The sequence below is a fragment of the Numenius arquata genome, chromosome 5 (assembly GCF_964106895.1).
Source record: "Numenius arquata chromosome 5, bNumArq3.hap1.1, whole genome shotgun sequence".
NCBI lineage: Eukaryota > Metazoa > Chordata > Aves > Charadriiformes > Scolopacidae > Numenius > Numenius arquata.
In genome coordinates this window covers 70,680,629-70,820,860 of record NC_133580.1, presented here as the reverse complement: position 1 = coordinate 70,820,860, position 140,232 = coordinate 70,680,629, and the positions used below count along the sequence as shown (strand labels likewise).

At 47.4% G+C, this 140,232-nt stretch overlaps 2 protein-coding genes across 5 annotated transcripts; one reads left to right on the top strand and one right to left on the bottom strand.

Annotated features, from left to right (window-relative positions):
- Nucleotides 1-18,614: 18,614 nt before the first annotated feature.
- G3BP2 (G3BP stress granule assembly factor 2) lies at nucleotides 18,615-45,407 on the bottom strand. 2 transcript variants are annotated; one of them, XM_074147117.1, is made up of 12 exons: nucleotides 45,245-45,355; nucleotides 38,216-38,334; nucleotides 34,273-34,354; nucleotides 33,248-33,421; nucleotides 32,285-32,375; nucleotides 31,225-31,327; nucleotides 30,260-30,440; nucleotides 29,185-29,283; nucleotides 24,615-24,717; nucleotides 22,458-22,586; nucleotides 22,147-22,265; nucleotides 18,615-21,530 (listed from the first exon to the last, which is right to left on the bottom strand). In XM_074147117.1, exons 2-12 carry the CDS (start codon nucleotides 38,308-38,310, stop codon nucleotides 21,258-21,260), a joined length of 1,449 nt encoding a protein of 482 aa, XP_074003218.1. In that variant the 5' UTR covers nucleotides 38,311-38,334; nucleotides 45,245-45,355; the 3' UTR covers nucleotides 18,615-21,257. The 2 variants fall into 2 exon arrangements, with proteins under 2 accessions (XP_074003218.1, XP_074003219.1); XM_074147118.1 differs by lacking the exon at nucleotides 29,185-29,283 and having other exon boundaries at nucleotides 45,245-45,407.
- Nucleotides 45,408-47,773: 2,366 nt separating this feature from the next.
- Nucleotides 47,774-81,089, top strand: USO1 (USO1 vesicle transport factor). Of its 3 annotated transcripts, XM_074148335.1 has the most exons (26): nucleotides 47,849-47,914; nucleotides 48,315-48,401; nucleotides 48,523-48,587; nucleotides 54,640-54,719; nucleotides 56,571-56,582; nucleotides 59,850-59,950; nucleotides 61,870-61,972; nucleotides 62,136-62,191; nucleotides 62,808-62,928; nucleotides 64,525-64,703; nucleotides 65,468-65,608; nucleotides 65,903-65,991; nucleotides 66,676-66,830; nucleotides 67,078-67,289; nucleotides 68,110-68,130; nucleotides 72,055-72,165; nucleotides 72,822-72,940; nucleotides 73,036-73,217; nucleotides 74,156-74,277; nucleotides 75,043-75,181; nucleotides 75,691-75,854; nucleotides 76,067-76,156; nucleotides 76,920-77,006; nucleotides 78,720-78,818; nucleotides 79,039-79,254; nucleotides 80,123-81,089. In XM_074148335.1, the coding sequence occupies exons 1-26, from the start codon at nucleotides 47,849-47,851 to the stop codon at nucleotides 80,198-80,200; spliced, it is 2,895 nt and encodes a 964-aa protein (XP_074004436.1). In that variant the 3' UTR covers nucleotides 80,201-81,089. The 3 variants fall into 3 exon arrangements, with proteins under 3 accessions (XP_074004438.1, XP_074004436.1, XP_074004437.1); XM_074148337.1 differs by lacking the exon at nucleotides 56,571-56,582 and having other exon boundaries at nucleotides 47,774-47,914; nucleotides 54,640-54,730; XM_074148336.1 differs by lacking the exons at nucleotides 56,571-56,582; nucleotides 68,110-68,130.
- Nucleotides 81,090-140,232: the final 59,143 nt, after the last annotated feature.

Here is a 140,232-nt window from a genome sequence, read left to right as displayed (position 1 = left end):
CTACGATGCAGAGTCTGAAGGCACTGCACAAGCTTGCATTTATATACAACAAGAAGTTACACAAATACCTTACAGGAGAAGAGAATAAAGTCACGAAGAAACGTTATCTCCCACGAGCAGACTCACCACAAAAAAGGAGCAAGAAAGCTGCTCACTTTCCTTTGCCCCTTTATATTGTTCACGGGTCAGATGCAGGGCCCTGACTGATCCTTGCTCTGGAGGCAGGCAGGCATTTAAAGAGGCACTCACACAATTATACCGGGAGTTACAGCAAGATTGACTGCATACTGGGTGAAAACGAGCAGAAACCCTTACACATCCCGTCCAGACACTGAAACCAAATAGTGCTATTTCCAAAATCTCTTCCTCACGGACTCCATCTTTGGTGAAAAGCATTTTTTTAGTAATGTAAAACAGATCTGGACTGAATCACATCACTGAGTCCCTTTAGCGCAGCACACCTGTAGGTGGTAGTCCCAGCTTCTCTTTTTCCTGAAGCTCTTGGCTCTCAGCACAAAATCACGTTCTTTTATCCCTTCATACCAGCTTGCCGGCTGTCCTGTGTGGTATTTTATACAGGTTACAAAGTCTTTGGCAGGGTTCGTGTGGTATTTTATACAGGTTACAAAGTCTATGGCAGGGTTCTTGGGCTAAAACACAGGCAGCTGTAGCCAATGTTAAGTGATTCCTCCCCAGAGTTGGGGCTCCATGCCATAGGCAGCCATAGAGTCACTCAGAGCAGCGGAGTCACTTCGTAACTATAGCATAATCTTCCCTTCTAAGCTCTTGATATGCTTTCTGGACAGGACATGGCTACACTAAATGATCTGCCCAACCTCAGATAGCGGAGCTGCTGGCAGTCTCCCGGTCACACAGGTTAGCATGTTATGTGCCACCCAGTGCTGTGCAAACATTATTATTTCTAAAGCAAAGTCACCCAATTAAGAACAATACCTTGAGCCAGGGTGAAGGGTCTTTCATGCTTTCTGAACTCAAAGTCACTCTGTACACTTGCACCCAAGAGACACAAACACCTGCTAGTCCAAGCAAGTCCTCTTTGTAACAGTACATTTCCCTTATCAAATGAAGTATCTGGAGATAAAGGCTCGGCAATGAAATTATAAAATCTGCTGGAAGCCTCGGGAAATTTTTATTTTCATCCTATGAAACCACCTTGATATTCAGCTGTGCAGAGAATTCAGTGTTTGAGAGGGTTATTTTTTGGGTGACGGAGGGAGAGTTGCAATTCTCTTCACGCACTGAGCACATTGACACCAGAGGTGCAAAAAGCAAGAGCCCTTCCAGACAGGGAAGGGGAAGGAGGGGGCAGCACAAAGCATGGAGACAGACCACGTAAGCAAAACAGGAACCTCCGGCTGAAGAGGAAATGCTTCGGTGCTGTCTGAAAAACATTTTTCTATGAAACTCCAGGCAGCTAGAGAGAGGTAGAAAAAAAACAGGTTTCTGCTGATTCAGCAATCTAAAGCTCATGTTCTGCAGCATACGGCCTTTCCCTGAAGAGAGGGCTGCAGCTTACAGCAGCTTGTGCTACCGCTGTACAAGCAGCCGGAGCAAGGAACCAGCCTCCTGGCTACAAGTTCCGAGGACACACACTTTCATTCCATGTGCGTAGTCTGCATGTGGCATTTCAGGTCATAATCCTTTGGTGGCATATGCTCTTCCATGGATTTGGAAGCAGGTTGCCCAATGATGAGATCCGCTACATCAGGCAGCATCATTTCCAGTCTCTGGCTGTCAGGACATACTGTATGGGGGGCAGCCTCAAAAGCCTCAGCTGATACCAGCAGATTGGTTTCCCCAGGACACTCTGAAAGAACCTTCTGACATAAGGGTGTTAAGATAAAATGAATTGGAATGAATCAGTGTGGACACACACAATGAATCAGTGTGGACATTCTGATGTAGAAATAAAGTACCATTCATTTGTCTTACCTTATTTTAGTGCACGTTTAAGTAGAGAGGAAGCAGACCCTTTAAGTGTTAGGAGACCAAAAATGAGCAATAAGGTTAGAAGTGACAAGTGTCTAGAGATAAGAGCAATCAGGTTGTGATGTCAGATGAGGTAAGTCACAGATATCACTAACGCCTTGGCATGGTCATAGCTCATTCCTTCTGTGAATGAAAACCTTTACAGGCATTTAGCCTTTCAGACAGAATCTTTCTCCAAGCATTCATGGGTACTTCCCGTGAATGAATGACAGGATGAGAATCAATAAGTGCTGTTCTTCCTAACTCAGACATCTCAAGAAATAATTGAAACTTCATGGACCTCACTTGCAACTGTCCATTTAGTTTGTTAAATGCCAGGAGATCTCTTGTGCAAAAGCAAGTCAGCTTTTTAAAGCCAATTTAGATAATCCCATGATCCCTGGAACAACAAGCAGGCAGAATTTCCAAGTACAAAGATGGGCCTGTAGTCAAAATCTCTGAAGTTGAAAGACCCCTTGTTTCATGCAATCGGCATCATCTCCAAGTTTTCTTAGAAGTCACTGTAAAGAGGACCTCACGCCAACCTCCTTTTTGCAGAGGGTGAACCTTTGTCGGCTAACATGCAGGGCTCGTCCAACACAGAGGGTTTGTTGTGAGACACACACACAAACCAAACGCACACACACGATCTACCCAACCTGCTTTTGTTGCACTGGGGCTTCAGTGAAGCCCGTTATCCGTTTTGCTGACTAGTCTTTTTTTTTTTTTTTGCTACTAATGGTGAAAGGCAGTTTTCAGTTCGCCGTCAATGGTGATCTCAAGCTGACACGCCAGGAAAACATTGCATAAACCACAAAAGAATTTGCTTTCCTTGGCAGCATGCCTGATTCTGTCATATTAATGCTCTGCCAACAGCTATTGTCCTTGACAAATGACTCTGCACCGGCAGAACAGGATCCTCTGCAAAAAAATTCTTCCCATGTGCTACATTGCTACCATCTTCTAAGCCTTTAGGAAGGGTAAAATACCAAACAGATCTATTTTACAAAGTCTGGGGGCAGTGATTTGGCACTGAAATAAGGAAACTGTGTCCAGGTGAAATTAGCCACAAAACATCACAAAATGCAGCCAGAAGAGACCTAGGCAGACTCTACAGAGCTGAGCAAGACACAGTAAGTTGGTGGATGAGGCTGTATTGCATTTGTGCTCTGTGCATTTTTTTGTTTGCTTGTTTCCTCGTACAAATAGGTTTTGGAGAAGAGGAAGCGATACACACACACCCAGGGACTTGTCTCCCTGTTTAGAGCAATTCAGCATGCAGCCGGGTGGCTGCCTTCTGTCACGTGGAAGAGAGCACAGAGGTAATGAGGAGAGGGTACTCACACTGTGCAAGGAGAGCAGTCAGGTGAGCAGACCAGTTCATGCACAACCGGCTTCTCTAGAGCCTGGCTTAGGGCAGGAGATGAAAAGCACTTTGGGGACCACTAAAATGTCATGTTTTGCTAACACTGAAATATCCTGTCCAGGTTCTGCTTTGCTAATACCCTCTCATTTGGGATGAAACAAAGTGCAGAAGCGGTCCCAAATATGACATTGAAATGTTTTCTTCCCTTGAAGAGCAAATTCTTCTTTATCCTGTCCCAGAAACCCTCCTGCACTTAGCTAGGATCCCATTTAGCTGCATTTTCCAATTAATAAAATGCTTTGTTGTGAAGTTTTAAGCCTGCCTGAGCAAACCAGGGCACTATCAAACTGTTTAACTACTGAGAGTAAGAATTTTCCTTTTAAAAAAAAGGAACTGAAAGGACATTATTTGAGTCACAGAAAACTTCCCCTGTGTAAAAACAGAACTGAAGGGGGATTTCTGGGAGCCAGTGAGACCAGCAAGTACAGAACTGGCATGTTGATCCATCCATCGGCACCAGTATGGGGCATTTAACCTTCAGATGGCCCTTCACTTCTGTAGGGAGAGTGCATCTCAACAGTGCCCGGGCGCCCAACGCCCCGCTCCACCTCAAGGGACGGTTTCTGGAGCTCCCTGGGCGGTTTTCTCATGCTCAAGGGGACATTCATGTTCCCTGCTAACAAGTCAGGATGTGTGAAGCTTGAGGTTGTGATGTGTGTTATGTGCAGATAAGCCTCGGAGTTAAAAGGACACCCCTCCATGCTCTGCCAGCTGCTTCAGAGGGGAGAGATCTCACAGCGTGAAAAGTCAAGGGGTTCAAATCTCCGTTCACTCGCCTTTCCGCTAGACAAACTTCCTGGCACTTTGTCTCATCTACGGAGGAATCTTGCCCCCAATCACTTTCGCTCTGCTTTTACAACAGCAGAGGGAAGGACACACGTTCCTTTCAAAGCACCTGTAAATCTTGGAACAGAACATCATGTGTCTGTTTTATTTATTTTTATCATTGATGTTATTATCCCATTCTTGCTTTTGGATACTAGGCAAACCTTCCTTTCTCTGATGAAAGAGCAAAACCACCCTCTGCATATCTAAAGCAAGAAGATAAAAGAGAAGCTCCATAAATGATTTTGCCCTGTCTTTGTGACGGAGTCCGTGTGCCAGAAGAGGAAACCGTGAATGAGATCCGAGTTTTACGGAAATGTGTTACTCTTGCGGACTTTAAGCAGCAATCCATAGTCGCTGTGCTCTGACTTTTGTGGCTTTTGCTGGTCTTTACACAGACCTTTTCTCTTTTCATGCTTACACCAGGTTGTGCTTCCTCTCCCACCCCAGGGGATTGCCTGGGAGTTTTGAATACAGTCACTTCTTTTCATAAATTGAGCAAGTGTTACCATTTTTGTAGCTGAGAGTCACCTATGCATTAATAAGGCTTTAAAGACACAATTTTCAAAGGTGGCTGGGGGTTTGACTACTCAATTAAACCAAGAGAAATTGAATGTCCCAGTCCTCTGAGGTGCTTTGAAAAAATCTCTCACTAAATGCAGCAGCTTAATGAAGATCTAAAGATACATAAAGACATTTTCATCTTTTTTTTTTTTTTTTTTCCTGAAAAATCAAGGGTTACTTCCACACAGTGGAAACTTGACAGGCATTAAAGAATATCATTAATTCCCACAGAGGCAAATCTTATTCCATTCTTCTGGACTATACTCCAGTTAGTAGCTCTGATGTTTGTTTCCTGAACTGTGGCTGAATTATATGGCAGGGGCAGTAGATCTGCTGCATTTTGGGGCTGCCTTACCACAGGCACCACAGAGAATGGTGTGGATCACAGCAACTGCAGATACAGGAGGTGTTCTTACAGGCCAGGCGGCTTGGGTCAAGCTCACAGCTCCGTATTTCCATTCCTGTACATAAGCATAAGAGTAATTTGCACTGGCGAGCTGACTTGAGAGCTGTCAGGGCCCTGCGGGCTCTGTCTTGTTGGCTTGCTGCTTTGGGTACGTTTCAGGATTGTCTTATTGCTGTGGGGTGGTCTCGTAAAGCTTAGGTTGTGGCTTGCTGCGGTTCCCTTCATCAGACCTGCTGTGTCTGCTTTATTTAAGTAGTGTGGGACTGTGCCCGTGTTGCTGAGGCTGGTAGCCAGAGATCCTGGCTTGCCTTCTTTCAAGTACCCTGCTTTTGCCGCTCCTTCGTAGAGGCATGCTAAACTTCGGGCTATCACCCATCACTGACAGTGGGTAGCAACAAAAGGGCTTCAATAAAACACCTGAGAAATGGATCCCTGCGTGCTAGGAAGTGTAAGGTACTACTGTACTTATAAACATACTTAAAACTTAAGTGGAGCTGTAAGTGAGGATTTGATTGCTCTGTAAATTGTCATCACGTTTTGTTGGCTGGTTATCCAACAGGAGTCTATAATCACTTTAGAGAGCTTTGCTATCCCATTATTGCTTATATGTTGAAAGCTTTTTAATTTATGATTTTGTTTGGTGCAATAATTTTTTTTTCTGGTAGTGCCTTGTTTTATTTCATTTTAGATCTGTGTACATGAGCTTGGTGAGTCATCTCATTGAGAAACATGGTGAGAATCAGAGGAATGAGTTATGTGCTGATGGGTTGTCCTGTTTATTGATAGGCTATATTTTCCTCAGCAGGAGGTATAAACAACAGATGACTTACTGAAAGAAAATTTGCAAGAGATCACTGATATTATCTATGTGAAGGTTTTCTATAATATTTAGAGAAAATGATTTGGACAAACTCTGAAGCTCACACAATAGTTGAGGGTTGCAAAACACATCAGTCCGGTAACTCCTTGATGTTTTCCTAGGCAGAACCTGTGAAGTGGTTTGGTTTAAGTGATAACTCAATCCAGATGTTGGCCTACAAGGAGCTAAGGTATTTACTAGGCAGAATAAATCCCTGGTTTTCTCGGTGATAAATTCACCAGATCCCCATCTTGTGAGAAAGGAACGCTCTACTCGGAACAGTAGCAGCTTTGCAGGAAGCTCTACATCTTATCAAATGGCTCACTTAAACAAGTTGCTGACACCCACCCAATAATGACATCAAGCTTTGTTTTTGCCAAGTATTCATGGTGTGGGAAAGGGGGAATTGGGACTCATTTTACCTTCCAGACTAAAGCTTCCTGCAATCTGGTGTATTCACTAAGCAGGATGCGAGCTGGGGTGATTTACTATGAAAGGTCATGCAGTCCGTCAGCAGTCAAGTGCTTAAGGGGTGTGGGGAAGCTTTGGGATTTATTTACTTGGAGAGTATCAAATCCAATTGTTAAGGAAAGCTGCTTTCTCCTGGAAGTTTGCTGGCTAGCATGATTTTGCACCTGTAAATTCCCCCCAGAAATGTGCTTTTGCTCCAGATCATCCCTGGGGTGCGCTCTGGTGATGTTTACACAGTTGTAGGATGTTATAACACTTACTTCTTCAAATCGGGAACGACACTGGGGGCTGTATCCTGTTGCCCTGATAATTCAGGTAACTGCTTCCTTGGTGTTGCTTTGCAACTGATTGAAAGTGGAGTTTGTTGTAGAAAATATGCAAGTGTAGCTACCCATATTGCTGGAAAAACACTGCTAAACCTGTTAATGAATGTGCAGGGGGTAGGAGATAAAGGAGCAGGAGCGGAATATTTTTAAAGTAGTCTGAAACTTGCTGTAGAGTCTTCAAGTGACCTTTTGTTTTCTGTGCAGCTTAGTGCAAACCTCCCCTTCCTAGCTCTTTTCTGAGCATAATTATCTTGTCTTCAGTTCTGCAAGTTGAAGTTAATTTACAATACTGATAGCCAAAGCTGTTGCCCCAACAGGGAGTGAACGCAGGGAGAAATACAAATCACACTCAAGTCATAGGGAGTCATAGTCCTGCAGCAGGAAAACACAGGCAGAGAGTCCCCACCTGCTCTCTAGGGACTTCAGCCAATTCCTAGTCACTTGTGTCTTTTAATCTATTCCCTGCACGGAAGGACCTTTGTCAAGGTGGAAGCCAGACCCGTGAGAAGAAACCTGTTGCTGATTTTTCAAATGGTTTATTTTGTTTTATTAAATCTTGTGCCGAGTTAAATACAGCAGTCCTTGGTACAAGGGAAGGTAATTATTTTACAGAGCTGGTCTATAGGGAACTTAGTGGAGATGGCTTTTATTAAAAAGCACCTGCAACAATTCCAGGATTTAATTCAGAGGCCACCACACTGAGCAAGGCACTTGCTAAAACAGGAGGGTGTGGATTAAGCCCTGCAACTTCCAGTATGGCCATGAAGAGGTTTTCCATCTAATGCAATTATCCGGCACCAAAGCAGTGAAGTATTTCAAAATACCTGCACCAGCAAGTCTTTCCCTGCTCCTGCTGAGAATATTTCTTGGACACTGTGAGAGGCTTCCAGGCTGTGAGATGAGCTGTAGGGCTGGGTAGTGCCTTGCTGGGCTCTCCTGCTGTGTCCAAGAGGTGCTGGCAGGAGCTGACAGCAGTACCGCGAGGTCCCATCAGGGTGGCTTTGCAGCAGGCTGTGGGCAATGCTGGACCGAGTGACCCGGCTCTGCTCCCCAACCATGGGACCAGGAAAAGCTGTGTTCCCCAGGTGGAGCAGGGAAGATGCCTGGCTGCCCTCAGGGGACCGGGCAGGCTTGGCGAGGGCTCTGGCACTGGTATAACTACTGAGTGAGGGTACAGAAGAACCCAGAGTGACTTGCAGGCAGCTCAGCAGCGTAGTCAGCAGTAGCAAAGCACATTACCGGGTACAAACTTGTGCAGAACCATGTGGTGCCTTCTGCAGGTTACCGTGGGCTAGCTGGAGAGCTAGAAAATCATTCCCCGGCTTCCCGACAAAGTTTCTTGGGGCAACAAGCCGTTATTCCAAATAAGGGTTAAGGAAGTAGCAAAGGCAGAGGTGAGCTGGACTGCTGCGGGTTTGGTTCCTCCTGTTACAGTAATAAGCTTAAGAGTTGAACTAGTTCTTATTTTAAAATTAAGTTTGGCTTGAGATGACAGAAGTTCCTTAAGCAGCCTTTTGTTGAGATAATGACAAGATAAGCTTCTCCTGCCCTGGTTTCTAAGTAATTGCTTTGCTTTTATGACAGTTTAGGAGTCACAACAGTGCTGATCCCTTTACTTATGTGAAGTGTGACATGTGTGAGCCCTGTAACTGCCTTGCTATGACCAAGGATGGGCGCATGTTCTTGGTAACAGCTCTCTCAGGAGAGAAACCGGAGCCTGGATCTGGGAGCTTGGTGCGGCTTGCCAGATGGCTGTTTCCCCCAGTTTGATGCATTGCCTTATGTTCCCTTTCCAGCATGTCTCTTCTAGTGAGGTGACACCACCTGCTGCCAGCCTGCAAAGCTGCTGTTTGCTGTCCCTGGCCACTACAGCCACCTGCCAAGAGTCCCTGCTGACGGCACACCAAAGCTCAGGCAGGGAAACTCAGACCAGGCGTCACCGACTTAGTTTTCTCTTAAATGTATTCCCACATCCTGGTGGCAAGGTTGCACACGGGGTATAGATTTAAATAGATGTGCTGAATGCATTCATGAAATCCTGACTGGTTTTGGCAATCAGGAGATGAAAAAGCAAGAACTCATCTTGTCTGCTCCTGCTCTACTATTTTGTAGAAGGTCATAAGATCCCCAGCAAATAGGAGATTACTATCTCCAAACTCTCCTGCAGAGGTATAAAATAATGCCAGCCCAGGGAGAACATGCAAAGGTGTGGAAACATTCGTGACTTTTCATTATAGCGGTGACAATGAAAAAACCAAACACAAACAACCCCAAAACCGGCATGACTTCTCCCACCACAGTAAATATCAGATATTTCCCTTCTGGGATAGCCTGTTAGATTTAGGGGGTTTCTAGAACAGACTATTGAAAAGCTCCTTTACAGCCTACATCCTTAACTGCCCAAGATAACGATCAGATTAGCAGCAACTGAAATAAGAGAGGCTTAAGATCGGAAACGCACACTCATGCAATAAAAACAAACAGACGACAAAGAAGCTCCTGGAAAGGATTATTATTTCTGGAGGATTTCTGTGAGCAGAAATACCCAAGCTGAAGTGGAAGTGACCATGCAGAAATTGCAGCCATGAGAAGGCTGGTGGTGCAACTTGGCCCACGTGAGAAACAAAATCCCACCAAGTGCTGAGAAGCTGCTCTGTGTCGCAGGGGCAGAATTGCAGTCCATTTTTACTTAATCTCCATAATTTTTGATTTATGCTGGCCAGAACAATACATTGCCATGTGCTTGCCAGTTTGTTGTCACTTCTACGTTCAGCTTCAAAACTGTGGCCAAAATCTCTTTGTAAGGGTCGCCATCTCTTTTTGCTATGATTATAGATCTCGGGCCCATCCTGGAACTTGTCTTTAAATCTTCTAACTGCCTCCCCCAGGACTGGTGAAATCTGTGACTAGCACTTACCAGCGAGAAGTTGGTATCAAACAAAGGACATCATACTCAAGTTTCAGTGGATTTATTGGAAAAGAATGCAGGGTTTAGGCGGTTGGCTGACAAAACATGGCGAGAAAATTGGGATTGGAGGAGGTTTTATTGTTTCCACTGCTGCAAAGTGACATCCCGTTTTCTTAGTGCTGTGCAGCTGCTGAAGGGCTGTTAGTTCCTTCCAACATGCTTTTACCTTGCAGGCAGCTGCACTCCCTGTGTTTGGCAGGATCAGCCTCCGATAATTGTCAAGCAGAGTTTACCCAGACCACAGCATGTGGCAAGATGATATCAGCCACTGCCTGGAGAAATGCCTTAAAATAAGCATCTGTTTATTCTGATGCTTAATGAGAAAGCAGTTAGCGTGTTGCAATTTTACACTTAAACATTTTAGAGCTTTGCGAAGTAAATGATAGTAAACAGGAGAAATGTAATAGTATTGTGTTCGTTTAGAATTTACCTTCAGTTCCCTCCTCTTCAGATTGACAGCAGTGGGACCCTGTAGACTCCGGTGTGAGACTGCCCGAGAGAACAGGCTGAACCACAAGACAGTAAGGCTTGTGGGGGATTTCTGGCTGGTACTGGAAAACCAGCTGTTTTTCTAAAAACCAGCCTCTGCTGTTCCTAGCCTGTGTTCACCTGCTTGTTGGATTTCTGACCTAAACGCTGATGTGTGGAGGTACAGATATTGATTCTCCTTTAAGAATCAACTGCTGAGTTCTTGGGCTTGGGGGTGGGGGTTGGGTAGAAGACGACTAATTATTTCAACAGAATTCACAACTCAACAATGAAAAATGTGCTCTAAAGAAATAAAACTGGTCAGGCTCACCTATTAGAAGTTTTACCTTTTTTTTTTTTTTCCCTAATTTACTAAAGGACTACAACTTTAGAAAGCCTGCCAGAGTTAATTGCTTGTTAGAAATGGAAGGTCGGTGGCCCCTGTTATGATTTGACTGGCAGTGTTTTAAACAGAGCCTATAAAAACAAAGCTTTGCTTTAATTGTAGGTGATGCTTTTAAGTTTAAATGAAGCCTTTGTTTCCTAAGTTCATTAAGATATCCAACGGCAATTTCTTTTCTAAAGAATTCAGGTCCAAGGATATTTTAGATTACCTTGAAAGGATTCTCATTTAAATTACAGAAATGAAAACAAGTATGTGCAGAAAGGTTTGCCCTGGGTGACCTGAATTGAGCTTCATTATTATAGCAGAGGCAACTTCCTTATGAAAATCCGAGGTTATGATGGAGAGTTTCATTGGAGAGTATACGTAAGTAACATAAAAGCTGTGTATAGGTATAGATACATATATATGTAGCATTTCCAAGTAAATCCTGGTGTGACGGTACAGGAGATGGATTAAATGCAATGATGCCAAATTCTTGAAGGGGAAAGGGTACTAGGAAGATCCCAAAGGGCACTTCATCGGTCTCTGAGGTGGGGCTGCAGCATCTGTGCATACTTGATGTTCCTCAAGAACCGAGTCGCTCTGTCACTGGTTACACCGGTCAGTGAGCCATGACTAGAAACCTGCACATTTAACATCTAATGTGAACACAAAAAGGAGCAAGGTAAGGGCACAGCAAAGAATTGCCATGGCACACCTCTCAAAAGGTGGTTTGGAGTGACCGACCATGAGAGCTCCCTGATCTTGCTGTTTCTGGAGTGCTTCAGGGTAGCACCACTTGAGAGAAGGCAGGTAGTGAGTTAGCTGTGACCATGACAGCCAGTGGTAGCACTTGAGTCCTTTCAAAGGGAAGAGTTTTATCCAGTGAAGGTTTTGTAATTACAGGCATCTTTTGGACAGAGAGCGCGTTTTAAGTAGCATGTTCCAGCAGCCGTGGTGGTGCCCAGCCCAAATGCAGTGGCCTAGCCAGAGGTCTGGTTGGCATCTGGCTGTATTTACGTTGACAGTCCTGTCTTAGAACTGCCATGATCCAGGCTCTCTCTGAGAGAACAGGGAAAACAACATTTGCTGCAGGATTTAAGACCAGGCATCCTGTCTTTTCTCAGCAAAGGTGGAGAAGAGACTTAGTTGTGTGGGGGCTTATTAGTCCTGAACTCGGGAGTGTGAAGCTAGGGCAAACCATGCTCTGGAGCCATTGTTTCAGTTTGCAGTCTGATTAAAGGCTTCCTTAAACAAATCAATGTGGTATGGTCCATCCTCATAATATTAGAAATTCTAAGGACTTTTAATACTAAGGGATTTGGAATCTTCAAAAGCTGACATAGTGATGACAGACCAGCGTTACTGCCTTTATCAGCCTATCTCTAAATTCAACGTGTCGCAAGATGGTCTGCAGAAATAATCATCTCAATAAAAATCTCACAAACTGGTCTCAATCAAATTGCATGCTTCATGTCAGTCAAGGTTTGCTCCTAAAGCACAGAACTGTGGTGAGTGTACTGTCATCTGTAACCCCCCTTCTCGTCAGCTCTGTAGAGAATCTTTCCAAGGGAAAAGAAGGAACAAGAACATTGTGCTGCACCATACCCTCTGCTCCCCTGCTGCAAAGTTAGATCTACCATAAACCAGCCTCCAAATGCTCTCTCTTCTGAAGGTGAGCAGAAGAATTCCCTGTTCAGGGATTTCTATAGCTCTGCATTGTTCCTGCTTCTTTAGTAGCTGAATTTCAAGCTTTGCATTTTTTTCATCCTGGTATGAGTCATTATAAAATGCAGAATTCATTTGGAGGTTCAATGAGATCTTAACGATCGTGAAGAACAAGATTAACAGATTTTGGTACTAATACATCACTTGTTCAGGAAAGGGCCCACGCCACTCATTTCTGTGGGAAAGCCTTCAGGGTCCCTCTTGCCTCTCCAGAGGTGGACTTCAGGAAAGTCCTCCTGCCGACACAGCTAAGGGAAGCTGGCTGCAGCATCCCGTGGGAGCTGCCAACACTATTGAAGAAGTAGACTCACAATTAGACATTGAGAAGATCCTAAGTTGCACCACACTGATGATCTATGTTAGCTCAAAGTCCCCATATCCAAACTTGAATTTTCATATGTGAACAGCCTCACTGCATTGTTTTGCAAAGCGAAGGTGCAGTGTAACGACAGCTTTCACCCATTTAAAAATGTTAATTTGCACTACTCAACTTTTAAACTTGGAAAAGCATGAGTCTTAATAGGTAATGGAAACTGCAAAGTAAAAGTACTGCCACATTTCTTTTGAGAAAGCAATAATGTGAGCTTATAGTTTATTTTTTTTTTAGCTTTTATTTGACTATCTTCTAGCAAGAAGAAAAAAAATCCTCTGGTTCTATATTCTTGCTTTGTTTTGAAGCTGCTCAAATGTCAAATTTTATCACATAAGGCCTGTTTCCAAAGATAAGTCTTTGTATCTCACGGCAGAGGTTCTTCCTGCTCAGGGACTGTTTCATTTAACTGCACTTGTGCATCCTCCTCTGCGAGATGTTCATGCACTTTTAGATGTTTGCCTATTCTGCTCTGTAACAAAAGTGCTTCCAATGAGTAACACAGCCACTAAGAGAGCAGGTGTTTGTTTTACAGGTACAAGCAGTGCCTTTAGCCAGCATTTCACACACACCCCCAAATACAAAGAAGATTAATGAGCGTGGAAGGCTGGGTACAGGCGTGTTTGAGTCGAGTTCGAACACTGCTTATATAGACAAAAATCATATGGGTGATTATCAATGGAAAGATTTGTGGCAAAAAGGATGTGAGCTGATAAGGGTAGCACCAGCATCAACTACAGAAACAAGCATGACATCTGCTTCTGGCTGTACCCGAGTTTTGGGCAGAAGCACAGGTTGTCACCGCTGGATGTTTTAAAGCAGTAGTGAGCAGCTATAGGTCCAGACAGCCCCAGGGGGAGCCCCAGCAGCTCTTTCCTCTCCAAGCACCCAATCCTGCTGTAATTACCCAGTAATTACACTTGGGCCCTGCCAAAGCTTGTGTCTGACTGGGACCCCGGGGGGGGGAAGGACATGAGGGTGAGCAGAAAGGTGCATCTGCACACCCTGCCCACGCTGCGAGGGCCCTGCAGCACCCTGGTCCCTGGGCAGGGCTGTGGGGATGCTGGTGCCACCGGTTGGTTGGAGCACCGGGCACCAAGCCATTAGCTCTTTCTGAAAGGTCTGTCCTTCTGGCTGTTTGTCTGGACCATCGAATGCCGCTGTTACTGCTGGGTACAGGTACAGATCTAAAGATAAGAAAAGTCAGGGTTAATTTGGAGTCAGATCCGAAGGTGCTGGAAAGCTAAAGCCGCAAGTTTCCGTGTCTGTGTTTGGCACATCCCGAGCAGGGCTTGGCAGCGTGGTGCTGTGATATTACTGCATAAGCACCACTTGTGCTCGCCCTCTGCGGCGCGTTCAACAAAAGCAAACACACTCCTTTTAGGAACATGCTGATACGTGCTCGGGAGGAAGCTGATACGTGTAAGTTACTGCCTGAGGCCAAAAACACTATCCAGAGTAATTACCGCAACAAAAGCTATCAGTAAGAAATACATACTTAGAAATAATAATTACGGTGCCAAGATTTCATTATTTTAAACTTTCTCTGTCTTTCCCCCCAGAGTTCTCCCAGGTATGTAGGCCAACCAAGACACTGCAATGACTGTGTTTAATAGCAGCGTAAGGATAATTGCAAGTCACTGTTGCCTCCCACATTATTCAGTATAGCAACATACCGAAACTGAGCTTGTAACGTATATATGCACAGAATCATTTTTGTATTGCATTAACAAGCTTTGACACTAATGCTAATTCTTCATTAGAAGAAACATGACAAGTGGGCTGATTTAATATGCATTTAGCACTGAAAGGCTTCTAGCGCACGCAGAGAGACTTTTATTACTGTTTGACAGCTTTGGATATCTAAACGCTCTGCTTAGTCACAGAGGAGGTGCCGGCAGCAGCACAGCTTTTCCCTCCTTTGTCTAAACTGCGGTCCTGATGCAGAAACCGCTTCTTTGCACAAAGGCACAGACATTTAATTTTCACGCCTGTTTTATCTGAGGTCTCTCTGCAGACATCGCAAAGGTTGCAAAGAATTTGGAGGGGGAGAAGTTGTTGCTGTCTAGTAACTGACAACCTGACCTTAATCAACAAAGCCTAACACCGCAAAGATGAAGCGGTAACAAAAATTGTTTCAGTAACAGGAAAACCCAACCAAGAAACGGCGAATTTGCACAGTAGGGTGGAAAAGGAGATAAGAGCACCCAGCATCTGTTACTTGTGGCACAAAGGGCTGGTTTTCCCAGTCTGTTATTTCACCTGAGGCCAAGCCTTTAACAGGAGCAGGGCAGTTTTCCAGGAGCTGTGTTTCCTGGTGGGATGGGTTCCCTTAGGATCTGAGGAAGGCTTGCTCTGTGGTGCAGTTGGGAAGCAGAGGGCAGTTGGGCACGTGGACGCTGGAGAGGGTCCGTCCATCCATCTGTCTGGGAGCTGCAGCCTGAGCCAACAAGCGGTCCCTCTGTCCCTTGCACTTCCTCCTCCTCTCACCCATCTCCATGTCCCGTACACCGGGAAAGGACTGCAGTTCTTCTCACTGGGGCTTTGCTGTAAAGCAGTGTTAGGGAACAATCAGGAGGAAAACTTACCAACAGCTATACTTGTGGGGAAAAAGAGAGAAATCCATATGTATCATCTTATCTCATTTTCTCCTTCTAGCATTCAGACAATTGAAAAAGAAAACCAGAGAGATACCCAGGCTGGGGAAGCAAATCCCAGACAGGGCATGAGCTCAGTCTGTCGGGAATGTTGACTTAGTTGCCCAATTTAACAACCCAGCAAATATGCGTTCTCCCATTTCTGTGCTCCCATCCACTCTGTTCCTCTGCGTGGGTTTGATCTGGGGAAACTGGAAGCAGCAATGAAAGAAGCTCCTGGAAAGCCCTCCTTACTCTCATTGGGCCTGTGGCAGGGATGTGGCAGGTCCCTGTTACAGCGGCCCTGCTTCCAGCTGGGATTTGGGACTGAGCTGGACATTAAGGCAGCTAAGCGGCTGCCCCACTGATGATGTGCCCGAGTTTTCTCTCCTTTTCGAAGAGCCAGAATTGTGATGTGGTCTCTCCTGTTTCTGCTTTCTCTGCAGACGGCGGTGGTGTACTGTGGAGCTGGTTGGTGACCGTCCTGGAGGAATGCAGGGGGGACAGTTATTCACAGAGGTAAAATAGACACTTTTCCCCTTTGGCTCTGAGCCTCCCACCTCAGCTGCCCCACGGCGGGCAGTCGGTGTGGGCTGAAGAAGCACATGTGGTGTGGACAGCCCAGGGCTTTGTCCCACCCGAGTCACATTCCGGGCTTCTTCCCAGTCGGGTGACGCTTAACGCTCCCGGGACAAACCCAGCTGGTTCCCATGCGGGTTACAGCCCAGACACCCAAACCCCCCCAGGAAGCTCCCCATTCCCCGGGTGGGTGCTCAGCCCTCCTCGCCCCTGGGCCCTCAGGGGGACAGCACCATCTTCTGCAACACAAAGGGGGGTGTGTGTGAGGGGGGGCTGCAGCGAGCTGTTGGCACTGGGGGTTTCATCCTCCTCGCTCCTGGTGCTGCTGAGATTTTTTTTTTTTTTACACGTTGTTTTAACACAGTCCCCTTATTTTCTCTGTTGGGCCCCAGTTCCATGAACTTCCCCAAGCTCCAGGAGCGATCCCAGCCCAGCCCGGGCAATACCGCGCCTCCGGGCACTCGCGGGGGGCGGCCGCCCCCCGCGAGTGCCCGGAGGCGCGGTATTGCCCGGGGGAGAGAACACCGGTTCGCTGCGCTCCCGACCCGGACCCGGCCGCCCCCGACCCCCACCCCCCGGGACCGGTTCTTCCCCCCCCCTCCCATCCCGGGTCTCCCCCCGCCGCCCCGAGCGCTCACTCACCGCCTGGTCCCGCTCCGGCTCCCGCCGCTCCCCGTCTCCCGGCCCCGCCTCGGCGGTAGCGCCCCCTGGCGGCCGCCGCCCATCGCTGCAGCGCCGCGGTACCGCAGCGCCCCCTGGCGGGCGGACCGCCGCTCCGACACACCCCCCTTCTCCCCGCGGCCGCGCCCCCTGGCGGTCCCGGCGCGACACTGCGGGGGCTGGCGCCCCCTGGCGGTCAGAGCGGGGCAGCGGGTACCGCAGCGTTCCGTGACCCCCTTCCCCCGCCACACACCGTGCGGGGGGCGCCCTCCGCGACAGGGCCGGGGCCGGGGCCGGGGCAGCGGCGGCAGCTCCAGCCCCCGCCCGGCGAGGCTCCGGGAGAGGCTCCGGCAGCGCTGTCGCTCTGGAGCCGGGACAAATCGTCACCTGCCCCGCACGGACGTCCCCGCGCCTCCCCCGGGGCACAGCACCCGCCCCGAGCCCATGTGCTGCATCAGGGCAACGCGGTGACAACACCTTGCCCATAGCAGCATTTCAGTAGCTGCGGGGGCCAGCGGGGCTACTAAGGTCTTGGGGGGGGGCACGAAACCCAGCGCGGCACCGACCCTGTCTCTGCGCCCCCTCCAGCCACCCCCCGGCATTTCCTCTCTGCTCTCTCGGCCCCCAGCCCCGCTCTCCCTGTGGCACACACACGGATTGACTTTTACCTCGCTCCGTTCCACCACAATGAAATTGTCCAGGCTGCTCCTCACGCGGTCATCGATTAAAGCTAAACACCGGCTCAGGGGCTGACACAGAGGCCTCTGCAGCAATTTTAAGTACGCGAGACTTCACGGCAGGATTAAGACTCGGCCCTGGCCCACCTCCTTTGGTTGCAGACTCCATTCTCCCTGCCGTCTCCTCCCCAGCCCCGTCTGAACAGCGTTCACAGGCCTCCACCAGTCAGAAAGCAAAGCGTTTTGGTTTGATGTGAGGGTCCCAACGCTCCGGGCCCTCCCCCAGGAGACGGCACCGAGGGGATCGCGTTCCTTCGGGCATCTTCGGCGCCAGCAGATCTCGTAGCTGTTGAGGCTGCTCCTGGGAGGAGGTTCTGGTGACTTGGGCTTAGGGGTCTTCTACAGGGTCTTGGGTTTTCATCCCAGCGTTTCAGCTCACAGCACCGTGCAACTTTTCAGACACTTCCCAACGGCCATTTAGCAGCAAATCTTACAGCCACGACGTGGGCTCGGCAGAGGACCTGAAGACACAGCAGACAGCAGCTACTCCAGCCAGAGGAGACCAGCTCCACATCGATTCCACAACTCAGACACAATTTAGCTACAAGCAGTGCATGAATAACCCTCTTACCAACCTTTTTGGGTGAACGCTGGCACCGGCAATGCCACCCAACACAAGAAGGGAAAAAACAGGGATTATCTCGCAGCACGGCAATCCGTTCCACAGTATCAAGTGACATTCAAGTCGCGAGCAAGACTTGTTTTTCCAGGACAGCTCAGCTCGCGTTCCTCCCAGCACCACGACAGCATCCACTCGAGCTCTACCCCCAAAGCCGGGCGCCGCAGCCCCCACAGCCCGTTGGGGCACAGGGAATCCCTCCCGGGAGCCCGTGTCCTGCCTGGACCAGGGAGCCCCGAGGGGACCGGCCTGCACCCAGGGCAGCGCCTTCCCGGCTGCATGTGCCGTGACCAAACCATGTCGTGTCCTCGCCTTTCACGGCTTCTCATGGCACGGGAAGGGCTTCTGACCGTGTGTCCTCTTCAGCCACGGTCCCAGAGAGGAGTTCATACAGCCACGGCAAACCAGAACTCATCCGCTACCCCGATAAAACACTTCAACCAAAGTACGTGACACTGCGCTACTACGGCGTCCCACGCCTCCTCACACACCAGCAACAATTCTCTGGAAAAAAAAGCATTTTCTGTACAGCAAGAGATGAGCAGTGCTCTACAGCGACCTGCGCTCAAGAGAATTAGGGACAGGGATAAATGCTGCAGACATCAGTAGTTTATTGGTATGTTTAGTCAAAACACATTCAGAATGGAAACTTAAAAGTAAAAATACTTTCCACCTGCAACAATTAAACTAGAATCTACGAGCATATAATGCTTGACACGTTACAGCAATGAAGATGGAAATCCACGGGCTGGGATACCTACTAAAGCCAGGATGGTCAGCCACGTCTGTTGAAAGAGAACCGTAATGACAAAATACTCCCACCATCCACGAATCAGCGACTAACAGTAATGGTCAGTGAATCCCTTCCTTCGCTCTAAGCGGCACATTGACTGTCCAGAGGGTGGAGAACACGAAGAGTCCACAGTACGGCAGGTGAGCTATCACCCTGTACGCTTCCCGGGATGGCGCTCCAACGGTCGTTCCTGTCACTTAGACAAGCAGCAAGCCAGAACGCAGGATGGCTCAGTAGCTCTTTTTAATACTCTGGGTTTTGTTGCTGAGATTATTCCCAGTGCCATTTGCCACGGAAATGAATTAGGTGGCAGCAGAGCACCACAGCACTACAAAAGGGGAAAAAAAAAGCCAAAACCAAAAAGGCTACACAAAACACACTGGTGGCAAACAAACTGCTCACCGACGCCAGCAATTTGTGCGAAGGCTTCAAACCTAATAGTGGTGTTGTGTGGAGCTGTTCAAGTACTACAGATTTCCAGGTAACAGCTGAAAATGCAAGACCTTCAATGAAAAACTGAAATACGAAAATGGAAACTGGAAGAAATGCGGCCCGGAAAAGAAAAAACAAGTGTATGAAAATAGTGCAAGACTTACCATCGAACACAAGCCCTGGAGTCTGGGAGAAAGCACAGAGGCCACTGCACTTTGCCAAACGTATAGGAAAAGTACGTGCAAAGTCTGCCAGGTGACTCCAAACCAGCCAGTGACCGCACACGCCAGAGGGATTGCTCTGGTGCCCTGTCTGCTCCCGCTTCAGATGGCACCTGCTGTGTCTGAGCTCTTCCGTGCCTAGAAGCAGCCTTAACTGGTCACACTTTCACGCAGACGCACACACAAACACCCTCCCCGTCTACTCCCAGGCCCCGGCGTCCAGCCGATGGTCACGGGAGCGTGCCCCAGAACGTCACCCGGAGACACGCCTCTCCACTGGAACCCCCATCAGAGCCAGGAGGGGGATGTCTCCTTGCCATCCTCCTGCCCGGAGCCACGCAAGTGCCAACTTCAGCTGGGAGTTATGTGCAAAATGAGTACGAGTATTTTAAAAAAGCGCAACTGGAAAATGCAAATACTTAAGAGCTGCTGATTTGTTCTCTGAAAATTGCAGTATCCTCGTTTGCTAAGCTCACCCTCCCAAAGGATGCTTGGTTCTACCGATGGCCAGAGGCGTTCACCGTTCCTGACTGACTTCTGAGATTCATGCCCAAGAGAGATTGCAACTCCGTTTCCTTCAGCTCTGACACTGATTAAAGAGAAGAGACAACCTGGAGACTAGTTGGATGCCTTCTTCCTCCCTTCCCCCCCCTGCAAAAAACCAGGCAAACTTGTTAATTGAAGAGCAAGGTGGATGATCGTTTGAGCAACGTTTACTGATTGAAAGATACTGCAATTTTTTTTTTAATACAATTTTTCAATGATTTCCTTTAAATGCTTTGCAGCCGACCGGCTTTGCGGCACAGTAATTCATACACTATACTGTACAAAATCACCAGCGAGACTGGAATGATGTATTCATAGAAGGCACCATCATGCTTATTACATTACCAGAGAACTCAAATACAGTCAAGACAAATTCCACTGTACAATGCGTTTCCGAGGGGGAAGGGGAAGGAGGAGTGTGTGGAGCAGCCATCCCTGTACTGAAGAGGGGCGGATAGAAAAACCTGGCGTGAGCTATCAAACTTGATGCGTACTCAGGGCTACGACTTTGAAACTCTGGGTCCTGTTTAGTTTACAGCTAAATGGATTCCTTCTGGAATAAACTCGTAGTCTCAGTAAGGTTTGGGTGTGTACAGGTGTTGGTCACAGCAAGCAGATCAGATGCCCGCATCGTTTCACAAGCTATTCTGTCTGAGTAAGAGGATGAAGGGTTTTTTTCCTCCGATGCCTCCTGCAGATGTCAATAGAAATGAGTTCAGAGTACCCATTAGTGCATTCTGATGAGTGCGTAAACACGAGTTTGTTTGGAGCCAAGTGTTCTAAGAAGGAACAACAGAAAAGGCAAGCTTCTCCAATTGCACAAATTGCACTATTTGTGTTTCCCACAGTAATAGGCAGAAACAGTAACACTCACACAAAATGTGCAGCAGAGGGTTTTTGACTGGAAGGACCTGAATTCTATTGGGCATGTCCTTTAGTTCACTTTTGTTGCAGATAGGTAACCGGTCTGGTTTTCTTTTCTTTTCTTTTATCTCTTTTTTTTTTTTTTTTTTTTTCAGTCCTCAATTCTCCAAGTCTACATTTATAAATTAACAGTGTGACTCCTGTTGTGAAACTGGGGAAAGAACGTCCACCTCAATTTAAACTGGAAACTCAAAGGATGCTTTCACATCAAAGAAATGATCAGAAGGGCTGTGTCACATTCCAAAGCCAAAAAAAAAAATTAACAAGAATGCAAACACGATGGATAATGTACCACTGCCAAGACTGTCTGCCCACAGTGGAGATATCAGCGACGTTGTCCAGTGAAACGGCCTTCCATCTGCCCGGTTCCTCGTCCAGAGCCCAGTTTCTGTGCCATGCCACCTCTCGGAGGGGGTCCTCTTCCGTCGCGGTCTCGCATCATGCCACCACCCACTATTCCGCGGGGACCCCCAGGGCCTCTATCATTGCGACGAATATCCCTACGGTCGTCGCCTCCACCTCGGGTCTCTCTTTCACGAGCAGCTCTTGTTTTTTTCTCTTCTACGTTCAAGCGCACCTCACCCCGGAACATTATAGGCTTATAGGGAAAAGTTTTCAAGGCACACGTTAGTCACCGTCTCACAAAGTGCGTTTACACAAGGCACATGAAAACACCGCAGCGCTGCACGCCTCGGCCTGCCTTCGCTTACACGCCAAAGACAAACACGGACTGCTAATGGCTCCCCACAACACACGGCCTTAGCCCCAGAGGTCTACGGTACGAGGAACAGCATTTTTAAATTCATCTGGCATGCAAGGAACTAAAATGTGTTTCTCAAGCAAGGGCAGGGCTGTCTTTAGCCTCTTCACTGCTGGCTAACCTTGCTCCTGTTTCTCAGCCCCAGGATGCAGAATTCAGAGATCCAGCCCATGCCCTTCAAAAGGTTACGTACTCAACTTTCAGCTTAAAAGGATCTCTATGAGCAAGCGTTAAGCTCCACGTGGAGAGGTAAAAAACCTGAATTTGGTATGATGTGGTTTGAGGAACACTGGCACAGCTTTCGTAGGCTACAGAACGCTCCTGACAGAATGACTGTGCCAAAACCAGGCTTTTCTTACACTGTTGTTTATGAATGAATGCTAGAAACAAGAGCAAGGCAAACTGGGGTGGCCCACACTACTCGGGGTTTAAGGCATCCAATGCCAATACTTACTTTTGCAACTAAAATTCGCTGGACCGGCTCAGAATCGTCAAATACCACGAAACCAAAATTAGGCAGTTTTCCTCCCACTCCTTTAGTATTTATGCGAAGTTCTACCACGTTTCCGAAGCCTGGGGAAACACAAGGGAAAAGCCACGTTATCAAACACCACGGGGCCAGCTCTGCCAAGCCTCTGCTTGTTCCAGACACCACCTGTAGTGTTACATCGTGTGAAAGTTCCCCTGCCTGGCCCTAGGTGAACGTTACATGACTTTTCAACATGGTTTTTCTTCTTAGTCTCCACAGCTGAAATGGCTACTTACTCATGAAGAACTCTTTCAGCTCACTCTCATCGATATCATGCGGCAAGTTCCCAACAAAGAGCTGGTGGCTGTCAGGATAGCGAATTATTCGACGATTATCCGACTCATTCTGTTCCATGTCCCCTCGCCCTGTCGTCGAGAGAAAGAGGAAGGCAGAGCCACCCAGGTTAGAAGATGTGTGTGGAGTCAGACGAAGACATCTACGAACAGCACCAAGCACGTTCACTCTAACAATCTGGTACCTTCAGCTCCCTATCGGGTGACACCCTGGGGAGGACACTATCTTCCTCTTTACATAGCGCTGACAATTTTTTGGTAATACCACAAAGCATTTTTGTCTGGTTTCCCTGCTTAGGTTAAATAAATCCGAGTTAACTAAGACGACTGGCATACTGCGCAAGTTTGTTTAATAGGTGGTTGTTATATCTCAAATCATTACACTGAAGAGGAGGTCACTACTCATTAAAACGTACTTTTAAAAAGATCTGGGTTTAAGTCACCTTTTCATTTGTTCCCTAGCACAAGAGTATGCTTTGGCACTCAGATTAAAAAGAGTGTTGGCCAATCACCCCTCCTAGCTTTCATCTTACACCTTTTTGTCCCAAATACTAGTGAGAGTTCCTCATGTTCTCTCCAGCTCAACCAAAGCCCACTTAGCAGCTCGCCCAATGAAATCTTTCCTGGTATCTCCCTACTAAACCATCACCTGCCTCACAGTGTGACAGCAGCACACTGTTACCCCTTTTGTACCTCAAGTATTACAGTGTAGGTATGCACCCCTTTCTCTCCCCAGCTTCCCCTACAAGGCCATTCACAGCCAGCTTCCTAGCTCATTTGGAAGGTTTTGTTAAGCAGATAAAGGCTCCCTGACTTCCTTTGAAAGTAACACTGCAGGGCTGCAGCTCTACCATTTGGTCAAGTGAGATTTCAGCTTTCCCTCCCCTGCCTCTGCTACCCCCAGCCTCAGACCAGCTCTGTCACACGTTTTCTGAATGACTTGTGCTACATTCAAGGTAGCAGAAATGCAGATTTGCACAGCCACAAGCTGCAGCTCTTGCTTCTGCTGCAGACGGCATGTTAAAAACCCCAGAAATGTAACGGGTAACAGATGTCACGGTTCTTTCTCGGTGCCTTAAATCCTTTCAGTGTCAGTGCTGTCCCCAAGCGAAGATGCACTTGCAGTAACCAAAGCCAAGAGCACTTTTAAGCCCCATCCGTACCACAGCTTGGCATGCACTTACTGAACACCTTCCTTAGAACCAGTTTTAGCTGGAGCTGGTGGAGACGCTCAACGTTCTGTGAGACTTCACCACTTCTGCAGGCAGTGCTCCGCCAGCTTTACACTACCACTCCAGGACAATCGCAAATACCACCCCTTAGAACTTGTGACTTATTTTCACACTCAGGGAAAACGACAGACTGATGAGCACCCCCATAACCCTGGCCCTGTGACCAGCCAGGCTTCGCCCAGCGCCACGCGGAGGTTTCCCAGGCGACCGGGCTGGACTGATGGATCCAACTCAGGAGGCTTTCACCTCTCAGCACCACTCCTGATGATGGCCGAGTAACGTGCGTGTTTTCTACCCAGACCATCCTGCAGGTCTGGATGCTCTGTACGAGTGAGAAAAGGCAGAGAGCTGGCTGCTCGTAAACCGGGACGAGCAGGAGGCAGCCAAACCGAGAATGGTATTCTACACAATTACACAAGATGGAAAAATATGTATAAAATTATTAACTGACTGATGCTGACACGTTGGGAAGGATTTCTTCCAAAAGAGCGAGCAACAACAGGTATTTATGAGCTCTCGCTCCCATGGTTCAGCAAAATTAGAGGACATGGAAAAAAACATTGAGATTTCCATACCCGCTTTTCAGAACTGCAGCAAGCCACATGAAAAGTACTCAAGCATAAAAGCGAGTGGCCTGACTATTAAAAAAGATTTCAACAAAACAGATGCTTGGAAATAATGCCTGATCTTTGCAACAACTCATCACCAGCTTGAACTCCAAATCATATTCCCCCATTCCTAGGTGAAGGCAGTAGGAACAGACAGGTCACCATCAGCCAAAGACAACACAGTACAGACAAGACTCGTCAAGGAGACACCTCTCATTAATTAGTCCCAAGCAGACACACAAGCTGATGATCCACGTTACCTGGTCGAGGTCCTCGGGGTGGAAAACCCGGTCTTTCCCTGGGACGCTGCTCACGTACACGAGGAGGCTGAGACTGAGCTTCAGGTTTAGTTTCAACTCTTGGCTAAAACAGGAGGAGAACAAGCATTATTGAACACCGGCCCAGTAAAAAACCACCAACAAGCAAAACTCACCAGACCAAAAAGCCCCACAACACAAGACATAGATAAGTGGCATGCACAAAACGAACTCCAGAAGATACACGTCCATGGCAATGTGTTTGGGAATACGTGTTTTTCACCTCTATAAATCCCTCTGTACCAATCCAGGACTGCAGTGTTCAGTTATCTCTGCTCAAAGGTGCAAAGCAAACATCCCTCAATCAGAGCGTCTCCCCAAAACATGGCTAAAGTGAATTTTCCATGTTTGACCAGGCATTGAGACCCCAATGCTCCATTACTCCAGAATTCCTCAGCCTGACTAAAAATCCCACATAGATCAAATAAAGCTTCCTCACACCAAGCTCAAACTTCACGGACTTAGGCGGCACTCTGAGATGGACACAAAGAGATGGGCAAACCACGCTTTCTGTCTGAGTCCCTGAGGGATTCTTTTCCTCGAGCGCAGAACAACTATAAGGAAACTTAGAAGAAAAGGAGAGGAGAACAAAACAAAAGCTCTGAGAAGTGTAGTATTTCTGATACAATAAAGCCACCTGAAACGACAATTTCTACAGACTACCCACTGAGGATATTCTGCAGCTTTCCTGATGTCAAGACCACGATGCTCAAAGTACACCCTTCATATTCTTAGAGATTAGAACACCTATTCCATTTTTTTTGCAAGCAAAAAAACGCTTTTGAAGATAATTTGAGGAAAAGAGACAGAACAATAAAAAAAATATTTCTATGCAGCCTGTTGGTTACTGCAGCAATTTCCAGCATTTTTTACATTCCATTTTCTGTACGACACTCCAGCAGCTGCTGCTGTGTGGGGTTCTTATCTTAGAAAGACAAAATTATCCTTAGGAGCGTAGAGAGGAACACTAGCTTCTGAGGAAGATTAAACACAAGGACAACAGCTATAGGCCCGGACTGCTGCGGAGAAGTAGTTTATGTTAAACACCTCCCTTATTTTCCTTTGAGGGCTCAAGACAACTGACGGATCCACCCAGAGAGCACCTCACAGGGGTAAAAAGACTGTTTTACACAAAACATGCAGGTGTTACGCACCAAATAAACGTTTCAGCCCTCCTATCTCTCGTGCTCTACCCAGCTAGGCATTGCCTTGCTCTTCTAACGTTTCCAGGGCCATTTTTTCAATTCCAAGAATAAGCTAGAAAAATGAGCCTTCCTGTTCAATCTCTTTTCATCCTACCTCCTCATGGGTGACCGCAGCTCCCCTGCCATGTTTACTCGTACATCTTTACTGCACTACAAACTACACCTCAAAAGCAAAACTCGATACACTGAGACCCCCATTTCTTAGGTACTTACGGCTGTCGGGATGAAACACTCAGTCCTTCCCTCAACCCCAGAAAAGACCTACTAAGTCACTGATGTCCCTCTGTTAAATCCCGAGTCACAGTGTCACAGTTAACTTTTACCGGCTTCCTTTGCATTTCACCGAACTTCTCCTCTGTCACACAAATACACTCCCTGTCTACCCAAACAACAAACAGCTAATCTCATTAGCTGCTTTCTAATCAGCCCCATCCCGTTTTGCAAAGCAGACTGCCTCAGTGCTCTCCGGGCTGCCTCAAGAGGAAAGCACTTGTGCAAATTGTGCTCCCCAAAACACTGCAATTACCAGCAGCATCACAAGATGCCTATTAAGGGCTGCCATTTACAGCCCAAGCAGTGGCTAATTGCAACTCTCATTCCACAAAGAGCACACAAAGTGGACTGAAAGGCACAGAATAAGGATTTCAACAGAAAATGACTAAAGGAGCGCTCAGCCCAGGAGCCAAGTATGCCACAAACCCGAGCCTAAGGGAGCTTTCAGAACAATTAAGGAAAAGGTGACATTGTCTCTTCTCTTCAGGAGCTCACATGGGGAGGGAAAGGGACCTCTTTCTGCTACAGCAATGCTACTGGCAATGACAGCAAAAACTCATCAGCTTTGGAACTGAACACCCCCCTGAAACAGAGGAGAATGGGACAGAAAGCGCAAGAGAAGAGGTGGCTCCAAAGGCTGGTACAATTCTATTTTTGAGATCTTAACAAGGCTTACAAGTTTCTCTAGAGCGAGATGCCTGCCAAAATCAAAACACATGCATGCAAAGAACTGACTAGCCACGCAAACAAACAACTAACCACATTTCACATGAAACAAAAGAAAAAATCCCACATCACCTCCCCAGAACTGCAGTAGCCGGGTTAGAGGCATACCTCAGAGAGCCACCACACTGCCTCTGAGGTCAACGTGGACCACACAACTGACTGAAACTGCTCATCAATCACTGCTACAAAGGTGCTATAGATTATGGAGGAGTCTACCCAGAGTCTGAGCAGATTGCAGGTGGTGAGAGAATGCAGCACCTATAAACGGATCTGTCTCTCCCTGAACTCACGCCTCCCAAGCCAGAAGAGAAGGGCTGGGGAGCACCCTGCCTGCCCCTGCCCCTCCAGCACCCCTGCGACTGCTGAGGTGTTCACACAAATGGGAGGTCAGAGAAACTGAAAATCCTACAGAGAGAAGGATTTATCGGTATAGGCAGGTTGATTTCTCATCGCCCACAAGAAGAAAAAGAGCAAGAAATGCTGACCTGTCTAACTCCACAGCTGTAAATAAACAGGAACTGAACTGGTTTATATCCCAAACAGCACATGTGCGGTCCTCTGAGGGGCTCTGAGCTAATACTACAGAGGCTGTATCTTTAACGTGAGAAAAGGTGGGGGAAAACTGGAGTGATGCAGAGAAAGGAATGAGAAGGGCAGTTACAGCTGCTGTGTAACATCCTGATGCTGGGGAGATCAGCCTCCCAAAGGAGCCGCCCACCCGCTACTGCAATCTACTGCCCTCCTTTACAGGCACAGTGTCTGGAATTAACGGATCCAAGAGAACGGGAAAAAGCTGCTATTGATTTGTAACGCCCGGTAGAAATCATTCGGGTGCCTTTTCTACCAGCTTTCTGTATACCAGTGTGTGAAAAGTGTGCAAGAAAAGGAGCTAAGGACTAACTAATTCTGCCTCCAGAAGAGCTGGGAGTTGAAATTCTTGCCACTCCAGTATTGTTCACAAACTTCCCCACAGAATTACTTAAACATGAAGTCACAGCAAAAGTAATCTAAAAGGCAGAAAGCATGATAAGCTGCAGAGCGACACAGAAGAGTTTAAGGGGACATCTATAAGCTCTATTCTACTCTCTTGTACAGATAATTTAAAAAGATTTTTGCGGTCATGTTACAAAAATCCACATGCTCTACGGCAAATAAATCAAACCCAATGTTGGTTTCGCATAAGGCAAACCTATTCTGTACTAGAAATCCCACAGTTTTTCTGCTCAAATACCACCTCGGTGCTCAAAGTCCTGTTGAAGCTGATGAAGACAGACAGGCTTCCCAGCCCGTTACACAGCCAGTATCTGATTTCTGTGACAGCCCTGTCACACCAGAAGCAATGCCATACAAGGTGTTGGTTTTTTGATGGGTTGTTTTGTTTTTTTTTCTGTTTTCTTTTTTAACATGCATTTGACTGAAGGGCAATCCTAGACAGGTTCCTCTCTGTCAGTAAAAAACAGAGAAGAAACCAGTGCAAAACCAGCAGCTGCAGCAACCCAGCGGCTCTACTGAAAATTGCAGCCTTTTAAAAAGGTCAGACATGAGCTACTGCGACATACAGCGCTTTGGTACAGTGTCAGCAGAGGAGGTTAAAGCACACATTTTCTATTTGGAGGGTTTTTGTACAGATGGAGGCAGCTGAATTGCGTCTCAGACTGTCTCACACCAGCTTGGCATGTGCAGGATGTGAGCTATCACCTGGTCAAACTTTCTTTCCTCTCTCCCCTCCTCACCCAGTCAGCCTAGGAATGGGAAGACAGCATTGTCCTGGCAAGGACATGTAAATCCTTCCATTCCTCACACAGTCATAAGTTGGTACAGGGTTCTGTGACAAGTCAATTATAAATGGATAACGAAATCCAGCATAATTCTGTAGATATTAGCCTTACAAGGCAATCTTGCACCTTCTCAGAAATGGTGCTGGCACTTTGTACTGCTGGGGCACTTCCACCAATGAAATACCCCTTTCAAACATGCTTTAGGAAACTACCATTTTGTGAGGAGTTGGTTTTTTGCTTGTTTTTTCTTCCCCCCCCCCATAAACCAAACCATAACCCGTTAAGATAGGTCAAAAAAATTTCAGTAGTGATTTTCTGTTTCCACACAAACAGATTTTAATGTCACCATCACCCAAAGTTACACCTGTAACGTGTACGTGCCTTCGCTTGCGACAAGAAGGTGAGCGCATTAACATTTAAGACACAATTAATTTGTGCAAATCAAGTCAAACAAATTGATCGGTTAATTTAAAAAACTGAAGCAGTTTGCAGAAGTAATGAGACAATCCAAGGTGTTCACAGATGGGTTACCTGTGAGACTGGTGCTTTAACATGGGGTGGAATTCCAGAGGAAGAAACAGTACCACTAGGAGGCAGGTTTTTACTGGTCACTGAAGCCCAAGAGAAAGCCTGCAGGAAATGCAACAAACCTAGGCTACTAATCATGGCAAACCACTGACATTCCTACAGGGAAACTCGGCTGCTGAAAATACACTTTCGGTTCTTATCTGACTAATAAATAACTGTCGTGCAAGCATTACAACGAAGATACAGGAGGATTTGCAGTCCTAGCCCTCCGTGGACTCCATAGCGTGGAGCAAGTGTGTGCCGTGCCCACTGTCACCACTGGAGTGAGCCCAGCTCCCTCAGCACCCCCAGGTCACTGCTTTCCGGGCTGTAACCAAACCTAGGACTGAACACACCCTAGTGTGGAGTGTCTTCTGCACAAAGAAAGAAAGTGGATGCCAGAAATTAGAAGTAAAAATGAAAAAGAGAAAAAGGATTGAAATAATAAAAATAGGGGAGACACACCGGAGCTAGAAAATGGCCTCTCTCCAGCTTTCACCGGTTCCTCCCATCTCTCTCCAACTACCTAACTGGAACCATACCAGATGTTGCAGGCTGCACGGGCTGGTTTTTGGCCAGGCATCCTGCCTCTAAGGGAGACAGTCAATGCCCCCATACTGATTGTGGACCTATACTGCCAGCAATTTTGCAACTGTCAATGCATTATGATCTTTTTTTCAAGGAAGAGCAGTGGTTCCCATCGTATGAGATTTTTGTCGGTGGTAGTTCGAGGTGTTTTCTTAACATACGTTAACTGCACGTTTAAAAAGGTTTACACATGCATAAAACCACACACACACACTTTACAAGCAGAGCATTAAATTTACGATACGTGACTTGAGCAGCACTTAAAAATGGCATTCTTTCCTTTTTTAGTGAAACTTTGCATTTTTACAAGTTCAAGGTTCAAGTCTAGCTGTTCATACACTGTAACTCTGAAGAGAGGTACCAGTTTGGCCGCTCAAAAAGGCTAAGTTCAAAACTGAATCTTCTGGTTTTCCATCTGCACCTAGAAGCACAGATATGACTTTACACTAACCTTTGGTGGTTCTTGTGGTAGTGAAACAGGTTCTACAGGAGGTGGAGATGGAGACTTCTCCTCCAGCTCCTCAAGGGTCTTTTCTTCTACTTCAGCTTTCAGCTCCTCGGTTTTTGTTTCAGATTCCAATTCCGGCTCAGGCTCATGAGACGATTCTTCTAGCGCCTCCTCTATCCCATTGCTACAATAATCAAATGTAGTTTATGCAGCTTATCAATCGCTTTGTATTTTATGACTTTCTATAAGCTACGTCATGGTAATGGCTGGTATTGAAAAGATCATTCTGTTGCCAGTTGCTACCATATGGTATCTACATATAAAACACCGTGAGAAGTTCAGCCGTACCCCTAAGTTGCATACAAAGCCAGATTTTATTTCTGCTGAAGCAAAGACATGTTTTACAATTCTCTGCAGAGAATCTGAAAATCCCACAGATGTATAAACCCTTTAAGGAATAGATGTTAAACTCAAGACCTGCTACTCCTAACAGACTAGAAGCACAGTGAGAGACCGATGGAAGATTAAGCTTATACACATAAACGAAACCAATTCTGTCATGAAACCTGCAGCTTATTTAAAGAACTGCCATACAAGTTCCTTACCAAAGGAGTCACGAGTCTCAATTACTGATAATCACACACAATTTCCTCTCTACTCTGTGCATTTGAAATACAAGGGATCTGAGGGTCTTCACTCCATTGAAGTGTGTACATAAACATGGTTGCTACCTTTTCACTTCACATTTGAAACCAGAAGTGACAATAACATAAGAACGATCGTCCCTTCCTTTCTCCCTCCAAGAAGGAAGGTTTCAAAATAAGACAACGTTCACATAACACAGATCCATATTAAGTTAAGTGTAGTTTCCTAAACTACCTGTTAAATCATGTCCAGAATCCAAAGCCAAAGGAACTCTGTTGTTTTTATTAAAAAAGCAACTTTATATACTAAAACGGACTTCTTACGTTACAGGATGGTTTTCATAGTAAGTACTGCTTGCATTCTCTTGCACAGGTTCAGGTGATGGTTGTCTTTCCTCCTGCTCCTCTTCCACCTCTTCCTCAGACTCTGATACAAAAAGAAAACCTTCCTTAAACATCTCTGCAAGTGTACACAAGCCACATTAAAATAAAAGCATATTAAACAAATAGTAATCAAAATAAAGCTTCATCAACAAAATAAGGCAAAATTAGCTGCAAGAAAAGGCAGAAGACCCTCCCACTCGTTCAAGAGGCTTTGTTGCTTACTATTTTCACAAAGAGAGAAACTAGAGATGTATTGCTGCTAGAAAGTTCTGGGAAGAGGGTCCAAGGGACTTTTAAAGCAGCAGATGCTTTTCATATGGTGGCATTAAAAGAGAAAGATTGCATTATTAGCTCGTAAATCTCAGTACCTAAAACTAAGAAGACTAACCTCAAACACAAGGATGATTGCCTAAGGTGCTTTGTTCCACAGAACTGAGTTGAAAAAAACTCCAGACATTACCCAGTGGACACATGTACATACATTCTAGAGGTACTCTGATTTGTTTTGCCTCAGCAAATAGAGGGGAAAAACCCACCCAGGTCAAGTTCAGCCCCTGAACAGAAATGAATTATTCAATGTCATGATGATGTCAAAGTGAACTACATGTTATACCTGAAAAGCCAATTAGATTTTTTTTCTTCAAATCACTTTTCCTAAAAATTTGACTGATCAGAGAAATCAAGCCTACCTGATGCAACTAGTGGCAGCAAAAGCACTTCTGCTCATTATTTCCATTCTCTGCCAAGCCTCACCCACCCTGAGCCAGCTCAGCCCTTCAAGGAGTAAGGTACTACTACAGGATCTTCATTTACAGAATGTTTTGGACCAGCGGATAGTTCCAGCAACAAAACGTATAGTCCCTGCCTCACCCCTCCCCAATTACTCTGCTCCTTGAGAACGCAATACAGTTCCTGTCTTTCCATCCCCTCTAGACACTTCTGAAAGCTCTGCACACATCCTAGGGGAACAAGACAAACTCAAATGTACCGTTCTTCTCACCTTCATCAAGTTCTCCTTCTGAATCCCCAAATACTTCATCTTCATATCTGAAGATATCATTATGGACATAGAACTTGTTCGGAACAGAACCCTGTAAAAGAGCAACATACATTTTTTTGCATATACGAGATATTAGGAGTCAACAAGAAGGATGGATTAGCGATATAAGCTTTGGGGTACACAGCAACATTTTGCAATAGTGCTATTTCATTAAGCTGTTTTCCAAGTGGTACCTCTTCTCTAAGCAAACAATTGCACAGTAACTTCTGCCCAACTGAAAGAGTTTCAAGCAGAAAAAAGTCAAGGCAATCACAGTTCCTAACTAAAGTGCCTCAGTTTCACTGTGGAATTTGAATTTTCCCTATTACAAAAGCTTTACTTTAAAAAATAGAATGAACTTTGACAGGGCGACTGTATGCTTATACCACTGCATAGGGAAACAACAAAGAAACTCAACACAACTCTAAAACATTAATCATCAACCACGCCATAGTTTGTGATGAAGTGGGGGTGAAAGAAGTAGAAAGGACATGAGACACCCTTTACCCTTACACAGCTCTGCTCTCACTAAGAGCTAAATTTGAGCAGTAACTTGCGCAGCATCAGCCATACTCACATTTGCCAGCAGACTTGAAGAAAGCACAGAACTACACTAAGGACTTGGAACTGCAGAGCTCAACATTTTATTTATTTATTTGTGTCAGTGGCAGCTCCCAAATGCAAGCTTTGGTTTGCTTTGGATTACTGCTGCAATACTTGAAGTCTAAGAACATCAAACAGCTCAGGACAGGCCCAATACACTCGTTTCTCTGCACTCACATACTGTGACACATTTAATGATAGCCCCCGGGCCCACCTCTAAAAGCCAGACCGTATCTTTTACCCCAGGATGACAAATTGTAGCTACAAGTCAGGTTTCCATTACCGTTATTTGAAGCTAAACAGAATCTTACATATACTTACTTCTGGAGCAAGCACAAAGGTCTGCATGAACTTCCTCATTGGCTGTCCGTTGTTTGACAGCTCTCCCATTACTTGCACAACCACCCCATCGCTCAGGGTAGCATGAGCATCCACGTGACGGATCTTGGTGTGGCACTCACTGAATTGCAATGACATCACTTTCTTGTGTATCTCCTGGAAATAAGAGAGTTACACTAAGTTTTGTACAGAGCTCCACACCTTTGAAATACCCAAGTCTGAACTAACCCCAAAACTCACACCACTGAAGCCCAAAAGGCACATACAGGAACAACCAGGGTCTTTCACCGAGAACAGTCTACCTGAGCTCATCTAGCTTTTATTCTGAAGTTTTCCCCCAGGATTCTAGTACTTCTCAGAGCAGTCAAATAGCGATCAACTTGCTATCCGATTTTTCCAGCTGTATTACAAGATATGACCTATTTTTTTAAAGTGCCTGTGAGAGGGACAGGGTTTACCTTGTGTTTTAAAAAAAACCCAAACAGTGCCCCCCTCAAACAAAAAAACCCAACCCTCTACGCATCCACGAAGTACCCAAACGTCACAGGACTGGGTAACAGCTGCACTGCCAAGATTTTTGTGCTATCAAACCAAGTTCTGCTGGTGAAAGGAGAAGAAACCAAACCTGCCCTGGGCTAAAAGCCACATTACTCAAAAATGCGGCTGCCACATGACCAGATGCCCCTAGGTGACAGACATTATTCTGAGAAAGAGCCACAACCAAAGCGAAAACTTGTGTTTCCCGGACTTCGCTTCGTCAAAAGTGAAATATTTTCTGCAGTCCGGATGCAAAGCTGATGTATCAAACACAACTCCCAGGGAAAGCAGCAACAATTAAATAAAAAAATTCAAGCCAACAAATTCCTATCTGCCTCTGAGCAGGAGGCAGTATCACAATATGTTATTTACCAGATAAGAAAGTCAAAGTAGTTGGTAAAGAAAAAGACTGATTTATACAGTAAGTTCCAAATATTAATGAGGACTACAGGGCCAATTTTGATACGCACAGCTTGACCATACACTGCTTCTTGCGGTTTCCCACTAGCATCCAGTCCTCCGTGGACGTAAGAAGAATTCCTTCCATAAAACCTGCAAGCCAAGAGACGTAAAGGTCAGAGCTGTGAAAAAACAGAACTAAACCCAACAAGTATTTTAACCAAAAGTTGAAGAACTCAATGCACCAGGAATTTCAGCACAAACAGAAATTCAAGGTATATTGTCTGCTTCCGAGACTCCAAGAATACAGGAACAAACAAGCTTATTATTCAGTATTCCAGTTTGCCCAAGATACATAGCAAGCTCCTAAATCAACCTCAACATTCCACTTGCTTCCTCCAAGCATTTGTCACATGCTCTATAAGCTGGCAGTGAAAATCCAACCCAAAATTTAGACTGTTCCAGGCTTAAAACTGGAAAGTGGAATGAAGGTGCAAAATATCTCTGAAATATAAGAATATTGGAAGCAAGTATACTTACATTACATATAAAAAACATGAGCTTTTTAAGTCCAGTCCAGAAGCTCGGTCAAGAAAGGGTCAACTGTGGTTTTGGTCTTGTCAACAGCAGAAATCTCCTGACCACTCTAAAAAACCCAAACCCTAAGATCCTACTAAACCTACAAACTCTTTCCAGTTCTACTTTCCTCTACTATTTCCACTGAAAATACCAACCCAAGATTTTAACTCCCATGACTACGTCCATAAAAAAGACCGGGAAATATTACAATGTTTTCTTTGGTACCAACTGTTTAACGATGTTTTTGAGCATGATCCAGCATTCCTTAGCAGCAAAGAAAAACCGAAGTTCAGTGGAAGCAGTGCACAAGCAGAAAGAAACATCTCTTCATGCTCTAAATGCCAAAGTAAGCCCCCTGATAGTCACCGTATCTTACTAAGTGCTTCCACAGGGGATCCAAGAGTTGTAACTCGCTTTTAAGGAACTGTTCAAACTCTTTGAGAGGCAGAAAACCAAACAAGTGGGAACTGCAGACTAGGAAAGGAGTAAACATTAAGTTCCCGGTTATATGGAATTATAGATTTTCCGTTAAGGGGCCAGTAGAGCCACACAAATTCATCTCAAGTGCAACTACAGTGAGTACCACCCATTTAGAGAGCAAACTGATCTCTGCTTACCTGTAACCCCTGGATAAGCTCTGGATAATGACTAGTGACAGGATACTCTGTGCTCTTCTCAAGCTTTCAGTAGGATAAACCAATACCTTTAACACTTGCTGTCCAAAATCTCTTACTGCTGCAAGAAGGAGCACATCAAGCACCAGGAAGCCATGAAAACCAAAATCTTTCTGTGGCAGCAAGCAAGCTGCTGTTCAGACTAACAGCAAGAGAAAGAGGGAAGGTAAGATGCCTTCTCAGAAGAGCATCACTCATAAACAAGGTGGGGCCAAAGACCAGAAAGGCGAATGTCCTCCAGATCCGAGTCTGACTGGAAAAAAGTAGCCACCTCAGCAGCCCCCAAATGGGACAGCGGTGGCAGAGACTAAAGCTGGCTAGAAGACATTTCACACAAGCAGCTCAAGAATCAGCTACAATTCAACCAAACCAGATCAAAACCTCTAGGACACTTCTGTGCAGAGGTATATAACGGAAATTTCACAGAGGCTATTGTGAGTGACACGTGCCAACTCTAAAGTGAACACAGACCATTCGTGAGCACAGAGTATCACCTGTACCCAGGGAGCGTATCTCGCATCCTCCCAGCTCCCCCGACCTCAGCAGGGCCATTCCAGGAGACACGTTAAATGTAGGGTTATCAACAGCCAGTCCACTTTAAAAAGGAAGAAAAATTTCCTCAAGAAGGTATACCCTATGGACAATTCCCCATTCCCACTCAATGTACCAGCCATACAGCGTCATTTAGAAAGCCTGCAATTTAGAGGGGTGGGAGTAATATCTAGCTGCTCCTCTAAAGCACCAAAGCTGTCTTCAATAGGCTAAATGTCCCTGCAGGCACCATTTTTCCTCACGTGGGCACTTCTGCGGATCTCCTATCACTCCTATCAGGAAACATCAGTCTACATCCCAAATGTAGTCCACCAGCTCCCTAATGCTCCCATGGCGTGTGCTAACATTGATCCAATGGAAGTCATGTTGCTATCTGATGGGAAACCTGGAAGAGCTGGCTGCTCTCCTCTGACTGAGCAGTGAGGGAGGGAAAACATACCAACAGCATTTTGCTTCTTAAAACACACACCCCCCCTTCCAAATCCTGCCACGGTTACAGTCACTATCATGACAGGTAAATGCTCTGACAAGCAAAATCAAAGACTATTTTCAACACCAAGTTTAAGGCATGGGTGATTTACTCCAATATACAATTTAGCTGCCATTGAAAATAAATGTTACAAAAGGAAAAGGCAATCTCACTGTAGCACCGCTATAATTCTCCCTCTGCCGTTGGTACTAAGCTGCGAGGCATGGCCTAATCATCCCCTATAAACTCTTCTCTGACTTTTTGTTTATGCAAGCAATTTCTGGATTTCAGAGCAAAATGACAGCACTTCACAGGAAACTCCTCTTATTAACTCGGGCTTTTCTATCATTTGAAAATAACCCTGCTGTTCTGATATCAGGATTCCCATTCGCTCACAACCTCACTGTTGCCTTGAAAAACTGGTACAGTCACACCCTTTGAAGTCTCTGAGAAGAAGTAGAGCTGCCTGACCTGTACAGGCAGTGGATAGTTATGGATGTCGACAAGAAGCTGACGGCTGCCAGACATGCCCGAGAGGTGCCTCCGAAGCAAGAGGTCCTTTCCCAGGCCACCCGGGGAGAACACCCTGGCATGACATGTACCCAAGGACCGCGGCTCTTGGGTCAGAGAGAGCTGTCACGTCACATGGACTTACTTGTCCAGTTGATCTCATCTGACTCATTTGTTGAAGTTTTGGGAGCGAGGAACAATTCTGCGATTGCTAAAAATGCTGCTTTCAACTTCTGTTAGATTGTTAAACATAGACTAGGAAACCCTGGGATACACTGCTTAGACACCTTAAAAATAGATTTAAACACAGAAAACAACATGGGTCCACAGCAGATCAGCGATTTAAGTAAAAATGATACCATTCGTTTTCCCTACCTCAAAGCTATAGATGAAAAGCAGCATTATTCAGAAGACTGAATTCTCAAGTAAGCAACTGAGAGCTCTAACTTGTGCTCAAACAGTCCAATTTTTCACCATCAACCTTATGTCAAGTTCTGATAAAACCAGCCCAAGCAGTGATTGCTTTTTTTTTTTTTCATATACACTGGCAAAGCTACTTTCACATTTATTTATTCCAAGTCCATGCTGCTCTAAGTGCAAACATGGAAACACAAAATCTTAAGTGACAAGCTGTATGTAGTCAATCAAAAACAGAAAAAGGAAGAAAAAAAGCAGGGGAAAAAAAAAACCCACCAAAAAAGAAGGAAGAAACACATTCAGAGTACCACTTAAATAGCGGACACAGCTGAAAAAGAATCTACTGTATTTCTCACCCACCTTGTCCAGGCCATGACACTTACATTTAAATCTCCAATCACAACCTGGATAAAAACTTCTCAGAGGCAATGCAAAATATGGTATCCTGAATTAATTAGCATGCTTCTCTTAGGTACTAAATGCAAGTGCTTCCTCTGCCATTTTCTTTCCTTTTCTTTTCTGTCTTTTTAGAGAAGTATTTCTGGAATACATCCACGTTACTGTTTTATCAGCTGAGCAGCAGCTCACTGTTCCACACAGGAAATACCCCGATGACATGCCATACAGCTACATGATCAGATTTGCTTCTAGAGCCTGAGGAGTTTTCAGTAAGATGAAATAGTTTTCTGGGAGCCTAAAAGTCAGCCAGGTCCATTTCCTCCCATACTTGGAAATTAATGCTTATCTGATTTATAATGAACAGTACAAACTTTTGTTCAAAAGCATGAGTCCCTTTGTGCGGGAGAGCATTACCTGTGCAAGAAGTCAGGAGCTTTATTTAGCAGAGTGTAGTACTGTCGCACGAACTCCCGCCCTACGAGCAGGGGACTTGGCTTCTCCATCACCATTTCTTTGGTACTCAGTGTCAGATGCTGTAATTAAAAAGACTCACGTTAGTTTGAAGACAGCCCTACATATCACAACTTTCCCACAGAAGGATTAGCATAATTATATTAGAATTGAAAGAATTATGTGAATGGGAACTTAATTCACACAGAATTACTCCACCAGTTCAGGGCACCCTTATCCATTTTGAGTAAATAAAAAGATTTCAGTCAATCCATGTGTTACTTTGACCAACACCAATGTTCTGAAGCTATTATGCGGGCTGGATTGGCATGCCCTAAAGACTGGGAAGGGAAACCTTTATGCTTCAGAGATGAGCAAAGCCTCAGGTAGTACTCACCCAAGCTAACTGCCTTTCACATGTGTCATAGAATAATTTAGATTGGAAAGGACTTCTGGGGGTCACGCGGTTCAACCCCGGGCACAAAGCATGACCAGTTTCTAACACATTGCTCATTAAAGCAAGATCTGAATAACGTGTGATTTGCTAACATGTAAACAGAACATGCATTTGCAATTTGTGGCTGTCGGCTGTCATTTTATCATGCTGCACCTTGGAGAGATGTGGATCCACACCCTCCCACCAGGGAGTTGAAGGAAGGTGAACTCACTTCATGAATACCAGTGTCTGCAATCATGAGATTCCCTCCAGTTCCAAAAAAAGGTTAATTTACCTTCTCTCTCAAAAAACAAAGAGGTAGGCAAGGCAGCAGGCAAAACCCAAAATACAGGTTTTGAACTTGGAGATAAGAAATCAGAAAACTTATTTTAGCATTATCCAAAATTTCTATTATCACCTTCCAAGACTAAGAAACACAGAATTAGTTGTGTCCCATGGGAAGCTGCAGGGGAAGCCATTTTGATGATCAGACCCAACCCCAAACATCTAGAACACTAAGGGACATCAGAGGCTTGAGCCCTGTTCAAAGCAGGAACCTCCCAAGAAACAAAATCTGAGCAACCTGGGGATCTTCCTAACATGACTCATACTACAGCAATGGGATGCACATGGGAATTTTCCTTAGAAACCAACCGTAAAAGGACAAAGACCTCAGTTTCTACAGGTGAGATGACTCTTTTTCTTGCTCCCCTGTCCCACAAGCAGATGATGAAAACAAAATTGGTGATACGATGTTCACCACAAGCACTTGTGAGATACACAAGTATGGAGCTTCATCACGTTTTTTTAAAATAACCTATTAAAAAGCAGATCATAGCCAGCACACACTCTTATGAACACAGCAATAAGTGACGTACATATGTTAACAAATTGCTGGCGTACCACAAGGAACACTGAAAACGCCTCTGGGTACAAAACATAATAACCTGTGACAAGTCATTACACTACATAGATCTGTATCGCACTAGATCTTTCCTTCATTGGAAGCTGCGCTATTTCAGGAAAGGCCGACATAACCTTTCAGAAAAACCTGGGCAAGGTGAGCACACAATGATCACACACGGCCAGTTCTTCCCTAATGACATGAAACAGGAGTTGGTTTACACGCTCAGAGACGAGTACCATCCACTTCTGTCTGTATCTCAAGTGACAGCACCATTGATTTACACCCCAGAATCACAGTATTTTACAGGATGTCTCAGCACAATTCTTCACCTGTCTCAGTATTATTTCCTTTCATTATCTCTTTAAAGATCTCAATAGGGGTAGCAGAAGCTTAATGAACTGTTCAGGTCTCCAAGCCATTAAAAGGCAGTAAAATAGAAATGCAGGTACTCCTTGCTATCAGCATGGGTGCCATGAAACCAGGTTTTAAAAACATTACAATCTCCACGTGTCCCAATTAGTATAGCATCTCTTTAAAGTCAAGGACCCGAGTCTTAGGAGGCCCCAGGGGTTTGGAGGTAAAGGCACCAGTGAAATACAAGCCAAAACCCAAGGCATTGACATCAACAACTACAAAGAACAGCATCTCCATGTTTTACCAGGCACTAATGGAAGGCACACAGACACACAGACTCTAGAAAAGCTATTTTTCCAGTTTTCATTGGTACAAACTCAAGAGTCAAGGAATAACAGCTAAGAAAGGAGAATCTGAGCGCTCTTCTCACTTGAATAAAACGAGCCGTGTTCTTAGATCAGCCTGAGTAGTCATTGGGAAAGTGTCTTAATGAGAACTTATTGCTGGAGGCACTCAGGTATGTACCAGCAAGAAACAAAATACTGAAACCGAGATGGTAAACACCAGAAATAAAATAAATTTATCTACTAGTTTCTTTACAGTGCACCTGTTGCCCATGCACAGGTAATGCTGCCGACATCAAGCTGACAAAACAACTGACAAGATTTAATTTCCACCCCATTCAGCACCGCCAGTTCCTGTGCTCCCAGGAAGACACATTTCCTAGCAGGCTCACCAAGCTGGAGGACCCATCAAACACGGAATGCCCTTCTTCCCAGACAAGGCTCGCAGCTAAGGGACCCAGAGGCACCCACCTGAGGGACCAGACTCCAGAACTGCAGGAACATGCACACGCACCAGTGCAATACTTCTTGCACCTTCAATTAGCACGATTCAAGTTCTAACAACTTAACAACAACTTAAGCCTACATCCGGACGGGACAAGCTTGTCATTGTTACCTCGAACAACCAAGTTCATATCTTGAGTTATTTCCACGTCCACTTCTTTTAAGAAAACAACAAAAATAGGAGAGTTAGCACAGGAAGGAATTATTTGTTATTTGCATGCAAAGATAAGCAAACGAACAAAAGCAGAAAGGGTATTTTCCTCCGAAGAGCAACCCCAAGTGCAACTGCAGGATAGCGCTAAAATAAACAGTAACATTCATTTAACTTTCCCAGTTCCATTCTGCTATGTTCAGGTACAAAATTACAGACTGCTTGGCTCTGCAAAAACACCTTTTAATGGCCTGGGATAACACATGCCGGCTGTGACAAATAAAGCAACAAGTTGGCCTTTGGAATGAGATGAAATTGTTAAGAGCTAAAAGGATGAGATATAGCTCGCGTTAGAACAATTGTGCTGAAGCACTTGGGAACAACGGCTACAATAATTTCTCAAGTCCACACTGAATTAATAGCGTGCAAATTCATTCAGCCTGTAATCATCTTTATACCTAAAACTTTACATATAAACTGTGCCTGTCACTTCTTCAACTAACTGAAAAAAAGCCAACAAACCAAGCCACCAAACTATCACCCATCAGTCTGCACCAGAGGCAGCAGCGATTTGTCTCTGAAGAAGCGCTGAAGGCCACCACGCAGTGAGTAGTCAAAACGTCCACTGGCACGCATCCTGCCCGATAAGCAGTCCTCTCATTAGAGAAGACTTTTTTCCCTAAAATATCTGTAAGCTTTCTCATTATTATTTCCCTAATCCTATAGAAAAAAGAAGCGTGACTAGTTATCTGTGGCAAGGCATGAAGTTACCTGAGGCGACGACTGAGCTACAGAACGGTGGCGGACATGCTCACACCTAGGGATCCAGAGAATCAGCTCTGGCACAAAGCCTTGGGTTGCGCACAGAGAGCCACCTCCATCCTGTTTCAAGACAGACCAACAACAGTGATGCTGCCTGGATGTTTGACCAATTCTACTTCAACAACAAAAAGCTGAATCAAGTTCTGAAGGGAGCTCAAGAAAGTGTCATCTGAGCTGGAAGGTAACCTCCATCAAGACAAACTTTTGAGGTTTGGGAGGGAGATGCAGGCCTCATCATTTGTTTTACTAAAAAACTATATGCAAGTAAAATATCTTGTTTTATTGACAAGCAAATTTCCTTCTCTGAACAATTTGTCCACACAACAATTCGTCCATGACTAAAGGTACACAGACATCGAGCTCTATTTTTACATAAATCTGCCACAGCCTGGCTTGTTCTTAAATCCAGAAGTCTGCAACTCATATGCAAGTCACTGATCAGATCTGAATATACCACTTAAACTGAAAGTAAAATTTGGCAAAATGCTCTTGAGAATCAGAAAGACACTCCACACACAGCGAGGACACAAAGCAAAGCCACGAGGGACACTGTGGCACTTTACACCACAGGAGCTGAGGGAAAACGGAAGGGAAGGGGTGAGCAACTTTCACCATTTTGGACAGTTTCTCCTAAATCCCGAGTATCACTTTTAAATTGCACTTCCTACTGTAGACAAGCAAATGATGCCTTAAAGTGTGTGCCTGATACCGCGATCCACCAGCCTGACTCTGAGATGCCACTACTGCAACACAGTGTGTGCAGCCGCACCTCGAATAAAGCCAAAAAGCCCAATGGCAACTGAGAGTCCAGCTGGCACAAGCCAGGGCGCCTGTGATACAGCCCTGCTCAGGCTGGCGGGGACGCCATGGTGAAGGTAAATAAGCAGCGTCTGAAATGAAAACATACTGAAAGAGCAATCGAAAGTCCCAAACAAGCCAGTTCCGTACTGAAACCACCTTCGCTGTCACGCTCTGCGAGGTAAGCGCTCAGAGCATCCTCCATCTGCAGTAAGGGCCATCAAACCTGTATAATCCACCAGAATCCCTTTACTTTATGATCTCCTTTACCTAATCCGCTACAATCTGACCTGGCTGAGCCCCAAGGCACAGCATCCATTTCTTTGAAATCAAGCTGTCCTGCAGGACTGGCTTTGGGTTTTTTAGTGGGTGTTTTGCTTTTGGGGTTTTTTGTGAGAGGAGCTTAATAGCACCCTGTATTTTAGGCGCATGACTACCATAGGAGACCATCTTCTGGGCAGTTAAGCTGCACCCTCCAGAAGAGCTCACCCGCACAGCTGTAACAATAGCGACTGCGGCCAATGGCACCACCCGTTCTGGGGAAGCCACTGCATCTCTCTCTCTCCCTGTCACCACCCAACGCCAGGTTCAGCGCCTTTCTTCTGGTATCTCATGAGATATACCCATTAGTCTGGCATATTCATCTTCTCACATGTTCCTTGACTTGCAACGCAGTTCTTCATTTGTCAAATACTCTCAAAAGAAATGACATCCAGTGTCACAACTGCTACAGTAAGAAGGAAGACTCAAATTCAACACTGTGTGCTAAGATACTGTGTTTCCTCAGCATATTTTCAGCACTGTAAAATATTATTTAAGTGTGAGACTAGATGTATGATTTGAAACCTCAGTTCCATAAAGGAAAACATTTTGCTCATAAGGATCCCAGCAAATTAATGGTCAGCTCATTCTGTCTTAAGTTAGCTATCACAAAAACCATTTTATTCTGCTAATGAAAAAATCACACCATACAGATCGTAATTCCACACAGTGAGCCCACATCTGCCAACTAGAACATTACAACGGTAAACAAAGATCTTTCTCTTACACCCAAGCTACCAGAGTCCCCAACAAGAAGGAATCCTTAAGAAGGAAAAGGCTTTCCTAGGGCAGGTATGGCCCTGTGGGCACACTTACAATCACAATGAACACAGAATGCCTCGTTAATGATAAATTAACTCCAGAAACTAAAGCAATACCGGTTTGACAGTGGCTCAGATGCAAGTTGACAAGCCATATATGCACTCAGCGCCATGACAATCCCGCCACACTGCTTTCAGGAGTTGAGTATACACAGCAGTGCTTGCTCCATACGACCTCACATGAAGGACATCACAGAGCAGGATGGCATCGTTTCTTGTAAGTTGGTCCCTGATCTTTATTCTGCTATTACTCCCCAGCTAAAAGCGTCCATAAGAGAAATGAAAAAAAACCCTGAGATACCTGAGAAAGCGGGGACTGCTCTATTCAAAAAAGAGATGCTCACTAAGAGAGGATATCTTGCCCCTCATGCTCCTCCATCCCATTACCGATCAACACACAGGCTGTGTATAAGTAGTCTACCTGCACAAGAATTGTGCAAGGAACAAAATCACTTACCCTATTTCCCAACGGATCAAAAATACGTTGAGTATCTTTATGCTTCTTTCTGTAGCAAAGCAGAACACTTGCACCCTGAACTTGAAATGCCTAAAACATATAAAGGGTTCGGGAATTGCCAGACATACATGGAAGGCCACAATAACAAAACCTACATGACTGACTAAGTATTTCTGGTTGAAAACAAACAATGATCTCATATTCTCTACTGTGTGAGCTCTCTCATGTAGTGGTGGTTGGTGCAAAGCTCAAGATACAGGGTCACCCAATTAACCACGGGATTTAAAAGCTTTGTCGTGGGGATGCTCTTGTGCACCCACAGGGGAGTGGCAATGACCTCTACTTCAGCCCCGCGAGGTGAAGGGGAGCAAAAGCCCGAGAACACACCGAGCCCAGCTCAGATGAGAAATGCGAGGAGAAGATCTGCTCGAGGAATCCAGATCTGCAGAATAAACGGTGCTGGCAGCAACTTCAGCCATGTTACGTGCCAGCACAGCGAAGCCCGGGTCGCGATGGGGGAGCGGCGAGGTCCGCAGCGCCGGGAGAGATGCTGCAGCCGCCGCCGCAGTCCCGGCCCGTGAGGGCAGAGCGGGGCTCGCCGGGCGGCGGGCGCGGGGCTACGGCGGCTCCCGCAGTGCGAGCGCGGCGGCGGCGGCGCCATCCCGCACAGGCCGAGGCCAGACACCCCGGGAGGCCCCCGGGAGGCACGGCGGGAGGCAGGCCGGGCGCGGGGCCGAGCGCCGCAGGGCCCGGGGCGTCCCCCGGCACCCCCCCACCCCGCCGCCCGGGGCGAGGCGGGAGAGCGGGCGATGGCCGGCGGCCGGCTCGCCGCCAAGGTGACGGCGAACAAAAGCCCCTCTCGCCCCCCGCCTCGCCCCGCCGCCCCCGCGCCGCACCGGGCGAGGAGCCGGGCCGGCAGCCAGCCCGCCGGGCCCGGCCGCTCCGAGGCGAGGCGGGCGGCGAAGGGCGAAGCCGGGCCCCGGGGCCGCTCCCCTCAGGCTCGCGACCGTTAAACGGCCACCCCCCACACACACGCACAGCGCCGCGGCGGGGCCTACCCCCGATCCCGATCGCTCACCTAGGGGAAAAGTCTGGGTGCGCGGGGCCGGAGCACGTCCCCCCCGGGGCCTGCTCGGTGTCCCTCGGCGTGTCCCGCGGCGGGGGCAGGACGGGGCGCGGCGGCGGCGGCGGCGGGGCCGGGCGGGGGAGGGACGGCCGGGGCTCCCGTGCGCGCGTGCCTCGGCCTGCGTTGCCAGCGCGCCTGCGCGGCGCGAGGGGGCGGGCGGGGCCGGGAGGGGAGGGGCGGGGCGGAGCTCCCTCCGGCCACCCTCCGCCAATCCCCGCCGCCCTGCCGCGGTGACGTCAGCCGCAGCGCCCGCTTCCCGCCCGGCGGCCGTGAGGAGAGCGGCCGTTGGCGGCGTTGAGGTGAGGGAACGGGCGTCCCCGTGCAGAGCTGCCCCCCCCCCCCCCCGGCTGTTAAGCTCCTTACTGAAACGGACGCTTTGTTGGGTTATGCGGAGACCCGTCTGAAATAGTCAATGGGTCCGGTACCAAATAACTCCTTCTCCGTGCGGCTGAGGCTGGGGCCCGGCGCGTGTTCCGGCCCCGTGTGAGGGGGCTCTGGCTCGGCCCAGCGCCTCGGGAAGGATCTGCTGAGGTGTGGCTGCAAGTCAGGCGTCTCTCGGAAGCAAATCACTTCCTTTCCTGGAGACTCTATATCTAACGGTGGAAAACTTTGCAATAAAGAACTGAGTGTTTTGCAGGAGAACCTGTTTTCCGTTGTTTTTTTCTTGTTGGGGGGCAGAATCTTGTTCCTGGTGCGAGCATTTCTGATGGGCTCTGGTGAGTGCCTGCCGCTGGCCCCGGGAGGTAAGTGCCTTCACCCATCCCGGGGGATCCTTTCTTGGCCTTTATGGTCTACAAAGCCTCTTACTTAGGAGAAAGACTTGTTTTTTTCCTGACAGAAAGCCCCATTTCTCTGCTCCTATGCCATGCGGTGCAGGAGAGCACCCCAGGACTAGGGCAGACTGGCTGCAGCTGGGCTTTGCTGGGCCACCCCGCTGCTGGGACACGGGGGAGCAGAGCCGGGGGTGCCCGGTGTGACCTGCTGTGGGGTGGGACGGGGCAAAGCCGGCCTCGTATGTGCTGTGACTGCAGGCTGGCTCTGTCCCGCTGTGACATGGCTGGGTTTGGTTCAAAGCACACCTTTTTGGGTAAGTGAACCTCAGTGAAGGCTGCCTTGCTGCCCAGCAAGGTAGAGATCCTCTGCTCCCTGCACCAGCTGCTGTTCGTGCCGGGAAAAAAAGGAACCCAGCCAAGAGGTTTCAGCAGGTTCCTGGTGGCCCAGCAGAGCTTTGGAGGACATCTGGGTTTTCTCACCCATTATGGAAGACGATGCTGGGGAAAAGGTGTTTCACGACTGGAGAGAGATGAGCTGCAGGTGTGTCTGTGTGGAGCGTTGCAGAAATGAGATGCGATTGCTCGGCATCTTCTTGGTATTAGGCTGAGGGGTTCGCTGCATCCAAGAGTCCACGTAGCTTCCTATGGACTGGAGGAGCTCTGGGCTTCGTCTTTGATGTTACAAGAAATGCAGTTAGAAATAAACATAGCTGCTTGACAAACGCCTATTTTGTAATGACTGCTGTGATATCTCATCCTTTTAGACAAATGCATTCACTTTCGGTGTCTGTCTTTAGCTGGGGGAGGAAGCTATTAGTTTTAGAATGCAGAAATTTCATTTAGAAATGTTTAGTTTCAATTACCTATTTTAATTTAAAATGTTGATTTCGTTCTTTAGTTGATGGGTAAAATAAAATCCCCAAAGCTCTTACTTTAAAATGCAATATGACAGGGGTGTTCTCCCTGGAATGAAACGAACTCATTTTAGTCTTGTGTAAAATCATCAGTTCCTTCCTGTGTTACTTTGCTATTGTTGCTATAAAATCTGCTGTCATTTGATAAGCAGAAAACCCCAAATCCTGCTGAACCAAGACCGCTGTGGGTAAGAGCCGGGGGGGCCGTGCCGGGCTGGGAGCTGGCGTGCAGGCGCCCCAAGGGTCTCTTCCTCAGCAGAAGGCACAAAGCGCTGCAGGAGCATCCAAGGAGGGGAAATTCAGCACCTGAAGGAAATTTAACTATTTGGCGCTCTTCTCTTAGACTGAACCATCACTGGCATCTGGCTAAGCTTCCGTTTCTCACTGGGATGGTTCCGTTCGAGAAAGTGTAATACGGGAATTCTCTCCTCCTCGTTAGGAGCTGGTATCGCGTTCCCCCTCTCCACTCTAGGTACGCACAAATTCTGGATCCCAGGCCTTGGCGTTCTGGGCCGTGGGATTGTTCTGCTCAGGCGGACCCCCGAGATGCCGGTGGCGGCTGGGTGGCAGGGCTGGGTTGGGTTTTGGGGCAGGTTGATGCGGATTTGGTCCTCGTTCTGAGCAAATACATAGAAAAATCTCTGCCGGCTGACCCGGCCGCCAGGCCCCGCCCCCCGCCCTCCAGGCCCCGCCCCCCGGCCGCCCCGGCCCCGCCCCCCGTGGGCCACGTCGACGCCACGTGGCGGCGCAGGCGCGGCGGCCGGTTCCGTGTCGGGGGCGGCGGCGGCGGCTCCGGGAGCGGCGGCGGCGGCGGGGCCGGGGGGCGCGGGGCGAGCTCCGCTGGCCGCGCCGAGCCCAGCCCAGCCGCCATGAACTTCTTGCGGGGCGTCATGGGCGGCCCTAGTGCCGGGCCGCAGCCCTCCGGCGCCGAGACGGTGAGCGGGGCCTAGCCGCTGGGGCGGCGGGGGAGGCCGCGGGCGGGCCGGGAAAGGAGCGCTGTCCCCGGCCGCCGCCCCCGGCCCGGGCGGTGACAGCTCGTCCCGCGGGCAGGCCCGGTGGCTGCGCAGCGGCAGGGAACGTCTTTTCACTCCAGACCGGAGCGGGGGCAGGGCCGGTAGCCGCGATGCGGCTGTTGCGCCCTCCCCGGTGCGGCGGGGGCTGTGTCGGGCCGGGGGTTGTCCGGGTTAGTCCGGGGGCACGGCGCCTTGTTCTGCGGGGGGAAACGGGGTTTCGGCAGTTTTCCCCGCCGGTCCCGAGGCCGGGCGGCGTTCGGTGGGGCGCTGGGAGCCGGTGCCTCCCCCGGTCGGTGCTCACTCCCGCCTGGTGTGTTCCCAGATCCAGAAGCTCTGTGACCGAGTGGCTTCTTCCACTCTGTTAGATGACCGGAGGGATGCAGTACGTGCCCTTAAATCGTTATCCAAGGTAAGTACCGAACTTCCAGGAGAGCCACACGTCTTTTTAATGCTTTCCTGATGTATTTCTTAAAAAGCTTTGTTTGGACTTTGAGCTAGACCATTAACTATCTGTTTTTTCCCCCCAACAGAAGTACCGGCTGGAGGTCGGCATACAGGCTATGGAGCATCTCATCCACGTTCTGCAGACAGACCGGTAAGCAGGGTGCTGGCTTCTGGCAGCCACCTCCGGCTGAGAACCGGACCCCTCTGCCCTGCGGGAGCAGACACGTACTGAGTCCCCCGGACACGGTTCTGTGTCCCCACGAAGCTGGGAGGGGAGCTGGGTTCCTCACAAGTCTTCTGGCACGGTGGCTTCTTATGACGACAAACTTTAATCGCAGGGGTGAAAAGAACAGAATTCCAGGAACTTGGATGAGGGACAGAAAGACCGGTTCTAGAGTAAAGATGGTGCCAAAGTGCATCTTAAAGCTTCTGGTCGCTTTCCACTGCTGTGGAGAGGTAAATCTGAAGTGGCAACGTTAATTACATACAGTATTTGAAATAACCCACATCAACCTGTTACTGGCTGGACTGCACAGAATTAGGAGGGAACGAATGAAGTCAGCAAATGTGTGTTTTCTCAGATGTGTGTCATCAAGTGAATGGGTGGAATGATTCTGTCATGGGGGGTAGGGCAGGTATTTACACTGAAAGGTTCAAGTACACGGGAGAGCTGGACTCCGTGGCTGCTGTGAAGTTTAAATACTTCGTGTAGACCAGAATGTAGTATCTATGCAATCCAGCATTTAAGGTATCTTTGCTACCCATCTCTTTCTGCGAACGATGGCGTTGCTGTACCTGGCAGTACCCACGTGTTGGAAGTTGGCACCTCTTTGCAGCCCTCCGATGTAGTGCTTAGGTAGGCAAGTGTATCGTGACAGGCTTTCACTCTGGATTTGAAGGTGAAGTTGGTAAATCTATATAAAAAAAACCAGTCATGGGGGCGCATGTGGGTACATGGGAGGCAGGAGTGTGTCTTCTACATCGAGGCAAAGGAGAATGAGGAAAGCAGTGGCTCAGTCTCTAGAAGGAGGCATCTTGCTCCGCTTACCTTTATGGGACAGGAGTGACAAGAAGCTCTTCAGTGCTCAGCTGGAGGCTGCTGGTGGCCTTCCTTGCCTGGCCAGTTCTGCCAGGGGCCGGTGGCTAGATGAGCCCGTGTTATTTCTGTTCCCTTGGCTTGGGTAGTTAAAAACGAACGTCTGGCCTGTGTGTAACTTGAATGATGCAAACAGTAAGAGGAAAGGTTAGAGGAGTAGCTGTCCCTGAGATGAAGGGGAAGCCCTTCAAAAAATGAGGTCGAGGAGCCTGCTTTCATCCACTTATCTGCTCTTGAGGCCGGGTTTGAACCTTGCGAAGGGAGGCGGGGCTCTACTGATCTCCTTTCCTTTGAGGTGCCAACCCGAACCCTTCGGGGCAGGAACTTGAGAGCTTTTCTGTGCTTTTTGGGCTCCAGTTGTCCCTTTGGAATTTGTGTGTGCCGGGGCTCTGTGTAGATGTCTTGTGTGACTCAGGCTGCAGTTCAGAAAACAGTAAATACATCTTTCTGGCTTTTGGGTTTTCAGCTGAAAACACGCTGTCTTCCACAAAACGTTGGTAGGCAGATTTCCTATGGCACGTTTTATGGTGGAGCAGCAGCTCAGCTGGGCAACCTGTCATACGCTGGGGTTCACTTGAGAGCTCTGATTGTATCCCCTGTGTCTGACAGGTTCAGGTGTATGTTACAGGTGGTGTGACTGCACCGTTTGGTGTCAACGACTGTAGAGATGGACCTTTCCTATGCCCACCTCGGGCGCCCTGAAGCTTTCTGCAGAAGTAGAATATGCTCATTTTCTCCCCTTGTCCTCCTCTATTATTTTTTATTTTTTTGGCATTGCAGCTGTTTAAGATTATGTTTAAGAAGCAGCAGTGCAACTTCAGAGAAAAGGCAATGTTTGACTCAAGTTGTCTCCTCACGTGTGACCCTGTTCGTGCGAGTGACTCCCTCGCGCTGGTCCTGTGCGGTGACTGTGTTGTTGTGAAGCTGACGATTACAGGAGGTCTGATTTGTTTAGAAATATGAAAGGACCAGGAAAACAGTACGCTGAGGTCAAAGCAGGGACTTGTGTTTTCCTCTGTAGCTTAGCTTTAGATAAGTGTGCTTTTTCAGTGGTCGGCCTGAGGATGGCCAGTTTCAGGTTGGCCTGAGGATGGGTGGTGGAGCTCCTGAGGTGAAGCTTTTTGGCCGTGAAGCTGCAGATGGTTGTTACCTTACTGACGGGAGATGATGTATGCCTGTAGGTGCTGTGGTTGGTGTGCATCATGAACGTAATCCCTGAGATTCCTCTCTTGGTTCCCAACTGAGTAGAAGCAGGGCTTGGTTGGGCTGTATCAGGTGAGGCTTCATCTGCTCTCCAGCCTTTTTTGCAGGGCTGGGGTGGAAAGAATTACAGAGGAGGAGCCAGCAGCAGGCATGGGCTCTCTGAATTCGCAGCGCCCGGGTGGAATTCATAGCTGTGCACAGAGACTGTAACATGAGAACAGTGACAAAAGCAACGCTTTCCTGCTATGCATTTACCAAAAATTAATGGAATAGCTCAAGATGCACAAGTGTTTGATCTGCAGCAGCATCTGTCTCGCTGGAATATGTGATAGCAATATGAAAAAGTGCAGCAACTTTGCTGGTAAGAGATGATTATTTCCTAATGCAAACAAGCTCATTGTGAAATCAGTATCTAATGGAAAAGTCATTTGGTTTTAAGACCTTCTCAGCCAAGTACAATAGTACGGCTCTTATCTTTTCTGAGAATTACATTAACTATTATTCATGTAGCCCTGGAGTAATAAAGTAGCTGTCTCTCATTTCCGGAGCATCTTCTGATTTTGGTGAATCAGCTGTTCCTTCCCTTGGAATCTGGAGTGAAGCACAAGCGAGGGGATCAGCTCTGTAGTAGCAGTTCTCTCCTTCCTTCCACTTGCAGCCTCGTTGCTCTGCTAATCATTTACTTCCCTTGTAGGGAATCACACTTTTCTTCAGCTTTTGGTGTTATAAGGCATGCTGATATTTTCTTAATTCTGAATTTGTTAGTGCGAGGTGAGAGACATTTATAGCTTCATCCATTACTTCAGCAGGGAGAAGGCCAGGTCTGCACGGCCGCGCTGAAACGGTGAGTGCCTCTTGTGTCCTGTTCTCCTCTCTGTCCTCAGCTCTTACGCTGCTGCTGTGGACTGCGTGCAGCCTTCATCCCGGAACAGGAACGCACCGCTTCTGGCTGGGAGATGAACACACTCGTTGTGTGGTTTACTTGTAGATTGCCTTAAGCTCTGTCTCCTGCCTGAGGACTTAAAACTCCTTCTCTAGAAAACTGACTTCTTTCACTAGTTTTTCAGCGAAGGGCATCAGCTGTCCTGGGCCTGATAACGCTCCTGAGCCTTTAAATGTCCCAGACTCTTACACACACCAGTGTTCTTATGCCGTATGTTTAGTTTGTAATGTGAAGTAGGAACTGTGATCTCCTAGAGGACTTTCCCTGACCTGCTGTCTAGATGTTGCCACATCCCACCAGGGATTATTTTGAAAAATGATTGTGCATTGAGCGTAGCACAGGCCAGCACTGCTTAACTGTTGGTGTGGGAGAAGGCACCAGAGCAAGGAGTCAGCTTCATCTTTACCTGCTTTGGTTCGATTTCTATAACAAGGTTCTTAAACTTCAGCGTGACAATTCTCATAGTTTGAAACATGAAGTGAAAGACGGAGAATTATTTTTTTTCTCTTAAGGCACAGACCTCATTTATGTGCTGTTAGTTCCAAATTTTTGAATTGTAATATGCTTCTCATTAAAATTTCTGTAAGAGGTAATATAAATGTCGTTACCCCTTTGATAGCCTTTCCATGGCTTGAGTTATCAGGGGTAACAAAATGCCCTCCTTTCCAGGCAGTCTGTGATTGATGACACGACAGAAATGCTTTTCCTGACAGCATGGATGGTGCTTGTCTCTATTCTGACAGCAAAATGCCGTAGTTTTAGAAGAATAGGTAAAAGCATTTTCGGGGCACCCTACCTGGGCAGGACAGTACACGGGTGCCTTCGTGCCCATCAGAGTATTTTCTGCTCTTTTTTGTGCACTGACGTCTTAGTGGAGCGCTGCATAAAAGCACAAGGCAGAGGGAAGATGCCCGAGGGGGCTTACGCTGGGTTGTTGCATTGGGTAAAGGCCGCGTCTTCTATGGATGTCTGAGAGACTGGAAGGCTCTTTCTTGACTGGTTTTTCACTACAGAGCAAAAGCTGCACAGGTTCAGTCCGAGCAGAATAATCAATAAAATGGGGTGTGTGGTGAAGAGCAGATGGGAGCAAGGCAGCGAGCAGCAAAGATGGGACGCTGCTGTCCTCCTTCTGGAACGTGTTCCTCCCTCCGCAGGAGAAACAAGGCCTGCCTTTGCCCCAGCTACATAAAATCTGATTACTTTTTTGTAGCTGCCGTGATTTCCCAAGTGAGGGAAAGCAAAAGCAAGGCTGCAGCTTGGGTTTTTTTTTTTTTTTTTTTACGTCTCCAGGAAATAATTTCTATGTGTTTTTCAGATGTGGAATTGTTTCAGTTCCATCAAAAGGGAAACCATAGGCTCTGTAGTGTTGTGTTGGAGAACTAAAATTACAATAAAGGGAAGACATAAGCAGGCTTGAAATCTCAGCATACCTGCTGGATGAGACCCTCGACACGGACTAAAGGCTTCCTTTACTCGCGTTGACTAACAGTTTGGCGGGGGAGGAGATAATTTTTATTTTTTTCCCTTTTGTTTCTGTTACAGCCCAGCTTAAAAGCAGGTGCTATGAGTTGAGTGACATGCTGAGGAAAGGGAGGACATCAGCAGGGCCAGGATTCAATTCAAAACCTGACGTGAAAGAACAAACTACACTGACACCTGATTACTTCTACCTTCAGATGTAGTGTGTGAGCCGAGGGAAGGGAGGTGCCGCTGTGACAGCTCGCTAAAGCCCTTGCTGTGGTGATACAGGAAATGTAGGGACCGATTGCTCCATTCTGTCCTCTTCAAGGGGGTGGCTCACCTCAAGGCACCTCTAGTTTTCTTGGTTGCTTCTGTAGGTCTGTCATCTTTAATTAGTGGTGTAGCAGAGATAGTTGCCCTCGATTAAGGCTTGGCTTTTAAGTTTGCTGGTTAGACAGGTTGTTTTTTGGGCCTCTGCTCTGAACTGGCCTAGTAGCTTCTTAAAATGCAAATTTATCCTTGGTGTGGAGGCCTTACTTTGCATGCTTTGGGGATCAGTGAAAGCAGATACTGAGGAGTTTGAACGAGGGGTCCCGTTTCGGCAGGGTGATCTTCGGATGCTGGGCAAGCCGTGAAAATAGCCACGGTGTGTCCTTTGCAGCCTGAGGTGCCTGCCTTTGGGACGTTAGGTTTTCTGATCCTTTGTTTTTCAACCAGCCGTGCTTTCACATTTTTCTGCATTATGGGCAACAAAGCAAGCAGCAAAAACGGTTACATACCCCCCCAAAACTCTTGTGTTGGGTCTTTGTTTTAGCGTAGGGTTTATGGATTGTTTAGGCTTTGTAATGCAGAAGAAACAGGTTTCTCTTAAAGCAGAGTTCGTTAAGGGCAGAGTCTTGGTGTAGGCAGGTGACCTAATGCTTTGGGGTTGGGTTGGCCGCCCAGCAGCTTCCTGGGGATGCTTGGAGTTCAGAAACCCTTAATAACTGGGTGTAGTCCCAGTTGGCGACAGGGGGGCTGGCCCCTTTGGGACAATCCATAGTTGTCCTCATTGGGTTCACATGGAGCACAAGGCCTGGCCCCTGGTTCTTGCTGTCGGGGCAGCGGGGAGGGTCTTCCCTGGGACGGGGCTGGAGCTCCTCTGCAGCTTCCTTGGGTGACCAACTCCCTCCCAGAGATTGCTCCCGGTTTGCTCAAGGAGCAGGTTGGAAAGAGTGACTTGGGAAATGGAAGGCACACTTACAGTGAAGTTTCCTGCGGTCATCTTGTGTCACCAGATGTTCTGGATGTGGCCACCTGAGGGAATGGAACTGGGAAAAGGAGTTTGGCTCCACTTAGGGTCAGGACAGCTCGTGGTTACGTGGTATCACAAAACGTCTGTCAGCATCAGCCCCTCTCACTCACTCTAATGCTGCAAAGGGAGCTGCCTCTGCAGAAAAACGATGTTGTAAGAGTAGTTGGAAATAAGTTATTAAAGAAAAGTGGTTCTTTCATTTGCAGTTCAGATTCTGAAATAATTGGCTATGCCTTGGACACTCTCTACAATGTAATATCGAATGACCTAGAAGAGGAGGAGCAAGGTAAGCCCTTGGTAGTAATAGTTGTTCTAACTGTGGGGTGCTTTCCTCGGTGGTTTTGTTCACATTGTAAGTTGTAATACTCTGATGTAATAATGCTTTGTGATTGTGTAGCTGTTACAACAATGCTAAAAATCTTGTTGTATGCAACTTGCGTTAAACTAATAATGAATGACTTGTGTATTAATTAAAAAAACTACATTCTGTGAACAGCAGCCAGGCTGGAATGGGATAATTAATTGTTTTTTCTAGTTTGTAAATGGGAATGGACAGTGCTGGCTGTGGCTGCCAAATGGGACACTGCTATCTGATGATTTAACAAGGATATTGAGAGAGAGAGGGTGGCTACACCTAAGTGTGAAAACCACCTTTTCCAGCCCTGCTGTGGCACTTCAGAAAGAGACTCTGCCTGTGCCTCCCGGGGTCGTTGGGTGTAGAAGCAGACACTGCACAGCTGGGCTCTGAAACTCCCTCACCCTCCTGCCTTTATTGTATTTTTTGAAGGCCGTTCTTGATAGGCCATAAAAACCGGTCTGAAAGGCTGGTAAAATGGTTGGAGCCGTTAAAAATAACCCCGTATTTCACAGAGACATGAGTGTGCTGAAGACAAGGACAGCAGTGACCCAAACTAGGCTGGGGCAAGAGGAACGTTCTTAAAACTAAATCCGTGAATTGGAGCCGTGAGTGCCCAGGCTGAAGAAGAGCCAGATGTTTCTGACAACCCAGTTGCGGGTTATAACCATTCCGGGCAGGACAGTCCGAGTGTCCCTGGCTTCAGAATCAAGGACAGGCCTAGGGAAAGGGGATGGGGTCTGGCTGAGGGCCGTGCCAGCGTAGTTTGGGAAGAGCCATTTGTCAGACACAGGCAGGGTGGCCTTGCCTCCATCACCATCACTGGGTGGAGTGGAGACCAGGTACCAGTTACACTCACACAGCCAACTGCCAGGTAGGTGATGCTCTTGTAGGGTATCCATTCTGCTTTGGGGTGAATGAATGTGAAAATCCATCATACTGCTTGTCCAAAAAAAATCAGAGGTTTTGGGCAAACACCAATACTGTGTGAGCAGAAGGATAAATTTAAGATGAGTGAATATCTGTGGGTCCATAACATCCTGCATTTGCCATGGACCTCAAGAGTCTCTCTACTTCCTGACAGCGCTCGTACCTCGCTTTTCAGTTTCCATTACGTGTAGTGGGGTGCCAATGCTCCTGTGAATGGGCAAAATACGAGGTGATACTGCTGTTTGAGCTAAAGTCTCTTGTCCGCAGTATTTACCCCAAGATAATTCTTCAAAGGCTCCTTAAGTGAAAAATAGCCTAATGGAGAGTAGGTGAGGGCTCTCCAGAATGAATAAATTTCTGCCAGTATGTTGGCATTCAGGTTGTGTCCCCTTTCACGGTGCCTTCTACAATGAACTGTCTCATCTCAGGTAGCTGCCAGAGACTTGCAAGCTGAAAGCCACCTGTGATGTTATTCTTAACCACCTCTCAAATTGTCACTTCCCTTACTTGCCCTTCTCTCCCTTGGCCATCCAGTTGCCTGATCTTGATGAAGGAGGTTTTAAACAAGATCAGAGTTTTACAGCACTGGTGAATCCCTGTAGTGCCCTTGACAGGAATGTTATTAGCAGTCTCTTATGAAGAGCAAGGAATTGACAAACTTGAGTTACCTGTGTGTGATCACCAGTGTTTTAAGAGTTCTGGGGTTGTTCGGTTTGGCCACTTCCACAAGGAGTGATCGCTGCCGTAGAAAGCCAGGGTGGCTGCTTTGAAAACCTGAGCTTGTGCTGTTTGGAAAGCTGTTCAACTTGTAAACCTTTCTCTTGTTTCTTTTTCTTTTATCTGCACTGACAGATGATTCTGAAGGTAAAAGAACCTTTACTTATACAAATACAGCACTTTGTTTTAGGCCTAGTTGCTCCTCACACCCGTAACTCTTGCTGCTGTTTAAAAGGGACACTGTAAAGACTTGCTCTGGGGCCCCGTGAAAGCTCTTTGCATTCTGCTCTACACGTTTGCTTTGGAGCTGGAGTGTCTTCCCAATTTTATTTCTCGTGTGATTTGGGCACGTCGAATGCCAGCAGATCTCCAGAGATGGTTCTGGTTTAGGATGTCATCAAAGCGTGCAGCTTCAGCAGCGGTAGGATTTTAACGGGCAAAGGTTTGTGAATGAGTTTCGGTGGTCAATGCTGCACGTGAGCACCCTTCACAGTGTCTCTTTTAAGCAATGCATGTTGAAATACAGTGTGCGCTGCTACCCTGAGCTACCACTAACGCTTTGTATGTTCTCCTCCTTTAAACTGGTTTTATAAAAGTGCGCTTCATCTGTTTATTTTAAGATTAAATTCTAGCTTGCACTGCTGCTTGTTAGTAGATCACTCGGAGCTAATCTTAACAGATGGAAGTCATTCTCTTTGAGCCCTGTGAATGTGTGGATTTAAAGAGCGGTTACTGGCAGGAGTCTGGTTCCAAGATCCCTGGTGTATCCACATTAGGAGAAGATGCAGTTTCACTTTGTCTGTTTCTTTCTTTATTTCTTCAAATTTAGTAGAAGAAATGCTGATAGGAAAAAGGAAGAGTTGAGAGAAGGAAAAAAAGACGACTTTAATTTGGCCTTTTTATAGAAGAATCTTAAACATCCTGAACTAGATCCAAGCTTCTGGAATCAGTTGTGTGTCCTGCTGTATAAGTGGTGTGCACCGCTCAGGTTCTGCCTCCGCACCTGGGACTTGTGCAAGGACCGAGTTGGATTGGGAGGAATCCATAGTTCAGACACTTCCCATTTGTAGCTGAGTTTGGGCAAAGGACAAGATGTTCAGTGGCAGCTCAGGGAAAATTCAAAAGTGAAATATTTTGACCTAAGCGCCCATTTAAAAGGAAAAAAACGTTTAGGTCTGTGGCTTTCCGTGGTCTGCAGGGAGCTCTAGCGTGTGCGATCCCTGTATGGTTCTCAGCGAAGCTGCCTCTTACTCTGCAGCAGGGAGTGAGCAACTGGGCTCCTGTGGAGTTGCCATACCCGGGCTTTTCGTTTCTTTCTGTGAACCAGGAGTGCCCCAGAGTTGGTAAGCCCCTCGCTTCAGAGAGCTCGCTGTGGGACTTGTATGCTGCAAACGCCACGTGCCTGGGCTAGAGTTATTTTTGCACACACTCTGCCCTCCCTTTTGTCATCTTTTGTTAGTATTTCATAACCTCTGCAGCTAAAAATGTAGAGCAGGCTGGTGCTGCTTCTCTCTCCCTCTTGTAAGCGACCTACGGATAAGCCGGCTTCAAGGGGGAGATACAGCTACATGAGAGACGTGGGCAGCTGCTCTGATGTCTGAAAGGCCAAACAAACGCCTCCTTCCTGGATTGGAAATCCTTAAAAATAAGGTGTTATGAACTGACACCTTGAAGTGAATCACCACTGCCAATGGTTTGAATTGGGCTGCTTGAATTAAAATTGTTTTCTTGGCACCAGATTTTTATGGTAGAGTCCTTTGCATTCTCCGTTCTGCCGTAGCCCTGACAAGGTGCAGAGATTGAAGATTACGTGTGGTCTTTGACCCTGTTTATAGCTGCTCGGTTGTTAATGGTTTGTTAGTGACTCCTTGATAAGGCTGTGGATCCCGCACTTTAAGCAGGAGGAAAAATCCTTGTTTTGTCTTCGCTTAAGCAAATCAGACCTTTGGATGAATTCAGTGGCTTTACCCCCCATTTTCTGTCCCTGAGCTGTGGTTTCCTCAGCTGGCGTGGGACGGTGTCGCGGCGCTGGATGTCCCTCTGTGTGATTTGTAGAGCAGCCCCATTTCCAAGAGGAGCAGCGGTGCCTTTCCTGCGGCTCCTCAGCGAAGCCTCGGGCTCCGAGCTGCCCGAGACGGGAGGTTTTGGGGAGAAAGCAGGAAAGCAGAAGGCTGTTTGGGGCGGTGTGGGGAGAAGGGTGCTTGGCTGGAGCTGGGTGTGAGTGGTTAGCCTGCGCTCGCTGGCTTTCTGTGCTCTCCTGAGAATCCTCATGTAAACACAACCAGGCAAAGCACCAACCCATTTTTTAAATTCGAAGAGAGACTTGTTTCATAGCGGGTGGCCACTGGGGTCCTGGACACCCCAGGATTTGTACCACTGCTGAGGTCTCGGGGACTGTACTGGACTTGAATGAAACGTCTTCTCTTCCTGGCCAAAATGAAAGTATAATAAAAGCAACTCCCTTTGAATTAGAATCACTCTTCCTCAATTTTTCAGCTGAAATTCCTTAGCTATGCCAAGCAGTAGTCCCTACGCAGGACTGTTTTGTGAAATAGCTTTGTAAGTTGTTGCTCAGCCGAGAAAAACAGCAGTGGGGCAGAGATGCTTTTTGCACATTTTCTGCTGGTTTTTGTTTGTGCAACAACGATGCAGAAATAAGTGTAAGATGAAATTCATGTGCTACCCCAGTTCTACACAACTGAAGAGTAAATAACAGTGGCATTTCATTTCCCTCGTGAAATTAATTCACATTCCAAGGCTGAGAGGTTTTGCTGCTCATCTGCTTCGCGCTTACTCTCCTTTCCTGATGTTTAGGTCTCTTCTGTTGCTAAACCGAAAGAAATGAGGTGTTTGAGCCATTTAGCTTGAGATGGTTTATATTCCATCCACCTCTCTCTTCGAGCCTCTTGCTCTGAAACGTGCTTTGCACGTTCCTTATGGGGAACTTCTCGACTGGCCCAGTTCAGCTGCAGGTGAACGCAGCTGCTTTGGGGCTTCTGCTCCTCCTCTGCTGGGAGGGTTCTCTTCTCCTCTCGGAATTCTCTGCTCACTCGAGTGTGCTCAGTTATATCCGTAACGGGCAACGGTGGGAGTGAGAGCTCAGTCTGGTTAGATATGATCAATGAAAATAGGATTTTTTTTCTTGTAATGAGTTTGTTTAGTAGATTCTTGGTTCCCTCACGTTTTTACAACAAAATACCTCCCAATAAAATTTATGTTTAGAGCAACGTACGTTTTCTCTTTTGTGCAAAGCTGGTGTCAGTGTTTGTTTTGAAAATAATTCGATTAACAGTATAGCAGTGACTCTAAGCCTTAGTGTCACCCATGGCCCTATTTCAGTAAGAACAAAAATCACAACTACTGCAAGTTCTTCCAATCATGTGTTGTAATACATTGTTTTTTTTACTATTACAGAAGAAAACTTACCAAAACAAGTTGATGATTTGGGAAGTCAGTTCACAGAGATTTTCATTAAGCAGCAAGAAAATGTCACGCTCTTGTTGACTCTTGTGGAGGTGAGTAACAGAGTCTTTTCTCGGAATACTGAGACAGATGTGGTGCTGTACGGGGAGGTTCTCTTCATGGATAAAGCCGGTTTTGTCCTTCTAGTGAAGCCCGTGTCAAATGTGAGGTGTTCTTAGACATAGTGAATGTGGGGTTGGAGGTGAGTGAAGACCATGACCTGGATGAACGCTGTTAGTGCAGCTTTTAAAGCAGCGTAACGCTGAAATGGGTTTAGGTATTTGATTAGAAACAGTAAAAATTGTTTCCCCACAAACAGCAACTGTTGTCACTCAAGCAAGGATAATTTTTCACATGATCATTAAATGATAATGAGATAGTAATGCCTGTTGAGATGCAGTTCAAGCAGAAAGGGTGACTGCTTTCCATCAGCATGATGTGTTTAACTCATTTTCCACTGGCTTTATCCTCAAGGACTGCCTCTTTTTTCAACTGTTAAAAATCTTGTTTCCAAGCTAAGGATATGATTGTGCTTCCTTCATAGTCCGTCTTCAGTAAAAAGACTATGTTCTGCTCTTCCCATATGGAACTTTTGTCACGCTTTCAGCGGTATTAAACATTTGTCAGTAGACCTGAGGCTTAATCCCCAAGTGCCGAGTGTTGACCTCAGTAGATGGAAATGCCAGTCAGGAGCACAGTTTTGTAGACTACGGTTAGTGAGTCGGTAAAATTATCTTTCTGAAACTTCTGCTTGTGGCTGACAGTCCTATAAAACTACTTAGGGAGTGGAAAAAGTTGGCTTATAAATACATTCCTGAGATGCATAAATACAACACGTATTGTATGAAAATCCAGGATATACTTGATTGATGTATCTGTTACAGTCAGACTAGGGCCTTACTCTGCAGCAGGATTTTATTGGTCTGAACCTGAGATCTGCAAGTTTAAAACAGCGAGCATCTCTCCTAAAGATAGGTGAAACCTATAGATGGAGCTGCGTGACTGCTGAATTGCACACAAGTGTCATTTGATAAAAATGTCGATAGTGTTGTACAGAGCTGGAACCTTGCAATGTGTTCTGTACATTGCATTTTGTGCATTTTGTACATTATCCATTCTTTTTCTCTGCAGATGCCTTAGTTCAGCATGTTCTTTGCTGGCAATATCGTGCCATTCAGGGTTTCTTCTGTGCTAGAGTCCGTTTTAGAAAAAGCTTATAAACCATCTAGCCCACTTGGCTAGAAAATTGATTAGCTACCACCTCTCTGCAGCAAGTAGAGCGGAGATACTTACCTTGGCCAGTGCCTGAGGTGGGTTGGGTGCTGAGGAAAGGATGGCACACACTTAGTTTTCACTTATAACTAGGAACAGAGTTACATAAGACTGCTTGTCCAAGTTAGTGATGTACTGGCTTCCTGCTTTAAAACCAGCAGGATGAGAAGTATGGAAAGCTCTGTGAGGGAACACAGGGCCCAGACACCAGCTGCTGAATGAGTTAGAGCTGACTTGGGGAGCCCAAAGGTTTGTTGTGGTCGGTCAAGTCTGTCTGTGGACTCATTGGTTCTTGAGCTTTCTCTTGCTGACAAGACCCAATTTTTAACAGAGAAGCTGCTGTTACTCTTTGGAAACAGGAAGAAGATACAAAAGGGCTTGCTTTTCTTTCCCTCTTGGATGTCTGGGCAATATCAGACTTGACTGGTTTTTAGAAAGAAGTAGGTAGGAAAGTATTGCAGGAGAGAGAGAGGAAAGGAAACTGCGTGGAGTTCACGTTGCTGATAATAAAATAAAGAACCATGGAACAGGGTAGTGTTTTGACTTGCTAGCCATGTGCTGTAAGAGGATAGATTGAAAAAGAAGTTGAGAGGAGATGAAATTCCTTGTCTGTCTGGTGCCTGTTCATAGCTGGTGTCTAGAAGAGAAGGCTGAATACTGAGGAATTAATTTCTTGATGTACTCCTCTCCATCTCTGCAGGAATTTGATTTCCACGTTCGTTGGCCTGGAGTGAAACTACTTACATCTCTCTTAAAGCAGCAAGGACCTCAGGTGCAGCAGATAATTCTTGTCAGCCCTATGGGTAAGTGTTTGAGTTATTGCTGATAAACTTGAAGCTGGAAGCTCAGCAGATGCCGTGGCAGAGGGCTAGAGGAGTCTCGAGCAAGGTGTTTTAAAGACCTTCAGCATGAAGAAGCTGCACTTCTTTATGCTCTTTTTTTTTTTTTTTACTATGTTTCTTGCAGGTGTTTCCAGACTCATGGATTTACTAGCAGACTCTAGGGAGGTTATACGAAATGATGTAAGTACAGAACAAAGGCAGTTTATCCTCTTTATAAACAGTAACTGTCAGTTGAACTGCTTGGTACTTGTGCAGAATTAGGATTAAGTTAAACAAATACATGTGAAGAAATGATTGTGGTTGCTAATTGGGAATATTTCATTCCTCAGTTGAGTTGGGTGGCTTTTGGATGCCTCATCACCCTTCGCATCACAAAATCATACCGTTACTGTTGTTTTAATGCAAACATTGACCCTGGTGTAGGGCTTTCCTAGTAGGTGAGCTCATCTTTTCTTTTGGCCTTCTGGCAGGTTCACTGCAGTTCACTCATCAGGTGCCGAAGTGCTCTAATTACTGACTACAGAAGGATACTTTCCAAGTTGCCCCTTCTGTATAGCCAGTTAGTGTCCTTCTTAATAGTACTGTGCTTCTATTTTTAAGGCACGAGGGAACTCGTCTGTGGTGGGTTTTATTAGATGTGCTGAGTTGCAGGGCGTGCAGTTCTCTCCTGTGATTCTGGGCAAGGGTTATGCTGCTGATTTAGCATCCTTTTAAGAGCTGTGACTCGTGAAAAGCCATGTAGTTCCAGTAAAACTAAGTTTAATTTCTTAATTTCTTCTCTCCCCCACCTGTCAAGGGAGTCTTGTTGTTACAGCAATTGACAAAAAGTAACGCAGCCATACAGAAGATCGTTGCCTTTGAAAATGCCTTCGAGAGACTTCTGGATATTATCACAGAAGAAGGAAACAGTGATGGAGGTATGGAAATGTCTAAGATCTACTCATAGTCTTGTGCTTCTGCACAGACTCTTAGGTGTCAATGTTTACAGGCTGATGTTACTATGGAATTGGAGCCAGGTCGGTGGGTAGAAGGATCAAAACACATCCTGGTTGTAACAAACTGAGCAAAACCAGATAGAGCAAGTCGGCAGGGTTTCAGCATCCTTTGAGAACTAGTCTTGAGAGACTTGGTTAAAACATCAGTTAATTTCTCTGAGCATGTGTGCATGAGTTGGCATGTTCCTGCTTGGCTTAGGTCTGTGAATGGATGTGCTTTGAATGGAGTGTGGGATGTGCGTGTGCTGCATCTGTCACTTACCGCGTTCAGCGTCTGCATTCCTCCTGCAAGACCCCTGTGTGCTTGTGGTGGCTGGAGTAACAGCTTCCTGAGCTTCCTCAGCCTTCCTGGGAACTTCACTCTTCTGTCAGCTCCTTGCCAAATCATTTACCTGTTGGGGAGTGGGAAAGGATAAAAAAGATGAGCATAAATGATGCAGCACTTAAGTGTTCTTTTTTTTTTTTTTTTCCTAATTAGCAACACATTATGAGTTTACCCCCAGTTGTAGTTTGCTACAGGATCTATTTCAGTAACAAGACAGGTTGCTGTTCCATGACCTTTCTGTGGGCAGCAGGAGCAGTTAATGCTTCTCTCCCAGCTGAATTATTCCAGGTATGTTGGCATGGAAGGATTAACCAAACTGTTGATTCAAAGCTGCTATTTTTAGGCAGCTAATAATTGTAGGAGACTTGGTATGTAAATTCCTAACTGCTAAGAGTTCTCTGCTTCCCTCCTACATGTCCATTCCTCATCTGCAGCAGGGGTGGGAAGGGGCAATGTTCCAGCTGGGCTCTGCTCCCCCACTCCCAAGTGTGTGTTCGCAGAAGTGCAAGGAGTAAGTCTTTATCCTTCCTGCCGAGTCCGGATTCGGAGCCATCCCAGCAGTACCAGAGCCAGGCTGCCCTCATTCCTGTTGGCTTCTTGTTAGACTTGTCTAAGGACTTTTCTCTTCCCAGAGTACACAGTTAAATTGCTTCCCCACCAAAATAACCCAAAAAGTAGCTTTGAAATGAGTTGATGATGCAGGCAGTGGTTAAAGAGAACGAATGTGCAATCCAGTAGGAATTGCTGTGTTTGAATGCAGTTCAAGAGAAACCTCACTTTAGTGCTCACAATACAAAGAGACAGCGTAGCCAGGCTCTGAAGCAGGGACACTTCAAGACACAAAGGGGTTGTGAGGTTTTGTTTGAAGTTTTTCCCATTTCTACCCAATTAACTCAGACGAACTGTGTATTCTTTGGAAATAACGTTTTTGCTTCAGACTTGCGGAAGAAACAAAATTATGGTTTCCTTGGAAATACGCCGGATGAACATTGATGTATTTAATTTAGTGACATTTACCTATTTTCTTCATGAATGAGGTTCACAGTTTTTGATCCAAATCTAACGATTGTTAAGAATGAAGAGTTCAGAAGCGTGTGCTCTGTTCCATCTAGAACATACCTGGTGCATGGAGGAGCTGGTTAGTTTCCCATGGGTCATCCTTTGATTAATCTTTTGGTTTTTTGTCCCACCAGGAATAGTAGTAGAAGACTGTCTCCTCCTATTACAAAACTTGTTGAAGAATAATAATTCCAATCAAAATTTCTTCAAAGAAGGTTCATACATTCAGCGTATGAAGCCTTGGTTTGAAGTTGGAGATGACAACTGTGGGTGGTCTGCACAGAAAGTAACTAATCTTCACCTCATGCTGCAGGTAAATCACTTCCTCTAACTCCTTAGTACTGATGTCAGCACTTTTTCAGCTCTACTGCAATGAGAAGTGAGTGTAATGTAACAGTTAACTGCGAAATCCATGTGGTGGTTAGCTCAGAATTAGCGACCAACATTGATGGGATGTACTGCTTCCAGCACGAATTCTGAATTTGTAATGCTGGCGTATCGCATAACTTCGTTTCACCTAACTTCAGATGTAACGGGCATTTCAGTTAAATACATAATTCAGGGTGTTCTGTATAAGGAATCCTCCTGTATGACTTCACGGATGGCTTTGGGGTGTTAACCGAGTTCCAGCAGCGGCCTTCATTCCGGGTTCATAATCATTGATTGTTGGGCACTTTCCCTTCTGCTCCTCCCTCCAAAAAACAACATGAGATTTTCCTGTTCTGTGGCACTTTGTGTGGAAGCTGAAGGTAGTTTCGCCCTTTCTGAAATGTAGCTCTGACTAATGGCGAGCCAAGTGATAGAACAGTTACTGCTCGATTTCTCATCACTTCGTTGCAACATTTGCTATGGAGTCAGATATTTGAAGGTTTTAGAGGGTTTCACTGAACTCAAAACCAAATGGCCATCAAAATCAAATGTAGTAACGAGATGGACATGCTGTTTAATTGTTGTCTTCTACACCCATTTTTAGGAGCAATTCTATTTCATGGCCAAACTTGAAATGGGTAAATTTGGTTCATGCTGCATTTCAGAAGGTCTTAGGCTCTTCACATAGAAACTTCGTTTTTTCCCCAGCTTGTGCGGGTTCTGGTGTCTCCCACAAACCCTCCTGGTGCCACCAGCAGCTGCCAGAAGGCGATGTTCCACTGCGGGCTGTTACAGCAGCTCTGCACCATCCTGATGGCAACTGGAGTTCCTGCCGACATCCTGACAGAAGTAAGAGGGAGCCAAGGGATGGAGGGACAGGGGCAGCTGGATGGGGGGAAGCAGGAGTCATCGGGGATAACTGGTTGCTGCAGAGACAAACTGAAATTATAGTATTTGCTAAGAAAGTATTTCAGATGCCAGAGATGTCAGCTTCCTGTGTGGGCAATGTAAATGTAAGAGAGTATTTTACATTACATTCTGCAACCAGAATGTACTCTTGAATAATTTGGAGTGATGTAGGTAGTAGGTTATGGCTTACATATAACTATCCATTTATTTTTTTTTTCTCTGCCCTTTCTGTAGACCATTAATACTGTATCAGAGGTCATTCGAGGATGCCAGATGAATCAAGACTACTTTGCCTCTGTAAACGCACCTTCTAATCCACCAAGGTAGAGGAAGAAAAGTGTTTAACTGTTTTAGGTAATGATGTATTGGTCTGGGCAACGGCAGCCTAATCCAGAGTTTGGAATCAGGATACAGCGACAGCTTCATGTTCATGTTGGGTGTATTAGATACAGCACGAAGGTGTCAGGTGTGTTTCCACAGAGATGAGACCTAGAACTAATTTTATTTGTTATGTGGAGCCTGAAAAAGTGTATGAGCAATAGTTGAGAAATTCCTAGATGGGGACGAGCTGCTGCTGTCAGCCAGAGGACAAAGAGGCTGGGAAAATAGGCAGGTAATGGATATTTACTCAGACTGGGGACCAGCAAGTGTTAGTGTAATGAGATTTTTTTATCCCAGCATTTGAATGTGAGGGCAGAAAAAGGGCATTCCAAGTTGCTAGTGGCCTTAGGAGGCATCTTCTCTCTGCAGTGTTACCGAAGCTGGCAGGGCGCAGCAGGGACTCGGTGGGAGATGGGAATATTGCGGAGGAGCTCTAGCTCATTGCAGTCACTTATAATGAATCTATGGGTTTGTGTTCTAAAAGGTTTTACTCAAATGTGTGAAACGGTAATAGATGGAGTGGGCAAAAGCCTCGTTTCTTACCTGGGGAATACACTAATTGTGTGTCTGCGGTTGTCTTCATTCACAACTTTGTTCTAACGGTTTTCTCTTTCCTGCCCCAACAGGCCTGCCATTGTAGTGCTCCTCATGTCCATGGTAAACGAAAGGCAGCCTTTTGTGCTACGGTGTGCTGTGCTCTACTGCTTCCAGTGCTTCTTGTACAAAAACCAAAAAGGACAAGGAGAAATCGTTTCAACGCTCCTGCCATCTACCATTGACGGTACGCACGGCTAACGTCCCTGCAGTGAGCTGTGAACTGGCACTAATTAATGTTTAAGGCATCAACTCCTGTCTTTTTGTGAAATTATGTGACTGCCATTAAGTGTCCCATCCAAGCGAGATGATTTGGCTTATGATTTCTCTAAAACTTCACTAGTTTAATTTTTCTGGGTTTTAACTGTATGTTGATGTCTTAATTTTGCTGGTTTTGTTTTAATCTCACCGGTACCTCTCGGCCGTTCCGGTAGCTACAGGTAACTCCGTCTCGGCTGGTCAGCTGCTCTGCGGGGGCCTCTTTTCCACGGATTCCCTCTCAAACTGGTGCGCGGCCGTGGCCCTGGCCCACGCGCTGCAGGAAAACGCCACTCTGAAAGAGCAGCTCCTGCGAGTCCAGCTGGCCACCAGCATCGGCAACCCGCCGGTGTCGCTGCTGCAGCAGTGCACCAACATCCTCTCCCAGGTACGCACCCTTTTGGGGTGAAAATCCGGGTATCCAGGGAGAGTGCTGCTCCTGTGCAGGCTCATCGCAGCAAGGCACGGGGGCTGGCTTCACGAGGAGGAGGATTCTCGCTCTTTTGCTTTGCCTAAAGCACTGTATGGTTCAGGGACAGGAGAAAAGCAGCAAATGTTGCTTTTTTATCAGCGCCGGCTGCCCGCCATTGCCTGCTCTCAGTAGGCAGAGGGTCCTAGAGCATCCAGACCTTAAACCTGGTGTAAAAGACCAGGCAAACTGGCAGGATCCACAATCACATTTTGTTGCTGAAGAGGTGCCTGGTTAGTATTTAACCTGGAACTGCTAACTTAAACACCCTTAAAATACCAGGCTCTCACGTATTGATTGTTGTTGGGTTGGCTGTTCGAAGCTAAAAGCTTTTTTGAACTTGTTCATCATTTAAACATCCGGCTTTGCAAATGACACGCGAGTGCTCTTCACCTCCCAGCCCACTCTCCCTGGTGCCATTCCCTTCCATTACGCATACTTTTTCCCCAAATGGCTGTAATAATGGGGAGCAATAACTCTGGCAGCAATTAGACTTTCCTGCATTTGAGAATAATGGCCTAGTGCTGGAATTTTGAACTTTTAGAATGTGCTTTACCTGAAAACGGACAATACTCCTTTTTATCCTTTTCCTGGCATTCTTGCCTAAGGTCAATGTGAGTCGGTAAAACTGCCTGGGGCTCTTCAGCCTTCAATGATAGAAGGGACTCAAACTTTGGGGGGATGTTTCTGAAATGTGTTCCACTTCAAGGTTCTCAAGTAATGTGTGTGTAACTTGCAGGGTGATAAGATCGACAGACGGGTATGTATTTTTCGGCATAGCTTCGGCGTTTTCTTGCCACAAGCAGGCCTTTTCCTCTTGTCTTGGGTTTTGCTGGGAAGGTTTTCTTTAACTGCTTTTTGATGTGTTTCCACTCACAGCTTTGTGTTGCGGTTGGGTTTGGGTTTTCCCCTTTCTATGTCTCCAGGGGATTCTCTGGGGGTGCTCCACAAAACTATGGGATAGAGATCTTGGGGAGCACGGGTGCTTTCTTTCCAGTGGGACAGACTCACTCACCATCTCTTCACCCGGCAGATGCGCTTCCTTGTAAGAAAAATTAATAAAACCGTTGGAAATGCTGTTTACTCAGACTGGGCTGTAGCACACAGCTGGTACGATGCGAAGTGGGAACATGCTGCTGGTTTCCTGGTGCTAAAAGAAAAACTGTGTTTAACCTGCCTTGTGGCCACTGTGTACGTTTACTTACCAGCAGAGGGTTTAACCTTGGAGCTGCTAGTTGTGAAGGGCAGGGGTCTCCTCACTAGCAGGGACCCCCGAAGGGAGTTGTTTGACTTTCCGGCTGTGTTGGTTATCAGCGGCAGAAAAAACCCACTTCCAAAATATCGCAGCTGTGGAATTGTCTCCTTTATTCACCACATTTGTCCTGAGGGGAGGGGTAGTGTTGTACCAGCCCTGTACAGCCCTGTAGGGCAGCAGCCATGCAGAGCTGTCATCTGTCGCAGCAGGCGTTACCGTGGTGTGTCTGGGAAATAGCGCTGTACTATTTCTTTTTCAGAGAGGGTGTTTTGGACAGTGTGGAAATCCTGAGGCAGAACGTGTTAATTTGACCTCAGAATAGTGTGCAGTGCTTGAGAATAAATATGGCTTGCGACTGCTCCCAGCAGATAACGTGGGCTGTAAATGCCGGGTCGCACAAGCTAAAGTAACTTTGTGTTTCTGACCAGATAAGGGATGCTTTTACCAGTGTTCTCCTAAGAAGCACCGTGCTGGAGGGCAAGTCCCCAGTGACAGCAGTGATTCCCAACTGGCTAATAGTGTTGGGACAATAAGAGCAAGGATTTGTAAACTTAAGAGAGGGGAAAAGGGTTTCTCATTGCTTTTTTGTTCTGCTTGAAGCATTTCTTCTTGTTCAGTTAGGGGAGAACTGACTCCATCTCCTGACAACTAGTACCTTGGCGGGACTGATGTCTCTGCACAGATAATTAGGTGCCATGGCCATTCTATCAGTAATTATTCACTCTGAACTTCTAACTTCCTTGGACTGATTCTGGTTGCTCCAAGTAACTCTTGCCAGTCCCAACAGGGTGAAAGCGGTGTTGCTGGGTGGTTACTGGGGATTAAATGCAGACTGTCAGCAATTAAACTGGTTAAGCGTAGCAAAGTCTGGCGTTTGTAGAAATAGGAGCTGGGTGGAGGTGGTGAAGCCAAAGCGGCCTGTTCTTAGGTTTGCTGGAGACTCTAAGGGTGGGCATGGGGAAGGGCATGGCTCTCCTCTAAATGGAAGGATGGGGGAGAAGGTATTTTCAGCAGTTTTGAAGCAGTCTGAGGTGTGAGGAGCAATAAATGGGGGAAACAAAGGCAGTTTTCTTGTCACTTGCGCAGTGGTGCATCCACCACTGCAAGGGTGCAGGGTGGATGATCCAACCATCCTGTGTGTGCAAGGACTCTCCATCCTTCAGCACTGCTGCTTTGGGGTCCCGTTTCCCCAAAGGGGCTTCTGAGGCATGTTACCCCGTTGGCAGGTCACGAGGCTGTTGCTGCATCTAATCTGGAAGTAATTTGGGCAGAACTGGTGCTTTTACAGCGCGCTTGTGCTAAAGCAGTGCACAGCCTATGTGATTTTCAGGGTCCCTTTCAACTTCAGTCACCCTCTAGTTCTGGGAGGTGGCAACGAGGGAGCACATCCCCTGCCAGCAGGTTCTTCAACCAAGCTGCTTGACGAGACCATGTTCTTGTAGTTCATTACGCCCGTGTGGTGTGGCAGATGATTGTGTGAGCTTGTAAGAGCTGTGATTTGTCACCCTGTGTCTCAATTCACGTTCCGCCTGGAGTGTGAACACACTTCTGGGCCTTACCTAGTGGGGAATAAAACGTAAACCCGCTACAGGACAGTGAGTATCTCTTAAACATGTCTTGTCATTCGACTGTCTTGGAAATGAATGTCACCTCATGAGCAGAGATCTGAAAGTGCTGTGTTGCATACAAATCATTAATTACCAAGTGCAAGGTGGGCAGAGGAAATGCACAATGGTGACGGGGAAAGCTAAATGAGCTGGTCCAGAGGAAAGGAGAGGGCAAGAGGAGAACAGAGTTTGGTGGGGACTAGGCAATTTGCAGTGAGGTCTAGGTGGGTGGAAACCAGTTGTGGCATCCAGCTGGAAGGGCAGCAGCATGGCAGACCATCTGTGTGTTAATGCAACAGCACGAGAGGGTCACAGAAAGACTGAGCAGAGGCTGGTATCAGGGTGTGTAGTACTCACCGTGACACGCAGCAGGCAGGGGCTGTGCAGTTGGTGGTGATCACTGTGTCCTCTGCTGTTCCAACACTTCACTTGGGACTCTGGAAGAAATGATGATGAAGAAGGACCAGGTGCTTCCTCTTCTACCTGTGCAGCGTTCGGGATGGCTGCCACAGTCTCTGTCTGTAACCTGTGCTCTCCTCCTTTAAGGAGAGGGTTTCATCCTAGCGATGGTGATAGACTGCAGCAAATCACAGCACCTCGGAAGGGAGTCCCTGAAGGCAATCTCTTCAGAGCTTGGTATTTTCTTCTGGAGTTGCTAGACGCAGTTCCTGGCCGTCCTGTGGTCCGTGGTGGCACTGGGGCAGCTGGGAGCCTGCACAGAAGAGCTTCTTGCCAGACTGCGGCTCACTGCCCGTTTCCACGGGCAAACTGGGACTGGCTCATCCAAAGACCTTGAGGGGCTTTTCTTTTTTAATGCTTAGCTACAGTTAAAAATAACACTGCCTCCAGCCCTGAAGCACGTTATCAGAGGAAGGATGGAAGTTCAGTGTCACAAGTGCAGATAACTCAAGCACAGCCTCCTCCTTTGCTGTTGATGAACACTTCTCTCTTCCCCCTGTCTTCATCCCTGTGACCGCTCCTTCCAGTGTGTTTTCTTGACCCCTTTTGAAGATAGCCCAGCAGTTCCATATGCCCCATCTTGCCTTCGAGACTTGACTTTAGCTTCCAGTTTCTCTACCCAATTTGTTCAGTGCTGTGTGAAGTTTAGTTTTCCATGCAGGGAACGTTTTCTTTGGTTGCCTTCCGAATGCAGGCTGTCGGAAGCGATGTGTGTCTGTCCTGTGCCCACGGGATCTGCAGCAAAGACAAGGGGGGCAGAAGTGAGAAGACAGTCAATTTGCAGATCAAAACTAATTTTCCCTAATTAACAAAACCAAATACTGCAGTTAGTGTTCCTCTTGCTGGCTCAATGTGTGTATTGAACCAAAAGCCACTCCAGTATTCTCTTTCTTTACTTGGAAAATAGCATTAGGAACGCATGGCAGTTTTCAGTCAGCAGGGGAGGTCTTGATGCATCTCTTCTTACAGGGAATCCTTGCCCGACTTTAACTTACACCCTGTTCCTTCTTTACAGGGGTTGTGTGTGTGTTCCTTCGTCTTACCCTAGTATTAATTATAAGTGCAGAACTAATTTGTTACGATTTTATATTGGTGCTAATTTGCCTTAAGTCATACTTCACATCTGTGTTGCTTGTTGTTTTGCTCTGAAAACAGTTAAATATGAGTGGTTTAATACCGGTTTCATTAAAGCACTAAAGCTGTGTTCAGTGTAACTAACAAATGGGGATTTTGAAAGACGTGACTACTTGTTTTTAAAACCATGAGGTGAAAGTGGGTGAGTTCTGAATGGGTGCAGCTTTTTTTTGTGTTTTAGTGCTCCGCTGTGGAAAGATGACGATGTGGGGGGTCTCATCCTTTTCAGGGCAGCAAAGTACAGACGAGGGTCGGGCTTCTGATGCTGCTTTGCACGTGGCTGAGCAACTGCTCCATCGCCGTCACCCACTTCCTGCACAATCCAGCCAACGTACCTTTCGTATCCTTCGCCTGCCTGCGGAGGAGAACCGCTGCCCTGGGAATCTCTTGGATTATTCACGTGCAAGTGAAATGTTTATCCAGGTCACCTTGCAGGGACACCCCACGACATAAAAGAAAACGCCTTGGGAGAAGAGACAGGACCAGCTGTTGCTGAGAGTGCTGTGTGTTTGCTGACCTGTCTGTGAGACGCTCACGTAAATTACAGTACAGCGGAAAGCCAGCATTCTGCCAGCAAAAGAGTGTTTTTATTGCAACAAGCCCAGTGATATTTTTAGTGTGACTTACACTATACCCAAGAGGTAGGAAGAATGCTTCCTACTGCTGCTCAAGCTAATATCTGTACTTGCTTTTCAGGAAAAAGATCTGGCTAAACTGTCACCTTGCCTAAACTGAAAGTCTGTTTTGGAACAACTAAATCTCTTTGGTTGAGCAGACAGTTACCGAGGAAAGAAATTTCAGGGAAACCACTGCTTACCCAAATCCTTCAAAAATAAAAGCCAGCTTTGCCAGGGTTTCATCAGCTATTTTGGCTGCTTCCTAATCCAGCTTGGTTTTACATGTGAAAATAATTTTAATGAGAGTTTATATAGGGAGAAGTATGTTACGTGTATCGTGCTCATGAAATACCTCAAATATCCTTAACAAGAGCTCTAGCTCACAGGGCAGATCGCTGAAAACCTTGGAGAAGAGGAGCAGCTCGTCCAAGGCCTGTGTGCGCTTTTGCTTGGCATTTCCATCTACTACAATGACAATTCCCTCGAAAATTACAGGAAGTAAGTATGATGGATGGAACAGACCATGGGAACCCAGGATGGGTTCATTTCTCTTCCAAGTGTTGTGCTGTGATTAATTTGTCTCTGCCTTTCAGAGAGAAGCTGAAACAGCTGATCGAGAAGAGGATTGGCAGGGAGAACTTCATTGAGAAGCTGGGCTTCATTAGCAAACATGAACTTTATTCCAGAGCTGCTCAGAAACCACAGCCTAGTTTTTCTAGCCCAGACCACATGATGTTTGATCATGAATTTACCAAGCTGGTGAAGGAGCTGGAAGGTGAGATGCTATCCTCGTTTCTTTAGATTTTGTGATGAACTGGTGACTGAACTACCAGATGTGCTGAATGTAGCCCTCTTCAAAGTGGTGTGATGATACCAAAACGGAGTATTCTGAAAACTGTGTTACTGTAATAGCTGCAAGTAATCATATACCCAAGCTCGCAGTTCAAGCATTTGGTAAAGATACTCTGATACTATGAACTGGATAACTTGATAATATTTTTAGGTGAAATGATTCTTCTGAGTTACCACACTGGCCAAGAGGAGCATTTACCTGTGCTCACACAGCGACTGACGTACTGAGCATTTACCATGGTCCCAGAAGCTTGATTTGTGGAAATGGACAATCTAGATAGTTGCTGTTTCTAACTGATTCATTAAGAAAAATCATGAATGCTGAATTTCCTGGCTTGTTAGAAAATGATAGGGCTTTCTGTCCTTCACAAAAGAGACAGGTTGTCATCATCCTGCACATCTAACTAACGTCCTGTCTGTTAATATTGCCCAACTTAACTCAGTCTGGAGAAGGAGAACGCCTTGAAGCACCACCAGTGAGGATGGTTTTGCCCATTTGCGTTTTGGCCAGTTGTGTTTCATCTGCAGGTTGCCCTTGTAGTCCTGTGTTTTTCAATTACCTGCACGACCACTTGGGCATCAGTTGTAGCGGAGCCATAATGCAAGTCAAACACACCTTTTCTAATGGGAAGGACTCAAAACACCCATTTGCTCTTCTAAACCTGTGTAAAGCAGTACGCGTGCAAACCTTGCTATAAAAAGATTGCTGTTTCCTATTTTCTTAAACCTGTTTGTGACAGTTGCTTTTTTTTAAAGTGCAGGTTGAGTTTCTAATGCCACAAACCGAGTTACACTCGGTGAGGCTGTGAGACTGTTTTGAGGACAAGAGATGTGTGAACCGGGCTTTCCTGTTTTTGACAGGTGTCATAAGTAAAGCTATTTACAAGTCCAGTGAGGAAGATAAAAAGGAGGAGGAAGTGAAGAAGACATTGGAACAGCATGACAACATTGTGACTCACTACAAGAAAGTCATCAGGGAGCAGGTAAGAGGGAGTTAGGCTACACCTGTGTCTCCAGAAGCTGTTGGTTCTGGCTTTTGGAGGCACTGCAGTGCAGTTTGATACCCCCTGTTCCAAAACAAGTAACAAGGAACGGAGAAACGCTTCTAAAAACACTTCAGCCAAGTTCTGGTTTAACTGAAATGTCGGTGTTCAGAACACTGGTTAAGTTTGATTCTTTCCCCGGGGTACGTCTGCGCTTGTCTGTGTCCAAGTGTTTCTTTTCAAATGAGTAACTGGAGAGATCTCACAGCCCTTGGCAGAGAGATGTAATTGTGAGCTCAGTGCTCTCACCTCTGACAAGCTGACAGGTGACGTGTGGCTGAGAGAAGAGATGAGGTTGGGCAGTGAAGTTTGGGTAAACCTCCTGTGCTTGGACTCTCAGGTTCTTTTCCGCAAGGGTAGTTCACTTGTTGCCACAGCTTAGACTGAGAAGTAGAGGAGCAAAGCTAATTAACTTAAACAGCTAACGGGGAACTGAAGCGGGTGTTTCCAGTTCAGGGATCTGGAATGGACACAGAATATAGAGGTACATGTGGAATTAAGGGGCACGTTTCCTAGGAATAGCTGTCTAGGTTTGTGTGGGGCTTTTCTGCTCATCTGTCACAGGTAGCACAGACAGTGTCACTAACTGGTACCGTGGAATGGTGCAGTTGAGGTCGGTCTGTCTGTCTTTATTTGCCCTACTGACAGTATTGTATTCAAAAGCGGTATTACCTGAAGTGCCTTTTTTTCCCCCCCCTCTCACAGGACCAGGAGCTTGAAGAATTAAAACAGCGAGTTAACACTTTAACATCTCAGAACGAACAGCTCCAAGCAACAGTTACACAGCAAGTGTCGCAGATCCAGCAGCATAAGGACCAATATAATCTCCTTAAAGTACAGCTGGGTAGGTTCAGAAAGAGTAATAAAAAAGAATCTTACTAGTGCAGATTGTGTGACTTATGGTGAGGTACGGAACAGCTCCAGCAGCCACGCTTCTGTCCCTTCTGGCACGCTGTTGTGTGTCCTGCAGCATATCAAAACTTCCTGTAGAGATAAAATACACTTTTTGCAAGTTGATATTGGTCAAACAATATTGATTAAGCATCAGATTTTGCTTTATTATCTAAAAATGCTAGATTTTGCTTTAAGTGCCCTCAAACTCACAGAATAAAGCACAGTGAGAACTGAGAGGACAGCCTGAAAATGGGAACGAGGTATAATTTATTCAGCTCTTTATTCAGCTTTTGACAGAGAATTCTTAAATACTCTGCATTGGTTCTTGAGTTAGAATGGCTTGTACTGCCCAGGGGGGCCGGAGGGGGACGGGCAGTGAATACTGTAATTGGTGTGTTTGAAGCTACCTTCAAAATGAACGTTGGGGTTTTGTGACTGTTGTTATAAACTGTCTTTTAGGAAAGGACACTCAGCACCATAATTCCCACAGTGATACCTTTCAGATGAATGGCATTCAGGTGGAAGAAGTGAGCAAACTGAAAGAGGAGTTGGAAGAATGGAAAAACAAGCATGAAGTGCTGCAAGGGCAGTTAAGGGAAAAGGATTCTGTGATAGAAAAATTGGTAAGTGCTAATCGTCTCAGCAGAACTCGGTGCAGCTTCCAGTTCCTGTTCTCAAATGTAATTAGCCGTAAGCCGTGTAAGTGCTCAGGACGGTGGCAGTCCAGTAACTGGGACCATTGATCAGGCAAGCACACAGTTTGCTCTGTGTTCTGGCAACATGACTATATTTAGCCTGTCTAGTTCTAAGGCTGATTTTCCTGTTGCTGTTACAGAAGTCTTCACAGTTGGAAATGGGAACAGCAGAGCAATCTTCACAGACCAGCAAATCTGGCAGCTTGGAGCACAATAACGAACTACAGAAGGTGAATTTGGGGTATTTCAGCAAAGCTGCGGTGAGCAGCAGTAGCTTGGGAAGGGATGGGAGCTTTGTCCAACCTCAGGGAGGAGCACTGACTCCTCAGCATGTTGATGCTTTTACTGGTGTACCTTTATGGGATGCTGGTACTCATCTTGGAGCATCAAGATCATGCATCCAAAAATGAATCAGTTGGTTTTGCTGAGCAGGCTTGAGCCAGGAGAATACCCTTCAGCTGGCTCTTCAGACTTCCAAAATCTATCTGTTTATCCATTGCAAAACATATCTTTAAATGTTGATAGGAAAGCTTCCAGGTGTTAGATGTACAGCATAGAGTAAGTGTTTAAACATCTGCAGACTCAGTAATTTACGGTAGCTGTTGCTCAAAAAATACCTAGCAGAGTTTCTCTGATTAGAGAACTAATGCCTGGATTAATTGTAGTCGTACTGGGCTCCTGCACCAGGAATATAGAGGATGCTAATGGAATGCCAGCGTGTGGAACACCTTCACGAACACCACTGGGGCTGGGACAGGTTGGGCAATTCCACAGAAAAGAGCAGGACTGAAAAGACTGAAAAAAGACTGTTGCTGACTGGTTTTGTTTTTTAGAGAAATGGTTGCTGTGCTCTCTCTGAGACACACACAGCTTTCCTCTCACATGTGCTAGTGTGAAGCAGTTAGTCTGGAAGCGTTTAATTAAAGAAAAATGTAGTGCGAACCTTGCTTTGTCAAATGATCCTAAAAGTATGTTTGTCTTTGTTTCCCAAAGGAATTAGAAATGCTCAGGACTCAGGTACAACTACAGGCTGCAGAAATCTCGAAGCTTCAGATGGAGAATCAAAAGCTACAAGTAATGGTAACAGTGAAAAAGTTCCTTATTTTTTCTTTGGGGACTAAATCTTGAAGACTTTGTTTCCCTGCTTATGCTGTCTGTAGCTGTTGTCCTAAACCAAGCCCGTTTTAAGAATACGCATCCACAAGTGATTCCAGCAGCGTTTTAAATGAAGGAATGTGTTCCCTAGACATTCCTCCCCTCCTGAGGAAGGAGGGGACATCCAGCCAAGCCAGTGCTCCGTGAGGCCGCTGGTCATTGGTATTTTTAAACAAAGGAATACCAACTAATCGGTGTTCTAAGCTTGCACCCTAACCAAAGGAAATAATCTCGAGACACAAATGCATGATAGCAGGTACCTGAGAGGGATCGTTATTCTGACAAACACTCGAGGATACTCATTAGACAGTTGAGGTACAGTTGAATGGCAAACGGTAGGTGCACCTGGCTGTGCAGACCTCCAAATGCCCCGGAGCTTTTTTTAGCCGTGTTTTGAAAAGAGTAGCCAATAAACCTTATAGAATAGCTAAATAAATGCAATTGTGTCCTCAAAACTAGCTAAGGGCATTAGAAAGTGAATGTTAAGCTGGAGAACCTAGACGATGAGTTGGATGAAAATGTTAGAGATGTTACAGCTCTGCTGTGGAAACAGATAAAGCTGCAGGAGCAGGGCCACGTGAGCAGTAGGAATGGTGGCGGTATGTGATGTTCGGAGCTCAGGCAGCAGGAGGGGAGCTCCTGCCTGGGAACTCAGCTAAAATAAAACCAGGGCAGCTGCTCTGTGGTAACTGGACTCGCTTAAACTCTTGCTTCTGGCTGCTGTGGTCTGACTTGTGCACCAAATGCTAATTTTGGTGTTGTGAGAAAGAGGAGTTGTGCAGGGAAAATACCGAGTGATTAATTCAACGTACAGCTCATCTGAGAGAAGGTTTTTAACGCTCCCGCTGTCCAGAGTCCCAGCTGCTCTGACAGAAGATGCCACTGCACAAGTGTTGGCCGGGGTGCTCGTGAGGCAGAGGCACGTTCCCCCCTGCCACCCCACCGCCATCCTACAGACCTGTCCCAGAGCTCTGGCCTCCCCGTGGTGTGGCTGCAGAAGGAATTGTCCCGAGTTCATGCCGTGTTGCGGTTCTGGCTGAAAGGCAGCTGCCACACTTGGGAAGTAATAACTTTATCATAGAATTGCCTAGGTTGGAAGGGACCTTTAAGATCATCTAGTCCAACCATCAACCTAACTGTGATAAAAAGCCAAAAGAAAACCATACAAAAGAACCCCCCACATTACTAAACTACGTCTCTACTTTGGGTAGGGCTGGCTGAGACTAAACTGTTGCTATTTTTAGTTGTCACATCCAAAGATTCGGATATTTAGCTGAATTAAAAAAGAATCTTTGGCACTTCAGAAGCATCCGAGTGAAGGCTGGTGACCTGAAATAGACAGGGTCTGCCTAGGAAAAAACCTAACAGTCTTTTTGCAGTGCAATTTGTATGAAATAAGGGTTGCACCTTGTGTTCTCCTTCATGTGTGCATGTGCAGATGTGTGTACTGAGACCCCGGGAAGCACAGGTCTGTGTCCCGATGCCTTGCAGTGCAGGCTGTATCCACCTATCCCACCTTGGCTGTGCTGTAAGAAGAAATTGTGCTTTTAAATTCCACAATGGATTGTATAACGCCTTGGCTCGCTAGCTCTGTACGGGAGGCATTCAGCGCTCTGATGCCAAGTTCCCTGTCCCCAGAATGCAGGTGCAGATCCCGCGTTAGGAGACAGCGGTGCGGTGGCAGCGAACAGCTCTGAATTGGAGGGACGGCTTGAGCAAGAAATAAAGGAGCTGAAGGTTGGTAGCGGGTGAACACCAAACGCTTCTACCTGCCCGACTGCTGCTGACAGTTAGGGGAGTTCGGGTACGGACGTGGGGGGGAGCAAGGCCACGGGGCACTCGGTGGGACTAGAGCTGTTAGAGGGAGTTACGGAATGTGTCTGGAGGAAACAAGGCTTCGCTTCAGCTGTTCCTGTGCTTATGGTGTAACCTGGAGTGGGATTTTTCCTCTTGCCAGAGTGAAGTCAAAGCCCTTTCTGAGGAAAAAGAATCCCTAAAACAGCACCTGGATTCATCCAGCAGTACGGTTGCTATCTTACAAGATGAGAAAAGCAAACTTCAGCAAGAAGTTGCAGAATCAAAGAAAGAACAGGATGACCTGCTGGTGCTTTTGGCTGACCAGGATCAGAAACTATCAGCGCTGAAGATCAAATTGAAGGATCTGGGTGTCCCGGTAAGCAAAACAACGGCTCAAGTGAGTTCTCGGGGCCGAGGCGGGTCTGAGCAGTGCTTGACCCAGTATGTCTGGTGAGGTGTCTTTGTTTCTTAAGCAGTGCCACAAACTGTCAGGGCAGTGTCTGGGAGCCTCATCTTCTGGGCTGTTTCTTTGAAGAGTCCTTGTGACTGGCAGCTGGAGGTGTGACCTAAGGTGGACATAACCAGCTGTGGCGCCACAGTTAGTGTGGCTGAACTCCAGGCTACAGCCTGCGTCTCCTGTCAGGAGACAATCATTCTGTCACTTATGCAATCCTTCCTAAAGGAAGATGCCGTTTTGGTAGTCAGCAGTCATCTGGTTTAGCTTCTGCTGCAGGAATAGGGTTTTAAAGAGTCTCTGGTATTTGTACTGAGGCATTATTTGTACTGAGAAGTATTTGTAGGAAGTGCAGATCCGGTAAGTGTAGGCAAAGAATCTTTCAGTCTGACTTTAAAATCACCTAAACAGGGAGAGGGTACCCTAGAAGACTCCAGCAGCTTCACTCCTGGCATTGCAAAGCCCTGGACAGACATATTTTCTTCCTCAGCCTATTTGGTGAAGAATGTGGGGTTTGGTTGACACAGCTGTATGGGAAACCGAAGTGCATGTGGGGTTCCTTCCTGGGACATACTGGGCAGAATGGGGTGGTGCTGGAGTCAGGCATCCTTAGCAGCCAAGTTAAAAACTGTGTCACATGATGGCAGTTGCCTTTATTAAGTGCTAATGGATACGGCTTGATAATTTGAGGTCAGGCTGATTTCTGCTCCCTCAGCACTGGTCTTGCCTTCAGAAGGTTGGATCGGAGTAAGGGATGTTACTGCTCATGGCAGATCTGTCTTCATTTCAGGTTGAAGATGAAGATGATATTGAATCTGGAGATCAAGGAGATGAAGATGAGGATGGGGACGAAGAGGAGCAAGACTAGAATGCTTTTGTGTGTTACCATGACAACTAGATTGCATTGTTATTGGGGGAAAAAAAAATCTATTACTGGTATACAAAGCAGAACATCTGCTTAGAGAAGCAGATGGGAGAATGGCAACCGTGGGACTAGTTATAAGTTACTGAAGTGTTTGAAAACCCTTCATACTAGGTAAAGCAAACAAAAATCACTGTTTAAGTTCTACATGAGTATCCCAAATTGTACTTGTTTAGAAGTTGCTTTAGACACCGTTTAAAGCATGAGGATGACAATGTTGCTGCCTCGGCTCATTGTCATTGACAGAAGTTCTGTGCATTTGCTTATGGTTTTAACCTTCTGGATCTCTTAACGTAATTAAATACAAAAGTATTTGGTTTAACATCTCTCCAATGGAATCATTGCCTCTGCCTTCAGCACGGAGCTTCAGTGTAATTCATGGCTTCCTTCAGGAGCAGGGGCGAGGTGGAAGGGCTGGGGTGGCTGCGGCGTGTGGTGGCCACTGGGTGCGGATGGACCTGCCCAGCCTCGAGTGCCTTCACCCCTGGAACGTCTGCATCCGGAACCTCCCGGGGAACCCCAGCACCACGCGGATAACGGGGAAGAGGTTTCATGGAAACCTGCACAAGAAAGGTAGCGTTCCTAAGAAGAATCTCTGTGGAAAGACCAAGACCAATACACTCTTTCTAAAGATCTAACGTGCTACCGAGTCAGCATAAAAATGAGTAAAAAATCTTGTTGACTACTTCAGTAAGGAAATGAAAACTACTATGATTTATATAACTTATTGGCTTTTGACGAGTGAATAAAAGATAAAATTTTAAAAGAAAAAAATGAATACAGTAAATGCATCAGTTTCATTGTTTGGTAATAAAAAAATAGGTATTTCCACTTAGTACTCATTCATTTAATTCTCTTGTCTTGCTTTAGTAACGTATATTGTAATACACATGTAAAATTGTCTAAAACCAGGCTAGGATGGCAGAGGAAAGTAATAATATACTGTGTGGAGTACACAGGGGTGCTGGTGCAGTTTTTGCATTTTTTGACAATAGAGAACTCAGTAACTGCCTAACTTCCTTAAAACTATATTAAAAAATAAAATAATTCCTTAATCAAATGATAACTTGAGGAAGACCAGGAAAGAAAGACTTTTTCCAAGTTGCCTCATAGACTCAGTGTGTGTTTAACATGAGATTGTTGGAAGGAGTAGTTTAAATAAGCTCCATGCTTGCACTCTATCCTCCGCTTTATGGTACGGGTCTTATATAGAATCACAGAATGGTCGGGGTTGGAAGGGACCTTAAAGATCATTGCCTTCCAACCCCCCTCCCATGAGCAGGGACACCTCCCACCAGACCAGGTTATATTTAATCTAGATTATTTTATTTGTCAGGACCTCTAATGCTCACATTAGATTAGACTTGCCTAAATTGAATTTTGTCATCATGATGACTTCTGCAAGCATTAAACTAAACTGCTGGCTGTTGGAAGCCATGGGTGCCTTTGTTTCTCCTTTCAGTGCATTTAGATAGTTCTGGTCTCGTTTACTGCTGTGTGTGCTTTAAGCACGGCACTTTAAGAGAAGAGTGGAAAGGAAGGGCATGCTTGCTTTTTAAGGAGTTAAAATTGGCACCGAGTGATTCGGTCACCGGTGTTACCACCTGAAGCAACGGGAGCTCCTTTCTGCATGTCTTGGGAAGTCAGTTTTAATGGACTTAAGGGTCTTTTTTCATGAACCCTGGCAGAGGTGACAGCTTCAGTCCCTAGGTGTCCTGTGAGGGCACTGCTGTTTGCTGGTGGCAGCAGTACCCCAGGGAGATGGTGGCAGTTTGTCCTACCCCCGTTTAGACAAGACAGACCTACTTCTTTATATCTGCTTGAGCCTCTTCCCCTGTCACTGTGCTTTTCTTTGCAAGTGTTGGATCCTTCAGGAGAGGGGGAAGGTGGCAGTGGAGAGGGAGCAGTGTCAGGGAGCCTGGTGGCTTTGGCACATTTGGAGAACCTGGAAAGCTGAGGTGACCGGTAGAGCTGGGCCAGCAGGGCCTTCTGCTCTTCCCTCCCCCTGTCCCACTAGGTGATCTGTGACCTTGCAGGCTCTTTCGCTAGTCTACGCACCTTTTACATCACCCCAGATGCTTTTATTGTCTCCTGGGTGCCTTTCTGCTGTGGGCAGAAATAAATAGATATTTGTGAAAGTTGTTCTTTGGTACGTGATCATGCCCTAGGAGGGAAGGGGAATAGAGAAAGGAAGATAAGGGAGAATAAACAAACCTTTTCCTTACACTGATGAGACGGAATCACCTGAAAAAATAAGCATAAGCACAGACTGGGTATGTGAAAGCACAAGGCACGTGAGCGATGGTCTGGCCTGATCTTGATCAGGAGCATCCGGCAACCTGCCCTGGACACGGCACGCCACAGCATTTTTCTGCTGCCCTTCTCTGCAGTGTGATGCTTGGGAAGTTCTTCCTTTTGGATGCAACTTCAGAATTTTTGAAACTGCAAAAAAAAAAAGGAGGAAGAGATAACTAGGTGGGGTAGGAAGTTCAGGAGACGGACAAACTGGTTACAAACAGGTTTTAAAGAAGCCTGTTCAAAGCACTTTTCCCAATTAGAAAACCTGTTTTGTTGATGATTTTATTGCACCATCCCAGTGGTGTATCTTCCTGCTGGTAGCAGACGTGTCTGGATTATAACTGTATTGTTGTCAAATGGGTGGCCTCTGCCCAGAAGGTATTCACTTGACTGTGCATTCTTGGCTGTGTTATGAAAATTAGATTTATTCTTAATTCCTTGGAATCTTTTCGTGTCCCATCATGACTGGGATATTGTGAATGCAGGGTGTTTTTCCTCACTCTGCACAGGGTTTGGATCCTTGCCACATGGTATCCTTGTCAAAGCAGTGAGGAGGTAAATCCATCACGGATTTCTAGCTCACTTGTTGCACACACTGATACAGATAAACAGCCGAGAGGCGCTGAGCTGCAGAGAGTGCCAGAGTGAAGAGCAAAGCAAGGAGTTCTAATTATTGTATGCTAACAGTAGAATGCTTTAACCCACCCGGAGTCCAGAGCTGGTGCTTATGCACCACGTCCGGACCAGGCAGAGTGGGTCCCTTCACAGACACCCCTTCAGCGCGAGGGTTTTCAGGGAAGGCCCGGCACTGCCTGGTCTGAACGTGGGAAGTCTTTGTATTTAACGGTTGCTACACCATTTTCTGGATCAGTTGTTAGCAAAGTATGGAATTTGGGAAAGCAAAAACCGCCTTACCTGTGTTACGCAGCCTCTGCCTGCCGCCCATCTTCTGCAAGCTCAAAAATTGCCAAACCTCTTCATTTGTGTGAAGGTCTTCCTAGAAAATAAAATTGGAACGTGAGACACGGCTGCTCACCAATGCCCTTTGGCCGGCTATGAGCAGGACTTGATGCTGGCAAACCTCTCCTGTGAGGGTTTGGATGCCTCCGTACCACCTGCAGCGTCGTTCTCCCTCCCATCGAGACGATTTTTAACCTGCCACCTTGCTCGCTGAACCCATCCATCCCATCAGCACCGTTTGCCATCGTCCCACAGGATGGTTCCCCCCTCAGCCCCAAGAGACACTGGAGGACAACCAGGACCTTTTCTCCTGTCCCTGAGTGCCCAAGTGCTTGCCAAACAGCATCTGCACTTTAAATACCCAGCTGACTGGGCTACCCCAGCCTCGTCCATTCATGAGCAAAAGGGCAGCAGTTGCTAGAGGATAAGTTCCATCAAACAAGGGTGAAGTCCCTGTTGGCTGAGTTCTGTGCGTTTCTTCTGTAGCACAACTCCGTTGTGAAAAGAGAAGTGAAACACAGTGTTTATTTGCTCACTATGCCTCTCAACTGGTGTTTAAGGTGGCACTCTCTTACCACAGGCCCTCTCTGTGGAGGCAAGTGGTGGCTCTATGTCACTAGACAGGTAATTACAAACTGCTCTCTGCTAATTGCATAGCCCTGTTGTGAAGGCTGTGGGTTTTTCTGTACATACCTGACTACTTCTTTGCTCCACGAAGCAGATGCAGAACCTGACACTTACCTCAAATGACATTTCAGAAACAAGAAATGGGTCTGGGCCAGCCTGTGATCACTTCCTACCACTTGAAACCAATAACTTTATGACACTGTTCTTGATCAAGGACATCCTACTGGGAGCAAACTGTGATGTAACGGACTCGGATCCTGGGGCTAATTAATGTGAAGGTCAGGCCAAGGCTGAAAGTGCCGTTGGTGCACATGTTGCACCTTGAAGCCGAGAATGTCACTGCCGGGCGAAGAGGGGACAGTTGGTGGCCATCAAGGGTTGCTCGCAGGCAGCACATGTTTCACCAGAAGCGGTATAATAAATCACAGGGCAGACAGGCTGCTCGATTGGAGGGAGATACTGGTGGGGGTCAAGAAGAGCCGTTGGGTTTAGGGAGGGGAAGATCCTTGACAAAGCATGTCTGGGGTCAGTGTTACAGAGGGGCCCCGGGCCAACCCCGTGAGAGCAAGCCATGGCTGAGCTCAGCACCAACAGAAATGAACGAGCCCTGATTGTGGGTGAGACTCCCCCCAGCCGTGTCCGCAGACACAGCCAGATCCGTATCTATCTCCTTACCGGCCCGGGGGGCTGAGGCTACGTGACGGGCTGGGTGGGAGAGGGGCTTCCCAGCTCACAGGGCTGACACCAAGCACACAGGGTGCAAAAATCAGGCCCACGCTACTGGGATGAACCATTTCTGACTCTTCTGTTGCTGCCTCTCCATTTAGGCAGGGGAAGAACAAGAAGGCTGGCTTTTATGCAAGTCCCTGGGAGTGTCACCAAGAAAATCAAGCCCTAAGTCCAGAGGGCCAGAAGGCTCTCACCTAAGTCTCACCAGCAATGGGGGGGTTCTCAGAGCTTCCCTGATGGCTGCTGAATTCTCTGGTGCAGCCCGGTCTCTCTGCAGGGCAGGGATTTCTAAACACCCTGTCTTCCATGTGGGGAGCCCAAGGAAGGCAAATTCTGAATCCACAACAGGGAACCAGCTTGCTCCTTGGCTCTCCATTCGGGCCACGTTGGAGCCAAAGAGGGAGCTGGTGCTTATGCACTTCTCAATCACGTTGGCCCCAGATTTCCAACAGGGCAGGAGACAACTTGGGGAAGTGCACAAGTCCAAGGAGAAGCCTTGCGAGTACTTGCATGAATCTAAATTTGCTTCTTGGACTCCCCACCAGCTGCTCCTCCCCCTGGGGACAGATGTGCTGCCTGTACCTGAACAGGTTTCCAGGGATGCTACCTGAAAGACCTTTCTTACTCATTCTGTATCTGACTTCTTACCCCAAGTTTTAGCCTGTCCCGTCTATTCCTCTTCCAGAATAAAGTGCAGAGTGGAACAAAGGGTCCACAGAGCTGCTGTTTGCAGCTTAAGACACCAAACAGGTGCAGAATGGTGGGATCTCTGCTGCCTCCGTGGAGGAAGGGCCGGGTTGCTCCATGCTCACATCTCGAACTCTACGGGCTCCCTCTGTAGGGTGTACTGCTGCTGGGCGGGAGAAAGCTGCCAAGGTAATTAGTTAGGCCTTCTTTATCCTTAGGCACGTCTCCGGAGCCATCTGGGCCTACCGCAGTGGCCCCGGGGAAGCCCTTTGCCGCCAGCTCCAGTGTGGCCACCAGAGGTCATGGTGCTCACACGCAGGCACGGCCTGTGGCCTGCTCTGAGATACAACAGGACCAGTTCTCTTTTCAGTAATTTTACTTTTCAGTTAAGCCTCTTCTAACTGACTACGCTTTCTGAAATGAAGCAGAAATTAACCCAGCCGGAGCAGCCCTGAGCCGCGGCTGGAAACACACGCAGAGGGGACATGAGTGGAAGGGTTTCCAAGCCAACTAGATGGTTGCTTTTAAACAGAGCTGTAGGGCAAACAGCCATAAGATAACTCACTCTCCTGCTCCCTAAGTCTAGTAATCCTCAACCTAAAATAGCTTTAGTGGCTGGCACAGTTTGAGGACATACATAAATTTATGTGAAAGAAGAGCTCGAAATGGAGCTGGGGCTTGGGTTTGAGCTGCAGGGTGCGTGTTGCCCTCGCAACTCCTGTTCCAAACTCCCATTGAGCGTTGTGGTGACACACCTGGAAACCCGAAAGCCTATCTTTCCACTCCTGGATGGAGAACCAACAAGGTCTACGAAGGAGAGTGCTTGGCCAAGCCAAAAGACCTGTTTTGCCAATGACCCACTGTGCGACTTCCACAGATGAGCATCTTGATTTGCCTCAACCTCCAACAAAGTTCCTTTCCTGGGCTTTTTCAGCCATCAGCAATGCATGCTGGATGTCTGTGGATATGGAGCTAACGCCTCTGGCTGTGGGGCTCCTGGGAGATGCAGTTGGGAAGGCAGACCTTGCCGTGCTGCCCTCCCATCCTCTCTTCTTTGTGAAATTGCTGCTCCTGGGTTGACTGGAGGGTGACTGGAGGGCTGCTTGTTTGCTCATGTCTCCGTAAATCAAGGAGTTAGTAAAATAAACACCCAGGTTGAATGAAAAGCTTTATCTGACCAGAAATATCAGCATGCTTGAGATCACACAGGGCATGAGTGGCAGGCAGAAGGGTTTGCGATATCTTGTTAAACGTTTCTAAGCTGTTTTAAAGCACAAAATGGAAGAAAATAATATCTGGAAATAACAGCAATGCTAACTCTTCCACATTTTCCAGTGCAAACTGTGTCAATGTCTCTCTCCGCTCACACAAACTCCAGGAACCGGAATGGACTGTCCGAAAGGTTTAAATGCAACAAGTTATTTATTTGTAGGGAGGGCTGGGTTTTGCTTTCTTTTTGGGGAAGCTGTTTTCCCAAACATCCGATGGTGGGAAAAACATTTTCCCAGGTAAAGGGCAACTGCTCCTTTCTCGGTAGAAAGGGCCAAGGTTGTGTCAGCCCGCCCAGAGGTACGGGCACATGCCAAAGGTAGAGCAAAAACATGCCAGGCTCACTCATCACTCCAGGAAATACGCTTGGAGAAGAACAAACTTTCTCTATTATTATTATTTTTTTTAAGTCTCTCAGACACCTACACTCAACCTTTGTCATAAGCTGTCTGGGGCTGATTTTATCTTGCACGCTATGCACTTCAATGGGAAGGAAGGGGGTGACGGTTGGGCAACTGATACACGCTTCCACGCCGAGCAGCTCAGCTGCGGGGGGATTACTCACCCCCCTTCCCGGCAGGGCCCAGTTTACCTGCTTTTCAAAGAATTTCTAAACCCATGGAGTTGAGGCTGCAGGACTGGTTGCTGTGCCAGAACTAATGGGGCTTGGACGGGGGTCTGAGGAGCTTGACTCGCTGGGAGTTTTGGCACCTTCTGGGCATCCCGAGCAGGTCTGCCTTCCTCCTGCAACTGCTGCGGACCCAGAAGAACTGCTGCTTCTGTCCCCTGTTTTCTGCCCTGTTGTAGGAGAAGGATAACAAGTACCTTTCATCTAGAAGCTAGAAGTTTTCAGCAGGGAGATTATACCTTTATTCCCAATGATATTTCCAACACATTATTCTTAATCCAAGACGAGACCTAGAGGCATCTTCTCTCTGGGATTTCCAGCCCCTGTGGCTGCCTGTTTGCCTCTCATGTGAGTGCATGTCCAGAGGGGACCAGGGCAAATGAGGCCCCCCCAGGACTGTCATCCCCAGCTCTCGGCAGACCGTGCTTTGCCCTGCTCACCTGTGGGCTGTGTTGGTGGCATCTCTACCACCACTCCAGCTGGATACATTGCAGACATCTCTTTGTTTGGCGTGCTTTGAAAATAAACTGTGTTTTTCTGGCTATGGCTGAGTTTGGTGGCCTTGAAGGGCTATCCCAAGGACAAGAAGGGTCACAACTTTAGCTTGTTTATTGTGTGCTCTGCAAGTCCACAGAGGTGGCTGGACTTATGGCAGCTACATCAGACACCTGACAACTTCGCAACGATGCCCTTCGCCCAAAGCTATGCCCTAGATGTGCACTCTTGGGCTGGTTGCAACATCCTCACAAATCACGGACATGGCCATCTGAAGACACAGAGAGCGTGCGAGTGTCTGAGCGGGGCCTGGCGCTGTGGGTGAAGTGCTCTGATGCGATTACTTGAGACCATTTCCTGGTGAAGTTTCATATACATTTGAGTCACATCTGCCCTTTGCTCTGGAAACCTCCTGCTCTGACCTCAGCAGACAGCAGAAAAGACCAAGTGAGAAATTCCCCCCCATTTCTGCTTTTACCCTTGAAATGTAGCTTTGACAATGGGGCTGGCTACGCAGTATTTTTCTTCATCCTTCAACTCCTGTTTGAATGTTCCTGGTGACGCTCCCAGTTCCTCATCAGAGGTTTGTGCCGACTTCTGATCGAGCAGATAATGTGACAGTTATTCTCCCTTCCCTGTTGCTTCATGGTATGCAACAGGACATTAGTCAAAACAGTTGCTTCCAGGTACCTGCTGTTTCAGGAATGACCTATCTACAAATATGTATTACTTGCAGATTTGCAGCAGTATTTCCCTAAAGAATCTCCAAAATGAAGTGTCAGGGCAACAGGATCGACAGCGTAGCACATATTTCCATCTCTGTGAAGATGACAGGACTGACAGCAGATATAAGTTAACGTGAGACCAGGATCTCTGCTTTCTGCCAAAGCCACCCATACACCCAGCTCTCTCTGCCAGCAGAGGAAAGCCATATCCCTTTCCTGAGGGGACGCTGGTGAAGTGCTTATGTCCAGTTCCCTTGGGCACAGGCGAGTGCAGAGCAAAGCAGTTTCAGACCTTCGTTTCCCTGATCTTTTTCCAAAGAACAAGAGAGAGCAAGAGAGAGGGTTGCTGGTGTGATGGAAAAGCCACCCTAATGGGGACAGAAATCATAGAATCATAGTTCAGGTTGGAAGGGACCTTAAAGATCCTCCAGTCCCCCCAACTGCCCTGGGCAGGGACACCTCCCACCAGATCAGGTTGCTCCAAGCCCCATCCAACCTGCCCTTGAACCCCTCCAGGGATGGGGCAGCCACAGCTTCTCTGGGCAACCTGGGCCAGGCTCTCACCACCCTCACAGCAAAGAAGTTCTTCCCCACATCTCAGCTCAATCTCGCCTCCTTTCAGTGTCAAACCCTTCCCCCTCCTCCTATGGCTCCCCTCCCTCATCCAGAGTCCCTCCCCAGCTTTCCTGGAGCCCCTTGAGGGACTGGAAGGGGCTCTAAGGTCTCCCCGGAGCCTTCTCTTCTCCAGGCTGAACCCCCCCAACTCTCTCAGCCTGTCCTCACAGCAGAGGGGCTCCAGCCCTTCCAGCATCTCCATGGCCTCCTCTGGCCCCACTCCAACAGCTCCATGATGGGGTTGCAGTTGTGCCTAAAGACAATATCACTCACGTGGCCTGTGCTGGCCCCCAGCTGCCCAGCCCCTCCAATTCTTCTGCTGGGCAAGGGGAGAACAGGAGAGGTCCTGCCTGCTCAGTGCTTTCTGGATCAAAGCAGAAGGCAAATTAGAGAGGAAGGAGCTGGCCCCACGCAAGCCGGGTTCTTGTAACACCTCGGAAGACAGTCGGCGTGTCGGAGCAACGGGCAGCAGCCAGTGCCTGGCTGTGCTTGGCAGAAGACCAAGCGGGCAAAGACAAGCTCGGTCTACTGAGTAACTGGTGAGCAATCTCCTGTCAGATCTTGGCAGCGGGAGGCGTTCTATAAAATCACAGCTTCCGCTGTGGTGTTTGTTTTGTGCAGGGCTGGGTTTTGTCCCATCGCCCTGGGCAGGGGGGAGCCACTCGGTTTGTGTGAACAAAGGCACTGGGAACCCCGGGCTGATCCCAGCCCTCCCGCTGCCTTTTCCGGAACCGAGCACATACAGCACCCAGACATCCTTCCCATGCCACGCAGAACTCAGCCTTTGACTCAACTCTGCTCCCATTGCCCCAGCCCTAAAGGGTGGAGGATTTCTTTAGAAACTTCCAGCCACTGCAGAACAAAGACTTACAGGTCGTACGGCTCCGTACCAGCATCCTGCACACCCTGCGCTGACAGAGTGGGAGTACTAGAGGCAGCTCTGCCTTCCTGTAGCATGGCTTCTGTTTCCCCCAAAGCACTCAGGCTCCTGGGCGCTGCAGAACTGACAGCTCTAGAGACCATGATGGCTCACAGGGCAACCGCAGCTCTGTCTGCTTCTGGTCCATGGGTAGTTTCGCTGTCTCTGAGCTGTGCTCTGCTGCAGGGAGGGCTGTTAACACCAAAAAGCCAGAACTTTAGAGTCGTACCTTGTATCAGTGAGGAAACGTGAATAAGCATATATTTTCCTGAACCTGACTTCACAGTTTTCCAAAAACCAACAAAAACAATTACATATATGTTATACTATATGTACTCGCATGTGTATGTATATATACTAACTTGTTTATCCTGCTGAAAGGCAGCAGGTTCGCCAAAGTGAGCCTGCTCTGGATTTAGCAGAAGCAAATCATATGTGGCAGCTTTGACTTACACATCAAGGATGCTGTCACCTACTGCTTTCCAATTCCTCTCTGTGTTATTAGAAAATTCTTTACAAGAGCGACCTCGTAGAAGCATTGTGTTATCATTATTATCACATGAAGTTTTGAATGGGGCTCAAGAAAAGGCAATGCTTAAAAAGCACCTCATTTGAATTCATGCCAACTGCTTATTTATGATACAGGACTGGAATGTGTCCTGGAGATGGATTTATGGCATGTGATGGAAACACAGCACCTCAGAGATGGATTTTGCATGAGTACAGATACACACATCCATGACTGTACCTTTAATCTGCCTGGGACTCTAATTAAAATTTACTGCTGTGGCTGCAGGTCAAATGAAATACCTCCAAGTGCCTCAGAGATGCTTCTACGCTAAGATCTCAGACACTCTGTACTGATGGGGGCTGCTCTTCAGCATCGATCTGGAAAGAGAGATGCTGCAGTGCTGGGGTTAATGGCACCCAGGACATCCTCAGGTCACACAAAACCCACAGCTTCTGGTGAAAAGTTCCCCATGACCTGAGAACCTGTGGCTTCTTATTTGTCAAAACCGTAAAGATCTTGACTGGTGAACTTCAAACGAAACTATGGCAAGAATACATTTAAATATGATCACAGGATGGATTAATAGTATTTTAATCTGGTGGATTGTTTATGCACTCAAAGAACTACACTTTCAGGAAACAAGGATTATAGCCTGGATTTGGCTGAGTCAAGGACCAGGAGGGGGTGACATTTTTCACTTTCGCTTCACTTTCTTTTCATATAATTTAATTTCTTTTTAAGGGAACCATTTGGATTTTTTCCAGTTTCAATGTGTTTGCGGTGAAAATAGCCAGGATGTTGAAGAAAGGAGATATTTTGGCCGACACCAAACAAAGCTTACAGCTTGATGCAGAAGACAGTATTTTCTTCAATTTTTTTTTGGTTTTGCTTTACATTTGGGAGAGTGGAGGGTGCTTTTTAGAGTCTGCAGAAAGAATGCAAGGCTTTGCATCGCCCATTGGCGAATGAGCAAAGGTAACTTGAGAGGTACGCTCCTGCGTTGCTCCCTTCCTTTCTCTCGATTTGGTTTCCATTTCTATACTCTCAAGGTAATTTTTGGGGAAACAAAACCGAGCAAACTCTCCGGCTCCCAGCAGGCAGTGGATGGCGGCACAGGTTTAACTGCCAGGATGTGCTCTGCCAGTTGCAGAAGTCGGGACTCACTCCCCCACGTCGTAAAATTAAAAATGAGTTAAAGATCCAGAGGTGTTAATGGAAGGCACAAACCACCCTGCAAACCGCAAGCCTTGGAAGAGGTACAAACTAAACACAGACAGGAAATTCCCCACCCAGCCGGGACCTGGAAGTTGCCTACACCTGAAGGAGAAGTAACTGGGGATGGTTTACTTTAGGTTGATTATTTGCAAATGACTGAACACGAGTGACGTTCACTCCCTTGGTTCTACAGCAACGTTATCAGACAAGTGAAACATCAGCCCTTGCTGTCTCCCAGCCTCCTCTAACTGGTCAGTTCTCTCCTCTCTGAAGACCTGATGCTGGTCTCCTCGAGTCAATGGCACGTCGTCATGATGCTGGTGTCAAAGGAGCACTTCTGCCAGCCAGCACCTCTCTATACAGCTGGGTCACAGTCTCGGGGTGCTCAGGGCTGGTGAGGGATGAGGAAAGATAACTATGTTCACAGTCACAAGGAAGGCTACATTTGTTGGTAGAACTGGGCTGCCATGTTTCATATGTCTTTGCTCCCATCTTTGCTAGCCCTTCACAGAGGTCCAAAAGCTGATGAAGATTACGGGGCAACAGCCAGAGGTGCGGATGTTACAGATCAGGCAAACCAGCCCTAAACACGGCCAATACTCACAAGGAGGAAGCTGGCTGGGACAACAGTTCCACACTTTTCTCTCTGGCATCCCATGTCACCCAGCCTGAATCTTCGCTGGAGTAACACATCTTTTCTGAAATCCACCCACTCTTAGTAGTAGTCATTTTTCATTTCCCTTTCCACACACCTCCCGTGCCCCAGCATGCCCTTGTTAGTTCAGCCCAGCTCCAGCCAACTCTACGTGTATTTATCTTGCAGAAACAATCAATCACTTACATTTTCTGGTTGATGGGCGTTCTCCCATCTGGCACCCGCCTCCATTACAGCTGCTTGGATTACGTGAGCTCCCTGTCCTCCTGGAGACGCTGTGATGGCTCCCAGCTCTGTGCTTCAGTGCCAGCAGCCACAGGGCAGGCCCTGCAACACAACGGGGAAGGACCGTGTCTCCATGACGGCCAGTTACTCCTTTCCCTGTCCAGGTACGCTTTGGTTGGGAAACGGGATCTCATTTTAACCCTCTGCTGACAAAGCTAGACTGGGCTGGGTGTATTTGAGAGCCCTCTGCTAGTGCCACAGATGGGACACAAAACTGGTCAGAGGGACACCAAGTGTAACACACTTTCACATGTCATTTTTTCAGCACAGAAACCACTTGCTATCAATAAAGGGAAAAGAAGAATTCCAGGCCTCTAGGGACAGAGGCTGTGGTGGTGACAAGCTACGTTCCTACAAGAAGTATGAGCTTGGTCTTGTTATCTAATTCTCAGTGTACCAAGGGAGCATATTTACATTGCAAAGTGTTCCTTGTATACCAATGGGCCTATGCAAAGCAATTAGTAAGCATTTCTAAAGCCTTCCAAATAAACTTCAAAGCAGGAGCACATCCTGTTGGTATGGAAGGGCTGGCTACGAGTGGGAGCTCTGAATGCCACCCGCTGACCCCGTCAGGCCTCCCCACGGGTGGGCTTCTCCCGACTTTGTTTCCAAGCAGAACAGCCTCATCCATCATAAGAAAGCTCTAGAAAGAAACCAAATATTGAAAAAGGAGGCTGGAGCAGCAGGCCTCAGAGCAGAGGCTGGCGGAGTTACACAACTCCCCGGCCCGATGCCATGAGTAAAAACAGGTCCATGGAGCGGGCTGCTTTTATCGCCTCTCCCCTGGTTAGCACCACTCGCTTCCGCAGCAGGACTACTCATGGGCAACGAGGCCAGCGCTCAGGTCCACAAGGACACTGGCAGGGTGGGCCGGGTATGAATCTTGGGCCAAGCTTTCTTTTGCATCCCATGCCTTTATTTTCCCCAAACTATTTCAAATCCACTAGATTTGAAAGCACAGGAAGGACATGGAGCTGTTGGAGCGGGTCCAGAGGAGGCCATGGAGATGCTGGGAGGGCTGGAGCCCCTCTGCTGTGAGGACAGGCTGAGAGAGTTGGGGGGGTTCAGCCTGGAGAAGAGAAGGCTCCGGGGAGACCTTAGAGCCCCTTCCAGTCCCTCAAGGGGCTCCAGGAAAGCTGGGGAGGGACTCTGGATGAGGGAGGGGAGCCATAGGAGGAGGGGGAAGGGTTTGACACTGAAAGAGGGGAGATGGAGCTGAGATGTGGGGAAGAACTTCTTTGCTGTGAGGGTGGTGAGAGCCTGGCCCAGGTTGCCCAGAGAAGCTGTGGCTGCCCCATCCCTGGAGGGGTTCAAGGCCAGGTTGGAGGGGGCTTGGAGCAACCTGGTCTGGTGGGAGGTGTCCCTGCCCAGGGCAGGGGGTGGCACTGGAGGATCTTTAAGGTCCCTTCCAACCCAAACTGTTCTATGATTCTATAACTAAAAATTGAGAATCAAACGTAAAGGAATTGCACCTCTTTAGGTGAAATGCCTTGTGTGAGTTATAAGATCCAATTTGCCTTTTTTCTGGAACTAGAGACATTTAAAATGCTCCCTTCTTCTCCCAGTGAAACTCCCTCCTGGCTGAGGACACCACCGCATTTCTCTGCTGCCTCCTGTCACCATCCCCAGAAACTTGGGTCCCCGATGCTCTTTGGGAACCGACCAAGGCACGGAACAGAGACGGAAACCTTTGCCTTTGGTAGCCTAAGAAAGCTGTGGTGCCTCTCCAGGCAGACCAGCAATTAGCTGCAATGAAAGGCAGTCACTTAGGTGAGGATGCTCACGGGTTCCCTGGCCTTACCCATACCCACAGCACTTCCCATCCTCAAGTAGGACTGCAGGGCACATCTCAGTTTAACTGTAGACCCAGTATAATTACAGAAACATGTATCTTTTGGAAACATAATTGACCCTTTGGAACTGACACACCATGAAGGTGAAATTAAGAAAAGCAACAGCACATTGCAAATATTTGGGCAATTTCCTCTTGGCACATAATTGCTTGTTTTGTGACCTAAAAACCAGTATTCCTTACGGTCCCTCACAAGGGTACAGGTTACTTAAACTATTTATAGGTGCTTTGATCCTTTCTGCAATCGAGGCGGTGATACACAGATCAGCCAAATGTGACATAATTCTTGATGCCACCGTCTTGAGCTATGCCTCGTGTGCCCTACCAGCTCCTCACAGCTGCTGTGGGCAGGCTTTATCAGCTCCATCTATTGCAGCCTTCGAAGAGGTCCCTCCCTGGTGCAGAGGACTCTTGAGAAACGGAGGATACCAGGCGTGCTATGTTGTGTCACCAGCCCTTGATGAGGGGGTGAGGGAAGTCCGTCCTGGCGGTACTTTTCCACTTGCTTTCCTACCAGGGAGCCAGGAACCGGGCGGTTACGACATAGCCTTCGTGAGCTGATGCTGGCAGAGCCAGAGCTCAGCTTGGGCTTGGAACACCTCAGCAGGTTGGTGATGCTCATGCAAGTGAGTTATTTTCAGGTATGAAAGATCTCAGATGTCAATTCCTTCCAGAAAGCACCTGCAGTTGAAGTGGAATGGACCCAGATACTAGAAATTCAGTGATTTGTGTTAACAGTCACTGAAGATGGCTGAAAAACACAAGCATTAAAGGCTGTGGAGCCGTTTTTCATTCAACAATGACTCTCTACCATGGCCACACAGGAGCAAGACTCCAGAGCTGGCAATTTCCCACAGAATGGGAATCCTAAAGAACATGAACTTTCTGTTTTGACAATGCAATTGCCTTGTTGCCAAAACATGAGCATGTTTCATTTTGACAATGGTGAAAATATTAGTCTGTCAGAAGGTAGTAATGATATATTGCATTTAAGATCTGAGATGGTATTACACATAACTGTGAAAAGCAAATTTTAACACAAAGGATTTCATGAAAATTATGGTCTTTGGAGGTAGGATGAGGGAAGGGGAGCAGTCCCTATGAAAAAGAAACCTGAAGAGAAGAAAGAGGTAGAATGCCTCGCACAAGAGGGTGGCTGGAAAGCCAAGAGGCTGGCTGAGGAGCAGATGCACCCGTCCTGGTGAGCACTGGTGCATACACGCACCAGGACTTGGGAGAGGAGCATCCTCCTGTATTGAGTCTCGATCCCAGAGTGCAGCCCATGGCTCAACTGCCTGCCCCAAGGAAACATTTTGCCTTCAGGAGGTGTTTGTGCATCTCAAGGGGTAAAGACTGGGATAGAAAATGTAATTTTTTTTCTTTTCTATGCAGAAGACAAGCTAGAGCTGGTTTCCCGGGAGCAAGGGCTTGAATCCTGTGTGCGGAAACACATCTGGTGAGAGACAAGGGAGAGGGAGGACTGGGAACTGCTCTGCTGGAAGGGAGCAGGCAGGGCCTGCAAGAGATCCCTCTTGTCTTGTTACAGCGGGAGCAGGAAAACAGGCAGAAGGGGACTGAGGATGCCCTAAGAAAGCTGGAGATCCTCAGAAGGAAGCGGGAGAGGAGCAGGGCCAATGCTATGTCAAGTCCTTCCCTCAGGACCTCACTCCTGAGATGTTCTACAGGAAAAAGTTTTGGTTCTTGTGGGCAGAGCTGCCCTGGGTGGTGTGAGAGCGAAGCGGGACTCAGGTTTCAAGCCGCTGGAACAGTGAATGGCATTGCTCAACTGGTATCCCTGCGGATTTGCTTGTGATAACTACCGACAACCACCCTTAGCTCCCTCGACCTCCTCACTGGGGCAATGGACTGCAACCCCAGGACAATGTAGGGAGTCCTCACCCTCAAGCCATGGGTGGAAGGGGAGGAACTCGTGTCCAGCTCTAGATCACAGATACAAAGGCCTTCGTTGCTCAGGTTGGAAGATGACAAAGACGTATGGAGGCCTGGGACAAGCTGCAGGCTTTCTGGACCGTCACTTACTGGAACGAGTTAGTCAGATTTTGATTTGAGGCAAAATAAACCTGGAAAAGGCTCTTATTTTTAGAGATTATATCACCACTGCAACAGTGAGGATTAACCTGGAACTTTAAGCATGGATCTTCTGCTTGTGAAATCCTGGCCTTTCAAAGTCTGTATTCCCATTTGAGCCTCTTCTGTAGTTTTATTATAAAAAGCTTACAGTTGCATACACAGGGGATTTCCCCCTTCTCCTGCCTAAGAAATTATGTGACATATGAGTAAATAAGCCTCCAAACAGAGCATCTGAAACAAACTTCACTAAGTGGCCTGCTTCTCCAAAATTACACTTCCCATAAATATTTTCTCCTCTCATTTCCTGTGTGCTACTTGTTACGTTATTTGTTTAACTCGAATCACCATGTGGCAACTGCTAACAAACACAATGTGACTGCAACTGCCCTCGGAGCGAGTGACACTGCGTGGATGAGAGGAACAAGCAAGTGGAAACGGAAACCACTGATACGGCAAAGTGCAAGCTGATAAAACCAATAAAACGCCCTCTCCTTTCCTGATTGGCAAGGGACTACATCGGTAAACCGGTCTTTAGCACAGGTGACAGTGACCTGCTTTAGGAAGGTGTTTTTTTTAAGAGACCAGAGGGCAGAGCGTTTGGGGTAACGTGGCACATCTCCTGGTGACTCAGGGCCCCTGATGTCATTCCCGCTGCTGGCACGGAAAGAGAAGACAGAGCAGCGAATTCAGATCGGACCAAGGCAATTTCTAACTTAAAATGGGTGGGATGTCGCACACCAAACCTAGGAAGGCAGTGGCATCCAGTACCCCTGACCAGCTCCTCATTAAACTTCCTCTTCCCTCCCCACAGAACACAATGGTGCCCAAATCCGCTTTTCCACCCTGGGTACCAGCGGCTGCCACGCTCCGCATGCTCTCTGCGAGGTTTCATCATCCTTAGTGGATGGTGAAGGACCTCTGCACCGAGACGGGGAGGTATCCAGCCCGAGATGGAGAGGAATATTTTGCTGGAAGTATTTTTCAGCCCCTACCACTCTGTGACTCTGTGATTTCACCATTCAAGTGGTTACTGAAGGCAGGCCCTGTGTGCGAGTGGTGTGTCTGCCGGCCTCCGTCTCTTCCTTTGCATCTTGTTTGGTCCTGTCTCTGGAATGAGAAGCACTATCCTTATTTTGGGTGGCCTTTAGGGACACGTGGGCCAGTGTCTCAGTGCCTGCCCCATAGACCCTCCACAGATGGGTACCTTCCCCTCAGCAGCCCATGTCCCTGTGCTTCTGGAGGTAATTTCTCCTCACGCTGGCTCTTTCCAAGGGCAGTGTTGGTACCCGTTCTGCACCAGCTAAAACTGGCTCCTCTATGAAGATGCTTTGGAGTCCGCAACTGTTTTTAATTAAGACTCAATGCCAGCCCCTAGAGTAACGTTTGCATGTTGGTTTAAGGGAGACAGCGTTTCTAAAATAACACCTCCTTTCTCCCTTGTCCCCAAGAGGTTAGAGGCTTCTTCTGTTGTCATCCTTACCTGCCATGGTTTCCCTCCTCCCTTTTCCATGAAGCAGCAATTTCTTCCCCGCATCAGCACATCCTCTGCAGCCTGCGGGCAGCATCAGAGAAAGGGAGGGCAAGCTGTGGCCCGTCCTGAAGGAATGTGGTCCCCGGGTGGGCAGGGGGAGCAGCGGGAGGCAGGCAGGACGGACCTGGCTGGCACAGGCAAGGCTGCGGGGCCCGGAGCCGCACGAGATAAAATGCACCTGTTTTATCGAAGGGGTGTTTATGCCGAGGATCAGATCCTGCCTCACGCTGCTAAAACTGTAAAGTGGAGTGGCTTTTCTGGAACAGCTCCTCGATGGGCTTGTCCAAACAGCAGCAGGGGAACATCAAAAGGTGCAGCGATCACCCGCAGATAAGCACCCGAACTGTCTGATCCTCAGCTACCCCCAGGCATGGCTTAGGAGTTCGTGTGCCCGGGATGAGCTCTCTATATGTACCAGAGCCTCTTTCCATGGCGACTGCTTCAGACCCGTGGCACAGGGCCCACTGACTGCCGGTCACGAAGGTTTGATATCCAGAGAACAGTGAGGTGTTGGATAACCCTCAGCGTGAAGCCCTTTGAAGAGAGAAAGGGATGGGAGTGCAGGCTTGGGTCAGGGCTAGAGCGAGTCCCCGCTGCAGTGACCCAGCCACAGCGGGAAGCGTGTTTGCATCAACCACCTTTCCGTAATTATAGCAACACATGACTCCAGATCAAAGAGTGTTTGTGAATGATGTGGCGAAGTCAATCTATGTAAATCTCAGCTTTTTTATCTCTGGATCTGTCTTTAATGCTGACTTCTGTCCGGCTTTAACCTGTCCTGGGAAAACATCTCGGCTTCCAGTGCTGCAGTGCTGGTCCGGACAAACCCCCATGAGCCACTGGGCTTCCTCCACGCTCACCTCCTTGCCTGGTGGCTGGGGCTGGTACCCATTTGTCTTTGGGGCCTGCTCCTCAGAGTTTTTCTCACTGCAGAAGGGCACGTTTTCTGTCACAGTGAGTCAAGAAAGCCAGGTGCCCGGGTGCTTTGTGCTGACACGCTGAGGTGCTGCTGATGGTTGATGCTTCCAGGGTCTGCCCCTCCCATTATCACTGCCAAAGTGAGCAGATGCTCCTCTGTTGGCCTGAGCCCAAGTGCTCCAGAGATGGTTTCTGGTCCAACCTCTCCCAGCCTTGCCCAGCCACAAGGCCAGACTCCAAAGAGGGTTTGGGTGACATAGGTGACAACCAGTGGCTGACCAGGACGTGGAGAGGGTACCATTTGCCCAGCCCTCCAAATATATCCCATGATAGCCCTTCATCTAGGTTGAGTCTGTATCATCTCCTTTCTGTCACGTATCCTCCTACCAGCTTCTATCATGTGTTTATCCTGTATTGTCTAATGAGTTAATTACTTTGCCCATGATGCTAAGCGCCGGTCGTTACCCACACCAGGTGTTCTCTTTGTGCCATTGATCTGTAACGCTCCATCGGGATGTCTCCTCTCTGCACAACCTGCTCTGGAGAGCACCACACACCTCTGGGGAGATCCTTCCAAGCCCTTGAACGCACTGCAACTCTCTCACTTGTTAGTCTGGTTCCCACCAGTTTCCCAGCCTTGCCTTCAGCTTCCTTTCATTTCCACTACTGCAATAAAATACTTGTTTTTTTCTTCATCTTTGTAACATGGCTTTTGCCTGCAACACTGCACACGAGGAGCAGGAGAATTCTTGGTGTTTGCTTAAAACACAACACAGGATAAAATCCTGCCAGAGGAGGAATTTGCTGGGGTGAGAGTGCTAACGAGAACCTTAGCTGTCCTTGACTGTGTCCCCTCAGAGGCCGACCACCAGGGGCTTGGTCCCAGATGTCCCTTACCTGAGCTGCTCCACAGGGAACAGGAGTTAATGCCTTCCAGGGCAATGGTGAGAAGGGGTTGTGGTGATCAGTTGTTTGATTTGCCTTGTCGTTTGCATCACGGATACTCACCTGCCTCACCTCATGCTGCAGCATGTACTGGATGGCTGGTTCTCCAGCAGAGGTTAGAGGAAATGAGCCAGGGAGAGGTTTTCTAACTGTGAGAAACAGAGAGAAGTTACTCCACATGCTGGCATCTCATGTGGTTGCACGCTGACTCCAGACATCTTTCCTGCACAGTTCCTGGCTAAAGGTGTTTGAGTCACAAGCAGCAGAGTGGAGAGAAGGCCAGGGTGGCTGGAGGTTAGGTGGAGAGAGCAAATCCTGACTCGGAAAATGGTCCCCAGATGTCCCTGAGACAGTCTTGGTCTCTCTTGGTGATCTCTGTAGATTTCATTTGCTGCTCTAGTTCCAAAGGTGTCTCCACAGACAGTGCCTTCTGCACAGTCACCACGTGGAAGGATGACCACGCTGGGTAAAGCTTAGAGCCGCCACCTGGGACTAGGGACCGATGCCATCTACACGCAGAATTTCCCAGATCACATCAATCATCTGGATTTTCCATTGCTTATGCTGAGATGCTGGGTTGCTCCTACACGCTTATTTCTCAATAGAGCAGAGAGGCCTAATTACCGGGTTGCAAAGCTCCTGAGGGTCTTATGAAAATTGAACTGGAAGAGCGAAGTATCATGACGTACTGGGGCTCCTCAAATCGTGATAGGTTGCCATCCAGCGATTTGCTGTAATCCGGGGGAAGTCCATCCCCCAAACCAGCTGCCCAACATGCATGTGTTTGGGTTGCTATCATCAAAGTCTACAAGATGAACAGGCAATTCGCTATCATTTAGGGTAGTGCTTTCAACGTTATCATTTGGGCTTCTTAAAAGCTTAATCTTTCTGTTCCTGGGATCACATCTTCCTGATGAGGAACAATTAGAGTATCCTGTGGTGAAACACTGGATTATTATTAATGAAACTTGTGTTGTCCTGGAGTTTTAATTGACTCCAGTGTTTAAAAACATGCCTGACTTAAAACATATAGCACTCTCATTCCTGCCACAGGAGCTACCAACGCTTTCCACGCAATGCCACGAAATGTTAACTATTAAAAACATGTTCGATCATTTATTAACCTCCTTTCTTCACATTTCCTACTCAAAATCCCTCATCAGAAAGCACTGAGCACTTACTGTGCCCTTTTCCCTGAGCCTTGCAGGAAGAAATTTCTGGGGTTTGTCAGTGCAGTAGATTTCTGTTGGCCTCTGAGCCAAATTCCGTTGGGGTCTACAATACCTTGAACCATTTTTGTCAACATTTTCAAGACAGGAGCCAAGCTTTGACATTTGCACACCGAACTTCAATATCAGGACACTTTGACGGTGGCCCTTGGTGGTAACGTGCTTCTGTCAAGCTGTATGTAAGCTCCCAGTGGAGATGAAATGCTCAAATGCTCTTGTGGCAGGGACAAAGGGGTACCCTGCGCCATGGCTGGTAGCAGTGGGTGCCGTGCTGTGGTTTGGATTTGGGGTGGGAAGATGCAAGGTGCTTGCCCAAAAAGGAGCAGAACGGCTGGATTCAGTGCTCTGGGCCTTCCTCTTGCTGCACCTCATCTTCACGGGAGAAGGGACAAGGGGAGCAAAGGCCCCGGTTGCTGCCAATGGCTATCGACGAGGAGCACCTCGTGTAAGTCACATCTGTTGCCCTGCCGAATGTCATGCTCCAGGAATGCAGATACTGCTGGGGCAGTTGCCAGCTGGCCAAAGCCACTGCAGGTGTGTATCTTTTTATTTGTTTATATATGTAAATGGAGTCCAAAGTCTCACCCGATTAAGTCATGCGATGCAAGGCATGTGACAGAGTGGTTAAGAAATAGCGAAGGGCAGGCAAGGGTGACAGGAGGAAAGCATTTCAAAGTGGCAGCTGTGAGCTAGATGGTGCTGGAATTGGGTAACCTGGATTTAGGGGAGAGGTTGGGAAGGAAGGGCGTAGCACTGGGAGAGTAGCTCGCCATTCTTTTTCGCTGGAAAAGGCCCTGATCCTCAGGTTTGGGCCCTGGTATTTTACCCCTGCCTTGTCCGTGGCATGTGAGAAAAGGCAGAGAGGAGAATGAAATGTGGATGGGGCTGTGTCTGTTGGACTCACGTTGGATCCCACGGGAAGCCTTAAGCCGAGTGGAAAATGCCCAGGATTTGAACCAGTAATTACCACAACCATCACACGCACAAACGAATGACTTGTCCGTGCACCGACTGTGCTTCACGTTAAATGCTCCTGGGTCCTGGTCTTTAAAAATAAACCACACAAACCCCTGTTTTTAGCAATACTGGTCTGATCCTCGCGGAGATGGAGTTTCTGTACCGACCTCAGGAGAGCAGACTGTACCCTTACACCCAAACAGCCCCGTGGCAGACATCAAATGAAGTTGTTCCCTAGCAGTCTGCTGATGTTATCACCCTCCCTTTGAGGAGTTAGAAAGAACACCGTCCTGCAATGACACACCACCACGTTTGTTGTGGTACATAAAGACAAGTAAGAAAAGAAACCTCCCCGAATAATTTTTTTTAAAAAAGTGCGCTTCATGTCCCTTTTGTTTTTTACGGACCCAGCACCTTACAGACAATTTGCTCGTGATCTGCCAAATAAAGGGTACGAGGGGCCATCATGGAAGACCAACATAAAACAGGAAGAAAATCAAGCCTAGAGAGGAGAACTGCACCATTAAAAATGAATCACTACCTTGTACATAGAACTGTAAGTCAGTACCACATTCACTAAGCTTTGAGGCATACAATTCCAGGGAACAATGAAAAGCTTATTTTAAATTAATTGATATTGTTACTTCTCTTGGTGGCTGCTTTCATCCGGAGACTAAATGCTGTTTATAGCACTGGAACAGGCAGTAATTTCTTTACCTCCACTGACTGTTGGCTTTGTAGAAATGAAGTATTTGCATTTTTGGTGTGAGTATTTTTCTTTTAGGTATAAGGCTAATACAAAACCAGCACGAAGAACTAGGTTTGACTCTCAGATAAGCAGGAGTGCCAAATTTTACAGACTGTTGTGAGTTGGTTTTTTTTTTTCTTTCAGAACGGATTTCCATACTCTTAAGCTCAGATTCAACAAATCCTGTGAGTTTCTGAGCCCATAAAGAACGAGCGAGGTGGATGTGGAGCGTGTGTTACAGACTGAACTTGTGGCTAAACCCAGTGGAAGGGGGAGTCAGAAGAGCGCAGACGCTTGACAGGGACGCACCCTGACATTCCACCACGGCCCCTCAGGAAGGGAAGTGGGGGCAGGAAAACTAAGTGGGTTTAAACTGGAGCACGATAAATGAATTAACAAGATTATATAGTATATGTGTTTGCTGTGCTGGACTCGATGCATTAGGAATTACTTTTCAGTCCTGTATTCCTACATAAAGCCTAAAATACTTATTAAGTCATCTAAATAAAAGTGCTCCCTGACGTCACTGGACATTGCACAGGGGGAAAAAACAAATCAGACTGTTGGTATTTAAACTTTACTCATTATATATTTACACTAACACCAAAATTTACCCATACAGTATTGATGTATGTAAATGTAGACTTAGATTTTGAGGTTTGAATGAAGGTATTTGCTCCAACAAGGTGTATCAGTTTGGCCATTTCCTTGCTCGATACCCTTGGCAGCTCTCCCCTGGAAGAGCAGCTGCTCCAGGTACAGAAAGAGGCTCAGGGTTGAGCAATGTGCCCTGTAGACGTCTGTGCCCTCTCACCGCGAGGCCGTATGACTTCATTTGATTACCAAGTCCTGATGTGCATGTGGCACTTTGGACTGATTGTCTGTTGGCTTTTGCAGAGCCGTTAGACAGAGGGGGAAAGGATTTTTTTCCATCGGTGCTGTTTGTGTGCTATTCCGCTGTGAACTCCTCCAGCTCCTTAGTGCCCAAACCCCCGCTAGTGCTGTCACGTCAGTGCTCGTTTGTCCTGTTACCCCGAGTGGCGGGTGGGGATCTGGTTGGCCCCGGGGAAACCAGCCACATCAAACACTGGGGCTCCGACTCACATGTGGATCGAGCTGCTTGTTTGCTCCCTGCTGGGATTCCGGCAGGTCAGGGCTTTTGGCTCAGCTTGCTGGAGGAAGATGAGCCTCCGAGGAGATGTTGCTGCACTGATGAGAATGATGGGAAGGACCTCCAGAAACAATATGGGGTTAATGTGGGGAGGACAGTGATTCTGGAGTAACATCACCAGTGTAGGAGACACCCCAGCCCCACTGGCACTGGCCACACACAAGTTCGTAGAAGTCAGCTTCAAGCTCGAGGCAAGAAGCATCACGTAACCATACAGGAGTGAAGCCCTACATCCACATTTGCATCACTGGGTCTGGATTCCCTCTTTTTGTGGTTATCAGAAGGCACACAAACTCAACCAGGTCAGCTGCAGCCCCTGCCTATTGTATGGCCTCCCATAAAGCAACTTTGCCAGCACCTGCAAATCCAGTTCAGTCCCCGGAAAAACGTGAGCAGAGCAGTGGTACAGACCATACTTCAGGGTGGAGACTCTTCTCCCAAAACCAGCCGCAATTGCTTGTTGTGTAATGGTGCCAATGGAGTTTTGTAACTCCCTCTCATACTGGGAGGATTCACTTGATCACAAGAGTAATTTCACTTTCTGGCATCCATCATCCATCAGAAATTCCAGGCCAGAGCTTTAAAAACCAGCTGGTGACTTAGGATCTCATGACTGCTGAACATTTAGACTGAGGTATCTTGGCAGGCATGTACCATCCTCCTCCCCAAACCTCCTCCTCATAACAGCCACCCAAACTCTGGGTCGCTCCAAGAGCCCCAGGCTGTCATGTGGAGCTAACACTTGCCCAAGGTGAGCCACAAAAGCTCCTTCTGAACCAAAATGTCAGCTCTAGGCCCTCAGATGGAGATCCCTGCCCAGGATTTCAGGGAGCACATGCATCCTTCCCTCAGCTATGGGACCGCACACAAGTTTTAGGCACAGCAGCGCCACAGGTTTGGGGGCCCCATCTTAGGAGCACCGAAGGCCACCTGCCAGCATCGCCAGAGGCCACAGGCCCCAGCAGTGCTGACAGACTTATGGCAACACCAAAACATGACCGCTCTCAGCCTCCTGTCAGGCTTTGAAGCTCACACCCCCAGCTGGCCGACATGTGAGAGGGGACATGGACACGGGGCAGGGTCTGATAGAACTTACACAAGTCTATGCTCCTCTTGCGGGTTCCTCCAGACCTTGGCTCACAGGGAGGTGGCAGGTGTCACCTCAAAAGGCTTTCCTCAAAGTACTCCTGCCACACGCTGTGCATCAAAAGCAGCATGGCAAGGGGACACCTGGAAGGTGCTTGCTGCGCTGCGCTGGCACTGGGCTACCTGCTGAGCAGGACTTGTGGTCCCAGCGGTCTGCTTCGACGCGTGTGGCTCCTTGCCCCCAAGGAATGAGTCCAGTCAAGGTGTTCCCTATCAGCTTATCTCCCTCTTGGGTCAGGCGGCTGTGGGCGACTGGCAAGCGTTAGCCCAACTGCTGCTGCCTGCTGGGTAAGGCGGGAAGGACTGGGAGGCCTCTGTATCTACACGTGTTTCAGGAGACCATCAGCAGGGCTGAGGCGATGAAGTAGGATGGTCAGCAAATGGGCAAGGAGAAGCTGGCAATCAGGAGTGTAAGCGCAATGAGGGCCATAAGCAAACTGGAGAGTCTGCCATGGTGTCGAGGCACAAGGGTCAGGTCCCCAGCTCCGAGACCTTTCCATCCATCAAGACCGACCCTGTTTGGGCGATGGTGCCAGCGGGGTGAATCCAGGGAAGTTTGGCAACTCTATCTTACAGCTGAAGGTCTTCAATTAAGCTATAAAAAAGCATCCTGCCTTCCCTGAACCCATCCTGAACCCTGCCCTACACCAATCCCTACCAAAATGGTACCTGCATCTGTTCCACCCAGGCACACAACCCAACGGTGACTCACTGTCACATATTCTTATTCATGCATTTGTTGCCCAGATAACTCTCCATTAAGCTAATGAATCATTCTTTTACACCCACCAAATGCATAGCTAGGATGCTGCTGCTTTCTGCTATTCATAAATTAGAAGGAGGAGGAGAACAGAGCGAGCCTTGACCCAGAAAAAGTGTCTCCTCTAGAGAAAATCTTCAAAGGATGGACAGCTGGATTTGTGACCTCTCCACAGTCCCATTTAGCACATTTAGTGAAAGCAGGGGTATGCTTTTCCTATGCATCTTAGTTTGAGTGCTCCTTAAGATTCCAGAAAACGGGGATTTCTGAATGAGGCATGAATTTCTTTTTTTTTCCTTAAACCAGGTTTCCTTCCCTCGGGGCTGTGGACAAAAAACCTGAAAACATGATTTCAGTGCATCCAACAATTTGAGAAATCAGTGGGCAAATAAGAAAGTGTCTGTAATACATATTTTTGTGAGAATAATAGAGTTGCTATGCAGTATCAAGGTTAGGAGGCCCAGTCATTTATTTTTTACATGCCTGATGTGGTCTATAATGTATGGCTGCAGTTGAATGCTCCTTTAACCCCTTTCAACTGCACTTTGTGGCTGAGGAGAGGAGCTTCCTGAGCCTTGGAAATAAAACAGTGGCTCGGTGTCAGAGAGAAAGGCGATGGGAAAAGTTCTGCTGGCTTTCTCTCCAGTTTGTGTTTCCAGCCCCGGTCAGGAGTGTTACACCAGACCGTAGTCTCACACTGACCTCTCATCCTGCTGGCCCAGTGGGTCCCTCAGCCAGAGAGCTGACAACTGCTGAACTCAACAGCCAACTGGTTCAGCTTCTTAAGGCTTATCAAATTATTTGCATAAACACTGTGATCAGAGCGAGAATGAAGGAAGGATGGGCTCAAGCTCCAGAAAGACTTTTTCCTACAGTTTTCTTATCTTCACTCCTCCTCTGTCTGTCCCTGTACTGCCTGTTTAAAGGACCTGCTTTCCAGGGACTGATGATCTCAGGTCTCCTCTGGATGGTGTCTAATGCTGGAGCTTGCGGGCTCTCTGAGATGAGCTTCCACTGCCAGCTTCTACTTAGTGGAGGCACTGGGGGGGATTTTGTTCTTCCTCCAGTGAGCTGTATTCATGACACAGACATGAACACCATATCCTTGAGCTCCCTGATGTGTGTCTATTTGGCCTGCTGTTAGAGGGGGACTAAGAGATACAGGCGTTGCACAATAGCTAAGACTCATTTCCTTAGGAAAATAAGCTAAAGATACTGTGCTGTGATGCAGCTTCATGGCTTCACTGAGTAACATGAGGTTTCTGTACTGCAAAGCACTTTGGCACCTGAGCTTTCTCTTTGAAGAGGGGAGGGAGGTGTGTAAGGGTGGTCTTCATCACCACGTCCCCTGCCAGCAGGTCAGGTCAGGACAGAGCTGTGCCTCCGGCAGGCTGTCCATCCCCTGTGCCCTTGACAGCAGCTTTCTCCTCACACTGTGACTCACTGCACCATGATCCATGCGGAGAAACGAAGGGCATTTCCAGCCCACAGTTCCCCCTCTGCTCAGTTCAGGTCTGAATCCGGGGAGGCTGCTCTTGCAGGGAGAGGAGAGGGCAAACCAGTCCGTATGTGCGTGTGGTGAAGCAGCTCCCACGGCTCCTCTCTGTCTCTGAAAGTCCAGACTCCTCACTGGACTGCCGTAGCTTTTGAAAATGTTTCTTTTTCTAAACAATTAAGCATGTTTTAAAAATGTAGAGCTCTTCTTACTAGAAGCTTTTGCTAGTTCCCAGAACTTGCAGAGGATCCCAGGCCTACCACCTCTGCTAAGAAAAACAGTTCTTCTCACATCTGTTCAAAAGGGGAAGGGTGTAACATGGACCAATATTGAGTAAGAAACGTACTCTCCCCATTTCACAGGCAGTTACTGGAATGTGCTGGGTATTGAGATGATAACTTATGTCTGTAGCAACTTGCTGAGTGATGTCTTGAATCACACTTTGATAAAGGGATGTGTTTGAAGTTTGTGAAGGCAGTCCCTTGGTATCGGTCCCTTTCCAGCGCTGCCGCTGAGCTCTCCAGCCTTGCCTCTGTCAGCAGGCAGCCAGGCTGGAGTCCCGTTCGACTAAACCTAACACCCACCTGGCCTTACTCGGTTATTGACTAAAACCAGGCATTGGAAAAAACAAGGAAAAAAACTTTTTCCTGAACAAGTTTGCTTAATACAAACAGCAACTGTTTTCCCCCAGTAGATGTAAGCTGAAGAGCAAGACCCTTCCAGCCACCCATGGGGCCTAGCTCTGCGCAGGCCATGTCATGGGATTTTTGGGGTGTTGGCTTCTCTTGTTCCGGGGCTATCTGTCTCCTACATAAACGGGGTTTAATTGCTCCTTCCATCAAGCCTGACAGCAGGGTGCTAACACACCCACCGGCTGGAAGCAGGCCTGTGACTCTCTGCAGATCAAAGTCGATCCCACCTCACGGCCATGAGCACATTCCAGGGTAACGAGAGCCCTGCAAAAGGTACAGAGAGCCCTGTAGCCTCGCAGTGCTCCCCACCCACTGCTGACTTCCATTAATTAATTAACTCTGCAGCTTTGTTCCCTTATCATAATCCTCCCAGCAACAGCACAATAAATCGTACTTGCAACAGATGCTTAAATGAGATGATCCCAGGTCTTTGCAACTTGAAACAAGGGTGGGAAACTCATAGCTTTGTGGTGATCTCCAATTCATTCATTATACAATCGGATCTTAATTGCTTTAAGAATATGAGTCTAGCAAACCTGGCCTCTAGTACCACTCATGTTAAAGACCAGTTGCTAAATCCCCGCTGCTATACACAGTCTATCCCTTGGGGTCTTCTCTACTTCAGTGGGCTCTGAAGTATTGAATTATGTGTAGAAACTAATGCTGTGTTCACCCACCCCGTATATACCCACTGAGTGGACAGATACCAAAATTAAGTTAGCTGTTTTGAGATAGTGAAGGAGAAAGTATTTCTATAGGGAAATAAATTTTAAATGAGGTACCTAAAATAATCTAGACGAGTCATCCACTGGAGCTGTTTCTTTCTCCTGGCTATAAAGGAACATAGGTGCGACATGCTTAACTTGGTCCTGGGGACCAAATGCTTTTAATCTCAAGATTTTGAGAGGGGGAAAAGAGCTCTTCTTTTCTGATCCTTTCAAATTGTCAAGCATCGCTTTAGTCAGAACATTGGCATTCAAGGCTCAGGAGTGTTTACCTGATTTACTCTGCGGTTGGCTTCCCCACTATTTCATCTGGGGTTAACTCTCAGCAGCAGTTTTTAACAGCTCCTGTGGGAGCCCTGAGTTACGAACAGGTAACACGGACTAACATCCTTGGGGTGGTTTTGAAGAAGATTCTTCCTTAAACAGCAAGATTGCTTTGAGCAAACTCACACTGAAGTCCTTTTATCCACACAAAATGTGTCTAGATATAAACATAGTGCAAGAGACTGATGCTGCTTATGAAAAATTCAGAACCAGGGTCCTGCTGAATCCTGTGCTGGTGTGCCTGCTCAGAAACCTCACAGGCATGCTCAGGTGTCACCAGAGGCAGCTCTGCTGACTCAGTAGGTGGCAGCCTTCACCTGGACTTTGCAGGGAGTTGTCATCCTGTGACATCACCCTGTGACATGGGGATGGCCGAACACTGGGGACAAAGGCACCCTGGAGCCTGGACAAAGCCAGCTCTGAGACTTCACCCTGGGGTGCGAAGAGCCCCGTGGCAAAGTGCGAGAATAACTGGCCTCCTGGGCAACAAGTGGCCCTGTGGGCTGGCTGAGGTTTACTGCCAGCATCTCTCACTCTAGTACACTCCAGAGGATCTTTATGTACAACCAATGCAATTAAAAAGACAAACTGGGTGGGTCTGGCACTGTGGAAGAGGTTTGGATGAGCAGAATCACTGCTCGTTCATATGGTAAGCAGGAAGAGGGAGCAGCATAGTTTTTCCCTAGCTTTTTAGGGGGGAAATTTGCTACAGGGAAGAAAAAGGAGCCCACAAGAGCTGTGTTTTGGGAAAGGAACAGCTTAGGGAGTAAAGAGAACCTAGCAGAGCTTTCTGTGGGATGTAACCCACAGGCTCATGAACAGGGGAAGGCTTTCTCCATGCAAGTCAACATCCATTCCTCAAGGAAAGTGGAATGAGAAAATGCGGGCGTGGGGTATAGCCACAGAGGAGGCAAGACAGGCTCCTGCTGCTGAATGGAATCACTCCTTTCAGTCTGGCTCCTCCTGGACCCAAGACTGGGGAACATCTCCGAGGGATCAGTTTGGTGGGGGCAACATCCTCTGCCTGGGTGGGAGAGTGCTGAGCAGTAGGTGCAGAAGCCTCTTGAGGTGGTTCAGCCTGGGCCAGAAAGGCCCAGCTAACCCCAGCCTCAGCCTTCACAGCTTTTCAAACCCTTCACAGCTTTTCAAACCCAAGGTGCTCCTAAGCATTGTAGTTTTTATTTGAACTGTGACACTGGACCCCTTTCCCAAAGCTCTTAAAAATTTCAGGTGCTGTCAAGCTGAATTTTTTCAAACTGTTCATCTGAAAACAAGAGGAGGAACCGTTACTAATGTGAGAAACCATCCTGGTTTCCTCAGTGGATACTGGCAACGCCTACCTTACTACTCAGCATTATGCCTGCCTACCCTTCTCTCTACCCCTGAACAAGCTTCAACGAAATAGCAAGCATATTTTCAGATTTATGCTCACGCTCCTGTCATTCTCTCACAATACCTTACATAAATCATCATTGTCTTTGGAGAGACGCCAAAACAGTTTGAAGGAATGTGTACAGGACCTACCAGAACAGGGTTTCCCCACGTTTCTGACTCTGTAATCCCCTTATTCAGAGCTAAACTGATAGGTTCACACCTCCTGCACAGAAAAACATTTCCAACTCCATCCACTGCCTTTAAAAACAAACAAGGAAACCCACAAACTCATGCCCAGCTATTACCATGAAAAAGAAAACAAGAGACACAAAGCAAAAGAATTTGCCGCATGCAGATCTATAAATGCTAAGTCCATGAGTGAGGAGACTTCTGTTTTTGTTCCGCGTAGTCAAACGTGTCCTAATCTTTCAAACACCTTCACTCTAGAATTGCAGCTGATTGCTTAGTCACAGAGGATTTGCTATTTATGCAAGGGCCTTTGCTGAGGCCCCAAAGTGGTGACACTCCTAGACTACAAATGTAAGCATGGGTCATGTGTGTGAAAAGCTGCCTGAAGTAAGGGGCTGGCAGGACTTTCCCACGACCACCCTATTGCCACCAGAGATTGCAAAATTCCAAGCCACAGCTGAGAATAGGCTCTGCAGGGTGAGCGTCAGGTACAGAAATCATCGTGTGTTCACTAAATACACTGGTGACCAGCTTTGTAAGTGAGGAAAAACCCACTGCCCAGAAAAGGCCAGACTACCCACTTTGTCTGCAAAGAGGCGAAGCAGCCTGCCCAGTTCCACAGAAGAGGACTAATGACAGGGGTGATGTCAGATATAACAGTTCCCAAGCTTTCTCAATCAGCGCCTACCAGCTCTATTTGCTGGCCCTTGCACTTTCTGGCAGCCTCTCCTGCTCCTTCACTATCAGACTCCCATCTGAAACAGCCACAAAGACAGTCTGCTTCAGGCTGACATCCCCTGAGCCTGGGAACGGCTGCTCTGAGTCCCGCTCCTGTTCTACCGTAGGAAGAGGGGGGATCACTTTAGTGCAGTTATTCCAAAGGGAGCCAGCCGTGGTGGGAGGATTACTAGAGGAGATGTGACAAAAGTGGGGACTTGCCTTCACTGTCATCTTTCATCTTCCACGGCCTGCTCCATCCACAATGACACCGTCTTCATCTCTCGGTCAGTTGTTTGCCCTGGGAGGAGAAGACAGTTAAAATGTGAAGGTCAGAGCTAATCCCTCTAGCTTGTTTCCTTCCAGTGATTCCACAGACCTGCTCTTGCACTTTCTCACACCCCAGGTATCTCCTTGATCACCCACTATGTGAGGAAACATACGCCTTACAGCCCCAACGTGTTCCTCTGGGTGCAGCCATGTACAATGCAGATTGGCACCGTCGATGCCAGCACCGAGTGTGGCATGACCGGAGCAGATGTGGGTTGAAGTGGTTCCTACAGGAGGCCCTTGCATGCCCTGTCTATGCAGTTGGGTCCCTGGGCCCCACCACCTCCATATCTCAAGGCTTTGCTAAGAGAAGCTGATTGAAAAGAGAGAACCTTTGCTTTTTCAGTGCCAGGCCCCACCCGGAAGCACAACGCCTTCCTTTTCCCTGCCTTGTGGATAACATGAAGATATCAGTGCACACACCACGCGCAAAAGGCCTCACACACAAAGGTCTCATTTCTGCCTTTCCTCGTGCTGCTCCTCTGTGACACCACCGTGCCTGCCATCCTACTCCTGTCTGCACCAGTTTGGACAAGTTGCATAGCCAGGCGCCACAAAGGGGGCTAGCTTAATCCTGCAACACAGCCAACAAAATGGACTTTCCCCAGTGGGGACTGAGCTGGGCACTAGCACAGAGCAGGGACTGAGGGGCAATTTTTGAGGAAGCTGGTTTATCTGGAAAGATTTCTCCTGACGATGCTGGATGCTTGGAATTGCTGGTGAGCTCAGGGGTGTATATTGGCTCTCTGCACCTCTGAGCCCTGACGGCATCCACACTGCAGGGCCTGGCCGCTGAACTGCGTGAAGAAATCCTAAATCATGTAGGAGCTTTTAAAAACTGTACCCAAACAAGGATGGAAAGTCCCCCAGAGGCTTATGACAGAAGAGCAGAGGACTACTCCCTCTGTTGTAGGCAACAGCGTTCATCCCAAGCACAGCAGCCATACAAATTAACCAGCTTTACAACACCCTGTCAGATATTTGACAGGCTAATCAAAAAAACACCTCCCTGTCATCCAAGGGCATGTGGGAATGAAATTTCCATTGCTAATTATTGGTAAGGTCGTTGGTGTCTGGGGCTGTGCGAGGATTTCATATGGAATGCAAACAGGGCGCTCGGATGGCCAAACAGCTGCTGCATTTAAAGCCTGACCACGGCGTTTCTCAGCTAAGTTAATGTAGCTGTACACCCCTCCCGTGCAGGCAGAGGGGGGGTTGTTATCCACAATGATAACCGTGCAAGTGTTGGGAATGGCCCATGCTGGTCGGGGCAGCTTCTTCAGTGTGCCAAGGTCAGGAAATGTTAGTGTTTTGAGAAATTTTGTCTGAGAAAAGGCCCCTGACTGTCACCAGTGCAGTGACAGCGCAGCAGAGCAGAGGAATTTTCAGCCAGAGGATGCAGCCTGCTGCACAGTGTGGCCCCTTCTCTGAATGCCTTGGACCTGTAGGCTGAATGTCCCTGTAACCAGCTCCCGCAGGTAAACACATTTCTTTTGTCACATCTTACTTGGCAGAGAGAGCCGCTGTTATATCCCAGGAGCTCCATGAAGAAGCGAGGTGTGCGGGCCAAGGCTGTCTCTCTGGGCTGGAACACGGCAGCACAGCAGACACACGTTTGCCGTGTACACCTTTTGCATACGCCGGCTCTCGCCTCCTCCACAAAGCTGGAGAGGGCCCAATTAGAGAGCAGAGATGAGTCTTCCAATCTGCAGAAGGAACACGAGAAAAGTATGTCAGTGCCTTATCACCAGAGCCGGGCAGAGCCCACGAGAGGGTTACTTTCTGCCAAGGCCGTCACTTTCCCCTTCAACTTTGGGGGTGGTTTTGTTTCGTAGTTGTTTGGCAACCAGTCATAGGAAGTATTTTTTTAAGCTTTATTTGTGCCTCTAAGGAAAAAAAAAACATTAATAATTCTTTCCCAAGTTATTTTTAGGCTGCACCCAAGACTGTAAAACCAGCAAAGAAAAGAGCACACAGCATCAGGCTCTAACTGGGCATGAAGCGTTAACACCGAGCATCTGGACTTTGGGAGAACCCCTCTTTCCTTTTCAGCCCTCAGTGATTTCTTCTCTCTTCTGCACACACGACACACACCACTGTAGGGGGTTTATTTGCTGCTGCTGGGACCCGGGATGGCTGGTGGAGACCACGTGAGGCAGCACCTCCTACAGTGTAGTTTGCCCCCAGCCCAAGGAACAACCTAGGGTCTTCCTTTATCTTTTTGAATTTTTGTGTGGAACGTGTTGCTTTTACTAAGGTTTGACCTGAGATTCTATTTTAGGTGCCTGGTTTTGTATCTAACATTTAAAAAAATATCCTGCAATTACGAGCTGTAGAGCTTTAAGAAGTTTGGAGGTTGCCACCAATAAGCCATTACCCACTAGCACCACCACAACGAATAGATCATATTCCCCTAAAATTTAGAACAGGACACAGTGAAGGTTTTCCCAGTCCTTTGCAGAGTAACTATACGGGCGTATGAAACCCTCTGAACATGGAAGTTTCTCTGTGTGACCTACAAGTCAAACTCAAGCAAGGGGTAGCTTTCTTCAGACCCAGGACGTGTGCCTCAGAGCACGTCTATCCCAAGACAACACTGAGCATCTGTTCTTTTTGCTGACAGTGGGAGCTGGGCACACAAGTGTAACGCTGTACATGCTGACTATGCATAAATATATAGATCTGGGAAAGCTTCCCACAGCCATACCCAGCACGGAGGGCTGCGGAGACTCAAAATGGGAGCTGAAGGTACATGCCCAGCCCTACAGAAGACTTCCTCCACTTTTCGTGTCCTCTCTCATTTTTTTCCCTCACAATATTCAAGTACAAGAGTATTTCCAAACTATAAAGACTTGTGAACAAGGAGTACCTTGTCAAACTCTCTATGCTACACATGGCAGGAAGACTGTACTTGTAGAAAGTCCACAGCTTCCTCCGTGTACATGGCAATCTCTGTTTTGGGGGGTTCAGACTACTGTCCTGAGGTAGTTATCTGCCACAGGGCAAGGAACTGCCCTCAGGGTGAACCTACCGCCGTTCCAGTGACAGCAGACAACCAGCAGAGACCTGGTGTCTCCTCTTCTCATGGTCAATGCACCAAGTGTGTGCTACGAAGCTGCGGGGACCGCACTAATGTATAGACCAGCAGAGCTTCTGGCTGAAAGGGTGGCCTGATCCCTGGCACTGCACCCCAGGAAAGCTCAGGGGCTAAGTGGAAAGACACCGACGAAGGGCACGGTTCACTCCAGGCTCGCAGTGGTCCAGCTCTGACCCACCCAAAGCCGAGCAGAATTTGGCTAACAACAGAGCATCCTGTCCACATGTTTATAATAACGGCTACATTTCTACCTAGAAAAGGTGATAATCCCTGTGGGGCCTTCAGGAGGTAATTAGAGAAAGGCGGGCCTGGGGTGAGGTGCTTAAGGCACGGCTTTTTGAAATGAAGACATTTCCCCTAACCCAAAGGGAACAGGCAAGAAGAGGTCCATATGCTCAGGGAGTCTCCTCTACGCACCACCTACGATAGCAGACAGCCCTTCGTTAAGCCCCGAGTACCTAATTGGTGCTTCAGAAAATCCCCCAGCTCTCTCTTAGCCCTAAAATCCCTGAAAACATCCCGAAGTGGCACAGAGTCCTCGGGTGCCGCAGACCAAGTTGTGTGTAACACAGCTAAATGCGCTCCTGCAGCCCGGCTATGGAAAACAGGATTGCTCAGGCTTGCAAAACAGCGTGAGAACCTGCTAATGAAGTCTGCAGACTTCTTCCTTGTTCCCAGTTTACTCGGGAATAATTGTTTGCTTCAGCCAAGCTCTTCATGATCTATATCCACAGATCAGCATCAGGCTCAGCGCTGCAGCCTGCCATGCGCTATCTCCAACATGAAAGCAGGCAACAGAGATACGACGGGGCAATTTTCTCCTCAACACCTCTCTGCGACAGCGTTGAGGATGTCGCGGCTTCTCAGCACGAGGCAGCAAATCGGAGGCTGGTACTGGCTTTGAGTCACTGCCTTTCAAGCCTGAGCATTTGGCCAGCTGTTTGGCCCTGAAATTGAGGTGCCATTTTCCAGAGCACGCGTGGTTGTTTTGTGGTTTCTATTGTTTACATGCTCGAGAACCCCAGTTTTTATTCTCCGGTTACCTGCCCGCCTCCCACCAGTCTTTCAGGTCTCGTGTTTGGCCGAGAGCATCCCTGGGAATCTCCAGTCCCATCTTGCTGGTCCCAGCCACGTGGCCGGTGCGGGCTCCTGCCCCTTCCCTGGGACGCTTTCAGGCAAACAAAGGAGTGACCCGTCTCTCTCTGGGGTGCGATGCCGGGGAGGGCTGCGCTCAGACACCCTGTCCCAATGATGAGAGGCTCTGATGCTAATCACCCGCCTTTGATCCCTTCGCCTTTCAACTAAAGCTCCCATCTTCTCCCTCGTCTCCCCCCAGGCTCTTCTCCAAATGAGGACCTGCGCAGCTGCCAGTGCACATGATAGGAAGTGCCACATCCAAGCAGATCAGAAATCTCCAGCCTTGGCCAGGATTTTCTACAGGTAATTGAGGGTGTTTGCGTTGTGCACAGGCAGAATCGGTACCGGTTTGTGCAGCTAAGGACACGGCTGCACCACTGCCTACTCTGGACATGCAAATAGTCCTCGGTGAGAGCAAGTGCAGCTTCTGGAGAGACAGCACAAAGCTGAGACCTCGGTTGTGTGTCTGCCAGCCTCAGAAAACTGGGGTTTGCTTTCCTAGTCCAAAACCAAGTAAGAAGCTCAGTCACTAGAAACCAACACCAATTTCAGTGAGCTACTAGAGATGGGTGACGCTACGCTCACAGCCCTTGTAGATCTTCTTTTTAAGACAGGAGGCTTCTTCTAAGTGTAATTTCTGCACACCACTACTAGAAATGTTAACATTTGACAGCTATTTTCATCCATAATAAGGATTAAATGAGATTTCCACGGCAGGGTATCTTCATGTTCTGGGGGTGAATTTTATGTCACTCTTTAGTTAGTAGGTTTTAAATAATTGCTTTTAAATGTGTCCCCTAGATCCCATCAGGTTGGATATCGATCCCATCAGCATTTGGGAGACGTTATTCCTAACCAGAATCCAAATTTGACCCTGGACAGAGACAGCTTTTTTTTTTTTTGTTAACTTTCAAAACTTATGGCTGAAGACCAGACCCACGTCTGGGTTTGGATCCAGGTATCCCAAAAAGCATCAAGGTACCCAGGTCCCCTCTGCTCCATCTAACACCCCTAACTAGTCCAAAAGAGTGCATTCCTGGGCAGATGGCTTCTAGGAACAGTATCAGTATATTAGCCTTGTAACTCATTAATGCTAATAGCAGTTGCATAACGCGCAGCTGAAGTGTGGTTGTACAGTAAGCTAAGAACACAGCCCAACTGTACAAGGTACGATTGCCAGTCAGTTTTTAAATGAGTGGCTCTCCTTACCATTACAGCTGAACTTACCTTTGATTATAAATACTCTGAAGGGCCCCACGTTTCAAGGTATCACAAAGTCATGCCACTAACTCCAGCACAACCCTCCTCTGAAACGCTGCATGCTCGGCCATAGTCTGGAAGGAGGAACGAGCTCACCTTGTCATTGCTCTCCCTGTGTGAAAGCTCAGGAGCAAAGCCTCCAGAGACCTCCAGAAGGGCCTTGGTCACCCACTGCACTGAACTGCCAGGGAGCTCAAGCATCAGAGATGGCACGTTGTCCTTAACCCTCAGGGAGCCCTGAGCACTGAAGTTCAAAGTGGAGAAAAGTGAAAGGAGACTGATGTGACTGGCTATTCGGAAGGAGTCCCAAGGCCACGCAGCTGCACAGTCACTGGCCAATGCTAGCCCTGGCAACGAGCGTAAGCAGAACCAGGATAGCAAATGGAAATCTCAACCTTCACAAATATTGCCAAAGCCTGGTGTGTTGCACGCAAGTGCAGAATGATTTTTTTCACATTCTGCAGATTTGGTCAGTTCTCATGACTCAGTGCAACCATCTCATCCTGTTGGCTTGCAAAGAGAACATTAAATATGCCCTCTTCAAGGCCCTGCTTCTCTTCTTTTGTCACAGCCTCATTTAAATGCTCTTGATTGCCTTTCGATAAACAAGCTTTGGACCATATTTAAAATACAAGGCCAGCTGTATCCTAGTGCCATCAGCTAACATCGCATGTATGTAGAAGTTGGACTGAGCCCTTAGTTTCTGTGCTTCCTTGAATAGCAAATAGCTCTCTACTGCCTGCTCCCCACTAGCAAAAGTGTGCAGGGTAATTCCCTCTGGAGACACTTCTCTGTGTCCTGGCCCTTGAGCTGCCAGTGCTCAAACTGACCCTTGAAATTTGATGAGAGGCACCCAAAGAGTTTTCAGCTTTGCTTTCCTTTGAGGCCTATTTATCTTGGTTGCTTTGTCAGGTTCCCTGGCTTCCCCTAAAGCACCACAAAATAAAGCTTAAAAAGGGAAGCCATCAAGGCAAGAAAAAAGGGCAGAATTCTTCATGATGTTTTTCTGGCTGTTCAAGGCTGCTCCTAACTTTTCACCTGTCTGGGCCAGTTTGGGGGGCTCCTGATGCTGCTGTGGTGCCCGGGAGGGACATGAGGTTCATTCTGCCCTCTGCCTCTGGCCGTATTTCCCCCCACACGTACCCAGAGAGACCAGGGCTCGGCGATCTTCCCTTTGCTGGCCCGCCAATCTTCCGTGTGTTGTGCCCACTTGCTCACCCTGATGCTGCCTTTTGCTCTAAATGCCAGGGTTTCGCCCAGAGCCACAGAAAGTAGTGCTTAACTGAGCTGAAGGTTGATCCCTCCCAACATCTGTGCCTGCTGCTCTGTCACTTCCATTTGGGAATGTGTCCTGCTTGTAGCTGAGTGAAATGAATGATGGGGCTGAATGATGAAGACATGGGAGGATGAAGAGTGCTGCTGCAACTTTGAAACAATGGAAAATATTAAATAAACCCTAATTCCCCGCTGGCACATATACGCATTATAAATAAACATTATAACTACGTAAATAGCACGCAGCTCCTAGGAGCTGGGTCACCTTCTGAAACAGCAGGCAGAGGAGTCTGCTACTCTACCGCAGAGGGACCATGCTTGGCTAAATCACACAATTCATTTAAACACGTGCTGTACAGTAACATAATTTTTTGAAACCATATTGTTTGGCCCTCCTGAGTGATTCCCAGAAGTAATTCCTGTGAGGAGCACACACCCAAGCCCAGTCAGAATTTCTGGAATGACATTCCAGTTGCTCAACACCTGGTTATGCAGATAGAAGAGAAAACAGAGTGACGCCTTAGCCGGTATAGTAGATAAGGGTGTGAGAATTCAGCTGGCTGGCTAGCACATGAAAGTGTGGATGACCTCGCCCCAGGATTGCTCAAGCCGGAGGAGATGGCAGTATCAATACACACATCGCCGTTCACAGTCACAGGGCAGCTCTCCTCGATGTCTGCTCCTGCCCTCAGATCTTCACCCCCAATGGAGGGAAAGTGCGATGCACGTTGAACAATGTGCTTGCAAAGCTGTTTGCTCCTGCAAACCGACTGCGGAAAAGGGTTAATGACATTCTCTCTGCTATTATTTCATCTAGTTGAAGACCTTCCACCCCTTCAGATAAACTCAAGTGCAATTAGAGGGAGGTCGAAGTAACGGGTTCTCTGTTTTCTTCAAACTGAGACTAGTGGCTTCATACATTATCTCCTACGTAATGACTGGGTGACCTTCCCTGTGTTAAATAGAAAGAGGCTCCTCTCGGTCATAAAATCATTGAGTGCACTCAACTGCTTTTATTAAAGCAACAAACAGCTTGAAGCAAATGCCATTTTGCATCTGTGTCCTCAACATCTATCAGGAGTGGGCCAAGAATTCCTATTTTGCATCCATAAGCAGAAGGGGTGCATCAATAGCAGTCAATTAATTCACTGACTAGCAGATTTAGCAGTGGCAGCCCAAACTCCTGGGTCAGGTAGGAGGGGTGACGAGAGATGCTTGATGTGAATTCCTCCTTGTCCCAGCTGAGGTACAGGGACCTGGGGAAGCTGGGGTAGGTGCTGGGTGAAGGGGGCACCTACAAACTCACGCCAGTGACAGCCGGGGAAGCTCTGGAAGGACTGAGGAACCACACAGTCTAGCGCTAATACAACAGGCCCAGCAGATGTCCTGCAAAACCCTGGGTTGAAATAAAGACCACAATTAAACGGTTGCAGGGCGGGCGCTCCCATTTCAAGTAAACGTTTTCCCCTGAGCTGGAGGGAGACCTTCAGGAGCAGTCAGTGTGCCTCATGTTACAATTAGGCTCCTAAGCTGGCTACAACATTGATTAAAGTGATTAATCTAACCCTGTAAAGGCAGCTTTGGTAAACAAAGACCTGTGAGTATGAGTAGGCAGGATGAGATGAGAGAAAAAGGCAGCGAGCGGTGCCTCTCCCATTGGAAGGGAAGGTGCTTGCAACAGACGCTAGTACCTGTCCCAAAAGCACTAAGAAGTCCCTCAATCAGCCAGCTGCCTTCCAGCTCCCGGTTTTCTTCCTTAGCAATGAATCAAACCCTTCATTCCTGATTCAGGAAATTCCTAAGCCATATGTTTTTCTACTGACTTCTCTGTGCTCCAAGGAAGAGACAGTAGAGGTGACGAATTAGGAAAGCAGTCTTCTACTCTCTCCTTTTTTGTCTGTTTTTTCAGCCTTTCTAACAGCTCCACAATAACTGACACACAAAACCATATGGGAGCCTCCTGTGACTTGAGACATGAGGTTATATTAGAACATGTCTGGCTGTCTCCAAACCATGGGAGAAAGGCCAGATCCTCAGTTAGTAAGAGCTTTAATCCTTGCTGGAAGAAGACGATCTTTGAGTATCTGGACCTGGCTGTCTAATGTCCCCATCCTAAACTGTTGTGGTTTTGGCCTGAACTGACCACTGCAGCAAGAGACAGATGTTCTCCCCCTCAAACCAGGACACTGAGTATATCTGTAACTTGTCACGTAGTAGGTGACACACGCCAAGTCTCTTGGTTTCACACTAAATTCAGTGGGGTTTGGACTGGCCCAGTACAGAGTAGCAACGGTTCTCTGGAAATACCTGTCTCAAGCTCCAGTGAGATGCCGCACATGTGGTTCCCTCTCCCAGCCTGCTCTGCACTATTACCGAGGTTGTCAAGCCAAGCACTCAAAATTCAACATGAACCTTCATTCTGCCTGCTCCAGAGGGCTGGAGCACCTCTTCTATGAAGACAGGCTGAGAGAATTGGGGTTGTTCAGCCCGGAGAAGAGAAGGCTCCAGGGAGACCTTGTAACGGCCTTCCAGTACCTGAAGGGGGCCTACAGGAGAGATGGGGACGGACTCTTTATCAAGGAGTGGAGTGATAGGACGAGGGGTAATGGTTTTAAATGGAAAGAGGGGAGATTTAGATTAGATATTAGAAAGAAATTCTTTGCTGTGAGGGTGGTGAGAGCCTGGCCCAGGTTGCCCAGAGAAGCTGTGGCTGCCCCATCCCTGGAGGGGTTCAAGGCCAGGTTGGATGGGGCTTGGAGCAACCTGGTCTGGTGGGAGGTGTCCCTGCCCATGGCAGGGGGGTTGGAACTCCATGATCTTTAAGGTCCCTTCCAACCCAAACCATTCTATGGTTCTATTCTATGATTCTATATGTGCTTCACATAAGGCCTTGAAGTATGGGCTGCACCAGACCGTGTCCAGAATTTTCTTTCCTGAATTTGCTTCAACAGAAGCCAACAGCCCAGGCTGTTTCTCTGAAGGACGCCCTGCCTGTTCAGCAGGTAAACATCAGTGAAGCTCACAAAAGTGTTCAGTGAGAGGGCGTCTGAGTATGCAAGAAGGTCAGCATTGGTGGGTACAACTATTATTAGACAAAAAAGGAAAAAGGAGGTGGTTTCCTTTACAGTATCATCTATCAACTAGCCAAGCTAGCGAGTGAGTAAAGGAATGATCTAAGACATTATGAGTGTGATAGCTAAATAATGACAACGTGGAAGAAGATGTTAATTTTAAGTATGGCTGTAGTACGGCCAGGGAGTCCCAACATACTCAATTAGAGAGATCCTTCAGCATAGTGGATTCAGCAAGCAAACTGCCCACCTACTCCAGTGACAGCAGCACCGTTAATCGCTGTACTCAGCAGTAGTGCAAAGGTGGGATTCAGCCCTCACCTGAAATTACTCATGTTCTCTTTGAAGAAATGAGCCGCACTTAAACAGATTTTGGCCTCTGGAAGATGCTAGAGCTCTGGCCAGAGAAAATCATAGGTGCACATGGATGTCCACCAGTCAATGACGTAGTCCACAGGATATCGGGCTGAGAACAGACACACACATGATGGCAAAGCAGTTGACATCTAGTTACAGCTGACAGCTTATCTCTAGAGTACCCACTTCCAACCGTCCCCTTCTTCTGAAGTCCCACCATTGCCAGCAAGCAGTGCTGGGACAATCCCTTACTTTTAGAAGTGTCACAGAGGCTACTAGAGCATAGGTCTGGGTAACAGCGACTCAGAGGTTTGTTTCAACACAAACACTACTCTTATTTCAAACAGAAGCAGACGGGTGCCTGGTCATTTGGGCTGAGCACTCAGTTGGAGACAGCCAGCTCATGCCCATGAGTGCTTCTGGCCCAATGTGCTGAGACCACCTAGACATGAAGTTGTTCAGGTCTCTCTCCTCGTTAGAGGCTATGGGCCACTGGAAACCCATGCTTTTCTGCTCCATGCTACCCATGGGAATTAAACACCTCAGTTTAGCCATCATGTTAGAAGTTCTTCATTGGTCTGGATGCTGACTCCAACCTGCAGGCCACCTTCACGCCTGACCCCAGACCATCACCATGGACTTGCCCAGGGTCTGGGCTGACCCTGGCTGCAGTGTAAGACGAAGAAGTGAGACACTGATCAGCTACGGAAACTCCCTTGGCCAGCAATAAAGAGCCCACCTGTAGCTTTTTAATGCTTGTAAGCCAGCTCTCTACCCAAAAGGCAGAGCATGGGAAAAGTGACCAGGGGTATTCATTTTATCAGACAAACCAACTCCTCTGAGAACAGAAATACTAAAAATTCCTTTCATCTAAAATCTAATAAAAGATATGAAGTCAATAAAAAGGTTTGGGTTTAACTCAAAACATTGCTCTGCTTATTAGCTGAGTGACTGTGCAAGGGAAGCTTCGCTTTAGTATCGCTTTGGTTATATATGCTTTCTGGGAACGGCAATGGTTTCCAGGCCATTAAATATTTGTCTGCATGACCGATGAGTTCCCCCTCCTGCTCACCTGCGCTGCTAACGCACTTTCCCTGGGAGATGGAATGTTTGCCATACCAAAATAGCAACTAAATGAATGAAAGTTCAAGCAGAGCTATAAATAGAAAGGGCACTAGGTTTTCACAGTGCGCATATAAGCTGCTTCACACCCACTTCCTTTTGTCTGCCATTAACTCTGAGATCTGAAGTGAAATAACCTTTCTGCACTTTGGAAGAACAAACAGCAAAACAATAAAGAGACCAAACTGTTATGAGGAAGTCACTGAAGTGCTGTGTCGGAAAAGATGGACAGACTATTATATATATATATAGTGCTGTGCCCCACAGCCAGAGCTGCCAAAGAATAATACCTGATTTAAATTTTAGCAATACTTACGTGGGAATTTGGGGACGGCTGAGTGAAAATGCCTTGGGTGGAATATCACTGTGCTCCTTCTTCTTTAACAGTCATGGAGCAGAGCCAGCCCTCAGTCTGTGGGTAATGCGCAGTGGCACCTCCTGGTGGAAACCAGCTTCCAGGGCTGTGGGCAGCAGAACAGGAAGAAAAACGTATGATGAGGAGTAGAATAAGAAAGAAAAGCTAAAAAAAAAGAAAAAAACTTTTTTTTTAAAGGACAAAACCCGCTTGCTTTTCATACCAAAGACAGGGCACACCGGTGCTATCCCAGCACTGCTTTTCCATGTCAATAAATGCCTTTTCAGGTTGCAACAAGGTGTGTTTAGGAACAAGTACTGGTGAAAGGGAGGGGGGTACAAAGGCAAATGGGGTGGGAAGGTGCTCTAGGAGCAATCTCCACTGCAAGACTCAGTGCTCGTTAACAAAGCTCACAAACCCTCACACTACAGTGTATTCTCCGGTGTTTCCCCTGGGCTGGCACTGCCTAGAAGTTCTCTTCTGAAAGGCTGTTAATATTCAATAATTGACACTGAGATAAAAACCAAATAAACCTGGAAGAAAGCGGCTGAGTCATGGCAGATTAGATTAGGTGGTAAATTACTATTTTTAGATTTAGCTTTTGGAAACGGACACCAAGCAAAATCTCACTAAAAAGAAACTCCTGCCAAAAACGTAGGCTCATAAAAATGTAATGAGTTCACAGGTTGGGTTTATTATTGTTTCAGTGTGTGATAGGAGATCTGCCGATATAAAGGGATGCCCTTTTCTCTGTTTATGGAGGTTCTTTGGAGGTTGGCGTGTGTAAGACTTGGCCTGTTGGGAGTTTCATGCTGTTTCTAGGTGCAAATGCGATAATGAGTAATAGAGGAAAGTATCACAACATGTCTCAATGTGTTTCGTCTTCTGATGAGAACTCCAGCCCGTTTCTGCACCGCTGTCTGAGCAGAGCTCCCACCTGATCCTTATCGTTTCACTCTGAGCGATGAAGGTGGCTGGAATTTTTTTTTTACTTTAAAATGTTGAGGAAACTAGATGGAAATGATGACAAAACAGCTCCCTGCCTTTTCTTCCCAGCAACAGGACACGCTAGATGTTTGCGCTATCATCTCACTGACCTCAGCGTGCACTGTGCTGGGGGGTGGATGGAGAGGTGGCTGCAGCTCACAGGGACTGAATGAGTGGCTCTCATTAACTCAGCGACCAGATGGTCACTGCCAGTCTCTTTTCTCCCTCACCCATCCCAAAACACCCCCAAAACGAAGCAGTCTGGGTGAGAAAAGAGCTCTAGTTGTGTTTCTAGAAGTGCTGCAGTGCGATGCTGCTTACCCCAGGACTTGCACGACTGTACACAATGTGAGCAAGGAAATAAGCTGTCTGGGAAGATGCTGCCATACATGAAAGCATCTGCCTGCAGCTAGATTCCATCAAAGAGCAGATCTGCGGATTGATTTTCCCAAGTATGACATCTTCCATCTGCAGAGCATTCAAAGGTTCTTTTATTAGCCCCGCTGCTGTTCGTGATTCAAGCAGCGTGATGAAACAGCTCACGAAAAGGCACTCTGCTCCACAAATGCTGCCCCATAAGTGATGTAGAGAGTCCCAAGACGGGGTGGTGGCGGCAGCAGAGCCCTGGTAACAGGGGCCAGGGAAATGCTATGAGCCCAGGCAACGTCAGCGGTGACATCCAGTGCCGGCAACAGCTTTTCTCAATCCGTCTTCTAACAGAATCCGTCTTTTAATCTGTCTCCCACCCCATCTTTTGGGGACAAAGGCCAGGAATCAGCCCGTGCCAGCATGGCTCACAGGAGCAAACAGCACCAGGAACCCTGCGACTGCTGTCAGTGAAAACCTGCACATTCATTTATCATTTCCGTCTCTCCGCTCTTGTTCTCCGCATGCATGGGCATGCTTTCATGCATTTTTATTTTATTTGCAATGATGTCACGGGCAACCTTTTGATGACTTATGACCCACAACAGGCTAGGTACCACTGGCTTGTGAAAGAATGAAGGGAGAAGAAAGCCAGGAAGAAAGCTGGAATAGCATTAATTAAATAAACTCAGCAACCAAAAGCATAGAAGTGGCACAGGGAATTTCCACAGGGACCTGCCACGGATATTTTGGGAGGAGCCAGCAAATAAGGGAGGCTTTCAGAGTACCCAAGAGATTTGGACACAGCAGAATATGTCCCCTAGGGCTGAGCACTCAAAGCCTGCAGAGCCACATCAAACATTTTTGGGGCACAGCACACAGCCTGTCAATTTGCTGGGGACTGGGCTCTGCCACAGGATATGCTATTACCATATGAGAGGTCTGAAAACATCCTGGGAGCAACCACACACATTTGCATATCCTTCTTCAGAAATGGATTTTAGTAGATGGCCTGAACAATTTATTTAGCACAAGCCTGCTTTTGTGTCCCTCAACCTATTAGAAAGCTCTATTAGACCATTCCGCTATTGAAATAGCCTTTGCTTGTCAGAGAGAAGCTGTTTCTGAGCCATTCCCTGTGCTTTTAATTGATGGGAGAGGAATATGTTGTTCCCCAAGAGCATTTCCTACTGATTCACTTCTCTTTATCATCTGATTTACAGGCCTGATCTTGACTTTTCACCACACCCAGATCTCCCATTGACTTCAAGGAACAGAGCTCTGTGGGGGCAGTGTGAAAGTCACCCAATAAAGGTTTTCAAGAGGAAGCTGCTGAATTCATCACCACCAGAATTTACATAGATCTAGAAGATGCTAACAGATTTCCTGTGGCAAGTATGACGAGCTGTGTCAACTGAAGCGGCATGATGTAATGAAGAAGGACCGCGCGGAACAGTCACCTATTTGCAGTGACAACCCTTTCCACTCCTGGCAGAGCATGGCATGCCCACCGCATGCACTGTCTGCATCAGGGCAGAGCCCCCTCCTTCAGTCCCAGGATGGGAAGGAGCTCTAATTCACATTATTTGTGGCTCATGGGGGACCGCCATGCGTACAGATTCCCTGTCATTTCCTACCGCCCACTCCAAAAGGGTACCAGAAGCCACAGTCTCTAACAGAAGCCAGAACACACTGTGGTTGTTTCCTCCATGAAGAATTTACCACTTAGCCAGTCCTCAGCTCAAATTAGAGACTCCGTGTGCTAGATCCTCCATAATCACATCAAGCATGAGTTACCTTCAGAGCCGGCCAAAGACCAGGAGAGTTTCAAAGGGCTAGGAGGCAGTGCAGAGAACCACAGGCGCTGCTGCAGCAAGGGAAAGCCTGATCCAGCCCCCTCTCTCCAGGCTGTCCCTGAAGTGGTCTTGCAGAGACAGCCGGACACAGCGAGGCTTTGCCAGCTGCACCCTCAGTACATGGCACATCCACAGCGGAGTGACCGTGAGCCTGGATACACCTAATGCTGCAGCGATTAATTATAAACACTGCGTCTGTAACATCCGGAGGGGAAGAAATCTTTTCCTTCTGCTGAGGAGAAAGAGAAATGATACCCTTGCACAGCACCATTTGTATAAATGACTGTGCTTTTTACCCACGGTTCATCTGCCAAGCTCTCTTGTTTGGGAGGAGCCTGTGTGCGTTTTGATGTGTAAAGTAGGATAATGGATTATGATTATTAAAGGGCTTACAAATTGGGCAGGCAAGCCCCAGGTGAGAGGTCACTCTGACTGTACAAAGGAAAAGGTTTGCGCTGAGTGAGGAAGCTTGGGTTTGAGCAGGGAAAAAGGTTTTGTTCCCCAAGACTGCAGGTCTGTTCGTCTGCCTGAACAGAAACGAGCTCTCGGGCTCTGCGTTTGTCCTGGGTTTCTCAGTTCTGCCCATTTGCAGAGTGTGTTGAGCCGGTGTGATAACAACAGAATTCATTCCAGACCACGCTTTTAATAAATCTGGCTGCTGCAGAGAGGAACTGAAAACAGGTTCTTCACATCGGGGGGCTGGGGAGAGGTAAGAAGCAGGAGGAAAGCTTTCTGAACGACTAGGGAAGTTTTAGCTGTCCTTCCCAGAGGGTGAAGTCCTGGGATGGAGATGGAGCCACAGTTTCATTTATTCCAGAGACGGAGCCCTAGACAGGCCGAGGGCTGCCCTGGGTATTTGTCTGGAGGCTCATACCATAAAGACAGAGATCGTACTTCCTTAAACTATGTCAAACTATGTTGCAGGATAAAGAGATGCCGGGTCCTCAGGAGGAAATACATGGCTGCTGCCAGAGAGGATGGCCAGAGCTAACAAATACAGGCCGAGGCACTGTGTAATGGAACTTCAGCGCACCAGCCTGGAGCCCACTGCCGCTCACCCTGGTCGCAGGTTGTCACCACTTTCAGGGGTGGCAAACACAGGCTTTGGCCACAAAAGGGAAGTCTCGTGAAACAAAACTGAAAGAGGAATCAACAGTTTGGGTTTCCCAGAAGGCTGAGGAGAGGCCTAGTCCAGCACTTGGCAGAGGATAATCACTGGTGTCACCAGCTACGGTGACACCGCTCCTCATCCCAGAGCAATCCTTCCCTTCTACAGCTGCAACTCCTGCAATTATACCAGATTCACTGATTTTCACTGAATTTTTAGAGTTGGAAGGGACCATAAAGATCATCTAGTCCAACTCCCCTGCCGAAGCAGGATTGCCCAGAGCATGTCAGAGCATGTTACTCAGGACTGCATCCAGGCGGGTCTTGAACATCTCCAAAGAAGGGGACTCCACACCCTCCCTGGGCAGCCTGTTCCAGGGCTCTGGCACCCCCACCGTGAAGAAGTTTTTCCTCATATTTGAGTGGAACCTCCTATGTTCCAGCTTGTGCCCATTGCCCCTCGTCCTCTCACTGGCAACCACTGAAAAGAGTCTGGCTCCCTCCTCCTTCAACCCACCCTTTAGATACTTGTAAGCATTGATAAGGTCTCCCCTCAGCCTTCTCTTCTCCAGGCTAAAGAGTCCCAGCTCTCTCAGCCTTTCTTCATAAGGGACATGCTCCAATCCTTGAATCATCCTCGTTGCCCTTCGCTGGACTCTTTCCAGTAGTTCCCTGTCCCTCTTGAACTGGGGAGCCCAGAACTGGATGCACTATTCCAGTTGTGGCCTCACCAGTGCAGAGCAGAGGGGGAGAATGACTTCCCTCGACCTTCTGGCCACACTCTTCCCTATGCAGCCCAGGATTCCGTTGGCCTTCCTGGCCACAAGAGCACACTGCTTGCTCATTGTCATTTTGCTGTCTACCAGGACCCCCAGATCTTTCTCTTCAGAACTTGACTCCAGCAGGTCCACACCTAATCTGTATTGGTTCCCACCTTTGGTTTTAAAGAAAGAAAGGAAAAACTACTTTTCCAGCCCACAGGGTTATGGAAAGGTATTAAAATGCTTGACCCCAGAATTCTGAAAGATGATTAGCAAATAAATGCAGTTCAAAATATGTCAGCTAAAACACCGTGTCTCATCAAGTTTACACCAACCTTAAGAGTTTTTAGAGGGCTCTACTTGTGATTTCTGAGTGTTTAGTTACACCAGGCTGTATAACAGCAGGCAAGAGTGCCAGGCTTCTCATCCTAGCAATTCCGTATCAAATATACTTCATGTACAAGCAAAGAAATGCAAATGTAACTTGCGATTTGAGACTCCTGACTGTGTCTGTCCCCTCCGTGCACTCTGTAACGCAGACTAATCAGAAACTGCCTTCACTTATCCCCGTGCAACACCATGGACTTTAATTCCTGCCTTTCAGGAGGCATTTGCACAAGGACAGTTGAACAGAAACTTGGTGGGGGAAGGAGAAGAAGCTCTTAACAGGATGGGAACCGCTCTTTTTGCTCTTAGTTCTCCAGGATTTAGGCCAAAAGCAATTCAGCACATTCGAAGTAACGGCAATTCTTATAGTTAAAGTAGCGCAGCAGCAGCTCCTCTGCTCAGGCTGCCCATTTCAAAGGACACCACTGCTCTGAAAAGAGCACCTCAAAGATGCTGCAGGTCTAGGGAGGAAAGCTGGTCATGACAATTTATTTAAGCTTATCTAATCCTCTAGCAACAGAAATATCAGGCTTTTTGCATTTTAAGTGCTTGGAAAAAATGTTTGCGCTGACCTGCAGGGAGCTGCAGGGAGCTGCATCAAGTGGTGTGAGACGGATCGCTTTCCCCATGTTCCTCCTAAATCTGCAGGAAAGGAGACAGCGTGTAGGTGTCAGGTCCCCCCAGGACATGCCCCAGCGCAGATCCAACTACCAGAGATGTGCTGGCAGTCCCAGATCTCTTTGCCCAAGCAAAAAGTGCTCTGGTAGCAGGAGTCTAGACGGGACAATTTGGGATGGCAGCTTTACTTAAGGCCTCCAGAGGAGCCTGAGGTGCACTCAAACTTTTGATTCACATTCAAGCTCTTGTGCTCAGCCCTACCTTAGCCCAAACCAAAGAGGCTTTGGTTAGTTTTTTTCCTCCTTCCCTTTGTGAACCTCCTCAGATGTCTTCCTAGAGCAGAATCCTCTCCACCCATCGACATCGTGTTCTCCAAGCTGCTGAAAGATTTGCCTAATCTTTCTTTACAGTCTCATCAGACTGTGGCAGTAAAACTCACGGCACTTCCTAAAATTGTCCAGCCTGGATGCAGCACGAGTCTTCCTCCTCCTGCACAGTGCCCTGCAGAGGCCAAGAAAGCCCAAAGGATATCAGAAGGTGTTCAGAAAATACAGTTGTGTCACGGTGTACTTTAATAATGTGGTAACATCCTGAATCCACTTGCAGTCTTAGTCATCCCATTGCTGTGACCTCTTTTTTCTCCAGAACTAGGAGAGTCTAAGGTGACACTGCTGATGAGGGACATCAGTAAGACAGCAGAAGAATAAACAGATTAGGCCTGTCTCACTTAAAAAGAAGGCAACTGAAGGACAACATGCTGGAGCTCTGCAGTAAAGCAGAGAATGCAATCAGGGAATGATTTTTTACTTCTTCCTGTAACAGAAGAAGTACGGAAAAATGATTGCAATTATTAGACTGCAGTTGTGAAATAGAAGAGCTTTTCCACACAGTTTTTGATTTGCTCCACAGCTGCTGCCTGAACGGGGTCACTGGGGCCACCGTTCTTGTTCACTCTTCTTGTGCATCGTTTACGTGTGTAACTCATTGCCACAGCCTGAAGTGAAAGTCAAAAGTATAAACTGGTTCAAAAATTACCTAAAAGTATTTGAAGAGGGATCATCAAAGTCTAGTGAACATAATGGTGTGAATATTATGTTATTGTTTCTATTTTTTTTTTCCTCATTCTTTTCTTGTCTTCCGCTTTCCCTGTTTTCAACATATATCCCATTTGCTGTGATACGTAAGTTTTCAGGGTTACTTCTGGGCTTGAAGAGATGTTTTTCTCCAAAAAGTATATTTCAACGTACCAGAAAGTTTGGCAGAACCATGCATTGTCAGCAAGTAGAGGGAATATACTGTCCCAGAAGTGTTTCCTGGGTGTTGCAAGTTTTTGTTCATTGGAGCCTTCTTTATTTTTTGCTTAGTGCGTCACGGTAACTTGGATTTGGAGTACTGCTGATCACTAGGAAGGCATGTGACCACGTCACTGTAACATCTTCGGTCCTGGACTCATAAACTAACAAACATTTGACCCTTGCCTCTGCACTGATGTGGTCATGGCCAAAAATGGTCCAGGACACAAACCCCCAGTGTCCAGCCCAGGGGAGAGCTGCTATCTCCTGTGTGGCCACTCAGCTTCCAGTGGGGAAGAGGACTTGTACACCCACCAAACCCAACAGTGCCGCTCTGGGAAGTGACTCAGATTCACTTATCTCTATTTCCAGCACCCCCACAGAGTGGTTTATAGTTTGTGAAGTACTAAACAAACACTCCAATACACTGCGATACACTGTTTTACAATACACTGTTTTACATCAGCGACATTAACTCTTCTCTATCCCTCGCTCCCCATCGCTGTCCCGTGGGTTTGCCCAGATGGGTTTGGCTTTAGTAAGTGACAAGAGGGCACAGGGAGATCGGCTGCCCCAGGGCAAAACTCTAAATCCTCCAGACAGGAGAAGGAAGTAGCATGCCAAAACCCAAGCTTTTTGTCTGAGGCATTGTTGGGAACTGAGGCTGTTCCTTTCTGCAGCAGGAAGAAAAATTGGGGTGGAGGAAAGAACTCTTCACCACAAATCAGGTACATGTGATTTGTGAAGGACCAGTTGCAACGCATTAATAACGCACTTGCCCGTTCCGCCTGAACAGCTGGATGTAGCGCAGAAGCCTCATCAGTGCTGTGAACGCACTCCACGCAGTTTCACTCAGATGCTGAAAGACAAGTCCACACTCAGCGTGTCTCCAAGAGGTTTCTGCCGTTGCCATAAGGGTATTGGCAGGTGACTGTTTTCTACAAGGAGCTCCTTTTCTCTGAAGAGAAAAGATAAAGATACATTTTTCCCAGGAGGCAGGTGCCTCCACGCAGGCCAGAGGGATGAAAAGCAGGGGATGCAGTACCGGGCTGTCTGTGCCGGGGCGCTGCTTCCCAGCATAAATCCAGCTGGTCCTTGCCAAAGGCAACAATCCCTCAGCAGGAGCCAAGGGAGAAGGAAAGCCAGCCCAGGGGAGCAGCCTTCCTCTGAAGCCCTCATGCCTCTGAACCCAGCCTGTTTCGCCAGAATGATGGGAGGGGATTAGAGAGTGCTTTTGCTATGCATTTGATGAACAATCAAACAAACCAACAAACCCTAAAATTATTCATTTCTCCACAAAATGTGAGCGCTCAGGTCTGCAGACAAAAAACTGCTCTGTTTTCATTGGAAGGCCAGTAGAGAATTTTCCACCAAAAAAGCATACACTAAGTAATGCCAAAATACAAACTGATCTCCTCTTCCTCTCAAAGTCATAGGTGAGATCATGGTGGATATCTAGGCAGTTTCATGGATAATCTGGGTACTGTGTATCCAACACTGGCAGCTTGATGTCTAACTTATTCTGCATTTCAATGCAAAACCTACACACTGAGCCCACAAGTGATTTTGTTTTGGTTTGCTATGTGTGTCAATATATTTTGTTTACGCCCTGCCATACTTCCCAAGCAGTTACAGAGCTGTCTAAACGGGCTCTGAAATGATTTGGGGCTTGAGACGATTTCCTGGCACTGAGGTCCAGGCCTTGTCTTCCTGCTCGTCAGCGGGAACGATTCCTGGGCATCACTCTGGTACAACCAGATGGTTAACAAATAACTGCACAGGGTCATTGGCTGCAACTTGTGAAATCCTGCCTTGGACAATATTTGAATGACAGATGGTTCATATTCAAATGGTTTCAAACAGTGAAATCCCTTCACCTTGTGGGTGTTAAAGCACTTCCAGAAGCAATAGAGAGAAGCAGGCCCTCGAGGTATGCCTGGAGGGTAATGGCTGGAAGAGCAAATTTCAGCTAGCCTTGTCCCATTTTCCCAACTTATAAGACCAACTCGTACAGAGCTGTGCCTGGGTCAGGAGATGTAGCAGCCAAGAAATCCTTCTTCCCATCCCATCCAGAGGAATACACTCTAGAAGTGGGGGGCTTGTGCATCTTGCAGGAGGTGGTGAGGCCGATGATGCTCTGCAGGCAGCTGCCCTGCTTTTCCGCATTCCTCTTGGCCCAACAGCCTGACCAATGCACCGGGCGCTTCTCCTACCTCCTTCACCCTCTTTAGCTGTGACAGAGAGAAAAAGAGATCTTGCTAAAGGAGGATCGAAGACTAACATTCAAGGTTCTGTCTCCCCTCATGCCTAAGCAGAGATTACAAATCTTTGTTTAATCATTCCCCAGGTGAAAACACGCTGCAGCAATTACCCCTCTCAGGGAACTGTTCGAGGGCCTCTCCCTCCCTGTCAGGACAAAGAGAAATACCTGCTCTCGCTGCCTCGCCACCCTACAGCTGGGGAGTTGCAACATGTCTCAGAAGCCAGCACCGAAGCCCTGGCTCCCCTGATGGTATCATTGCCCCAGACAGAAGAGGTGGAGGTGATATGGAGGCAGGGGGACCACGACCTGGGAGGTCAGCAGCTCCATCACTCTGAGAGATGGCTCTGGGAGACAGGAATCACCTGAGATCCAAAACCAGCAGAACAGGACTTGAAGCTGGGCTTTATCTCAGGCAGGTGCCTTGACCAACAGGCTGTAAAACGGGGCTTTTTCTCTCTCCCTCAGACTCTTCTGCTGGAGCTGCCCTTCACCACTAGGTGCTTAGTGGTCTGTTTTATCTTTCTGACTCCACAGTCCAACGGAGCTGTCAGGAGCGAGACTGCCGTCACAGCCAGCACAGTCCTTGCTCACTTGAAGACAGGAATAACCTGCTCCTTTTACAAATGTGGCACTCTCGGAGGAGGATCTTCTGATCTAACTGTTCCCTTCACTAATCAAGAAGTGAGCTGAGGGTAGGAATTCAGACGTGTGTGGCCCTGGTTTGAGGGAACATGGCACAGCTATTACCCTAAGGGAGAGACCCTGAGCATCTCTCAGATCTTACAAAGAGCTGATAAAACCAAAGTAAAAGCACTTCAATGGGAGAATAAGAGATATAGAAGTGGCCTCCGCTGGGTTAACAGCCTGCTGATAAACATGGTGTCAGCATGAATGGGAGGTAGTTCAAGGACCTCTTCCAGGACCAAGCAAGCTGAGCTGACAGACCCTTTGACTAGCGTCCAGGACTTCTTCAGTTCTGACCCTCTCCTTCTCCTCTGGGACCAGTCACAGGACCGCTATACAGAGGTGCTGAAGTGTGACTACTTGAGGAATAGCTCAGCGGTCCGAGACAACCACCCTCATCCACCACACTCACTCCCAAGCTGTACGGGCTGCCAAGCGGTAGGATTCACCCCAGAGCTGGTTAGGTCACAAATCTGTCCAAATAGGGCCATTATAAAGGAAGTAGGAAGCTTCATTTATTTGGGTACCTTTGGGAATAGCATGTCTGTACAGCCCTCATTTGGCTGCCTTGTGCGCATGCATTATGAAACAGCTTCATTACACACACAGGTAGTATTTTATTTTTGCCTCCTTTCCTACACAGGACAGGGCCTGCTCTAAGGATGAATCAGAGGAGAAGACTATTGTCTGTAGCATCCCAGCTTCGACAGCTGCTGAATTTGGACAATAACGTGTAAGTGAAGCAGGGAACTGTAAGAAGAGAAAGGATTAGGGCAGCCAGTTGCTGCCCCGAGGACTTGACAACTCTCCGGCCCCTGCTGAGCAAAGTAATGAACTGGAATTTTGCAGGGTTGCTCACCAAGAATGTGTGCTCGCACCCCTCTGCTGAATGCTCGCCTGCACAGCCGTGCACTACTGTAGAAATGCAGGGAAATTGGTCACCGAAAGGAAAGAACGTTCTTTTTTCAAGCTTTAATTCATCAGCCTTAGTTTAGTCTGTACAACTGGGAACAACATCTCTGGGCTTTTCAACAAGAGACTGTTGCACTATACGGGTATCCTAGGGATGAAGGGCACAGAAAAGCTCAAGGAGATTATAATTGCTTTGGTCTGGAAGGTACAATTTGAATAGTGGATTGCAGTAAGGCCTAGAGATACAATGCAAAATCAGAGACCTTACACCAGCTGCTGGCTCACAGCGGGGTCTGTCACTACAGAGCGAGACGCTCCTTCCAGGATCTGGCACAGGGGTGTATGAAAACCACCCATGCTCTAATCTAGCATTTTTCCATCAGGAGATCTCAAAGAACTCTGCAAAGGAGAGGCCTGTTATCCTCGCTTTACTGATCTGGAAATTAGGGCACAGGGAGGCAAAAGTCAATTAGCAAAATGCAAAATCGGCATCCAATACATCTGGATGGTCCCACTGTACTCCAGCCCCCGGGCACTGATGCCCCCTTCTCTCAAGGGTGGCTGCTGGATTTCCAGCTCCCACAGCACCTCTCTCCTTTGTGATTTCACCCTGCAGCCACTATTCTTGTGCCCTCTTTCAGCTTCTGCTGTTCCCGGTCACTTTGTCTCTGTTCAGTCTCACCAGGCTTCTCCAGGAGAGCCCATTTCTCCGTGGCTGGCTGTTCCCAGGTAAACTAATGAGGAAACTGGCTTCCTCCAGAATTCCTGTTCTGGACGATCCACTCTTGCACAGACGCAGTGTTGAGCAGATAGCTGGGAAGGCAATCATCTTTTTACGGCAGGTCACTGAAGCATCGCTGATGTATAGGACAGCCAGAACCATCCGTAATTGAGGTGGCTGCAATAGCTGAGGAAGGGAGTGTTTTGTTTAGCCGTAGCTATGGCTACAGGAGCCTATAACTGCACGCATTTCCGTTTTGGAGCATTCATGGGGTAATATAAATTTCCTTGATGCCACAGGCCTGTTAAAATGCAATACAGTTATTTATGCATCGGTGACAGGGCTCTTTGGCACGGCAGGCTCTATGTGGGCCAGTGTGCAAAGAGAAGTGTCACCAGAGGTTTATGGGAGGAAGGATGCCTTCTGCTCGCCTACTTAGGAAGGGAGTTAGGTAAGAGGTGCTTGACTCTTCCATTTCCCAAGCATGAGGAGACCTACATTCTCATCACACTGCAACAACCAGCCCTGTGTGAAAGCCCTGTAGAGTCAAGGGCGAGCCACCCGGTGCCTCTAGTGAAAAAGACGAAGGTTCTGTTTTAAATGGGTTTTTGAATTTTTTTTTTAGTTTGGGATCTTGAGCTGGAATTACCTGAAGCCTTAAAAAACACCAAAAAATGACCAGCCTGGTTTGTGGCTTTGACCTTTTCTCCCTGCATGTCCAAGCTTGCTGCGGAGGTAAACTGCAAAAATGCAGGGGTGAAGGATACAGTCAGTAGAATATAACGACTTTATGACATTAACGATACATCCAGGCAATGAAATTGATGCAAGTGGTTAGTACTTTTCAGTATCTCGAAAGGACAACTCCTTGAGCAGGTGCAGGAGAGTGGGTGTAGTCATGGCCCCACTGATGTCAGGGGAACGCCCAGCGCCTTTTGAAGCAGCTCCGATGTGGAAATGCTCCCCTGCTCCCCTCCTGGGAGCGTGTGAATGCTCAAGAATCTGAGCTGCCGTTTAGCTGCAGAGGTGACTGATTTACACAAAACCGGATAGCGAGAACTTCCTGAGATGACCCTGTTTTGTGAGGAGATTCTAATCTCATGACAAGTTTGTCTAGCCAGATAATGACAGTAATTAGCCAGGAGGCAAGAAGGTGGATCTAGGTATTCTGCTTCATGAGTAAGAAGAATGTTTTATGGCAGTGGAATTAGGAGGAGGATGGAAACTGCTAATATCCTTCAAAACGGAGTTGGAACAAACAGCACAGCAGAGAGGAGATTCCCAACCTGCTCTCCTCCCAAGGCAGAGAGGCTCAGAAAGAACCAGGTCCAGGAAAGATCCAGAATAAGCCAGTGCTAAGCCAGTACTGGCATTTAGCAGTAGCAGCATCCCCCTTATCATTCCTCCTGCTACGCAGCTCAGTTTGTCTGAAACACGGAGTGGGGGACAAAGAGGACTAGTGCGATAAATAAATGTCAGCATTTCAGATATCCAGATGAAATTTGCAGGGGAAAAATGAGTAAATAGCAGAGGCGAGCTCTCAGTAAAGACCACACTCATTCTAGGATACCATAAACTGACAAATATCCTTGCAGTTGCCACGCAGCTTGGTAGGGGCATGCCTGCTGCAGCACTAGCAGATTATCAGCTGTCCTTATCTGTTGTCGTTTCCACTCAAATATTTGCAAAATGCTTACATACTGGGCAGATAACAACCCACAGGAATGGAGAGAACAGAGTATTTAATTCAAAACTGCACGGATTTTTTTTTTTTTTCCTGGAAAAAAAAGGTCTTTGTAAACCAAAGGTGAGACGTTCCTTGCAAACAGGTAGCTCTGGTGGTATCAAGTGATGCAGTTTTGTCTTTCTGGGGTGCTGCCAGACACCCTGAAATGATAGTGTGGAGAGGAATGTGAGATTTCCCCCTTTCATCATAATGGTTACTTTGAAGCCTAATTACAGCCGTTTAAACACCAGCCTATTAGCCCTGCTCCTGCTGATGGCTGCACCGAAATTCACAGCCTGATGGGGAAGTTCTCTCCCAGAGCCGGGTGGGCGGCTCAGGCACTGTGTTTGGAAGGAGTTTGGAAAGGGCATGCAGGAGGAGTGGGAGTCCCGGGCCCTGCTCCGGAGCTATGCAGAGGACAGGAGGGCCACAGGACAGGCTGCAGCATGATCCACCGTGTGGCAATACTTCACGTGCCACAATGGCTAGTGGTAGCAGAGAGCTTGGCCACTTCGCCCCCGACATTCTGCAGTTCAGGGCTGTGTCAAAAGATGACAACAGCAAATATCACCAAGAAGCAGCACATCACCCATGGCTCCTCTTGAGAGACAAGCACCAAGAGCCGCTGCTGATGCCCAGCTGCTGCAAGGGACTCTCTGTAGACCCATCCCCACCACCTCCAGTAGCTGTGATGAACACAATGCCTGGTCACATTTGGTGCCACTTTTCTGTTGCAAGACTTGTGCCCTCCATTATGTTTCAGATTTCTGTCTGTGTGCACTCTAAAAACCAGGCAGCTGGGCTTAAATCTTGAGTGTCCAAGCACTTTCCCTCTTCCAAAGAGAACTTTAACTGGTAACCCATCTTTAAAATAAAGGCCTAGCACAATAGTGTCCCTCCAACAGCGGAGAAGGAGCAGAGAGCTGAGAATACTGATCCTTTTACAATCCCATCTTCTACTATGAGTGACACCAACCGATTTCTGCATGGTTCCTAACGCTGCTTCTCACAGGTGGGCCACCCAGCACATGGCAGATATTCACCTGGTGTAACTGGAATACCTGTGTCTACCTGATGTCTCAGGGGGATATTCCTGAACTGAAGATCTGACACTAATGACGTTCTGGTCACACTGTAAGGGAGGTGAAACCAGCGTGGCTTTCCTTTAACTTGTTTAGTTATAAACTGTGGCAGTTCAGCTGCTTCGTGACCAACCGAGACATCCCTGCAGCGGAGGCGGTACCCTCCGAGGGCTGGAGCAGGGAGCTCAGGCAGGAATAACAACAGCTGTCCCAATACAAAGTGTTCCCACTTGTGAATCAAAGCCCTTACTAAGATCCTGTCATGTCCAGACATGCTTCATACTTATTCTTGCAGACATAATATGAAGGCAAGGATCCATCCTTTTGCAAGTGCATCTTTTTTTTCTTTTTCCCCTTCTTGCAATGGGAGAGGAACCCAAACCGAAACATGCACTTGCTGAAAGGTTGGAAACAGGGAAGTTCTGTTTAATTTGCACATTCCCCGTTTCTGATGAAAAGTAGGAAATATAAATCACAGCCTTTTATTTCAAATTTGGCATAAAAATTTGCCTTCCAGGTAACGTCAAATAACAGACTTCGCACTGCTTGGAATTAGGCTGATGCTATTCAGCAAGAAGTACAAGGCAAAGGCTCAGTTCTGGGAGAGTTTAATTTTGTTACATTTCCCCATTCAAATCTCATCTTTGAGAAACCCACAAAAACAGCAGCAGCAGCAAGATAATAAAAAATAGCTATTTTACACAATTTTTACCTTAAACATGCATCTTCCCTCTTTCTGTCTCACATCTTCTAAGTGCTGGGGGAAAGCCCTTAATTAAAATATTTTTACCAAAAGAAAATCAACTCTATTTTTCAATTATTGTTTCCCTCTCTTTTGCTTTTCTCCCCTTATGTAATTTGGCCTTGTTTTTAATCTTTTCTGGTCTCCTACTACTTCCATCTAGGAACACTTCTGGTTATACTGGAAATTCAGACAAAAGAGATTCAGCCATCCAGAAAAAGTGTCAAGTGAGTTTATGTTTTGACTCTGAAAGAACAAAAGCAACTTTGAACTATTCAGTGGAACTATAATGAGTCTTCTAACAAACTCCTTTGGCCCTATGTCAGCTGTACGCTTAAAAGTTTTCCTGAAAAAAGTATTTTTTTGTTACAGGTGTTATCTTGTTTACTAAAGCTGTTGTGGACAAAACTATATCTCATTTATCTGACTTATCCACAGACACAAAGAGATACAGAAAGGATCCTAGAGCAGATGGGCAGTTTCCACACCTCGTGGGAGGAAAAGCAACTACACTTACTTACTGGAGAAATGAAAGGCTACATCCTTGCCAGCAATGCCCACCTAGAAACCCCCTCATCCACGCTGTGATCACAAGTAATGCTTGACTTCACTCTGGCCTTGATACAAGGCAGGGGAGTGGTTGTGCACAGGCAGCATCTGAGTGTAAATGAGCCTGTTGTTCTTACAGGAGGATGTGGTGACCTTTTGTCACTTGGTGAGCAGTGCTCTCTGCAGAGTGGACTTCTCCTGCCATTTGAAGTTAAACCTCTGCTTTATTCCCTGCAGATACAGACCTGATGTTTGCGCAACGGCAATGAGTAACTGGGTTTCACAGCAAAACTGCATGAAATTCCTCCAAACAGGTGATGCTGCCATTCAAAAGCAAGCACTTCCCATGGCTTCTCTTTAGTTTCCACTTCATGACTGGACCTGTGTTGCATATTTATTTGGGAATCTGTAGAGTTGCAGAAAGCGAAAAAGCCTAGAG

Bases quoted from the DNA above. Each gene is read 5' to 3' on its own strand.
- G3BP2 (XM_074147117.1), bottom strand. From the start codon at position 38,310: ATGGTGATGGAGAAGCCAAGTCCCCTGCTCGTAGGGCGGGAGTTCGTG. The intron at 32,376-33,247 runs GTAAGTATATGT...GCTCTTTTACAG, and splicing joins CCTTTGTGCTTGCTCCAGAA to GGTTCTGTTCCGAACAAGTT. The intron at 29,284-30,259 runs GTTAGTGTAAAG...CATTTCCTGCAG, and splicing joins TACCACAAGAACCACCAAAG to GCTTTCTCTTGGGCTTCAGT.
- USO1 (XM_074148335.1), top strand. From the start codon at position 47,849: ATGAACTTCTTGCGGGGCGTCATGGGCGGCCCTAGTGCCGGGCCGCAG. The intron at 66,831-67,077 runs GTACGCACGGCT...CCGTTCCGGTAG, and splicing joins CCTGCCATCTACCATTGACG to CTACAGGTAACTCCGTCTCG. The intron at 77,007-78,719 runs GTAACAGTGAAA...CCCTGTCCCCAG, and splicing joins ATCAAAAGCTACAAGTAATG to AATGCAGGTGCAGATCCCGC.